This window comes from Papilio xuthus, unplaced genomic scaffold (assembly GCF_000836235.2).
Source record: "Papilio xuthus unplaced genomic scaffold, Pxut_1.1 DF827777.1, whole genome shotgun sequence".
In the NCBI taxonomy this organism is placed as follows: Eukaryota; Metazoa; Arthropoda; class Insecta; order Lepidoptera; family Papilionidae; genus Papilio; species Papilio xuthus.
In genome coordinates, this window is record NW_013530872.1 from 4,116,039 (window position 1) to 4,252,262 (window position 136,224).

At 31.0% G+C, this 136,224-nt stretch overlaps 14 protein-coding genes across 37 annotated transcripts in view; 8 read left to right on the plus strand and 6 right to left on the minus strand.

The window, feature by feature from the left end:
* mub (poly(rC)-binding protein mub) overlaps positions 1-1,288 on the plus strand; it is a 121,070-nt gene extending 119,782 nt beyond the window's left edge. The window contains exon 11 of the mRNA XM_013309393.1: positions 1-1,288. This exon is cut by the window's left edge and continues 195 nt beyond it. The gene's annotated coding sequence lies outside the window, so the exon portion shown is untranslated.
* A 6,895-nt stretch (positions 1,289-8,183) lies between these two features.
* Positions 8,184-46,615, plus strand: pHCl-1 (pH-sensitive chloride channel 1). 21 transcript variants are annotated; one of them, XM_013309634.1, is made up of 16 exons: positions 8,184-8,608; positions 34,124-34,216; positions 35,920-36,018; positions 37,332-37,420; positions 38,393-38,457; positions 38,558-38,710; positions 38,874-39,024; positions 39,437-39,577; positions 40,067-40,141; positions 40,726-40,878; positions 41,117-41,269; positions 41,786-42,000; positions 42,693-42,743; positions 44,272-44,334; positions 44,639-44,761; positions 45,021-46,615. In XM_013309634.1, exons 3-16 carry the CDS (start codon positions 35,930-35,932, stop codon positions 45,150-45,152), a joined length of 1,653 nt encoding a protein of 550 aa, XP_013165088.1. In that variant the 5' UTR covers positions 8,184-8,608; positions 34,124-34,216; positions 35,920-35,929; the 3' UTR covers positions 45,153-46,615. The 21 variants fall into 21 exon arrangements, with proteins under 21 accessions (XP_013165088.1, XP_013165085.1, XP_013165087.1 ...); XM_013309631.1 differs by having other exon boundaries at positions 45,006-46,614; XM_013309633.1 differs by having other exon boundaries at positions 44,651-44,761; positions 45,006-46,614.
* A 4,456-nt stretch (positions 46,616-51,071) lies between these two features.
* LOC106115785 (ELMO domain-containing protein 2) lies at positions 51,072-53,041 on the plus strand. The gene is made up of 2 exons (XM_013309318.1): positions 51,072-51,722; positions 51,795-53,041. The coding sequence occupies exons 1-2, from the start codon at positions 51,204-51,206 to the stop codon at positions 52,215-52,217; spliced, it is 942 nt and encodes a 313-aa protein (XP_013164772.1). The 5' UTR covers positions 51,072-51,203; the 3' UTR covers positions 52,218-53,041.
* Positions 53,042-53,135: 94 nt separating this feature from the next.
* LOC106115786 (thioredoxin domain-containing protein) lies at positions 53,136-55,151 on the minus strand. The gene is made up of 6 exons (XM_013309320.1): positions 54,895-55,151; positions 54,550-54,735; positions 54,289-54,427; positions 53,846-54,007; positions 53,479-53,604; positions 53,136-53,368 (listed from the first exon to the last, which is right to left on the minus strand). The coding sequence occupies exons 1-6, from the start codon at positions 55,019-55,021 to the stop codon at positions 53,170-53,172; spliced, it is 939 nt and encodes a 312-aa protein (XP_013164774.1). The 5' UTR covers positions 55,022-55,151; the 3' UTR covers positions 53,136-53,169.
* A 128-nt stretch (positions 55,152-55,279) lies between these two features.
* LOC106115784 (uncharacterized) lies at positions 55,280-76,784 on the plus strand. Of its 3 annotated transcripts, none has more exons than XM_013309316.1 (14): positions 55,280-55,371; positions 55,883-56,071; positions 56,377-56,571; positions 56,936-57,046; positions 57,331-57,384; positions 58,337-58,448; positions 58,705-58,822; positions 59,239-59,374; positions 66,168-66,307; positions 69,930-70,048; positions 71,807-71,961; positions 72,349-72,478; positions 72,800-72,972; positions 73,473-76,784. In XM_013309316.1, the coding sequence occupies exons 2-14, from the start codon at positions 55,906-55,908 to the stop codon at positions 73,586-73,588; spliced, it is 1,725 nt and encodes a 574-aa protein (XP_013164770.1). In that variant the 5' UTR covers positions 55,280-55,371; positions 55,883-55,905; the 3' UTR covers positions 73,589-76,784. The 3 variants fall into 3 exon arrangements, with proteins under 3 accessions (XP_013164770.1, XP_013164769.1, XP_013164771.1); XM_013309315.1 differs by lacking the exon at positions 55,280-55,371 and adding an exon at positions 55,451-55,584; XM_013309317.1 differs by lacking the exons at positions 55,280-55,371; positions 57,331-57,384 and adding an exon at positions 55,452-55,584 and having other exon boundaries at positions 73,473-76,783.
* On the minus strand, positions 60,657-62,798 carry LOC106115787 (uncharacterized). The gene is made up of 4 exons (XM_013309321.1): positions 62,625-62,798; positions 62,002-62,178; positions 61,481-61,668; positions 60,657-61,076 (listed from the first exon to the last, which is right to left on the minus strand). The coding sequence occupies exons 1-4, from the start codon at positions 62,654-62,656 to the stop codon at positions 60,886-60,888; spliced, it is 588 nt and encodes a 195-aa protein (XP_013164775.1). The 5' UTR covers positions 62,657-62,798; the 3' UTR covers positions 60,657-60,885.
* An 822-nt stretch (positions 76,785-77,606) lies between the features above and the next one.
* On the minus strand, positions 77,607-80,836 carry LOC106115629 (uncharacterized). Its single transcript, XM_013309065.1, has 3 exons — positions 79,957-80,836; positions 79,071-79,207; positions 77,607-78,600 (listed from the first exon to the last, which is right to left on the minus strand). Exons 1-3 carry the CDS (start codon positions 80,115-80,117, stop codon positions 78,407-78,409), a joined length of 492 nt encoding a protein of 163 aa, XP_013164519.1. The 5' UTR covers positions 80,118-80,836; the 3' UTR covers positions 77,607-78,406.
* A 2,378-nt stretch (positions 80,837-83,214) lies between these two features.
* On the minus strand, positions 83,215-85,583 carry Taf13 (TATA-box binding protein associated factor 13). 2 transcript variants are annotated; one of them, XM_013309749.1, is made up of 4 exons: positions 85,378-85,583; positions 85,114-85,292; positions 84,566-84,723; positions 83,215-83,239 (listed from the first exon to the last, which is right to left on the minus strand). In XM_013309749.1, the coding sequence occupies exons 1-4, from the start codon at positions 85,417-85,419 to the stop codon at positions 83,235-83,237; spliced, it is 384 nt and encodes a 127-aa protein (XP_013165203.1). In that variant the 5' UTR covers positions 85,420-85,583; the 3' UTR covers positions 83,215-83,234. The 2 variants fall into 2 exon arrangements, with proteins under 2 accessions (XP_013165203.1, XP_013165202.1); XM_013309748.1 differs by lacking the exon at positions 83,215-83,239 and adding an exon at positions 83,338-84,275 and having other exon boundaries at positions 85,378-85,582.
* Positions 85,584-85,656: 73 nt separating this feature from the next.
* Rbmx2 (RNA binding motif protein X-linked 2) lies at positions 85,657-86,803 on the plus strand. Its single transcript, XM_013309750.1, has 4 exons — positions 85,657-85,881; positions 86,058-86,210; positions 86,322-86,451; positions 86,570-86,803. Exons 1-4 carry the CDS (start codon positions 85,868-85,870, stop codon positions 86,786-86,788), a joined length of 516 nt encoding a protein of 171 aa, XP_013165204.1. The 5' UTR covers positions 85,657-85,867; the 3' UTR covers positions 86,789-86,803.
* Positions 86,804-87,356: 553 nt separating this feature from the next.
* Ipp (inositol polyphosphate 1-phosphatase) lies at positions 87,357-88,887 on the minus strand. Its single transcript, XM_013309360.1, has 4 exons — positions 88,418-88,887; positions 88,206-88,350; positions 87,889-88,091; positions 87,357-87,702 (listed from the first exon to the last, which is right to left on the minus strand). Exons 1-4 carry the CDS (start codon positions 88,854-88,856, stop codon positions 87,470-87,472), a joined length of 1,020 nt encoding a protein of 339 aa, XP_013164814.1. The 5' UTR covers positions 88,857-88,887; the 3' UTR covers positions 87,357-87,469.
* Positions 88,888-96,016: 7,129 nt separating this feature from the next.
* LOC106115801 (arylsulfatase B) lies at positions 96,017-105,200 on the plus strand. The gene is made up of 8 exons (XM_013309358.1): positions 96,017-96,189; positions 101,006-101,111; positions 101,270-101,429; positions 101,549-101,775; positions 102,724-102,832; positions 103,006-103,158; positions 103,251-103,919; positions 103,997-105,200. The coding sequence occupies exons 1-8, from the start codon at positions 96,164-96,166 to the stop codon at positions 104,371-104,373; spliced, it is 1,827 nt and encodes a 608-aa protein (XP_013164812.1). The 5' UTR covers positions 96,017-96,163; the 3' UTR covers positions 104,374-105,200.
* A 3,559-nt stretch (positions 105,201-108,759) lies between these two features.
* Positions 108,760-111,591, plus strand: LOC106115802 (arylsulfatase B-like). Its single transcript, XM_013309359.1, has 7 exons — positions 108,760-108,873; positions 109,066-109,225; positions 109,377-109,603; positions 109,699-109,804; positions 109,994-110,146; positions 110,246-110,914; positions 111,122-111,591. Exons 1-7 carry the CDS (start codon positions 108,793-108,795, stop codon positions 111,346-111,348), a joined length of 1,623 nt encoding a protein of 540 aa, XP_013164813.1. The 5' UTR covers positions 108,760-108,792; the 3' UTR covers positions 111,349-111,591.
* A 662-nt stretch (positions 111,592-112,253) lies between these two features.
* LOC106115570 (uncharacterized) lies at positions 112,254-114,418 on the plus strand. Its single transcript, XM_013308998.1, has 5 exons — positions 112,254-113,067; positions 113,140-113,239; positions 113,383-113,487; positions 113,945-114,100; positions 114,346-114,418. The coding sequence occupies exons 1-5, from the start codon at positions 112,298-112,300 to the stop codon at positions 114,397-114,399; spliced, it is 1,185 nt and encodes a 394-aa protein (XP_013164452.1). The 5' UTR covers positions 112,254-112,297; the 3' UTR covers positions 114,400-114,418.
* An 8,315-nt stretch (positions 114,419-122,733) lies between these two features.
* Positions 122,734-124,987, minus strand: LOC106115571 (odorant receptor 10a-like; the record flags this gene model as incomplete). The annotated part of the gene is made up of 5 exons (XM_013308999.1): positions 122,734-122,787; positions 123,075-123,230; positions 123,571-123,675; positions 123,924-124,023; positions 124,236-124,987. Coding segments are annotated over 5 exons (1,167 nt in total), but the record flags the coding sequence as incomplete, so codon positions are not given.
* Between the last annotated feature and the right edge of the window lie 11,237 nt (positions 124,988-136,224).

Genomic DNA, 136,224 nt, shown 5'->3' on the forward strand with positions numbered 1-136,224 from the left:
AAAAGGGGGAAAGCGATTGGCAAATAACTGAACATGTATGTTTACATTTGTTACGAGTTTATAAGTATTTTAGATATTCTTATATTTATTCTCCACTATTTAAATGAATAAAGTGAGAGGAGTCGATCGCGCACTCGATATCAAGAGTGGTGATATAATTTGTAATGAAAAGATTTTAGGAACGTTTAAAACTGAGAATAAAGAACATTTAAAGTGACTGACGTTTTAAAAAAAAATAATTTTGATCAGTCCGTGAGCAGTGAACGTCATAATGGTCGGACGGTCTCTTCTTTCGTTCTACCCTCGTTCACTGTTCATAGATTTAAGGTTACGACATCGGGAGTTAGCTGAGCTGATCGAATTTACTATGGATTTAAGCGGTCGATTGATTCAATTATCCGTTGGAAATTATTTTTTAATCATGTAACGATCGGTGCGGACGCCGAGAGACGTAATGAGAACGTTCGAGATAAGTTTTGTAGTGCGACAACGGTGTAAAGTAGGCGTAGGGGACTCGAGCGAGCTCGGAAGCGCTGACGTAGCGTTAGTATTAGATTAGAGAACAGAGTGAGAGGGTTAAAGACAATATTTGTAAATAAATATGGTAATTACCTGGAAACATTAGGTATTACAGTAAGCAGTCTTATGCACTAGTCGGCTAAAGGAAGCAGCGGGCGGACCGCGACTGAAACTTTTCCAAACACATCAAATTAAAACCTAAGCATATCAACATTGCATCATATCCATAGTATGACCGCCCGCGCGGGGCTCGGCGACGTAACAGTGCTCAGTGCATAGGGCATCTAGCAGTGCGATGAGTATTGGCGCGCAACTGCACGAAACCGATGGGATCAAATCCTTTAAGAAACTTACCGTAAAACAAAGGGAGAAATCAATGAAGTCGTCTACGATCACAAAAAAAAAAGACGTTAGTTTTTAAAAAATAATAGTGTTGCTAATTGTGATAGTCTTCTTATTTATTTAATATTCAAAGATCTCTAAAAATAATATACACCTTGTGTACATCGGCTACGAGAAATTTTAATTCGATTGTATGATATTGGTCCAGGGATCAAGCCAAAGATTGTTAAAGTTTGTTTAAACAATAATAATGTTGTGTATTTATGCTAAATTATTCTGTCGATAGTTTAACACTTAGTATTTGTAATGTAGAGCATTTTATTTCAATTATTTTAATTACCCTCTCCAGAAAGCTCATTGTATTTTAGAATTAGGTCAAACGTATAGATAGACCGGAAAGGTAAATGTCATATTTCAGAAAAAAAAAGAAAAATCAAAATAAAAATGTCTTAGTATAAAATAGATTAAGATAAGCATAGGACCAGAACATGTATATGCTTTTCAATGGACACGTTCAAAAGACAAAAATACTTAGTGCCAAGATAATGACAAACTTTTTGTGCCAAAAATGAATATACATAAAAGCGAGGGGGACTATGGTAATGGGACCCACTATTCGCTTAATATTCAAATATTGAATGATGCAATTACTAAGAGTAATTCTAATTTTAACCACATACATATTAATTTTGCACATCTCTAGATATAAGTACATAATTAGAATTTATATTCTTGAAACATATCCCGATATAAAATTTTCCTCGTGTCTTCCCTTCTGTAATATCAATATTAAATTATAAAATTAATTATTGTATGTGCCAAAGTCGTGTCTGATTGCTATCATCGGGTTTGTATGTGTATGTATGAATTTTATCAATGACATCTCTATTTGTACTAGTCAAATTCTTCTAAATTCGAAGACAACTCTATAAAACCTTTATACACTCTAGTCAAAATTTATCAATTGGTGTTTCTTTATATTTTATTCTAAAACTATATGAATATTATTATTTTCGTTATATTATTCTCGTTTTGTTATTTTCGTGGTAACTTTGCTTCGATTATAAATAAATTAGCAATAAAAAAAATGATAAAATCAATTATTTATAATAAAAAAATGTTTCATATAAGACAATGTATAGAGCTTTGTACATTTAAATATAACACAGGTAAATCTAGATTTAAATCCTTAGCCATAACACAATAACATGGGAGTTGAATGTAAAAATACTAGAGAGAAATTTCTAGCTGTGATTTTCACTGGAGCGCACTTTAGTGCTGAATGCTGACGGAGCATATAGTGGGTAGTAACAAAAAACTTGAGTATTATATCCGACTCTTGATAAATATTGACTACGTCTACTTGTCAAAGAAAAATAAAGGGTTTTTGAATTTTCAAATTATCCATTCAGTGACGGCTAATCGAATCGATTTTTGTCCTCATTGAATCTTATTTGAAGTGCTCAAGTTATTTGTCATCTACGTTGGGTCGGTTACAGGTAGCGATAGACGCTTTATTAGCTCTCAATGGTTGCGTCACCGAGGAAACATCTGGTATAGTATAATCCAAACTTTATGGCGGATCGTTTAGGTATCGTTACGCCGTAAAGAGGAACCTCTGCTCACAATTTTGTACATGGAGAGGTCGCCCGACTTTGCGAAGTGCGTTCGCAGCTAGCCACGAACCGCCATAAAGATTGATTCTTGTAATAGCAAATGAACTTTATATTCTTTGTATAACGTGTGCACAATAGTCTGCAATTCCCGACCTGCTTCTTACTCACGAAACGTTTAAATATCGTAACGCGTCAGTGACGTCATCAAGTGTCATTGTGCACGCGGAGCAAAAGAATTCAAAATGTAAGTATACAAAAGTACACTTTCGAACGAAAGTTTCTGTGTATTGATGTTGTTGATGAGTGTTATAATAATATTTAGTACAATGCAATTTTTAAATAATATTAGAGAATAGTATTAATTTCTTGTCGTGTATTATTTGTGTATTATCGATTCGATGTAACATTAATATATATTACATAATTATATTCGTGTTAGCGTAGCTATTAAAACATTGTTACTGTTATTTTGATTTGCTCAATTATTTAAAATGTTTACGTTAGCTAGTGATCATTGTAATTGAATTTTGTGTTGGATAGCGACCTAGTTGGAATCTCAGTGTAGCTGTGATGGCAATTTCGAAATGAAGACTTAGTTTTACAATGTATTGTGAGTCGATACGTGCGTTTATTAGATATATAATATAGGGGCTTTGTGTACACTTCTGGACTGTTTTTGCAATGTATTAATGTCGTGTTATTATAGGCATTTGAAAAATGTACTGACGTATCGGTGGCATTGATGATTGAGTGGTGGCTCTTTATACAACTTAAAGAGCCGTATAGTAAAAATGTATTATTGTTTGATGTTGTTTATGTCGGTACCTATGATGTGTTGACGTTCATGCAATAATTTGAATCATTTATTAATAATGTTTTATTTTGTTGAACATTATGAATTATTAGCCTTTATTAACAGGGTCAGATTGCGCTGTATAATAGAGTAATTGAAATCAATTTTAGCAAATATTTACTAAATGTAATAGTAAATTTTTTAACTTTCGTGTTAGCACCTGAATTTTAAATTCTTATTGCACCTTTTTTCAAAATCCCAATTTTGAATTTCGTGGCAATAAATGCATAATATAACGAGTACTAGAAAGTATTCGGATTATTCCTCGTATATCGAATTACTTATTCGTGTGGGGAACGCGAGTGCTAAATGAAAAATATTTTGCTATCTTCGTCACTTGTCAATCCGCATACAGGTTCGGACGATTGGGTAATAAGGGTTGTGTAATTTGTTATGCATATACAATATATTAAAAAATATATATATGCTTCAATCCCTTTAGATACGATTTATTTAGTACCTATTTCAGACGTAAACCTACGCTGTAGACTACCAGGGTAATAAATACAGATAGTGTCTTTCTAAGTTCACGTCACATATATTTCAAATTACTCCAAAAGATTAAAAGGTAAATGTTCAAAAACCAACTAGCTTTGGATGTATGGACAAAATGAAGCTAGTCGGCAAATTCCTTGTCAAACATAATGACACTAATAAATCCGAACTGCACAACTACATTTTGCCACCCTATTATGTTCTAGAGCTTGTTAACCTCCATGAAAATGTAATTCTCATTTAAATTAAACACGGTATAGTTTTCAATTTGAAGATACGCTGATAAAACACATTTTATTTGGTACTTGTGATGCTGACTGTACCGTTTTATTTGCTTCAGAGTGTAATCAGTAAAGTTACTTATCGACTGAATAGTTAAGGATAGTGTCGAAATGGTAATAATTTGTCACTGCTTATATATCGAAAAGAAAGCATTTAATTTTTTTCATCATAATCGCAATAAATGGCTGCAAATATCATTTGTAAATTAATATCATAATAATCAGGGACTCAATAACAATTTAATAAGGTAAAATGTTTTTGGATCGGGCAATGTGTGTGCAATCATTCTTGTCCCTGTAAAAAGGTCCTATCTTGAAAATCCTTCATAGGAAAGTTTATTTTATATTTTTGAAAGGGAATAAAGTACGAGGAACATTAAGGCACAATTTTTTGTTGACAATGTCTAAGTAAAATTGTAATGGATTTAAAGATGGGACCTGTTAGTTTAGATGTATGTAAATGTTGTGTTTGACTTCATTAAATCGGTGGTATTTAGATAGATTACATACGTAGAGATTTTTTCATTTATAATTCACCACAAGTTTAGATATATCTCGTAATATTTTTCAAATATCACGTCTATTCGACATATCTAATCGTTTTTGTGAATTGAATTGATTAATGTTATAATAAATATAAATGTTGTACTTACGGTTACAGTATACTGTCATTGCGGTTAGTTTCGATAATAATTAATGTTTGTTTTCATTATGTTAATTCAATAAAGTGTGTAAATAAATATGTATTTCATTTACAACTCTGGCTTTAAGGAAGGAGCGTCGGTGGCTCAGTGGTCAAGCACTTGCAATCTGCAGGTCCTAGGTTCGAATCCCGCCATGTACCAATGTGTTTTTTGATTTACATATGTACATTTATCCGACGTTCTTACGGTGAAGGAAAACATCGTGATGCAACCTGCACATATCTGAGAAGAAATTTAAAGATACGTGTGAAGTCAACCAACCCGCACTTGGCCAGCGTGGTTGACTATGGCCTAATCACCCTTAACTTAGGGTAGGCTCCGAGCCCCTTGGTGGGGACGTATAGTGAGCTGATGATGTCTGGCTTTAAAACCCACAACACGTTTTTCCCTCGCTAAATAGATATTATGTTTTAAAACAGTCTTTCCAAAAGTGGGCGATAACGCCCCCTTGTGGGCGCTGCGGGTCTCAAGTTGCGGGTTATAGTAAAAGTTTCGATTAGAATTCTCCGTTAATATACATATATAGGTCACAATATTTAATTAATTTAATTTAAATTTATAGTGGTTTTTAAATATGTGAAAATATGGGGGCGCTAAAAAAATATTTATTCTTAAAGTGGGCAGTAGACAAAATAAGTTTGGGAACCACTGTTTTAAAACAATAAAAACTCTAAAATCTACAGATTTCTATACATAGTTAGTCTAGCATTTATAACCATTAAACGACTGAGTTACATATCGTCCTTTAACCTAATAATAAAAAGTTTAGTTACTATACATAAATTTACACATGACAAAAGATGCATTCTCGTTGAATATGTGCCATAATCATGTGTGTCAAATGAGGTCATCCGCTCACTCACCCCACATTTTGATATAATGCCAAACTTGAAATATTTCAGCAATAGACAACGCTAGCTTCGCGAATTGGTTTGTCTACGTAATATTTCTATTTTAACATTAGAAAAGCTAAAAGTAAGTAAACATAAGACTTTCGAAAACAGGCAGGTAAGTCGCGTGTACATTAACAGGCCGAAATTAAAATTTACAAGTGGTTCGTCTTTACACCAAAAAGTATCAGAGTGTCATGGAAGAAAAGAACAAAAATCTGCTACATAAATAAAATATATGTAATAACGCCATCTATTTTAAAAATGAAAAACTAATTCAAGCTTTACGAAAAAATTGTAAGCTTAAATAAACTAAGTTGTGAAAGAATATTCAATGGATGTTACGTGACCATCGCAAATGATCGACGTCTGCACAGAATGTTAAAAGCTTATTATGTTCCAAAACTTTATGACATGTGAAAACGGACACAGAGATACGAAAAGGCGTTAGATGCTCGAATCGTCCTTTGCGCTGTCTCTACTTAAATATAATATTAAACAAATGCAATACACAAATATTTTGTACTTACAAACAGCTATTTAATGTAAGTTTTAAGCAATTACCAAAATTTTAAAATACAACAGGAGTGAGAAACTTAATGAGAAATAACTTCAGAAAATTCTAGCGAAAATTTAACGAAAAGTTATTGTAAGAAAGAATTATATTCCCACTAAAGAAATAGCATCGGTTTTAACAAAGACGCGGCCTTAAGAGTAAAGTGATCTGAATGAAAGGGTAGTTAGCACACCGCCCGCGGCTTGCGGCCGGCACAAACGGCGCCCTACTTGCTACACAAACCACGACGTCTTTACTGCGGTCACCATAGAATCTTACAAAATGTAGCAGATACTTCTTAATCCTTGAATTTTAATTGTGTTATAATATTATAGTTTTGTTATCTAACAGACAAACTACGTTATAATTCAAACAGTAGCTAATTCATTGGAACTATTATTATTATAGTTCAATTACTTACTAGCATAAAACAAGATCCTTAAGATTTTTTAAGGTTGAGTATAAGTCGAATTCTTAATCATTAAAGATTATCCGTTTATCCGTTGCAGTAAATTATATTTAATGTTAACCCAATATAACTTTTGCTTACGTTCAATGTCGCATGAACAATTCCCTTGAGGTATATAACATTATTTATACTCACGCTAGCTTAGCATAAATTAGTAATGCGAATGTCTAACGCTAACATTTCATACTCCAACAAAGAATAGTCAGAATATGGGAAATATCGATTCTTCCAACATCCCGAAGAATTGTTCCTATTTTAAAAACTAAATGGAAAAAAAACTGCGTAACGTTTTTTGGATATTTTTCAAGAATTTGTAGCGTAGGTAATAAAGGTGGGCCGAGTGTCTAAAAAGAAATGCTCAAAAGAAACTAAATATAGGAAACAAACAATGTGATGGTGCGGGCCGTGCATATTTACAAAGGCGGTCTCCGCTTTGCTCTGCGGAACGTAAAACAAAAGATTCCGCTCAGGCTTTTTATCACACAAATAAAAAAGAATTGCTCGAGATGAATAAAACAGACTTATTTCGCAAGCACACTTAAAAGTTTTATAAGCAAATAAATTGTAAAAGAATCAATTGCTTGCAGTCACTTTATTGAAATTAATAAAAATCAAAACACGAATTGAATATTCACAAATTTGCTTTTTGAAAAGGACAACACTACTTTTTGATATGTAATCGTGAAGACTGAAAAACCTTAACAAATACATAGAAACTCTAAAGATGAGAATAAGAAAAGATGATACGTACTTTTTACTTTGTTCATAGGAACTTGTGCAAAAATACAAAATACTTTATACTGTACATAACGATCGTAGTTGGCCCCTCAAGTAACAGATGTTGGCGCTTATGTTCATTATGAAAATTTATTTAATCTCATTACGTAGGCTTATTAAAATCATTGTCGTTGAATTTTGTTAAAATTATGGAAATTCCAGGACATTTAAAGAATTTCTTTTAAATTCTATATTCATATTGCTGGATATTTTTTCAGACTAATCCGTTGTATAACCAAATAATAGGCGTTTAGCAAAGAACTATAGCCGAACTCCACGCGACTGGCGACGGCGACATCCCAGCGCCCTGACCTCTCATGCTATTGACTTTGCCATGCTGATGCCGCTACGTGATACGAAAATAAATTCATGTCATTACACTTTCTCATAATATTATATATTATACTAATTTCGAATAATAGAAAGCATTAGAAGATTACCAAGACTCGACATACACCAAGATCTTATAGTAGCAAACTTTAAAAGAAATTTGTAAGTTTTAAAAATTTTCTGCCGTTGAAATGAAACCTTAATACACAGGTTATCTTACTATATGTTAATAAATTAATTTAATGTTGTTAACGGTGGAATAAAAAGCGTAATGAACAAAAGATGGTGTGCGCGAGACACGAGGCGCGCAGGGCGCATGCCCGCCACTGCGCCACTCGCAGCGCACTGCCCCCTAGCGGAGCACGCCGCAGTGAGTTGCGTAACAAAAGCACAGTCGCCTTCAAACGTCTCGCTGAAAACTTTCGCCTCTCTGTTCGCGCCGTACAAAATGGATAACCTTAAATCGATCTAAAAAAACTTTGTAACAGGACTTTTACTTTAAAAATAATAGAATTAATTTTAAAGACAGATTAAGACCCTTCGGACGCTCTAACGCTTTCCAATTTAATTTTTTTTAATATTTGAAAAGTTGTTCTAAGTTTTCAGTGGCGAAAAGTGTAGTGGTTTTCGCCGGTCGAATACGATACATCGTATATTAGTGTGTGTTTTTTGTTTGTTTTGTTTTATTTTGCTTGACGGCGAGTGACGGCAAGTGGTGGCAACCAGTGGGGGGCGCTGGTGGTGCCGGAATCGATACTGCGGTGGGAGCGGCGAAGGTAACTTTTAAATGTAACGAATCAGTCGTTTTGTTTCATAAACGACATTATTTAAATAATTCATAATATAACTATGTAAAAAGTCTAATTTAGGCTCTATGCAACTTTTATGTATAACTTAGTAATTTTTTCCAAAACTTGGCATTATTATAAATATGCATTGCAATAATTATGTCACATACAATTGTCTCATTATTCAAACTGAGTTAATTATTATTCATACTAGTTTAATTATGATATAATAAAATTATTTTCACGTTCGACCTATTATATATTTTCTTCTGTATAAAATTAATTTGGCATTAAATATTTTTTACGGCGAACAAAGGCGACGTTACAATAACGATTGCATTGAACAGAAAATAAAAATATTTGGTCACCAAAAAAAAATATGACTTAAAAAAATTCCTTTCAATATACATACTACGATCTCATGAATACAAATCATCACATCACGTACGTTAATCATCATAAAAATATTATGAACCTGAAAATGTTCTATAATGTACACACTATGTTTAGATTTTACGACTTGCCGTATTAAACGCTGACGAGAACCGAATAATGACCGTACTCTCTTCATCACAACATAACTTGTTTCAAACGTATAAAATTATTTTGTAGTAATAGTTCATTAAACACTTTTGTTAACCCTACTCAGTGTACTTATGACATCCGTGAGAAGAATATTAACTGAATGACACCTTACTCATCAGAATCGGTCCAGATATTTAGGCCACAAGATGTCACAATGAAACTGATATCTCCACTATCCTCCTAAAAGCAGGGTAAAGAATTTCTAATGATACTAGCTGTTTCCCGCGACTCCGTCCGCGTGTTTGTCTGAAAAAAAAATAGGGGTGGGCTACCCTTAACATTTAGGGGGATGAAAAATAGATGTTGGTCGATTCTCAGATCTACTCAATATGCTCACAAAATTTCATGAGAATCGGTCAAACCGTTTCGGAGGAGTATGGGAACGAAAATTGTGACACGAGAATTTTATTATATAAGATATACTTAGTAAGATTATATGTATAATTTCATAATACATATGTATGTACATCCAAAGACAATAATGTAATCTGTGACAATAACAAACCACAGACACAGTCCTAAACAGTATCCCGAAAGATTGACAATGTTTGCACTAAAACATCAAAAAGAAATTCTAAGTTCGGATAAATGTAATAAAATTGTTACGTGAAACGAGATAAAAATGTAATGTGTCTCAATGAATTGATGTAAATGGATTGCAGTATCTTCTTGTTTATAAATGTGAACTACCGTAGTTTTCTGGCTGCCATCCAATATTTTGATTTAAAATTAAAATTTCTATTTAGAAAATTTAAATCAAGTACTTTCACCGAGACTACGAATGAGAGACTTTAATTCTGATTTAATATAAAAACTAAATTACCGTAGAGAAAATCACGCATAAGGCTAGGGAGCTTTATGCGTAAATTAGTAGTTAAAGTAGGGACTTTACTTTATGTATTAAAACGTCAGAATAGAGAATATCGGTTAATCGCTACCATCGCGTACCTTATTAATTTCTTATGTTTTTTCCCTCTTTTTATGTCGATTTTACGACATTGCCGCACTTTCGTTGTCTTACAAATCCGTTACAAAGATAGGATCGATGAGAAAAGTCCCGCGATGTATTACATAATAATCCTCACGACCCTACCTCAAAGATAAGCTTTAGGAATTTTCTTTTTTGGAAAGGAAAAGGTTCGATTCAACCAAGATTTAAATCATTGGGTTTGAAAAAGGTTTACCAGTAGGTTTATCTTTATTACCCACGCATCAAATTATTTTTTGAAACATAAAACCTTTGGCTGTACCTTTATTTAACCTTTATTTTATATCTAGCTGTTTTTTGATTAAAGGAATTATTTTTAAAAAATATATCTTTGGCCCGAATAAGCTAACTAAAATTACAAAGTTGATTTTTTCAATTTATTTCAGGAATAGAAACCTGTTCTCTAAGTTATACATATAAATTATGAACTTGCTAATAAACTTCAAGCATAAAGTATTTCTAATTATGCATATTACGAGAGCTAATTATTATTTAATAAGAAAATTATGCATAAAAGTGTCAAGACTAATGTACTAACGAATAATTAAACAGTATCATCTGAATGCGGACTGCTCGTTGAAATTCCATTTTGAATTTCAAAGCTAAAAGATATAACACAGAATAGCGTTTGGTGAAATAATTTAAAATTACCTACTGGACTAAATAAATTAATGTCGGAATATCGTATATTATTTTGTTAACACTTATTTACATTTAAAAAATTAGTATAGAGGTGTTCAATTTTAAAATTCCAAAAAAAGAGCTGTCATAAAAATTATGCAAAATAAAATTTAAACTTTAAATTATTACAAATAGTTTAGTGCATTTACATTTTAATTTTGAAATTATTTTTTTTCTGACTCGGCCCGCTCGTTAAAGTTTTACGTTTTTGTCTCGCGGTTCTAGCGGTCAAGTTCTCTACTGCGGAGTCGAGAGTTGTGGCCTATTTGTAAAGCAAATTATTTGCACTTCTAATTTTAATTGTTAGCTCCAACAACTCTGAGCTCCAGCTATATAATATACACTTGAAAGTTGATGTTTAAAAAAAAAACATTGTTCTGCTTCCGTTGTTTCCTTTCGCCGCGGAGGTTACGAGCAGCGGCCAAACGACCTATTGGCCGGGGATTGCGTTCTAATTTCAGTTACGACACTTCCCGAACACCCATTTGTCTAGTTGGCTAGTTAGCAAACTACGTCTACCGTTTAATTATTCATGAATCTGTTTGATTGAGCATTCTCTCTCAAAATACCAATAGTAATCATCATTCTAATGTAATTGTGATGTAGGTAGCTATAAAATTACTTTGTATAATTTACCCTATTGAATGGATATTTTGTAGAACAGTCGAATTATACATCTTGGACTTGACACTCGTGTTTTATTGGATATATTACAGTAATTGTATACTTAGAATTTACTGAAATATAACCACGGCTATGACTAAATCAAATAACAATATTAATTAGCTACTACACATCGTAACATTTTAACATCACATGGCCGCCACTTATAAGCAAACACTACACTTTACTTTTATTTTCGTACCTAAACTAACCTAAAAAAAAACAGCTCTAGCGTATGCGCATATTACTCACAAACATTGAAACTTAAGTTTCAATTACATTACATAACTGAATATCTAAAAGAAAATACCATTGCGAGAACTTGGCACATATAAATGAAACGCAAACACGAAGGAAAAGTATCTCAACGTATTATAAATAAGCACATTAGTCATTGACAAAGATTATATGATACACGTTGTAAACAATATAGCGACGGTCGAGTGCATCGCAGCCGCACCTCACTCGTCACAGAATGTCAAACTGTTATAATTAGACGAGAAGTAGCCACCAACCTCGCCCTTGAATAATTGTATAGGCTACTACGTTATATCAAAAGAATCTACTGATGTTTAACTTTTCTATGGGTAAAAAGGTTTAAACTTTTATGATTACATTATTATAAATTAATTAGAAACGACTTACCTTACGTATGATCTTCCGATGATGGTACCGAATTGCTTCAGATCCGTCAGGGGTCCATGTTCAGGGCGAGTATTTTTGTATGTGTTGTATTTTCTTTCTGTGGATTGTTAATAAAATAAAAGTAACTAATTTTATGAATGAATTATTTATACATGTTTTAACATTACTACGATATTCAATATCTTAATTATTGCAAAAATGAAATTGTTTAGGAACAAAATACTTTAAAAATATCGTCTAACGTTTCGGGTAGGCTGGAACGTAATCATCCTGATACACTTCCTACAAACGATGTCATATTGATCGATGGCGACGTTGGACAACTGTATCGACATCTAGCAATAAATCATTTTTTCCGATATCCACAGACAAAATAAATATAGAGTTTATTCAGCAATGTTACAACAGTTCATCAATAAAGAACGTGAATTATGAAATACCATAAAACTGAAAAAAAATCATGTTTAGTATTTTAACCGTTATGAAACACAAAATCAGCTAATGTCATTTTTTTTATAAAATACGATTTAGTAAAAATAAAAACAAAATTAAGTGAGGTGTACGATGTATGTAGTTTATAAAAGGGTACGAATGCTTCTTGCTCCAAAGCACATTTTAGGGAGATTTTTTAACATTCTCTTTCTCGTATTACTAAAATACTAGCTTTTTTTCCGGACTCTGTCCGCGCCAAAACTAAAGAAAATAATTTATAGTCTATATACCTTTCAGTCTATGAACCTATGAAAAATTTTAGCGTGATCCGTTCGATGTTCTCGAGATGTAATATATAAAATTATATATTTCAATTATATCAACTTTAAAAACTTTAATGCCAATCGTATGCAGAACCGTAGCTTAACATGAATCTTGAATTTGCAGTAGAGCGTGTTTATTCATCGATGATTTATGAAGTTGTTTTTGTGACCTATTTTCCCTAGCTCTTCATAAACTCTTGTCGAAAATGACCCTTGTCTATACTAAGATAACTTCCAACCTCATTTGAGAACAGAAATGTAAGCTCAAGTTTATTGTTATGGTACACACAACTTGCCTTTGTAATATTCTCATCTCTTGATTTATTTTTGTTTATTTGTAAATTAATTAAATATTATTTTTAATTTGTACATCGTATATCAATTAATCAATCTATAGTATTACTATGACATATGTTTACGAGGCTTAGATATAGCTTATAGATTTAGTAATATCATGTGTCTATAGCTCCGAGAGTAAGGAATTTCTAATTTAGTACACGAGGCGAACCTATGTTACTATGACAGGTATGTGATAATAAGACGCAATTAAGAAAACTATCTTAGACAGCAACTTCCTGCCTCGCACAGCAGCGTTGTGGAATGGTCTGTCCTCGGCGGTATTTCCAAACCGCTACGACTTAGGGTCCTTCAAGAAGCGAGCCTATCACCACCTCAAAGGCCGGCAACGCATCTGCGGTTTCTCTGGTATTGCTGATGTGCATGGGCGTCGTTGAACACCTCGGTGTTCCCGCTGCTCGTTTGCCCCCTTCTGTTATAAAAAAAAAGCAACCTCCTTAATATATGTAGATAAATTTTGAATAAGCCTGTATTAAACATGTTAATGATAAGTAATAGATAATTTATGGTATGTTAACATATCCTAAAGCAATTGAAATAAGAGAGAAATGAGAACGTCAGTGGCTTAGGGGTTAAGCACTTGACTTGTAATCTGCAGGTCCTGGGTTCGAATCCCGCCATGTACCAATGTGTTTTTCGATTTTCAATATACATATATATATTTATCCGACGTTCTTGCGGTAAAGGAAAATATCGTGATGCAACCTGCACTAATCTGAGAAGAAATTCAAAGATATGTGTGAAGTCAACCAACCCGAACTTGGGTAGCGTGGTTGGTTATGGCCTAATCATCCTTAACTTAGGGTAGGCTCCGAGCCCCTCGGTGGGGACGTACAGTGAGGTGATGATGAATGATGATGATGATGAATTGAAATACAACTACTAATTATATTTTTTTCTAAAGGGAATGCACAAATATAATATCACAGTGTAATATACAGTAATAAAACTGGAACATAGTATATTTTTTATGTTTGTTAAACTAGAAACTAAACAATTCTCACAATGAAGCAAAAACATAAGTTAAACAAAAACGAGTTCACAATTTTCTGGGTTTGCACATTTGTTGATAGAAAAAGTTTTTTTTATCATATAACATACATATAAATCAAACAATAACAGAACTGAAGTTTTTATATGTACACACTGGCTGTGTAATTAAGAATTTGCCTTAAAAGATTATTGACATTTTATGAAAGTTGTTTTAAAATCGTGAAGATTTTCTACAACGGACACAATTAACATGTCTATTTCTTCGAGTAGGGAAAAGTAAAACGCTTTACAATCAACCGATCGAAAGCGTATAGCGTGTACTCAACTCATTATCTTTTATTCTTCTCAGTATATATGTGCAGAACTTTGCAAACATGTAACGATCTTTCATTTACGTATAATTGACATATTCACCAGTACAGTTAAATAAGGATATTTGACCCGGTGATATAGGTGTTGATATCATGGTTGGTACTGTCATAAAATATATAAAACCTACTTAGTCAAAAAAAGCTTTATGAAAATTTTAACTTACTATTAATAATAGACAAGGTCCACAGATTATTAATTCAATTAACAAGTTGGTTAGTAATATACAAATGGGATCCCTTTATTAATTGTATCATTCTCACGCATAATTCTGTCATCAACGAAAATAATAGTACAAATATAACATCATAAATTCTTAAGACAATCCACTTGTTATTCTTTCTGAGAAACAATATTAGAAACAAGCTTAAAATTTTAATTCACTCTAATCTCCTAAAACGATCCTCAAGGCGACAAGAGATGATTGAAGCGACAATTTAAATGTTGTTTCGGAAATGGACCTAAATATAGACAAAGAAGATTACGTAAATTTGTCTTTTACAGTGAACAATATAAAATAAATTACTTTTAATTTACATAATTCCTATCTAACATTTGTAGGTAAATTTAATACCATTTCTGGTAATTTGTTAAAACCTTAGTATCTATAAAAACGTATCTAATATTTTTTATAAAATACGATAAACAATATTTTGTAATGTCACACCCATTTCTTAGCAAACATTTCGTTCTTTCATTAAAATATACGAGATTTGGCTGAATAACACATAACGAGACAAGTCGGGCTTATGATGAAAGGGTCGACTCCAGACTCGCGTAATGAATGATAATTATTGCTACTAGTATATTAGAAATTGTACAACGCAAATGTAAGCAACTCTCTTACATATTTTGTATAATGAAATTACAAAAAAAATAATAAAGAAACTATATAAACATATAATTCTTAGTCATTTTCTTTGTTCGCAAACCTTGAGCAATAGTCAAATAGGGTTTATAAATGAGTTGTAACGAATTCAAAGCTATTTAGCACATGCGAAGCGCGGTGTGCGGTCGATACCTGCGTCTACGAAAACCGTAGCCCCGTACAGGTTTTTGCTTTGCTACGACATTTGCTACGGTGAGTTCTTTGTTACCTAATATTATATAATATAAAGATGGTATTAGTTAATAGAAACTTATATTAAAATTGATTAGAAATATTTATAATTTCATTAAATGTATTTTAAACATAACTCGTCTTATTAGCTCTATAGATACTGTTTTTATCATTCAACATAGTTATATATGTACATAATTTCATCTCATTATAAATTAACTTTATAAAAGTATCAAGTATATAACTTGTTATTTTTATTACGAGTTCACTTTATAAAGAAGCTCGTTGTACACTTGTAATCGATTATTTTCTCTATCATTAGACTCTTCATTACTGATGCAATCGATAGAGTAGACGACCTCGTTTATACTTTATTAAAAATAAAAATAGATTAATTTCAGTCTTTTAACCTTACATGATGGGTCGATTAGAAGTCAACTAGGTTTACGATATATAATATGTTGTTTTACATACATTTATCATACAAAAGAGCTTTAAATGACAAAATAGTCTAAAATATTCGATTGGCAACACGATTAGCGACCTGCGCGGGAAAATGAGGAAAATACACTCTATAAGGCGACATGATACTTAGTAAACGAAAAAAAAATGTGATTTCCATTTCGCCTAACACTTTTATTAATGTTTCGAATAAAGAATTTATCTACCTAGAAACTTAAACTTAACAAAAATAAACCATTCTTGTTTCAACATCTAAAATAAAATCTCCAGAAATACGCCAAAAGAAAGCTGAAAAAACTTACTCAAGCTAACAGTTCCCTGGAGGAAAAGTAATGTAAAATATTCAATGTCGCAGATTTATCTTATACGAAGTTGTGTTTTGTTTTAGAAATGAAAAAACTTCACAAAGGCAAAATTATAAAATAGCAATTTTTTTTGTTAATGCTGTATTTTTATCTTACTCAGTTTTCGGATGACTGAAAAGTTCCTCCACACATTAAGCCTGTATTAAATTAATTAGTCTTAACTCCTAATAAAACACAAGGAAACATTTTAATTATAATTAATTTAAAACAATCTTTAATGATATGATAATCTTACCAATCTCCAGAACGGCTGCAGTTTGGAACAAGACATAGACTGCTACGTTTTTTTTTAGTTCCTTACAGACGGTGTCGCGGATGACAGCTAGTCAAGTTATAAAAGGTATTAGCTAAAAGATGTACTATATTTATTAAGTATACAAAACGTAGTTAACCAAAAATGAACTACGAACAAACTAAGTGTAATTATGTGACCGGTTCTGACCTAATTAATCACATTTGGCTAGTTTACAAATGTGTTTGAGTTAGTGGTTCATTCCGCGGATTGCTTGTAATAACTGCTAACAAAACAACTGAACCTCTCTATAACAATGAATAAATTAATAAGCAAGTTTGAAACGCAACCAACTGTTTCCGTTTTAATTAAATCTGGTATTAGCTAAACCTAATTACGTCAATAAATATTTTAAGTGAGAATTATTGGAATCGAAACAACAATTAGTCTATTCCTTGTAATTTTACAATATTGAATTATGATTTATCTATAGACATTATAATAAACTGATATAAAAACGGCCAAATACTCACGTATATTCGTCCGTGTGAGCGACGGGCCGCGTCCGCGAAATAATACTAGTACCAATCACCCTGATGAAGGGCCCCCGATGGGCTCGAAACTAGTCGGTGCTGCCACCGGACGAATATACGTGTTTAGCCATTTTTATTTATATCAGTTTAATTAAGTAGCTATTTAATTTTCTGTGAAATTTAGCATAAATGTACAACGTAAGATTTTTATTTATTTCGAGAGGACGGAGCCGCGATCAGCAGCTAGTATCAGATAAAACATATGTGTCATAATTGAAATGAAAAATTCCCTTTCAGTATACAACCGTAAATCTATACGTGAACACTACATGTGTGTAGTAAATAGTGGAAATAAGAAAGAAATGAAGAGGAATTTTAAAAATGTAGACATTATAAGATAACATAACAGTGGATGAGGAACGTTGTGTGTACACATTCAAAAGGCTACGTGCTTTGTATAGTGTGCAATCGCTCGCTTCCCACGCCGACGTCTCACGAACAGTTCCTAACAATACACCACAATGTAAGCTCCCTTTGATGTTTACGTAAATCTTACATTGTTACTCAAATATGAACCTTATTGCTTACATGATGAAGCAGATTTTAGAACACAATAAGGTGATTGAAAAAACTTATACAGAAGACTTAGGTATACACATAGGTTAAGTCATAATGATATAGAATAAAACCATAGTAAGTATTTAAAAATATCTAACAACAAAGAAAACGAAATAGTTCACTTACTTGTTACTTGAAATAAGGATGATTTAAAAACATCATCATCAGCTCACTATACGTCCCCACCGAGCGGCTCGGAGCGTACGCTAAGTTAAGGGTGATTAGGCCGTAGTCAACCACGCTGGCCAAGTATGGGTTGGTTGACTTCATACATATCTTTGAATTTTCTTCTCAGTTATATGCACGTTGTATCACGATGTTTTCCTTCACAAAATCGGAAATCGAAACACATATTGGTACATGGCGGGATTCGAACCTAGGACCTGCAGATTGCAAGTCAAGTGCTTGACCCCTGAGCCACGGACGCTCTTTGCGGTGATGATTAGACCACTATACATATGCAGTGTCTAAATATTTTGCTTACAAAATAAGGAAATAATTACGTTTTTTCGCTTCTACTATGAATACTCTTCCATCCTATACCCCTAACATGATGGTAAAATACAGTATGATTTTACCCCGTAGTCCTGTATTTATTTTATTATATTTATTCTACTATTTATTTGTTTTTATGTTGCTTACTTTGTGTTAATCAAAAGCTTACGAAAACCTTTTCCTTATAAGTAAAAAACCTGTATTATTTTATCATAGCAAACTTGCTATTGTGTAGATAACCTAAATACACGTTTCACTGATCAAAGTGAAATTGGTCGCAAAAATTTGTCCCAAACGTGACCCCGATTCGTTCACATTATGTTCTTTTTACAACCGACGATGGCACATTCGGCTTCCATTCTTCATGAATAGTAATAAAGTAACCGATATGGATCACATATAGAAGAATTTATTCCTGAAATGCCGACAAATCTTATAAGTTTCACTTTCACGTATGTATTTGATGATACGAATAACATTTGAATAGAAAAACTGCCTTTTGAATACTATAGATGTCAGCATTTTTAAAAGTGGCAGTATCACTAAATATACCTGAAACATACAAAAAAACACTTTCATTTAAAACCAAAGCACAAAGTATTCTGTGGACTGTAGTCATATTCTAGAATATGGTACACTATCTGTCGACCGCGACTCCGTCCGCGCGGAATTAAAAAATAGTTAATTAGTAGCCTATGTGTTCTTTCAGACTATGTTCTAGATCTATGCCAAATTTCATCGAGATCAGTTCAGCCGTTTTGGAGATACCTTCAAACAAACATCCGTCCATCCAACCATCCATCTAAACATTCGCATTTATAATATTAGTAAGATAGTTCTATTAAAATATTATATTAAAAATCCATACAACATAGAAAGTAGCACATTTTCGTTCCATTTGTAAATTATATTACGACCTAACAAAGTATCGTATCACAAACAAGTCGAATAAAAACGAATAGCGGAATAAAATAGAAAAAAAAATTAGCACAAAAGTATAAAAGTAGAACAAGCTAAGTCTGAATGTGACGGCAACTATACGCCGCCTAGACGTCTAGAATTTGGGTCGATATGTGAGCTCTTAATTTCCTTTTCTATCTTAAACTTTATTCACGTTCACGTTATTCAAGTTAGAAACATGCTTAGCAACGCATTTAATTAAGTTAATTTGTTGTCTTTAAGTCCTTATATTTATTGTTATATTTTTGTATTCATTTTTCATAAATAACATTTGAACTTGGCCTTCTTCCAATGCTAATAAAACGCGACATAAAATAATTCCTGAGAATTTACTGAAGAAAGATGATTTCTAAATAGAGCAAGCCGATAAGAAATTACATAAAAAATACAAGTCAAAAATAATTATTAAAAAAAACTTACGTATATTAAGTTGTAATAACATTGTCATAAAGCCAGCCATTTGTCTGCGTCATATAATAATGTGTCGGCTTTGCCAACAATAAGTTGCACACTTCCATTACAGCTTGTGATGCGAACACGTTCCACATTGGTGAAAAGAAATACAATAACGATCTTGTAGCTGTAAAATAACGCAAATATAAAAATAAACATCTTTGTAAATAGACTTTATTGCTATATCACGTAGCTGCATTAATGTAATCACTGAAACAAGCTATTATTTAACTTTTAATCAATTTTATTACGGCATAATTATTTTATATTGTTAAAATTACACTTAACCTATTCTTTAACATACCGATTTAAGCATTTTAATTGACAACTAAAGTTGTGTTAAATTAAGTTATAAAAAAAATAATAATAACCAAAAAATAATTGATCTTTGAAGTCAAATCAAGTGCATTTAAGATTCACTCTAACATATTGAAAAAAAAATGATAAAAAGCAAATATAAAACATATACAAACAAGGAAGTTATAAATACGTACAATACTTTCGTTTGTTATAAATCCGTATTTATGTTAAGAAAACCGCATTACAATCACATAAGCTCCAATTACCTACCGCGGCGTTCGCTCGTAAAAAAGCAATGTAGAGTATTGTTCTCGGCATATCTTTGCACAATAAATCTGATTTACTCCATTTTGTTGGCTTTGTACTAATTGTAAAGACTAGGAGGTATTTCAAATCAAAGTGTTGTAAGCAATTAAGCGTTTTATGTTCAAAATATAACAAAATCTTTCTTAGAATAAGTAAATTTTAATTACGTCTGCTGTAATAAAGTATCTTAAATTTTTATAAGTGTGTTTTGACAATAGATAGACTGAAAAAGACTAGTGAAAGTTAAATAACAATTAACTACAACTTAAGGGACGTTTGTCGTCTTAAATCAGCATTTAGAATTTATCATGTACTAGCTGTCACCCACGACTCCGTCCGCTCTGAATTAAAAAAAAACTTTGTTAGTTACATATGTGTTATTTCAGGCTATGTTCTACACCATACCAACTTTCAGCGATATTCATGCAGCCGTTCTGGAGATACTATCAAACAAACATCTATCTACCTATCCATCCATCCAAACGTTCGCATTTGTAATATTAGTAAAATAGTAAAAAGTAAGATTGATCAGAAGAATTCACCAGCCAATCTTATATCACAGGGTGACGATCAAGAATGTACTGCAATGTAAGACTATATTTAAGTCTAGTAATGCGTCTTATAAGAAGACATATAACTTGTACCTAAACAAACTTATGAGATATAATATAGACTGATCTAAAAATAGTTAAGTAATATCTTGCACATATCCAATAACATGCTTAATTTTAATACGATAAAGTGTGTTTTAAACCAGTGTACGAATTGTAGCAAATATCTAATTTGTAAAATAATTACTAAATTAAATTAGAACATTATTTGCGCGTGGTACACAGACGGTGAAATTGAAATTTCTTAACGTTATATTTATAATAAATAAATTCAATTAAATATATATAAAACTATGTAAAACTTGTGTTATATAATTCGCAATATATTAGTAGTTTCAGTTAAGTAATATTGATGCAGATATTTTGTAAAAAGGAAAACTAGAAAAAGATCGAGTAATCACTTAAAAGCTTTTGAAATGATTACTTAAAAAATCAATACCAATCTTCTAATGTTTAATGCAAAATGTTTTTAAGCAATCTGTCCCGATTGTTAGTTTTCAACGATGTTTGAAAGTAAAATTATTATACGTCAATTATATTTATTTTGTAGCGATGTGCTGTTCTTATAGTATAAAAGGGAAGAAGGCGAATCGAAGGACATCTCAGAGGTTCAAATCGGTTTAGTAGATTAGGGTCAAGGCAGTAAAAAAGAATTTAAAATTATTCAAACATTAGAAAACCATCATACATCTTGACAATGCTGTAAATAGAAAAAAAAACAATATATTACAACCATCACTTCACAAAGACCTCGTACGACAAAGCGGCCATCGGAACTCTATCGACTTCAATGTCTATTTTTAAATTCGTCGGATATGTGCCAAAACATGTGTCCACTTCCGAATTTATAAATATATCTAGTCCTATCTAGATCTTTTCTTTATAATGTGTTCAGTACATCAGATAAAGTTTTTTTTTATTATATTTCCAGAAAGTTCACCACACAATAGTCAAATTATTTCATAAATGAATTGCAAATAAGACATTTAAATCTTACAGAAGGGTTTAAAAATGAATTCAAAACTTTAGAAAAGGGGAAACTTGTTTCTCGAAGTATAAAATATTAAAAAAGAAGGTTCTCAACTCGTCTGTATGTTTTTATACATATATTTTATAGTAATAATATATAACAAGAGTTAGTGCAGTCGAAACACAATTAAAACTTACCCCATGCCTATACGTATTGTTAATCTTGATCATTATTTTTATGAAACGAGTGTCCCGCTAACGATTAAATATTTAAATTACTGCGAACAATTGCTTTAATTTTTTAAAGTTACAAGCCTCGTAACCTATATAACCAGCCGGCGTTAAACTAATTAAAGCAAAAACTCAAACTTTAGTGCTTTATTCCTTTGTGAAAATTTAATTAATCAAACATTTTTGATTACCAAATTAAAACTAAACTGTTTATAACGTAAAAGATGACGGTTTTAATAAAAGAATGGGTTTGTAGATCGATAAAATTAACCAAGCCGGCTTGCCAAGTTGGCCGGGGCGGCCGTGACCGCCGGCTCGACCCTGCACTGTACTCACGCTATTACATCTGACAAGGGCTTCTGCCTTTATAACTTTTCTAATTATTACTTATAACTATAATCCACCCACGACCGTGCCAAGCTGAACTACGAAAAACTACATTCGGTGAAGTTAAACATTTTCAGGGACTTTTAAAACATAAATTAAATAAATATATAAATATGTACACCAACAACATATCTAGTAGCCAATATAGCATTGAAAACTGTAATGGGATTACCAGATATTTAGACATTAAATTTTTTGAGAACATATATGTATACCTTGTATATTCCTGTTTGAATTAACTTAATTCTTCTTTCAAAATATTTATGCTAAAGAACCTTCTTTTATGCACGTCACAGGAAGTTAGATAACACTGACCACAATAAATTAACTCTTTGAGACTATAGTTAACTTTAGTAATTATACATTTTACTTTTAACTTTTTATTACTAGTCAAAACTGACAATAGATTTTATGTACCAGTTTTTTCTTTAAAGTCCTCTAGCAGTTGGACTGTATAAAGCTCTTAAAGTTGCAAACAAGAACTATAGCAGTAAGCCAAGTGTAGATGAGATTTTGATGCCAGAATTTTGTTTAGTTTGTTATAATTGATATAGGTCAAGTTGAGAAACTCGATTCAACATTCAATTTTAATTATTAAGTCAACCAACATGTTTTAAAATTAACGTGTTTAAAAATAATTATTTATGAGATATTATATAAATGATTAAAATACCGGGATATGATCGGACGTTACATAGAGTATAAATTGTAAGGAAACTAGATTTTAGAACTGCAATGTACAATCGGGGACTCTGGCGGTGTTGAACCTTTAAAGCTACAACCATTTCAAAGTCTTGTACACATTAAAACGAGACGGAAAAATAACCAATAGTAAGCATTTTTTAAATGTATTTGTTTGAAAAAAGTTTGCTCAGTTTTTGCACAGCTCACTGTTATCTAATTGGTTGTTTGTAACAAAAGGCGGAATTTGTCCAGAAGCGAGAAACAAGGTAATATTTTCTGTAACTGGACCACAGCGAATTTCCGCAACTGTATGTCGAGTTAGACATAAATAAAAATTGTGTCCTTGAATGTCCCCAACAAACGCACGCCTACAAAATGCCTGACATTTTAACTAGTTATTGAAAGGGCGTTTAATGCGAACGTTCAAAAGGTTATGATCGATCAAAGCAAGGATTCTTTGAATAGGAAAATAACATTCAATGTAACTACATACATTAATAACATTTTCTATTTACTTGTAAATTTGGTATTTCATCATCATCATCAGCTTACTATACGTCCCCACCGAGGGGCTCGGAGCCTACCCTAAGTTAAGGGTGATTAGGCCATAGTCAACCACGCTTGCCAAGTGCGGGTTGGTGGACTTGTTTTCTTCTCAGATATGTGCAGGATGCATCACGATGTTTTCCTTAACCATAAGAACGTCGGATAATTGTACATACATATGTTAATTGTAAAATATATTGGTACATGGCAGGATTCGAACCCAGGACCTGCAGATTGCAAATCAAGTGCTTGACCCCTGAGCCACCGACACTCTACTATATTATTCCATTCCTTAATTTGGTATTTGTATGGTATTAATTTAATAAGTAATAATTAGTAAATGTTTAAATACAAAAATGAATTAAGAGGTACCTTTAATATAATGGTATCTTAGTAATTAAAATGCTTAATCAATTATATAAATTATCTATTTATTTACTTTCAAAAAAAAAAATATTAAACACTTTCATGGTAATCCACTTGACCTTACCAAGAAAGAAACAGAATTTTATTACACAACTAAAGAACAAAGTGACTGCTTATAAACATGTAGAATAAAAATATTTTATTGTGAAAAATTAAAAAAGTGGTAAATACAAAGAGTTCTTTGTGTAAAAACATAAGTTCTTGTTTTCTGGGTTAATTTAAGGCCGTACAAAACGAGCTCGGGTCGACGATTTGTATTCATTTTATCGCCATACTGACCAACGAGTAAACATTTTGTTTCGTATGTGTTAAATGCTCGCAAAAAAGGTACCCCTTTTTATTCATTAAAAATGTTTTCATGACGAAATTTTATAGTCTTTTAATGCCATTGTGAAATGAGAACCCAAACAACACCTAAATATTGTCATATTTGCTTGTGTGCATGGAAAATTAAGTATAAAATGACTTCTGTTTACAGTTATGAAGATTCATTTGAAATTTACTATCTCTAATTTGACCTTCAATGAAACTATTTTCTGAATTTGGAATATGAGCGTTCTGTATGGTTATGGTATTTCACCGGTCAAGCCGACCAATTCGTGCGACAGCTGTTATTGCTTGATTGATTGGAGTATACAATTATGTACACTTTTGGATTGTCCCATCGCTGACTAAAAAAATCCAATTAATCCAAACACGAAACTCGTTAAAGTCATTCGCGAATATTGACACGGGGAATGTTTTTCATCTACGTGTTCCCTCTCCTGGGATTGTACCGGCTGAATTGAAAATCTCCTCATCAAGGTCGAAGGGCTGAAAACAAAGTATAGCCGACTGAATTATTCAGTATTTTACGAGGATTTCTGGAGAATAGATCTCTACTCGACTCTTAAAATATTCACAACTACTCTTCTTTAAGTTATTACATACTTGCATTTTATTACAACACACCTAATTCTCAAGACGAATTAAGTTAAAAACAACAACAACAGCATTTACAACATTGCCTAAAAACTCTCATAAAACTCTCTTTCGCTAAGATTTCTGTGATAGAAATCGATAAGATGTTGTATCCATATGTTTTAAAACTTTTTTAAACAGATTTTTTCAATTGTTTTACAATAATTTCACGCTACCTCATATCATTTTCTTTAAAATACATGCCAAATTTGTGCGATATTAGGTATAAATAAGGGATTTAATTTATAGTCTCCACATGCGAGAATATTAATTGTCACCATCTAAATGGCGCATATTAAAACAATAGCGGAGCACATGATCTCATCCATAACATCGACATATCACCAGACTAATCGATTTTCAGCGAGTATTTATCTGGCTATTAAGAGGGCGGCTCGTATTTAGGCAACCTTTACAAGGGGAAATGTTATTAATCTGTCTCTATAGAGTATAAAATTTACTCTGAATAACTGAAGTATATTCTATTTTAGATTTTTAACATTTCACTGCGTCATTTTTTAGTAATTTTAATATCATGAATAACTAATATCGGTGATTATTTTGACACTATTTTACACTATAGCTACACATACACTAAGGAGATCGTTAAAAGACTCTGGGTATAGCAACTAGATAGATAATTACGTAAAATAATAAATAAATTATGAATGAAACATATTCCGATGCTAATAAAATTATGTTAATAGGACTTTAAATATTTTTATCCAGTTAATATTATATCATAGAAAGTTGTCTTCAATTTAAAGGAAGTGGAGCACGATCTTACAATGTGTGATAATACTTAAAGCCCCCGCTTACCGCTCCTGCATCGATCCGTTCCGTATCTCAAGTAAAGCTCCAGTACGTCCGGGCTTATCACAATATCGCGCTAAAAGTAACCTTTGTAACGATACGATTAACCAGAATATGCTAAAAATATGCTGAAACAAAAATGTATTTTTAATTCGTAAAATAACTAAAATATTAATTTACATTTCATGTTATCATCGTTATGCGTTTCTCCCTACAGAGTATGTACTAAAATTCTACACATGTCTAACGTCATCTAACATCATTTTTTTCTTAAACATATTGTGCAAAGCTTATTATCAAGTATATTTCTGACAAATTATTTTCATTTTATAATTTCTGACTATAGAATCAAAATTATTTTTTCTTCATATCTTTTTCTCGCGCATATTTTATTAAGGCTTACAAGAATAAATGCGACACGGTGCAACATTGCGTAGCATAGATTAATTCGCGTCCGACAAGTTCAGACAGAGAGCCGGTGCTTTTTACTAATGGCGCTGTCCTTGGCACACATTAACTTTGATTTACAATATTTTTATAATGATATCTAGATAGCAACCTTTTGAAGTTACAGTGATATCAGGAATATTTGTGACAATGATCATCGTAACCTCATAGACAAATATTGTATTCTTTGTGCAGCATCCATTTCGGGCATAAATTACACTAGCAATCTCATACTAATTCGACATAAATGACGAATTCGATAGGAAAGCGATTGTCGCAAATATTCATGCTAGGCCCACTGCACTGTTACGATGTATCTTTTTTAGTTACTCGCATGCATCTTACATTTTTGACTGCTATTTTAATAACAAAACCGTCGGAACCACGCGTCATACACACGCAGAATATTATATCTTTTGGAGTAGAGAGAATAAAGCCCAACAAGGGTATTAAAGTTGTAAATATATAATACATAAAAAGATACTCGCGAATCTCAGCGGCAAATACTGGAGCACATTACTATGATACGTTAAAAACGGAAATGTGTTCAAGCACTTAGCGTTACTTGTCGATTTTTATACTTTATACATCGCTTCTTCTATACAGCATCTAATGGTCTTACAGCAATGCACAAAAGATCTTTGAAATCAATTCCTATCAGAAATACTTACATCTTTCAGTTATTTTTATAAATTGTTACGGCATATAACTGGTAGTGATGTTCATAAATTTTATTGTTTTCAATTTATTTCAAATTTTAAATAACAGTTAAAAATGGCACCTAACTGTTTGTCAATAGAAGAGACAGAATTTGTAACACCAAAGAACTTTGACTATGGTAAAACGTTTGTGTTTGACTTTGGTAGTATCAGCAGTAGCCGTTGAATATTTCATACGTGGAACGTTTTATTATGGAGTAGATTCAACCGAACCTCCAGTACTCATGAATGGTAGATGAGGATCTATGACATTGCAACATACGTTCAAAATACAGTCTTTGTTTATTTCTACCACTGTAGGTTTGCTAAATGAGTTTTTGACCAACAAATAATTAAATGCCGAATCACACTACCACTTTGACGTCCGTAATGTCCTTCACCGGCGTTCAAAGGGTTAAGGAATATAAATATAACAAAAAATAACATTTAGAATAGTAGGATAAACAAACTTAACACATCGCCTACATAAGTACACAAGACTGCCTCACTTAAAAGCCAACGAGCCCCTCGGTCGACCGCACAAAATAAATCACAAGCTTCATTTAACCCACTTTCAGCCGTTAAGTTATTGACTTTGCCTTATTACGTAACACATAAATAAACAACATTTATCACACATCATTCAAACAAATATACAGATTTAAATCATTAATTTATTTAGTTAAAATGAGTATCTTTTTTTTCTTTTAAACATTTCAGTTTTTGTTATTTTAAGCGACAAAAGTTAAAATATTTACTAACTTACACAAAAAAAAGAAATTCAGAACACGCATATCTTCAGGAAAGCAATACAAAATACCGTTTTTCATGAATCAAACTCATTAAAGAACTTTATAACTAAGTCTTGACAGTAAAAATTATTGCCCTCATTAAAACGAAACTAAAACGATTTCAACTTTATATCGAAGACAGTTTACTTTATACTAAGAAGTTATTCAGAATTTATAAAACATTTTTTTTTGTGGAAGATAATATTTTGTATGTAGTAACACGTAGCTCGTAGCACGTAGCACATACCTACGAAGTCAAACATTCCTATCATATTTTTACCAAACCGAAGGAAAAATATACACATAAAGAATTTCAACGTAACTTAGATTTTTTGTACATTTAAAACAATAAATTGAAGAAAACGTTCTTTCCTTTAAAGTAAACAGAGAAGTGCACGAATTTTATGTTTTATACAATGACTGAAAACAAATGTTTTTTGTAATTACTTAAACAAAAGTTATATTCCACTGACAATGGTCAAACAATGTTAAATTATTTTTAATGGCTGTAGTGGCCATTGTTAAGGAATAGTTTTATTTCTAAATATACTTTTTCCTTTTTTCTTGTACTAAGCATAACTGCTTCAATGTTTAATAACAAATAATAAAAGAATCCATATCTCACTGATGAAAAATAATATCATACTAAATAAAAGTAAAATAATTGTAAAGCATATTCCTCCATTCTCAAGTAAAAAAAAATATTACCGAATTTAAAATAAAAATCTAATTTTGTTTGTCTCGTAAATGAATGAAATTATTACAAAAGCTTTCACTTATATAATACATTGTGGAGTTGATATATAATAGTTATACGGGTTAACAGCCTTCTATTAAAATTGCCTGATACTAACCACAAACTTTTTGATGCAATCTGTCGCGGAGTTTGCTGCAAGCTGGCGGCAGATAAATAGACGGCCTGATATTACTAAGTTGTAGTTTACTTTAACTTTAAATTCCTATATTGTACACTTCTATTCATATCTTACTTCTTGCTAATATTATAAATGCAAATTTTTAGATGAATGGATGGATGGATGTTTGTTTGCAGGTATCTTCGGAACGACTCAACGGATCTCGCTGAAATTTGGTATAGTTCTAGAACATAGTCTGGAAGAACACTGAGGATATTTTTTTTTTTAATTCCGCGTAGACGGAGTCGTGGGCGACAGTTAGTAAATTAATATAATGTTTACTGGCGTTTTGGGGAAACTTTGAATACGGAAATGAATCTTTTCTTAAACCATTTTATTTCCTTGATCGCGTGTTCGAACGAAGAGGTTTTAAACATCGTTCCTTGTATGTACTGCAAAGAATTGGAACAAGTTGCCAGCGTAAGATTTTTTCTTAGTAAAAACATTTACTAAGCTAGCGCACACCATCATTGGAACGCATCGTCGCTTAAAAAAGCGGTAAAGCTCTAGCTTATTCATAAATGAAATGTTGCCACGCTATAATTAACAGTGGGATAAGTAGGTATTCGGTGGCCACTTGAATCTTTTTTCTCTTGCCTACGACTGTTTACTGACCTACTTTTATTCAATCATACCAATCATTTCGTGCCTAAACTTACTTCAGATAAATTAATCTAACATTTTATAAAAATTAAAACGCACGCAAACACACGAACTTCTTTCAATGAAAACGTCTTGTTACCAATGACATTGGTATGTAGGTTAACATAGGATAATCTAATGAAGCCATTGAATGCTCAAGAAAAGTCTATCTCGATATGATTAAGACGTTATGCACAAGTTTTATTTACACTCCCGCGCGTTCTATTTTTATTGGATTCAACCTTGAAAATAAGTTAATCCGCCCTTGTAGACATAGTGACAACTTAACTAGAAAAATATAAGAAGCATAAGAAACTTTAATTTGAATTATTATACGAAGTTACACACACTTCTTAAGTTATACAAGTAAGATTAACTTATTTAAACTTTCGTGGGAAATTATAATATTACTAATTACAAACAACTTTGCCGTCACCAGACAACTATACATGAGTTAAGGCTTTCTTGATTAGATTTATGTAAGAAAATATTTAACTCTAGACTCTATTTCTAGTTCTCTATTTGTCAGTATTTAAATTCAGAGCTACAATTGAATTTACTTTCTAATAAAAAATGCAACTTAATTTAAAAACGAAATTTCACAACAAAGCACTTTTAATAATCCATTTTAATATTATAAACAACAACTCACTAATTCTGAAACTAAGATATAAGTACGGTTTATTCCCTTGAGGATGCAAACATGAATATTCTGTGCTTTTGCAATGACGTCACGGAATAGAATATAGAAAGATATTTTAAAAGTACACTTTACTATGTGTGTAAACGTCATTTTACATTGTTTTTATTATTTAATTTAACCAAGGCAAGTTTAAATCGTATATTTATAGTAAATTCGAATTAAAACGCGTAGTATATAGTCTTGACTTAATTGAGTAAAACAATTAAATGTAAATTAAATCATTTCAAATTCTTTCATTGCATTTCAATCCAAAGATTTGTTAACACCGAACTCGTGTAAAATTAAATGAGCAAATGTTATCCTAAGCTTTGCGGAGTACGCAAACGTTTATTATATTTGCTGAAGCTTAAAGCTTTCGGATGTTGGTACGGAATAATTGCGGTCAGCTTTTTTCTACAAATAAAAATGTTTAACGAACCATTAATTTCGGAGAAATTGGCGTACGAAACGAAACGTGTTTAATGATAAATAATATTTAATTACCATGTTAATCCAATAAATGATCAAATTTAAATATTAAGGCAATGTAAAACCAAATAGAAACTAATCATATACAACCGTAACATACTTTGATACGTTTCTTGTAAACAATTTTGTAAGTAAAATATTAAGATAAATTTGAAGAAATAATACCATGAAAGAAAACATTAGCGGTGTATGTTTGTTAATAGCTGACCGACGCCCCATTTTCAGGGTTACTTAGATCGCGGAAACACTAAATGACCCAAAACATCAAGAACAAATGAAACTTAACACGCAACACAATATAAATATAAGCAATATCAAGTTTCTGACCAAAAGAAACATTGCTTAGGATTTAGCAAGTCACTATCTTAGGTATAATCTGTTTACTTCGTAGGTCGTACTATTTAATACTAAGAAACTATATAAGCCTTGAATTTATCTTAAACCTTAACTTAACCTGATTAAATACTACTTGTCGCTGGTGACTCCATTCGCGCGGAAATAAAGAAAAAAAAAGACAGTCGGACGTAGGGAAACAAAGTGATCCTATAAGGATTCCGTTTTTTCCTATGAGGTACGGAACCCTAAAAATAATCAATAACCTATGTGTTCTTCCAGACTATGTTATACATCTATGTTAACTTTCAGCGAGATTCATGCAGCCGTTATGGAAATATATTTTAATAAACATCCAAAAATTCGCTTTATATTATTAATAATTAGTAAGATTAGTAAGCTAGTATAGATCAATTTCCTTCGTTCCTTGTTTCAATATCTTCTCAAAAACAAAATCGTACTAGTATTATCATCCCAACAAACCGTATGAACATTTCATATCATGCAAATCAAGAAGAACGCATAGTTAGGTATTCCGGTCATGTTTGAATATAGGGACGGAGCATTTGAGTCGTTGCTTACATCGCCAAAATGGCGCCCGGGTTTCCCAATCGATTGGTTGTTCTGATTTCGTTCTAAGAAAGGTTTAATATTCCCTTAATAATTAAAATATAATATAATATATCGTAATGAAAGTGCGAGTATGTTTTGTACACTAATATAGAAAAAATATTAAATAATATGAATTATAATGATAAATCGTAAATAGCTAAGATATATTAAAAAGTGTAGGTTTGTACTGATTGCATATTTCATAGAAGAAATATATTTTTACATTCAACAGACGCATGGCAATTGGTTCAAATGCAAATAAATTTTCCAAATTTGAAAGCTCTTTAGAAACTAAATAGTCTATCCCGGATTGAATGAGACTAGTTTTATCTTTTTTACCGCAATATTTTATAACCGATGTTTTAAATTCCTTTTCATTAAGAAGGCAATGCAAACAACGGAACTTTTGAAAAAATATTTCATTATGCGGACCGCTTCGTGTCTTGAATGAAATGCTAATTTATTAATTAAATTTCAAACAGCCGAAGTAGTTTTATGATTCCCATTTTCTTTGAAATCTCTAATTTAAAATGTATTTTGCAAAATTAATGCCAATTCAATGGCTTTATATTTTGATAATGCTGTTGAAGGATGGCGTAACAGCTCGCTAGTTCAACTATTATACATGTGACATTGCGGTCTTATAAAAGTCAAGCACACAAAAGACGTTCATTAGCTATACAATTAAGGTAATTGATCCAATTAATTCTACACATAGTTATCGTTCTATTATACTAATATTATAAATGCGAATGTTTAGATGGATGTTTGTTTGAAGATACTAGACCGGCTGAACAAATCGTGATGAAATTTAGCATACATATAGAATATATTCTGGAAAAACACATAGGCTACTTATGAAGTTATTTTTATATTCCGCGCAGACAAAGTCGCGGGTGACAGCTAGTACTTCATATAAAACAAAGTTAATACTTTTGTATAATGTATAATGTCTATGAATTTTGCTTGATATTCGTTATAAAATAATTTTGATGTTGTGAAAACTGTCACGTCATAGAAGTTATTTGCCAAGCTTCAAAACTTGTTCCTTTTGGGCTTTACGACAGACGTAAAAACAAAGTTTGATGCGCCGCTGAGAGCGTGACAAGCAATGTTAACGTGACAGAAGACTCTAATGCCTATTAACTATGGACTTTAATTTACTTTCTGCCTCACTCAGATTCACGTAGTCCCTCAGTGTAAAATTTACAAACTAACTCTAAATACAAAAAAACTCTAAATGCCGCGTCTATTTGCCATTAAACTTCGCTTCTGTTTCAACACCAAGTAGTAGTTAAAAGCAAATCGTCTCACGCCATTAAAGTTAAAAAAATCAAAAGCTAGCTAACATTATCAAGTACGTAAATAGATACACGGCGTTATTATGAAAGTTTGCATGCGTTTTTATTTCTGTATTTCATTTAATGAACTAAAACATAACATTAACATTGTATCTAGGTACTTTATATCGTTTTTCGAACGTTCCGTTGTACGTAAGATTAACTCGCACGAGAGTTTACTCAAAGCAATATATTTTAACTGTTCACGCGAAAACACGGCTACAATTCAGCCTTTCTTGTTACAACAAGTTTTATGTTGCAGGAATATATCAAGGTAAAGGAAAATGTTGAGAAAAAATGTTTCCATTTACTTGTAAACATTTCTCGTACACGATCTAGACGTAGACGTAGATTCTATTTATATTGCAAATGAGTACTAAAGATTAGAGGTTACATACGCATTATAAAATATCTTTGAAAAAATAATAACCATAAACACGTGACTTTGTCTATTCAACCGATCTTAAATACGTAATTATAAAACACAATACATTTCGAAAAGTTATAATTGTTACAAAGTTTTCATTGTTTGAGAAGCTCAAGAGTATAATGGAAACAGACTCAATCACATTTCTAACCTCCTTTGTATAAATTATTGTTGTTAAAAATGAGAACAATTTCCCAAAGGTTTCAAACAAAACCGACATTAGCATAATCGTCTTAGGATGGCAGCGGACCGCCCTTTTATTTCCTCGCATAAACATTTTTGTTTAATAACAGAAGCGCCGGATATTTTATGAACTCAATCTCTCGCGTAGCAAAAAAGAAAAAACAAAATATTTTCATATTTTACATTGTGAAGTATTCTTGCTAAGTTAGCCATTAAAAGTTTGTGATTTACGTAGCTACATTTTGGAATAACATTTAATTTTTATTATATTTTAGTATGTTTGCGTGACTCATTTTAACTTAGGTCTAACTTAGGTGGTCATTCCAAATGTCTAAGTATATAGTTTAAGCGAGTTGCCAAGAATAAAAATTTAAACAGATTTTTTTTACTAATACATGATAATCAAGAACAAAATAAACGTACAATCGTTGTAATCGATTCAATAATTATTAGTCACTAGCAGTCGCCCGCGTTATAATGTGTTAACTTACCTTACAGAAGTTCGCTGCGACATGTGGCGGCGAATGCTGAGGTCGTGGACGAGTTAATCATCTCTCCACATGCCGACAACACTCTGCAGTCAGCAGAAAGGTAACGTACAAACACAATTTTAAATTATTCCAATTTATAATATTATATAGAACTTGAGATTGAATCAATAACAAAGTCTTATCTTGTTACATATTTAATCGTGTTGTGAAAGTTAATAAATATCTCTCAACTAACTTTAAACAAACTATTTTCAACGAGAATTATTATTTAATCTCTTATATATATTAAACTTGAATATAAAAAATACAAATAAGGCGTATGTTATTTTGCTGTTTCATAAAATTCAATTACCTAGACACGAGGCAAGTTTCCATTCAATTGTTAAAGTTGATAAAGTGGTTCGAACCGGCGAGGTCCCTAGGGGCGGCCGCATGCGAATTGACCCTTACCTACCCGTCAGTCTAACACAGGTTTATATATGAGATTATATCAACTCTAACGGAAATTGTATTCTAAAACTTACAAACTTGAAATATTATTTATCTTTACATAGAAATTTAACAGCCGCTAATAATAAAACAGATAAAAATAAAAAAGATACACATCTATTTACCATCTCTTAAGTATGTTCGATATCGAGAAGATAAAATCGCACAGCCCTAGTTTATTTATTGACGTCATAACAATTACATTGGTTAGAAAAAACTAGGACATGTTTTCAGTTGAACAGCAAAATGTATCATGTTCATAGCTGTCCTTGCCTCACGCCATACATTCGTGTATTACTCTGTTATACCACTAAAACAGAAGTTTTTTAAAAATTACCTATGCATTCTAACTCGACATTGACTATAACACGCTAAACTTGTGTTGTTATAAAATTGTTTATAATTCGTAATTTTAATTACAGTTTTTCTGCTAATAAGATTGTACAATTAAATGTTTTACTTACACAAACTATTTTATCTTTACTAATATATCGTTACACAGATTGTTCAAAACCAGCATTATGCACATTAACTTTAAAAAATTATGATATTTTGTTTATTTTATATTACGTCACCAGGTGAGGGTACGTGATTTTTCACAAGATTGAATCAGTCTCAATGTTGCCACTTCAATAAATTATAAATAAAATAAAGCGTGGGGGAAAATGTGCATTGCCGTTTAAAAAAATAGTATGTATACTTTATATTCGCAGGTCAACGTTCTAAATATAAATGTTTTTGAACTTGACGCAAAACAAAAGGCAATCACAACTTTTACGAAATACATTAATAACTGTCATTTCCCTTTATAAAGCTATGTCTCTAAGCAGAACCTTTTTCCCGGGATCTGAAGGGAATATTGGATATTTTCATAGTTGACCGGTTTGGGATATACCGTGGAATTTTCGATTTTGTTAGCGCTGTTGTACTTTTCGGATAAAATCTTATATAATATAGCTAGAATAAACGTCGCGAAGATATGCAATAATGACGTCTGCTCTTTGACATCTTAATTGTTATTTATGGGTAACTATTATACTAAAAAGTTGTTGAAATGGGATCGATAAATCATATAAATTAATGTGATATTTTCCTTAAAAAAAACAAACGACGCAATATTTAACGCAAAAAATGATAGGTTAAAAGCAATTTGGGTAGGTTAGTTTAGGTTGAACTTTTTGGAAATTTAATTAAGCAACACGGTTTATTTTACAGACTTGCCATCGTAAGGATTATAGTCTACTTAATTTTGTAATGTATGTAAGTTGAGTTGAGTTGAGAGAGTTCAGAGTCTCTTACCTTATGATTTTTCAGATGTCCTAATATGGGTTGGTCATGCGTGGTGGCACGCGCCGTGGCCTTTGTACTAATGCTGAGCGGCGCGTCGCAAGTCTCCGCGCTCACCTCCGACATGTAAGCATGTAGTCACAGCTTAAAATAAATTACAAGATAAGGTAGACAAGATTTATGGATTTAAGTGTAACACAATTATATATAACATAATTAACCATAGACAACGATTGTAGATTTTAAATATTTCGAATTAGGAACACAGGTTCTCGAATATACAGACATTTTTACATGCGATTACTATGTCGTACTAGCTTGACCATGCCTAACATTGAATCATTTTCTGTCGTTCTCAGAATATATTACTTAACTTTAAATCACAATCTGTATATGACATAAACATACCATCAATATTTATTTATACAGAGTGTTCTTAACTCTTGGTTAAAATAAAATAATTAAGGTGGAAGTATTTAAGAAGTGTTATCCAACAATAGCACTAGATTACACAGCAAGCGATGAATCAGGTGTGGGGTGCGCTAGTGCGACGAGGCGCACGTAACATGACTGTTACAACAGTCATGTTACGTGCGTTGTAAGCAGCTATGGGCTACGGGCTACAGCCCGTAGCCCATAGCTGCTTACAACCGCGCCTGCTCGACTATTAACCACCGTGCTTACTCGGTCATAATGTTAAAAAATAATCACAACGGCTATGACTTACTAGTCAATCTTACTACAATAACGCGTCAACGATTTTTGACTATTTGTCAATATACAATTTTTTTATTGTCTGTCAATTTACCTCGATTGTTGATGTCAAACGGTTTCACATAGTTTTGACTTTCCTTGATTAGCTAATTGATGTGATAACTAAAATAGCTAGCTATAATATATCTATGTAGTTATTAGAATTAATTAATTCATTCGAATTTCAGTATTTTCATATATCGTCTGAAACTAATATTAATAAGTATGTAAAGACTGTTATACAAATTGTACTACATTGTACGATTTATTGTGCGTATGTTTATTGTACATTAAACAAAGTTGCAAGATTCGTAACAACATGTGTTCTCATAATCCGTCGAATGATGTCATAAAATCTTTTATCGTATTTCGATATAGTCCAAACTTCAGCCAACATTAGTCTTGGCTCTGACATATAATTTTTACGTCCCTATATAATCTACACGGTTAGTAATTATATTATACGTTAAAAGAGTCGTATAATTAACTAGTATTATAGTTTATAAGGAGTAGAATATTCACTATATTCTAGCAGTATAAACGAATGATTGTTGGTAACACAAATTATTTAAAGGTTATTTAACACAGTATTCAGATTTCAATAGTCAAAGCGAATGAATTCAAGAGTCTCCATTTATTAATATATTGTTTAATAATAAAAATCCACAATGAAATTACTTTTTCAGCTTTGCAGCGGGCAAGTCGGACAAAGAGATACTGGACAATCTACTAAAAAACTCCCGCTATGACAAAAGACTGCTTCCACCAGTTGATGGTAAATATAATACCAATATCTCACTTATATCATATCGTGTAGAAAACACAACATAAAACATTAGTAAAGTGTGCAAGTTCTCTGTGAGTGCAGGAAAATATTCCGATGTATTTATGTGTGGGTATTAGAATTTGGGATATAACATTGCAGATCCAGATTTTTGTTGTGGTCTGACATCGCCCAATGACAGTCTGACGAATGATAAAGTCGGACTGTCGTCGCTCCGGCCGCGGTCGCACAATCGCGGTGTGTTGTGTTTTATGTTTTTGAAAAGAGAAATTCTTATAGAGTACACTGCAACTTCTACTGCACACAACTCGAATGATATTTTTAACGAATATTTTATAGCAACTGTAGATTCAGATATCTCGCTTTTGATAATACCTGCATAATCCACAATCACTTGTCTTTTTGTCAGCACTATTTTGATGTTGTATGTAGACGCAGCACAATTTTATTATTTTGTTTCTAATAGCGTTTGATATCTTAAAAAACAACAACGTAACGTATCTTTTCAATTTGCGAATGATAAAGTATTTTTTTAATAAAATGAATTTGTGTTTTTAAAATGCTTTATAAACATGTGATTTTCTCTTTTCATAAACAAAAAACGCAAATAAAAAAAATGTTTTGAATTTACAAATGTCAATTTCAATTATTTTCGTACCTTATCAATTCAACAAAAAATATTACTATATCTTGAAAGTGTTCGGAATTTGAACAATCTTTAACCTTCGCGCCATTTTATTTTTATTTCTTACTTTCAGTTTATAAAATCTTCTACAAAGCATGAATAAAAAAAAACATTTTCAACGCTATGTGTGACTATTTTAAGCAAACTATACTTTCAACATTGTGTTGCATTTAATTTAAATTATACCTTTCTAAATACCCTCTGTACATTAATAAAAGGTTGGTAATATAATGTTAAACATTATAAAGTCTTTACCATATTTCTATATTCATTTTCAGGTGTCCTCACCGTTAATGTTAGCGTGCTACTTCTTAGTTTAGCATCTCCAGACGAATCTAGCCTTGTAAGTTGATTTTCTTCCCCTGCAGTAACTATTGCTTTTTTAGCTTTTGATGTGGAAGTTTTTTATTCGTTTTTATTATTAATTTTTCTGACACTTTCAGAAATACGAAGTTGAGTTCCTTCTTCAACAGCAGTGGTATGATCCCCGACTGCGGTACTCAAATCAATCTCACTACGACTTTTTAAATGCCATCCATCACCATGAAGATATCTGGTTGCCGGACACTTATTTTATAATGCACGGTGACTTTAAGGTTAGACAACTCAGAAAAAATCTGTATGATGAATAGTTTATTAGATTATTTAACGTCATGAATGTGAACTAAAGTAGTTTAATACGTGCTTCTAAATCTATGATATTGTTTCGTTATGCATCAATGTTTGAACATATCATTTTAGTGTTTTATTATATTTCAGGATCCAATAATACCAATGCACTTCGCATTGAGAATTTACCGCAATGGTACAATCAACTATTTAATGCGACGGCATCTTATTTTGTCCTGTCAGGGGCGGCTCAACATATTTCCATTTGATGACCCATTGTGTTCATTTGCTTTAGAAAGTAGTGAGTAAACTTTCGTGATTATTATTAAGTACATTATATTCACATGAAATATCGAACTTAGGAGGTAGTTAGTAATAATTAACAACTAAAAAATAATGTTAACTATATGAATAAAAGACTGCAAATGCATTTAGATACAAAGCCTGGACTTAAATAAATGTCGTATAATTTAATAAAGAATGTTGTTAGCAATATCGCCATCACATTGCATTTAATAAAGATAGATTGTATTTAATATACGCATAGCCGTAGAATTAGGATTAGCAAGTTGAGAAGGTAAATATGGCAGCACAAATATTATGAAATGAATTTAGATTGAAATATTTCTAACTGAAGATCCAAGAATTTAAATCGTAAAATGATCTAAACATTACGCTTTGAACTCATTTTTATATATTTATTTTAATTCCAGTATCGTACGAGCAATCTGCCATTACTTACGTGTGGAAGAATGATGAAGATACTCTACGAAAGTCTCCGTCGCTGACAACTCTCAACGCATATCTCATACAAAACCAAACCATTCCCTGTCCCATTAAGGCGAGCTGGAGAGGTAAAGTCCCTTTTTTAAGCTTTAATAATAAAAACAGTTGCTTACACAACATCCTAAATTTTGTTTTTATTATTTTTATCTCCTAGTGACTTAGAATATTCATCCCATGACCTTTTTCTTTTGTTTAAAGCACACACTTATACTTTGCACAAGGAAGGAGAAAAAAGGATAATTTGTTAACTTAGACATTCTAATTAACTCTTTTCAGCTTGGTCTTGATTTGTGTCACAGGTTGATTTGTTAACTTCATTATTTGTTTGAGTAGTAACGTGAGAGCTAGTTATGTGTTAGGCGTTTGATTGTTTAACGGCTTTACCATAATGTTTATTGGGGAATCAGCTAAAATAATTGTTATTTCATCCGCATGGTAGCAAGTTATCATAGTAATTTTTATCAGTAACACTAGTCTAGTGTCTTGTTGCTATTTAATTGTTTCAAAATAAAAATGTAGAATAGATTGTAAGAATCTGTTAACGTCTTTGCAAGCAGCTGACGGTATTTCACTTTACGAGGACGATGAAGAGCTGACATGTAATCTTTGCCAGAGACGCTTTGAGGAGCAAGGTACTTGAACAGCATTGGACAAAACACATTCTGTCCGATGCGGAGATTTTAAAAAGTAATCTTTTCACCGCTTATGTGTGAGTAAATGCGCTGTTGTGTGATTTAAAATTAAATAGCGTAAAACTGAAACTGGCAAAAAGATTATACTTCAGTATGTACCAGTGCTGTTCCATTAATCACTCTCATGGACATTCCAACTTATTTTTAAACAATTATCATCTGTCTTAGTGATTCCTATGCACGATGTTGTGTCATTGCACGTGGTATAGTTTGTCTGTTTGTTTAATGAAAAGTAAAATTGACACTTAGGAGTATGCGCTCAAAAATACTGAAGAAACACAACACGCGTTACTCTTACATACGGAATGTTGATTATTTGATTTTAATATCTATTAGTTTTTGTGTAGTTTTTGTATATAGCAATAACTTTCCGTTGTACAAGGCCACTGAACGGAGTTATTTGGAATTAGTTTATTTTACTAAAATACATTTTTTTAAAAATACACCACTTATATTTCTAAATTAAGCAATTTTTGACAACTGTAGCCCGTTTTCCAACTTTACGTTAAATTATAACTTCACAGGTAACTACAGCTGTCTAAAGGTGGATCTAATTTTCACCAGAGACCGAGCGTTCTACTTTACCACAGTGTTTATTCCTGGAATAATTCTGGTGACCTCCTCTTTCATCACATTCTGGCTGGAATGGAACGCTGTGCCGGCCCGTTCCATGATAGGTAAAATGGCCGGCGATATCAATGTTCTCGGTCTTGCATATTGAATCTCTACTCTCTGTCTGTCGCTCTCTTTCTGTTTAGATGTGGCTGGGGCTGTAAACATGACACGCTAATACTTTCCTTTTGCAGGTTACCCTTGCCTTACTATTGACAGTATACGTCCACTGTCAACGGTCACTCGCAGCGTAGTTTTATTATATTTTCACGTTATATTTAGATTATGCTTAATATTTTTTAGGTAATTACAGCTGTCTGAAAGTGGATCTCATCTTCACGCGAGATAGATCATTTTACTTTACCACAGTTTTCATTCCGGGAATTATTTTGGTGACATCATCCTTTATTACTTTTTGGCTGGAATGGAATGCAGTACCCGCTAGAGTAATGATAGGTTGGTCTATCTTTTTGTTGCGCGTTTTTTTGTTTTACTCATCATAATAGTATCAAATTCCATCATTATCCTTTACATTTCTTCAACACAATTACGTCCGTAATAAATATTCCAAAGTGACAACATCATGGTCTACTTATAACTTTCTTTTAAGCTTCCTTGTTGTTAGTTTTATTATTCTTTAAAAATGCAATAATTTCAAATAACCTGCTTGCATGCATTTAAAGTGTCAGCACATTTTAACAAGTTTAATAGGTTTGTGTAATCGTTAATATATATAAAACATGCAAAACTTTGCGTCTAATAAAAGAAACTACATATACTTTAAAGTAAAAGTATTTTCTCGTAGATATTTAAAAAAAGTATTCATAACTTGCGAGTATTTAAAAATAAGTTTTCTTTATATTCTTCTTCTGTTCTTTATCTAGTTGAATATAATTATTAGATGTAAAGTTTGGCATTTGTTTTTCCAATCGCTTTAAAATGGTGTTATAACAATGTTTATCCGGAAAACAGGCGTCACCACAATGTTGAACTTTTTCACAACGTCCAACGGTTTCCGATCAACATTGCCCGTCGTATCAAATCTCACAGCGATGAATGTGTGGGATGGAGTGTGTATGTGCTTCATCTACGCATCGCTGCTAGAGTTTGTCTGCGTCAACTACGTAGGAAGGAAAAGGCCTCTACACAACGTCGTGTACCGACCCGGAGAGAATCCTGTCACCCAGGTAAAACCACTCGATGTCTTCTTATGTTTTGTTAAATGTCTTATGCCAATGCACTTTCTCAGCATTTGAAATTTAAAAAAAATCCTAAAAAGCTTAAATTAATCTGCAATCAATTAAACTAAATGTGCATATAATTTAACTGCTTTAAAAATGTTTTTAAAATGTTTTAAATCTTTGTAAATGTTCCTTTTTCTTTATTGTCCTGTACATTTAAATTGTAATCTAAAATATCAATGTTATATGTTTTTTAGTTACATATTTTTCAAGGATACGGCACTTTTAATGTTGCCCAAAAAAAACATTTATTACTTCTACTCTTTGCAATGTTTTCTCTTTATCACATATAAGCATGTTCATTTAATTTTCTTTTTCACTTATTTAAAAGCATGATGTCAATTATTTTTATATGTGCATGATATTTAATATTTATCTTCCTTATCACAATATATCAAGAATTTTTCATTATAACACGTCACTAAAAATCTCTGACTATTTGGTGTGGCCATTTTTATTTTAGCATTTTTTTTTGGTTTTAAAAAGAAAACATTGCAAAGATTTCGAGAACGAAAAAATGTTTATGGTTACATTTGTCGTATCTGGCCACAACAATATAGTCTGTGTTCACTGGAGTGCACCGGTATGATAGAACATTTGTCACGAGTGAACAAATCGTCTGTATAATGTGTTCACAGCGACTGCCCGCAGTTCTGAGCAGAATTGGCATTATACTGGCCAGCCCTTTGGTAAGAAACATTCGCCATTCTCATTGGCACATTCCAGACTTGACACTGTTATATTTCTTATCTGTTACTACATTTTATACCTTGTATATTTTTATTCTGTATAATCGAGCGAATGGATTTTTAAATAAATAACCTATCGCTAACAAAATATCAATTAATTATAAGTTAGAGACAATACTACTTTTGGTAGTGTACCTTTTAAATTTTCATTATTTTTTTATAAATATGGATATTACTTTCTATCTACCAGGTTTTCTTGACATTACATTTCAGAATTACCTACCTACTTTAATTAATTAGTCTAGAAAATATTTTGTAAATTGAAATCACGAAATTATTCTCTTTTTACTACGGTTGTGGATAACATCAAGTGTAATGAGAATTAAAAAATAAATTAATTAAATAAAAAATAGTAAAATATAGCAAAACTATCCATCGCTGTTATACAATAGGGTGTCCAAAATAACAATAAAGAAATATAACAGATTTCAGTACCACATTCTTTAAATAACAAGTATTGTATCGAGCATGCTGTAGTTTCGAAAACATGGAAAGTTTTATTAACGAATGCCTTCAATTGGTTGAAAGTTACAGTATATTGTGAAATAATAATCGAAGATTATACGATTTGCTTTAACCGCAAAAGACAAGAATAAGATTTGTTTTGAAACTAAATTTCAGTCGTATTTTTGTCTATGCGATTGTTTAATTTTGACGTTTTTTTTCTTAATTATTGTCAACGTAAGTATTTAAATAAATTAGAGATAAGTTGTAGTAAAATTGTTTATCACGAATATGTACTGTCCGGCTGAAAACATAAGTGGTAAGTTAAGGGTGCTAATTGTACAAATGAATACCTTAACCAATTATTTAAGTTATATTTAATTAACTTTCATGACCTTATGTTACAGTTGGGCAATACAAATTAAACTTAATTTAGATATTTTTGCCAATCACCACCTTATTCAAGTAAACTTTAAATTTTGTACAGTATTACCACATCTGTGTCTAACCTTGCGTAATCATTGTGTTAATTTTATTCCTGTAATCCTACATATATTTCATGTTTAATTCAATACATAACGTCAAATCTACATCATTAAATACGTCATTTGTTAAGACACAAAGAGTTCCAGAAATAAATACCAATGCATAACCTAAAAATATATTTAAAGAAGTTGGGAAATCTATACGTATAAGTTATGTAGTATTAACATTTGTTCATAGTGGCGCTACTGTACAAATCTATTATTGTAATAGTAGTATGTATTTTATTATAGATTTCTAGCTTTAGCTTTAACTACAGACTGTATAGAAAGACGGTATATTCCAAACATCTCAATACTTCTTGTATCATTTGTCATCGCCAAAAGAAATTATATCTTAAGTGATAAGAAGATAACTGTTACTTACTATGGATGTTGAAGAGCTTAAGCCGTAATTCAGCGAAGCTTCTGCAGATCACGATAACAAATTCATTATCAAAGTTGAGCTTCGCGTATATTATAGTATTATTTTCATTGATTAGGAGGCGATGGCATTCCTCCATTGGGCAAAGTCTGATCCGCCCGAGCCGGAGCCCGGCGGCGCTGTAAGTGACGTCACTGACTCTGACCACTCGCCCCGAACATTAGCCAACTGCATTCCATCTTTGTTCTGTATCACAATAAACTAACGCATCATTTTCATTTCAATGCCTCTTCGGATCGTCACAGCCTGTAAGTAGCACATGTTATCACTATCATTAGACTATAAATGAATTTATAAGAACAATTGTTATACAAAAATATCTAAATTTTAACATTACCATAGAAAAGTAGTCCTCATTCCTCCCATTATAGAATTCACTATTACTTAACATTGAACAAACAATAGAAAAACTAATTTTACTGTAGCCGTTATCTCAGGGTGACAAAAAGCGTGAGTCGACGGGTGCCGCCGACCTGGTGTCGTGCGCGACATGCGCGGGCCCGCCTGGCTCCTGCACGCACACCGCCAACAACGGCGGAGTAGCTGAGGTAAGACATGCATTCAGTTATCACTGACACTAACACACACATAAAACCGCTTTAGTCACAAAAAACTTTTCATTTCCCGTTTCATCGGCTTCTTACAAAGAGATTCAGTTTAAAATTCGAATAATCGTAATTTCAGATTACACAACTCACACCAATAATACTTTTGTTATGTAGATTTGGTATTCGAATAGGATGTATTTTTTGTTTCGCGGCCATCATTCATTTGCAAATTAATCTCTTTCAGCCATGTTTCGTCCAGGTCCGCAAAAAAGAGCCACCGCATCCGATCCGCGTGGCGAAGACCATCGACGTGATAGCTCGTATCACCTTCCCAACTGCCTACGCGGTCTTTCTTATCTTCTTCTTCATTCACTACAAAGCCTTCTCTTAATGCCTCCTCTTCCGCTACCCGCTGCAACTTGCTTTTATAAAGTGGACAATTTATAGTATCTACATATTTTGTATTCCTTACTTTCGTCACGGCTACGTAAGTACGAAGAGAAGCTAAACCACACGCGATACCTAACCAGATATTTTTGATGAATTTCAATATTAAATAAGAAATTGTGATTGAACTCGTTTAAGATATAATATTTAAGTTAATAATATAGATTTAAGTGGAAATAATTTAGTGCAAAAGACTAAAGTTGCAGCTTGTGTTGATATGATGATGCCTGAGATTTTTCTACGAGTTTTGAAATAGGTTTTAAATGTTTTTATCGATGGAAGTTAAAGAAAACGATAACGCTATGGGAATATGATTTAAGATAGACTAAAGAGGGATCAAAGACAAATAGTAATGTATTCTCAATTACATTGTGATGAATTAGACAAGGATAGAACATTAAGGTCGGAACGCGATGAAACCGACATCGTAAATAACATTTAAAAATATATCTATTTCAAATCTTAAAACAGTCCAATTTTTATGAAAAATCTCTTATGCTCATAGATTATAGAATAAGGGTAGAAATATTACGTTATAAATTTTATATGCCATAGACAAATCACTTTAGATGTAGTTTTCATTCGATTTAAAATCACGTTCGTTGTGATCATTTCGTGTATTATTTAAAAGTTGTTTCATAGAAGTGAAGCTATATTACAGAATGTATTCAATTAGATGTAGTTTATAAAGCTCAAAATATATATGTATAAAATCAACATACATACAGACACACTGAGATGTTAAGAATGCCATCCACTTAATGTGTTGTTCCCGTTCTTTTATTTAAATCAGAAATATCTACAATCCATTGTTTGTAATAGTTCAAAAATAATTTTGACAATGTAATCCAAAGGTCATATCAAGCAAACTTCAATAACAATTTATAAGAGTTGAGTATTCAGAGAAAAATATCGTATATGGTACACTATTATATTAAAGTGTGGATGAGAAACCAATGTAACTGCCAACACATACCTAATGTCCTGATATATAATTTTAGGTATTGTAGATTGTAAGGGCCTTTCAAATATACATTTTTTTGGCTTAAATTATAATTCGGTAGTATTTCACTTAGTATTGCGAATAATAATTCTTTTGAAAGTAAGTAAAACCAATTTTTATTGATTAATTCATATGAAATAACGATGGGTCTGTTACGGTTTATGAAATTATAACTATAATATTATTATTTAATAAAAAAGAAACGAGAATTAATAATCAATGGAAATAATACAGATTGTTTTCTAGGGCTTATAACATATTATGACCAGCAAAGACGTGTATATTGTTATTAAAATCAGTTTTAATTTAGCTTTATATTATGACTAAACTTTAGTTATCCAGAATATCAAAAGGCTTTATCTTTTTTTGTCCCAAACTTTAAAAAAAAAAACTATCTCGGTTTTACCGTTCAAGTGTTAATTTTTTTTTGTGCATTGCAATGATTTTTATAAGATATCCCGTGACTTAAATTTATGAAAAAGGCATAATTTTATATGTATTATCAAATAAAATATAGTGTTCAAAGCATTTGGAATTGCCGCTAAGAGTATTTTACATGATACCAGTTTTAGAACATGTATCGTAATTTTTTTTGGGTTAACACCAATGAAAGTATTTAGCCTAAAAAGGCATTGTGATGAAATGTGTTAAGTGTTTGTTGTACCAAGGTAGTATCTCTATATGGTAATACAGTTCATATTGCCATTATCGTGATATAACTATATATCGAAATATGTATATCTTCATGTAATTATAATCCACAGAACACCATCGACTTATGCCTTTTGCTTATACGCGGACCAAAGTGTCAACTGTTTCGGAAAGTAAATTTTATATTTAATAATAATAAATGTATAATTAATAGTATTATAAGAATAAAACACGTCTTGGCTGTGCTTCTAACATAAAATACGTTATGTATCGTATATGTATGTACCAATGATTTTATTATGTACTTTTGTTAAGTGATTTATGTGTACGTATCTAATATACCGCTTTAAAATATAATGATAAGTAATATATATGCTTAGCTTTTTGTACGAAGAATGTCTGTAAAATTATAAAGTAAAAAAAAAAAACACATTTGCATAGAAAAAAAGAGAACTTTGACTATCAAATGTAACAGAAATTATATTCTAAAAGTGTAATAGTACAAAGAAACTGCATGTATTAATGCTAAGTACAATGGTAAAACAAATCATCACATAAAGTCATTGAATAATTTAAAACTAATATACAATTGTTTTTTTATTATTAAAATGTATTGTCTAGTCGAGCTAAGCTCCAGCGCAGCGCCAAACATTAAAAATTATTTATTACTTTATGTTTTAACGAGCTATGTTCAGAATCTATTTTAAAGTTTATCATGTTGTTACTTTTTAGAATAGAAATCATTCCCTTATGTTAAAAAAGTGATAATATACTTTAATCGATGTTGTTTTATATATTATCTATGTATTCGAGAGTAAGATTATAAACATATCATTCGCTTTATAAGAAATAAATAACAAAATTATTGCTAATATATGACTACGTTGAACTTTTCTTAAATATAATTAAGTTCTATATTAAATTGTTATTGTAGTTAAAATATACATAAATACATAATAAATACCTCCTTAACGACATAAATATAGCAAAATTTATATGTATATGTAATTGTGATAATAAGATTTTGAATGTTATCAACAGGTTATTTTGCTAATCTTTTAAAACCTTACGTCTAGTTTACAGTAAGCTAGTACAGTCAGCTGCATAAATATGTAGATAATCATTAAACTTTAGAAACTTTTATAGGTCTTTGGTAGAAAAAATACTTATGCATAAATTCGTCAATTACGTGTAATCATCGTCGAAAACATACGGACTGATGCGTGTATACATATTTTTGAAACCGAAGGCGTATACTAGATTTTGAAGTTCAATAAATGTAAACATATTTATGCAGCTGACTGTACAGTACGACAGCAGCGCTGGCCTGTCATGTTCTTTTTGAGTCACTAGCGTCAGTTAATGTTTATGTTATGCCAGTTAATTTTCAGAGTATTGTTGATTACTGTACTGGAATATTGTAAACCGGGCATTATGTTTATAATGTGTAATTCCGTTTTTGCAAATATCAAAGGCAACGATCATTGAATTGGTCACGTAAATAGACATGATATGGTCTAAATGTTATTCACTTGTGTTAAAAATATATAAATATTACTCACAATTCATAAGCTAATTTGAATAATTGTTTTAATCTTAAAAATTGCCTTAAAATTTTTATATAGTGTTCATATTATAAGAATGTAGGAATTTACGTAATTATTTTAACTCGCGTAATTAAAACGATAAGATAAAACTTTAAATTAACTTGATATTGTTACTTTTTGTTATTAGACAATTTAATTATTGTATAATTCAGAACACTTGAGAGATTATTTAGGCGAGGGACACAAAACGTAATTTTTGTATCAAATTTGTTTGGCTGTCCGTCCCTTAGTATGTAATATTTATAATTGAATTTTTCTTAAAGTTATAGTAGATTGTTTTAATTCCAGAGTAAGGCTTAAAAGTTTAATAAAAGCAGCAAACGAAAATAAAATCATAAAGCTTTAACGCCTCCAAAGACTTTAGTAAACGTCTTCGCGTATGTTTCAAATTAGTAGGTACAAGAGTAATTCTCTACCGATTCATAATTCAGATTGACTGCCTCACACAGACAAGTTAAGAGATCCCTAACAGAGTCCCGTAGGGTAGATTAAGTATCAAGGAGAAATCTACACTAAGCTACTACTTAACTGACTAAGTAATTGAGTGAGGCTGTTAAAAATACAAAAGTTATTTAAACTAGATCTCACTGAATTGTAAAAAATGGATTTGTTTAAGTCACGACAATTTTCCTTTACTTTTACCTATCTTAGAATTTAGATATAATGTTATGTCATAAGCCTTTATGTCATAAGCGGATACAATCACGCATGTTTCCTATGGTTTCAATGAATATAACGTTTTTCAATTGAGCGCTTGGTTATTTAGAAAAATACATTCAAAAAATCATACTAAACAAGATTTTATGTCGGTCATTGCAATTTTTTTGATTAATAACATTCCCTTCGGATCTGTATTTAAGTCCGATAAAACAGTATTATTTGAAATCTTAACCCTATAAATACGCATACTTCGAATTTTGACTCGGCAAAAATTTCGTTAACATAGCAAAAAAAAACTTAATTAAATTTTGTAAAAGTAAAAATGGCTTGAAACTATTTACAAGCTGTATATGACCACGCGTGGTTTATGACGCACTCGCCTATGCTCTCTTTTTTGGTACTACATCTCATGTTATTGTGCACGAGTAGTACAATTCTAGCGTGTTCTACAGAATGAAATGGTTCAGTGAGCGATACTATTATTTATAGCATAAGTAAACATAAGTACATTAAGCATTGTTTAGATAAAATTTGAAAAGACATTAGTGAGATAGTATACACGCAATAAAATCCTCAGAATCAATACATTTGTTTGCTTAAACTTTAAGATTTAATAATTGATTTTCTATCTTTTTTTGTAGCTAAATTATTTTATCGTCACATCACTAGGAATAGTCCAATGTACAATTTTTTTTCATTTATTGCAACAGATTATCGCTATTTCTATCAGCTTTTCATATAACATCAAAATCGAGTGTGGTTACCCTAGTATGTTGAAGACTAGTCTATATATTTTTTTATATAAATATTATAAAAGCAATGTATTATTATAAATGATAATTGAGCTAAGGAAATATGCGACAAGTAGAGCTTGCGATAGGTAAAGATACGTTATGTTTTGGTTATTACGTAAAACATAACATTGCATAAAATTTCAATATATTTAAGTATTGCGGAAAACAGTTTTGTTAAAATAAACCACATTAATATGCCTAAGCAATTTACTTTCGAGTGGCAAAAAGAAATTGGGTGCAATGTGAATATATTTAAAATTAGTATGTTCTGTTTTTATTTTTATTGGCACGCGTCGCGACTGTAAATAAAATTAATAGGTTATGCGATCCAACGTTTGTATTACGGCATTGTAAATATTTTTATTGTAAAATTTATTAATTACAATTTTCAAATAATACACAAATTTTAACCATATGATATGTGTCTATTATTAACCCTCAATTGGCAAATTATGTATTTGTAATGAAATGTTTAAAGGTACGGTAATTATTTTTCCAAAGCACTACGGCTGAGAAGCTTGCAATGCTTTACAGTTTATACGATTTGTAAAAAAATATTTTCGGCAGATATTTAGAGTTCTATGCAATAAATTATAAATATAAAAAATATGATTGTACAAAAATATATAATTACCCCCCTGCCCTCATTTGTCTTTTATACTATTTTTAACCGACTTCAAAAAGGAGGAAGTTCTCAATTCGTCCGTATGTTTTTTTATTACAAATTACGAATGATGCCACACAGTGTCCTCTAACAACAAAGGAAATATTGCTATTGTGGTCAAAACGCCAACACCGAATTTCTTTGGTATATCCCAGCGTTACCGAAAGAAGATAATGCTTTAAGGTAGGTATTTTATATATTCTTTAATTACTACAGTTTTGATATAATTGGATAAATCGGAGACCTTGTTTATTTTTTATCTTATCTCACGATATTGAAAAGCAGTATTTAGCCCAAGAACGTTTTAGTAAGACCGTATTTAGAAATATCCCTTGTATGTTCTGGAGTATGACCTACAGTCATGTATGTCTTATGATCATTTATGCCATTGTCATTTGGCTTAAAGGTTTTGTACCCATGCCTCCAAATTTTAAAAAATAATTTTGTCATTTTGACTAACTTGATTCCATAGCTTGACGTTGGTTTGACATTTGATTTATCCAATATATTTCAAATTGCATTTTTCAAAAGAATTAGATTCTTTTTGGTTTATTATTATTTGCAACGGATTTTTCCTTTATTATTGACAAAGGCATGTTATATAGTGGCTATAGAAATGATATTTTTAAATCTGTGGTCTATATTAGAATGGTACCTGAGACCTTTCATCAAATGGTTTTTTCGTAAAACAACGCGTTTGTGTGAATTACAAAGAATTTGTTATGGAGATAAATCTGGAGCTGCAAGAACGTGCAATATTGAAAAGTCTTTAATGCTATCAAGAACACAAAATGTGAAAGAAGTAGTTTCCTATTTGGATTCCACAGTTTTAGAGAAGACGTTCGTTCCAGCTAACTTTCGAGATATTTTAGACCCATCTATATCAATAATACTGAGAGTTAAAAAAATAAACCCAAAGCTTCATACATCCTTTGTTTACTCCTTTAGACGATGTTTAGAACAAATTTGGAGTTACAGAAGTCTACTAAATGATGTGGAGGATCTTCGAACATTGCAGTTTGATAGTAACAATGAATTGCATGAAGAAAAGCTGTTGAATTTGTGGTCTCGTTTAGTGCCTGATACACCACTAGAAAGTAGAGTAACTAAGCAATGGCAGCACATAGGATTTCAGGTAACTACATTTATTTATGTTATAACTGTGGTATACTCTACAGCAGGTAATGACCATGTTTGTCTTTTTTAGGGTGATGATCCCAAGACTGATTTTCGTGGTATGGGAATGTTAGGACTTGAAAATCTTCTATTTTTTGCTACAGAGTATCCTGAAATATCAAGTCATGTGCTAAGTCATTCACTCCACCCTACATATGGTTACACTTTTGCAATTGTTGGTATTAATATAACATCAATGGCTTACTATCTCTTAAAAGATGGATCTGCCAAGACTTACATGTTTAATGCTAAGCGATGTTTACCTAACATAGATTTATTTCACAGGTTTTATTGCTATTTATTTTATGAGTTTGATAAAATGTGGATCGAATCTAAACCAGAAAATATTATGGAGTTTTCAATGATTTTTAGAAAATTTGAAAATGCAGTTCGCAGTGAACTAGCTGATCCTGCCTCAGTTTTTAGAATAAAAGTAGAAGTTGACACTATATAATTATTTTTCTAGTCTTATTTATTATTTGCATGTTAAATTTTAGTGAAATTTACATTTGACACTAAGTACAAGGTAAAATTATCCTTACACATGTCTGGACAAGCACTTTTTTGAGTGATATGTGCTAAAACATGCTACTTTTTTCTTTGTATTAGGGAATACATACAACACTGTAAAACTAAAAGTACTTATATAAAATGTCTATGTGTGAAGCTTATATGTCTTGAACATTTCATAGCTTTATTTTTTTTTAGAAAGGATTTTTACTATTATAAAATAAATAAGTTCCCACTTCAATTTAAATTTGTTTCAGTTGTTTTATATTAACTTTATGTGATCTGAGCAATAACTGAGTATATTGTAGATATATTTTTAGCACAATATAATAAATATTTGCAATAATTTACTGCTTATGAGAATGCACAATGTTTTTTGAAATATACACTTTAAACAATATAATTTTTATTTTACATCAAGAAAAAACAACATCCCTGCAACATAACCCAAAATGTTCCTTCCTAAATTGATTCAAATTCTAACTAATACGCATCTTAACAGGTCAAGCTATGTGAGAAATACTAAGAATGATTAAAAAATTGTTAGAACATTGTCCAGTGATTTTGTGCTTTTCAATATCAGATATTGTATTAGAAGTATTAACTCATAATCTTAGACCCACACTGTAGCAGTAAACACTTATTAAAATTAATAAAAATTTCAAAAGCAGCAAAACAAGAAAATATCATACATATTTTATTTTAAAAATATATTATATATAAAATTACAAAATACATATCCTCAAATGAAAGCACCAGTGACAAAAAATAATTAAAAAGCTAGGACGGATCTCAGATACAAATTATAAGGAATGTTTGCTAATTATTGTTTCCTATTGTTTAAAAAAATAAAAGAGATCAATAGGAATCATGCAGCAAAAAATTGCATAGAGCATTTATTTACTCTTTTTGTCTTTTTTAACACCTTTTGTTTTTGGTTTTCTGGCCTTTACAAGGGCTATCAATGCCGTAATAGCAACCAAGCCAAATCCTGCTAATCCAATTTGCCAAATCCATGGATATTTTATTAATATATCCAATCCATAAGCAATGCTGAATTTCAACATATCAACTGACCAGTCCACAACTTCATCACTGAAACAAAGATTATTATTATAGATATCTCTTACTTATATCACAAAAAAATGCAGAAAACTGTGAATTTTGAAGTAAATCATGATTAAAAATTTAATTTCTATACTTACAAAGGTGATGCAAGAAGGGGCACAACTTCAGCTTTAGCATTTTTGTACCAATCTTGTGCAAATGATACAAATGATTTAACATCATTCTTTGGTAAATCATATCTGTAGACTTTTCCTAATCGGAATCTGGATTAAGAATAATCAAACATTACTTAAAAAAGAAATGTCTTCCAATTGGTTGGGTTTTAAACATTAATTAACATCAATATTTACTTTATAATACAAAAATAATTTCTCAAAGTTTCAAGTGATTGTAATGCAAATAAATGCAAAATAAGATATGCATGTGAAAAAAAAAATGAACAATAACAATTTAAACAACTATTGCAAATTATATGGAGTCATGTACATTCAAAATGAAACTTACAATAAGAATGATGGCAACTTAGAGATTTTAAACCGTTTTGCAGTATTAACACCAGGAAAGCTAGCATCTATGCGAGCTACATTTATGCGGTTGCGTAAAGTAGCACCCACACTCTCCCATACAGCATGCAACCTCTGACATTCCACACATGAAGCACCATAGCTGAAACAAAGATGTAAAGAGAATAGATTTTAGTGAACCTTACTGTTATATGGACACCATAGGAACTATAAAAACCCAAGTCGGGGTGGGAACGGTAATAGGGTTTACAAATTGAAGTAGAAATGTAGCAGCAGGTTCACTGAAAATAATAAAATTTTATTACAAAAGGAGCTTATTTTAAGGAGTTTTTTTTTTGGAATATCTGTATTAGTTATATGGTGTTGTAGATGTTTATCAATAAGGACAATAATTTCAAAAAATAAAAGTTAAATATGACTTACAACATGACAAACCAATCTCCAGTAGTTGCTCCAGTAGCTGCCTGAGTCATGTGCTCAAATATTTTATCAGTAAGCTCTTTGACAGCGGGAGACTGATTCTTATCAAAGAACCCATATATTTCATTTTCATCTGGTTCTCCTGTAATTATATATTATATAAGAAACAGCAGAACATTTAAATATTTCCTACATAAATAACTTTAATTTTCATATATATATATGTTTCAAAGTTATTTTCATTTAAAATAAGCAACTACATACCACTGTATAACAAAGGAACACCATGTCTAAAGAATACCACAGCGGGTTCTTTACTAGGACTATACAAACGAACCAAGTGACTATTTTCTGTTTTCACTGTCAAAGCATCAAGGTGTTTTTTAAAGTCTACATTTAAACTATCTAACTGTTGATCAAACTTATCACATAGAGGACAATTTGTTTTTGCTGAAACAAAAAAAGTAGGAATGTAGATTAAGACATGTATGTTCGAGTTGATTTTATTTTTAAGTTTTAAGTCGTAAAAGATTAACCTAACCTCACCTCAGTGGTTCTTTGTTAATATTTTTGTTAAAATTGATAGAAAATAAAGTTTTAGGTACTTACAAAATAAAACAATGAGCTTCTCTTTTTCTTTAATTAAAGACAATAACTCTTCATCGCTTACATTCTGTAAATCGGCGTTAACAGACCAAGTACACATAAGTAGAACGATTAAAAATGTTAATCCCATATTGTATTCCTACGTATTGTACTCAAAGCTCTTAAAACCAAATACTTTAAAACTTAGTACTAAATCTAAACATGATAAAGGTAAAGAAATAAAGTGTGAATATAAATGTATAACTGTAAACCAAATTATCTCGTAAGGTGATGATGACAGATTGACATTGACAGATAACATTTAGTTTACATCACTACTGTAGTGTCAAAGTCTTGATTTTATGATTGGTCCTAGATTTGAACTAATAAAATAGAATAGGTGCCGAAGTAACGGTCAATAACATTAACAGCAGGCGCTTTTAAGTTGGAACGAAGCAAAAAGCAAAATTTTTAAGTAGCGACCTGTCCATATCTCTAGAGGTCAGTGATTCTATTATATACTCTTTGGATTCTACTAAGATTTTTAAAAATAAAGTAATAAGTACTGTCTATGGCCAGCATATGCAATGCAATGGTTTTGATTTGATTATGGTTTTTAGTTAGTGGCAAGTTGATGTTGGATTTATTTATGAAAGTTGTTTACCTTTTCGTGTTACCTTGTTATATTTTTTTATCTTACCTACATCTATATTGGTAAGTCCATAAAAAATGAATGTTTAAAATAATAATACTTAAAGGCTTTTATGTATAATTAATAATCTCTGTCCAAGTCTCACACACATTATAGTACAAATTTTTATTAATACTTTTATCTACTCTCCAAAATACTAAATATGACTGTAGATATAAATGAAATAACGGTGTTGTACGTGTATATTTATAAAGCTTTTAATCCAAAGTTGGCAAAAAAAAGCAAGGGCAATCTGTGACTCATTCTATTCAAACAGGAATTAGTGACTGATAAATGACGTGATTGTTTTATTTAATACAGTGACTTGTAATTAAAATATAAAAATGGAAAACTTAGAAGAAAAAGTGATTATGACACCGAAATGTAAAACACCCACATCAACCACAATAGTTGTGGAAAGAAAGGTGGTTGATGCTGCACCTAGTGACAAAATACATGTCGCGGGGGGAGACCATACTGGTATCATAATAAACAAGGAAAAAGTATATGGTAAGTTTAACCCTAACACGTTATTTAATAAACCGCTAGCTAAATAATTTAGTAATCTGTTGATTTTTTAAAATGTATTCAACCGTTTTTGCTTATATATTAGAAATGTTCATATTCCTTCATAAGGACGCATATTAGCTGAATATGTAACAATTCTTATCAATTCTATTATTTAAAAAACTGACTGAACCTTTACTGGAAGATAACCAATGTGTTTAAGGAGTAACTTAGGTTATTTCTTTATTTTCAATCACTTGCTGACAAACTTGCAAGTGAACGCTAGTTTAATAAAAATATAATTTCAGAGAATGGAGTAACAGAGCCATGCCATGCACAATTAGAATTCTGTGTCTACTTGGTGTCAGCTGCCACTGGTTCACACACACGGGAGGCGAGAGCACTAAGGTTCTGGTTCAAACCTGAAGTACCAAGAGATGAATGTCCCCATGAGGCACAGGGCTTTTTTCGTGAACTTGTTAGTCCACAGGACTTTCCTAAAGGTAATTCAATTTTTATTGTTCAAACTGGGTAATTTGATTATAATTTGGATAATGTAATAATGAATTATAAGAAGGGTAATTTACTTTTAATGCATGGGTTTAATTGTTTTTGATTTTTAAATTTATACTATTGTACCACTTATTAATGCATGTGATAAAATTTATTTGAAACTTTTATAATTTCTTACAACAAAGATTGTAAGATTTGTAAGGTTTAAAGAAATATTAATAAGAAAACCCTAATTCTGGTAAGTATCCTGCTTCCTATAAACTATATGTTATTGTCACATATTTTGTCAAAGTTCAAAATTTAAAGTGTTCTTATATAATTTATATGTTGTGTTTATATGTAGATTTGTTTCAGATTATGTTGGTTTCATAAAAAAAATCATGAAACTAATGCAGAATAAATATCATCAACTTAAAATATTGGAAGTTGAACTCAGACAAGAGGTTTGCGGACCCCCACCACAAGGTACATACAATTTATTACATAACAGTTTATTGTTAATCCAAAGGTGAAATGATTCAAAACAATTTTTTTCCTCACTGATTGTCATTAGATTCTTATTTTGTTTTTACGAGATTTGTCAGGCATTTAAATATCTACTTAAAAAACCTAAGTATGTCATTGAAAGTTACAAAAAAAATTGAAGTATCTCTTTGTCACTAACATCGTATTATTTTTATATACATATTTGTATTTATTATGGTATACATGTATTATTACAATAATTTTACTCTTCAATTTGATGACAGAATCAAATGGAGTTATGTCCAGTAAAGGCCTTATATACAAGTATTCTAATGGATGTATGTATGGTAACAGCTACATAGAGCATGTAGTTTGTTTGTTGTTTTTATTTATTTTATATCCTTCACTAATATGTTGTGAGTTTGTGTTATAATTTCATTTGCACATGTTAACTGTATGTAATATCCCAATCACTTGTATATGTCTATTTCATGTTTTTACTAATAAATAAATATGTATTTTATTATATATATCCTTAAAAAGTATAGAAGTTTTTAAAAGCATGTTAAAGACATGAATTTAGGAGTATATTTTATCTTTAATTTAAAAATGTATCTTCAAATTAAAATATCAATTTGTACCAATGTTTATGTATGTTATGTGCTTGTATAAAAGCTTATTTACAAATTTAAATGACTGTATTTCACAACATAGTAAAGAAGTACATTTTTGAACATAAAAATGTTAATAAAATTAGTCCCTAAAATATAATAACCATAACTAATGTTAGGAATGGCCTGCCATGTGAGGATTATGTTGCTAATTAAATTAATAGGCACTGCATTTTGATATTATATATACAATGTTTAAGTTTATTATGTATATATAATAACAATAAACTTAAAAAACTGTATATTATGTACATTTTGCCCACCACACATTTAGTGACCATCAAAATTATGTATATATGAATATGCTCTTTGTAATTATGTATCATAAATTGTAATGTTATCATGAAAACATGTTAGATGTATTAATTAAGATTTTATGCCACAACTTTATTCTTGTATGAAAATGAATGAGCATTATTTAAATACAGATAGATAGAGATAATATTGTCATTCACTAGTTAATATTTAGCTAGATTTCATTTCATCTAGATTATAGATAGTGAATAGCATAAATTATAAATTAGTACACCGTTTATTGCCAGAAAAAAACATATGTAGGTGCATGTTTCATATTGAATTATATTATTTGACAGACAATTAAAATAAGTTTATGTTTCAGCTTTCATTGAAGATAGTGTTTTAAATCAAACACAATTTATATCGGAGCAAAGAGTGTTGGATATGATTGAGAATGCATATCCCAATCCATTGACTGTAGAAGATTTTGTCACGTAAGTTACAATATTTAAATCTATATTTTAATTACATTTAGTTGACCCGATAATCAATTCTCAACCATTTATACTTATGTTAGGAATTTTTAATTGAAATTAATATCAACTAATTCAGATTAAAATGATCTGGAGAGCAAAAAATAGTCTTTATTATTCATTTTATGTACTTGTTCCCATGCTAAGTAATTAATTTAATCACCATTTCTAGCCAATTTATCCAAAAATGTATATTCAAAAATTGTTATTGTTACAGTGTTGGAAAATGGTCAAAAGCAGAGGTCAAAGATGCATTAGAAGCTTTGGAAGAAAAAGGTCTGACAAGAGCTATGTCGGAGGGTTTATATATACGACAACATAGCATTGACACACAGGTAAACAATTGTTAAGTATGTTCAAAATGTGTGTATCATCTTCTCAATGTGTAATTATATGAAAAGAAAGAAGCCTGCTTAATTTACAAGTTCGTCTTCCTTATATGAGACCCTTGATCTTGTTTGATTAATTTCGGACTCGTTAATTTAATAATCCAAAGTCCTTCACATTGGAATAGACGTCATAAAGGAATTAGTAGTTCTAGTTGTCTGTTCACTAAATCTCTTAACACATTTATCTAACATCTTATAATCCTATTAGTATTCACATAAGAAATTCCTTTTTCATTCAAATTTGTTTGTAAATATAGTAATTTGCCTGCCCACATTTTTTCGTAAATTTTTACAATTTGTACTATTATTTTTGCATATATTAAGGTAGTGTAGAAGTGTTATATTGTGATTGTTGTATGCAGGTAGTGAAACAAATGCCCACACTTTGCTCGTCACGGCAACCAAGCATCGCCATCATCACAGCGTTGTACTGTGAGAAGCAAGCCGTTGACGCCATGATGGATAACCAAGAGACATATGTCCGTTATACCACTGTTGGTGAGTCATGTTTAACTATTAACTAGCCATAGTTTTTTCTTATATCCATTCCGTCTTATGTTATCAAATTTTGCTATCCCAGTCTGCTATGGATGATATTTTCATTAAATGAATAACTTCAAAGTGCAAAATTATTGGAAAAACTCGACTTAACCATTGCTTCCTTGTAACAGTGAGAAAATTTACATATGCATTCATGCTGAGGGATAATTCCTAGGGCTGAAACCCAAATCATTTACTTTATTTTGATGTAATACATCCATATTGTTATACCGTCCAATAGATTTATACAGCTGTATGTTCCAACTATAAAATATACAATATTAATTTAATGTACCTATATTTATATTGTAATAAGATGTGAAGGTGGAAGGCGCTATCTATATGGGCTATAATATTTCATAACAGAAATGGTATTAAAATATTGCTGGATCTCAAGATTATCAAAGTAGTCACATGTTATTAATGACTACTTATATTAGTTATCGCAAAATTGTAAATATAATAAGTTTATAGTTAATAAAATTTTGTTTAAAATTTTAATTAGCTACCAACTAAAATTGCCTATTGGTTTATTTTTAAGTTTTTATCTTCTGCTAGTCTTCAACATTATCTATCTTACTTCTTACTAATGTTATAAAAGCAAGACTTTGGATGTGTGGATGTTTGTTAGAAGATATTGCAAGAATAACTCCGTTGATCTGGCTGAAATTTGTTATAGATGTATACCTGAAAGAACATACAGGCTACTTAAAAAGTTAATTTTAATTTCGCCCTGGACTAACTCGCGAGCATATAAGCGATTTAATGATAAAATCCATTTGAAAATATCCGTTTATTAAATATAAAATAAATAATTAGTCACAATAACTTATAATGTGATGTATACATAACGCAATACCTTAAATGTTACACACAAAATACTCATCAAGAGAAAACAAAAATAGCTGCACAATAGTTCCTCTTAATAATACTGAAAATACAATAAGCTCAGTAAGATCTACTTGACATCGGAATAAAGATTCTTAAATGCGTAAATAAAAAGATATATATTTCTCGATGGTGGGATAAACGAAACTTAACACTATCTGTCTTATCGAAATACATAACATGTCAAAGATAATTATTAAAGGCAATACAACAATGTGGTATATTAAAATAAATGCATAATCCTATGCCCTATACATAGTCACGAAATAAAGGTTAAATGTTTTATGGCCAGCATTAAAACTAAATCAATTAATAAAAAAAAAATACTATCAGAATTTAAATATTGTGTAGTGATAGAAAGTATCAATATTAACATTTCATTAGACCAATTTTTAATTTCAAACATTTATAAAGACGGTAGTAACTACAAATGTTTTGCATTGACACAAATCGTCTTGAGTTAATTCCATCTTTTTGGTATTAATACTTTCTATAACTTATACATTATTGATAATCGTAAGTTTAATATGTTGTGTACTTTGAGTACTTATGAAGTAGAATATATTCACTATGTCCAATTTTCATGCAAACTTAAATTCTAATCCTTCAACTTTAGCAATGTCACCGCTCAATGACAAGAATCTTATCTCATCTATATTATGTTTTAATGTAATTTGTTCGAAATATGATTCGCCAACATAAATTTCCAATGTGTGCCCACTTTGATAATTTCCATTTACTCTTATTGAGAAACCAAATTTGAAGCTCAAATCTGAAATAAAAAAAAGTAAGTTTAATAATCATAGTACACAGAATATGATTAAATTTTTTGAATCATTTACATAGAAATTCTAAAGTTTCCGAAGAAAATAATTAGTTGAGTTCTATACCATAAAAAAAATGTTACTGCCATAAAACATTTAAAAATATGTAATACTAGCTGTCGCCCAAGACTCCATACACAGAGAATTAAAAAAAAACTTAATAATTAGCATATGTGTTTTTCCAGACTGTTCTACATCTGTACCAAATTTCATAAAGATCCCTTTAGTTGTTCTGGAGATATTTTCAAACAAACATCCATTTATCCATTTAAAAGATTAGTAAGAAGTAAGATTCAAGAATGTAAGATTGTTATCATTCAAATAGACTAACAAAAATGAAATATTGACATACCTGTGAATAATTCTGTAGCCAAAAATGATTGATAGTCTCCAGGGATTGTTTCATTATTTCCATTTTGAATAACTTTCAATAGCAAACGGTTTGGATTTGTTGGATTGGCCGGGAATGATGCTTCTAGTTGGCAGGCAATATTTTGATAGTCAGGTGACATACTGCCTGTTAGTAGACTCACTGTCAATCTATAATAAAAAATATTTCATCTTATAAACAACATATTTGTTGATTACATTAAAAGATAATTTACCAGTTTTGAAATTTAATTGCTTGATTTCTCTCCATTTTAATAACATTTTAGAACTGACATCATATGCCAATAAAACTAAAATTGAATGCTGTAACCAGTAAGCTACATAATAGCCAATTAAGCCATATTTTTAATTCACAGAAAATGACTATACATTCATTGTGGGTTATCATGTTATGACTATACATGAAATGTTAACAGGTGTAGATTATTTATGGGTTGATTGTTTAACTAAGGATAAGTTTGAAAAAAAAAAATAGGTACTCACATTTGTGGGTTATCGATCATGTTGCCAGCAACAGTGATCTGGTCACCTGCACTCAATTGCTTTGGTAAGACGAACATGATTTCGTTTTTTAACTGGGTTACTGGCCAAGGTGGAGCTCTCTGACTGCTACCATTTATGCGTCTACTAAAATCCACTTCTTCATTTTCAACGCGAGATCTATAAAAGTCAATGAGTTAAAACAGTTTAAGAAATTACGTTACGTATTTTTTATTTGCTACTATAAAGCATTATTTAAACCGTGAAAATAAATACGTGAATCCGTGTCTTCTATTTGTAATCCTAACCTAAAATAATAGTGCGTACCTGAAACATCCTTTTTAATGTTATATTAGGAAATTTAATTTTACACTTTGCCTGAATTGCTGTATATTGTTATTAATGTCTTTTAATAAAATAAAAAATTATGCGCTAGACATTATTTTCAATAAATAGTAATAGTAAACAATAATACGTCACTGTGTTATATACGGAGTACGCTTGACATTGACATTTAAATTGACGTCTAGGAATTTTGTAAGTACAGCAAAAAAAAAACCTGTTACGACATATTTTAAATTGAAAGTTATTTTGTTAATTTTTCGAAACAAATTATTATTTCATACCCCGCGATGCATTCCAAACATGCTTTCAGCATCTTCGACTATTTCTGGATATGGATACGATTCCACAAAAACTACGCGTCTTTTCAATCGAATGCCGTGATTTAAATGACCAAATCAAAGGTGCATCTTAGATTTACGGTGACGTAACATAGAAAACAAACACCGTGTCACTACACAAACCTCCGGTTTAACGGCTAGCACGTCACTGCGCGTGTGGTTAGCTGCGAGACTTCAGTTTGAATTGCGGAGCAGATTGTTCATTCATACATACACTACTGTTATGTGGCTGTCGTTGCACTGCCACTGAGAAAACTTGTTCTTACATATTATCGCTAGTTCCGTATCAAGTAATATTGATACTATGTATAAAAGAGGCGCTTGCGCCGGCGCGGCGCTCTTACAGTCTTATGATACGCGCGATTATAGCTTAAGAAAATTTTTATAATGCTGTTGTTTACTTACTTCAACAAACAATGTAGGTAATAAATAACTGTTGAATACGAGATAACACGGTTTCTTTAACAAAGATACAATTTCTTTATAAGTTACACCAGAATTTTGAAAACGATCTATCGGCAGACACAGTTGATTGAATTTTAGTTTAGAGCGCTTATAAACAGTTATTAAATCTATAGATTATTAGGGTACCGCTCAGATTATCTGGAACCATCTACTTTAAAAGTTTGTTTGTCGGAAACATAAAGGGAAAACAGCATTTCATCCTATCGCCTACCATAAATGAGGCGTCTATTATAATGTCAATGTTTATTACTGTTAACTGGTGAAACTTTACTGTGAACCATGCCTCGTGTTTTTGTTTCTTCTTTCGTTCGGAATGATTTAACAAGTACGACGAAGCGTGACTTGAAAACAAAGTAGCCTTGTGACAGAGGTTATACGCGATGTATACGCAGGAATGGCTTGTTAAATCAATCGTGAAATAATAAAATTAGCATATTTGTGATACTTTATAATAATACATAAACTATGGTTATATGAAATAAATTTACAAATACTTAAAAATCGCGTAAAACTCAAGCCACTTATTTGCGATAGATAATCAGCTCATAATCATTTTTCCGGGACTTTAAAATCTCGAATAGGGTTCAAATATCTTTATTTAGTCGTATCATGTTTTCTATGAAAACAGTGGCGCTTTTTCAATAATAAATTATTTAAGAAATAAGAAAATAAAGAACAGTCAGTATGCGGAACCCATGACACGCAGCGATATATTCACTTCTGTTAAACAACCAAATTCTTCTAACCCGTTTTACTAACCTAAAAAGATACGAAGACCTCCATGGGTGCGTGGAATAACCAGTATTTAGATTTAAGATAACAATGTCAGGGTCATAAACATACAAATGTGTCCCTATGTCATATTTTTAGGCGCCAATCTTAATTGCGCATACAAATATAATGCGTGAGTAACTTGTGAGTTCTTTTTTTATTATAAAGTATTATGTGAGTCATTTTCTGTTATTAATAATAGTCAGTTTTTACTTCTAAGCTATTTCTATAGAAGTAATGAAATTTTCGTTTAGATATATTACAAAATGCTGCTATTAATGAAAATTACTTCTAAATCCTAATAAGAAATGTGTCTATACTAAAAAGGTCAGTCAGTGGTATACTACTAATTGTATTATTTTGTAAGAAAGGACGTGAGTGGCTCGTTGCAAGAACCATGGCAACTTTTCAGTAAGTAGAACACCGCGAAAGGCTCTGACTGTACAGTACACTTGATAAGTGAAAATCGCGAAATGCAAATCATATAAAATTATATACTGTTAAATTAAAATTATAAAACATTACGCAGTGGAAATGTTTTGTTTCTATGTCCTATAATTGTAACGCATAAACTGATTTCATTATTTCTTTCACAGTTTTAGGGTCTTATTTTATACCGTTTACTATTGTAGATTTTGAAATTTACTCCAAGCACTTTACTAATCTATTTTTGCAAATTTCAATATTAAAGATTCATTTTTAGAAAACGGCTAGGCACAATATTTATAATATATTATCTATGTAATAGTTATCAATGTCATATCGAAACTAAAAAGTTGTTTGCTTACCGCTGTTACATAATTAAATCAAAAACACTCTTTAGCTTTTTAAACACCACAATATTGTTGATGTGACACGTTCTGCACCAATTGTTACACTGACACATTGTTACTCTGTGTTAAACAATGAAGAATTTCAAATTAAAGGATATACTATTGTACAATTAGTCATATTTAACTTAAAAGACCCATTGACGTCATGATCACCTACCTTAATAATTAAAATACGTACATGGAATAAATAATTTTAGATATAAAATGAAACGTGATTCAGTTAGTAACACATTGCAATTCGTTTAGTAATCGACTAGAGTCGAATAAATAATCGATTTTCATATGGTTTATAGATGACAAAAAACAAATAAAGTAACTCAGTACATTTCAGCTAACATAAAAGGTGTTATTTTATCTATAATTATAACTACGAAATTAATATCGTTCCTACCTTTGAATAACGAGATACTTATCCATTTTACGTTCTTGGTACAGTTAATATAACCTTTAATAACACATAATTATAACAATAAAACATATTAAATATTTCTTATTCTACTTTAAATAGCAGAACATAGTTATTTGAAACCACGGTATTTATACTCAAAATCTTTGTTTAAACATCCACACTAGATTAGCAAAAAGGGAAAAAGGCAAAAGATAAGATAACGCAAGCTTAAATCATTTATTTGCTAATTTTATCTATGTGAGCCCTTTAAATAAATAAACTCCCTATTTACGTCGTAGATTCTAAGCAGTAGGTCAAGGTCGGGTTATTGTAAATATTAAAAAAATATTTACTGCACTATAAATAGTTAAACCTTCGAAAGTTTTGTATTAGAGAAGTACAGTTACAGAATAAGTCTAAATACCTATAAATAAATTAACTAGAAAATTACAATGAAATTTACATAAAAAAAAACTAGCTAAAATATAAGATATGTGTGGTGAAGAATTCTTCACTAATCAGCTGCTAATTTAACAGTTCAAATACCCAGTGCAAATATGCGGAGGAACGTAAACAGAATGTACTAAGTTCATACTTACAATGTTTTTTAGTACAATCATACTTAGCTTAATATAAAAAGATTTTCTGTTATTTCGGAAATGAATTGTCGTGATTCGATGGCAACTATTTCTAATACCTGTTGCAGTTGAGGAAGTTAAATTTGTCACTTAAAAATACCGATGCCAATGATATTTTTTATCTAACTATTAATATTTTATGATGATCATAAAAAGCTCAATAAATCTGCATACATATTAAGAAAAGGGAATAGGTATAGGCCACGCCGTAGATGCAAATATTATGGATTGCATAGTGGGCTTAGCTTAAACCATTTTTGGTATGTCTGGTCAACGCATATGTTACAGTGACATAAGACTAAATTTCCATTCTATTTTAAAATACGCTTGAATCCGTAAGTAAGCTTAAATCAGGCTAATTGGTCTGTTTAATAAATATTGTTTGTTTCAGGTGAGTCCAACGTGTATACCCTGGGTACGATCGGCATGCATCGCGTGGTTACCACAAAGCTGCCGTCAGTGGGCCGAACCAGGGAGGCAATGACCGCAGCTGGCAACACCACAACAAGACTGCTCGGAATATTCCAGAAGGTGTGTATAGTCAAAGAATTTAATTCGCTTCCCATTCGGCATCGTACAACAATCGCCATTACTTTTAACACATTTCAATGAAATGGGTAGGAAATAAACGTCCTCGGCGGTATTTTGTGAATACGCTTTACTGTGTGGTGGGCTGAAGAAACGATCTTTATACCCATCTTTAACTTTTTGATTTCGTAATAAAGTTATTTATATTTTAGTGGCTATAATACACCGGTATGTTAGCGTCAAACGCACATTCGTAAGATTTAACTATAGTTATAGGATTGGATTGAATATACGACGAAGAAAATCGGGACTATAAAAATCTGTAGTTGCTATCAGATTTTTTTATTTTTTTGTTAATTACCAATACTTTAAAGTTCTTACAAAGGTTGGCAGTATGTTGTTTAATTAAGTGTAAATTTATGATATAACGGATTAAATATATGTACAACGTAAACTCCATGTCGATATATGATGTCATACATTTAAAATTCTAGTTGAGGGTTATCACGATGTTATCCGTGCTATTTATATAGATTTCCTGTACTGGCCACTGATATCATATATACTCTTATAAATTTCCCACTCGTGACCAAATTAGTCAGGATATGCAAGTCTTAATGGAAAACCGATGATTAGTTTATAAAATAAAAGAGATTTACAAGATAGGGAATAGATGATAAAAGCTAAATGTCCAAACGAATAATAGGCGGCAAGTAAAAGAAAGAAATAGTAAGCTGGGCTTATTATTTTATTAGTTTTGTAACAATCTGATGAATTGTTTTGTAACACAAAGGACAAATAAATATTTGACTATTCTATTAATCTATACAAATATTAAAAAGCGGAAGAGTTTGCTTGTTTGTTTGTTTAAACGCGCTAATCTCAGGAACTACTGGTCCGATTTGAAAAAAAAATTGGCATACATATAGAACATAGTCTGGAAGAACACATAGGCTTCTTATTATGTTTATGCTGCGCGAACGAGTCGCTGGCGACAGCTAGTATTAAAATATAGGGTTACGATGGTCATTATTAAAAATTTACGTTGATTAAAATAGTTTAATTTAAAACGAAACCTTTTTTATGATGATTTACTAAGATATTGAGGAATAGTACTTACATTTTATTACTTTATTTGCACATCTGTTGAATAATAGACAGTATAAGAAGGTCGTTGTTTAAGTGAAACTCTTGGGATTAAGGTGAGCGTGCGACCAAACTTAACAATGCAATGCGGTTATTGTAACTGAATATTCATTCATGTATTATGTATTTTCAGACTGAATGACTATTACTCCCGCGTATGCGTGTCTGGAATTTTTTGACGTCATTAAATGCTGTAATCTCTACTTCAATAATGTATTGGATGAAATTTTTTGATGGTTATAGTCTCCACGATAACTTTATCTGAATAATTAATTGTAAATGTTAGCTTTTACACTGAGTAAACCAAGGAGGTAACTTTTTGTGGTCTTTCCAAATTTGGACCTCAAAGATCCAGCAACCTACAATTGCTGTTTAAACTGAGAGCTGGTTTCAACTAATATAAGTTGCAAATGTACTTCGTCATTGGGATACAAAGGCCCTTTCTCCTATTTAATCGTTTAAGATTTTATCATACCATGGTTATTTTTGTGCTATGTATATGTGATATAAATATATTTATGTTATTTGTAAATTTCCCAATCGTTATGTTAGGAAAACTGGTATTCATTATGCATTACCTGTGTTAATTTTGCCTAACACTAGTCAGTAGTAGTAGTCTAGTAGGTAGATTAGTAATTACATTGTTGCGGTCTGGCGGATGATGTTCGCAGAATTACGTCATGTAAGCTTTTGAAAATGTTCAGCGAATGCTTAATTTGATGGTATAATTATTAATATACAGAAGACATAGTTTGGAGATACTGCATACTTTCAATTTTATTGGTCATCTTGGAATGGCTGTCGCCCGCGACTCCGTCCGCGCGGTATTAAAAAAAAACTTAATCAGTAGTATAAGTGTTCTTCTAGACTGTTCTATATCTATGCCAATTATCATTATTATCAATTTGAAGATACCTTGAAATAAATATCTATCCATCCATCCAAACATTTGCATTTATAATATAATAGGTATTATAAAATCACATTCCCTGACTGTTAATTCGGGGCACATATATAAATATTGATGTATGTACTTTTGTCTATTAAAAGAAGTTGCGCATATGCGACTAACACTTGTGTCCAATTTATCTACATAGTTTCGCTTCAACACAACTAAGATGTATTACAAGTGCCTGGAACATGGCATTAAAATATAAAGCAATGTAAATCAAACGTAATTAATACATTGGAACAAACCAAAACATTTTGTATTTTTACGACTCAGTTTCGATACATAAATCAGTCAGAAATAAGTATGGCAACATAAAGTGCCTCAGACGATTTGGTCCACAGCAATGAAGACACGCTCTTGACCTCGTTTTATTTCATCCGCACAGCGCCACTATGGTGACTTTATTTTATTACATTATTAGGCTTTAAACACAGCAGCTTCTATTTTATTGTAACTAATTACAAAATATACTATATATTTTACATAACTTTAGAGCAGTAGAAAAGAATACACATTGAGGAAGAAAGAGAGCGAAAAGGCATTAAGTTAGTAAATTACTTTTATCCTCTATAAACTCGAATGATATATGCTTAAAACAAATACAGTATAGGCCGTGATCAATCGTTTACACTTTACATATTAACCCTGCCACTCGAAATATGCTAATTCTATATGAGCCGGGTTAAAATAGCCATGCGTTGAATTCCAAAGATACGCTCGCTCTCTGCATAATTTAAATGGAATGTATTGCAAATGGAAATTTATATTTACGAAAGAATTATTGGAATACATTTATACAAGAATGATTTATGATCTCGTTTTGCCGATCGTATACTATGCCAAAAATGTTACACGATGTAACCGCAAATTAGACAATTATGAAGCAGTTAACGACTTGGAACAATTTCAGCTGATTTTACAGTTAATAACAGTGATATGGTTAATTGATAGTTATAGCTGGACAATTTTTAACAGATTTATGTCCATTGTTTTCCTTCGGATGTCCAAGACGCGATACGCGAATGATCACTTTTGTTTTTGATATAATATTACGGAATGTGGCGGTATGACACTTAAAAGCGACAGTCGTTCGAAGACTTTGTATGCAACGTGGAAACAATAACGGTAGGACGTAGTATGTAAATAATCGGTTAGTGGTACACGATTAATTGCTTCTTACTATAGTTAATAGCTATTAAGCCATCGTTTGCACAAATCACTAATTGGTTTATCTCGTTTTAAGCAAGGAGACAAATATTCTGTAAATGGAACACCGAGAAGGGCCCTGATTGTACTATTCATATAGGATTCCTTGTCTCGTAGACCTCTTTTAAATTTACAATGGTTTCGGTGAACATGCATCACATTTTCAACTTATGAAGCCGACATTTTATTTTCCGCCGTTGTCTATTCCTGCAGGGTCTTATATGGACCTCGTGGGTCCAATTACAACTTTAGGACTTGCTGCCCCAGACATGTATGTACCTTTGATTTTTATTTTGCTAATAGTATTTTCTATAATTTCAGGTGGAGTACGTGTTTTTAGTGGGCGTGGGCGGCGGCGTGCCCCACTACACAGATTACTCGCGACACGTGCGACTCGGTGACGTAGTTGTCTCGACGCCGGCGACAGATTTGAATGACAAGTTAGTATGACAATTTATAAAACCTGGGTTTTACACGGGACAACTATCCTATACTATATAGTTAACTCTGTTAATACTTAAATAAAATGACATTTAATCCTTTCAATATCACAACACAATAAGCAAAAACAGCACAAAAATAATTATAAAGAAATAACACATAAAACATAAAATTAATAAGAAACAGGAAATATTTACAAAGAGTGTTGCAATGCCGACCGGATAAGGTTTCACTCAGCTTTGTATGCTGGGTGTTCCTCTCTGGACTACTCAGCGCTGATCTTACGTGAAACCCCATAACGTTACCGCACGCCAGTTACAGCGGTGGAAATTACTTCATACTTAACCTACACTAAGAGACATCCTTAGTGTAGTTTACTAGTTTCAAACGTGTATATTTTCTCAATGTAGACTTGTCATTGAAAAAATTAAAATAAGCTAACAGCTCTTTATATGTTCTTGTTGTAAGATATTTAGCATTAAATTTGAAATGTGTTATTTGAGTTTGTAACATATGTTCTGATATTAACCAGCTGTAATAATAATTACAATCAGCACTATGTAGATATGCAATAATGTACTTAGAAATATACAAGTATTATGATAAGTTGCCATTGTTCATACTCTCAGAATAGCTATACACAAGTGTATCGGATTTGCGGCCTTGTAGTTCCCTTTTTGTATTCGCCAACGTATTAACCATTTTGTAATTTTGCTTTTATTATTTCAAGACTCATTGAGAAAGCTATCTTTTTAATTTATTTTTAATTCGACAATTTTCAAATCTTTAATAAGATCTGGGATGGCAAATTTATATTTTAAATACGTCAAGTAAGTGATGTTCTCGTATTTTTTAACAATCTGACCTTATAACCGAAGACTATTTGTTCGATGAGCTAAATTGACAATAATTAGTTTGAACCTACACGACTCTGCAGTAATCAAATTTAGTGACACCGTGCCTTTAGTATTAGAACTTAAATTTTATCAAAATTAATCTTTAAATATGTGAATAATATCACTATTTAAATATAAAGATGATGCAATCATCAATTTATGATAATATTTTTCCTTAATACAAACGTTAATGTAATCATTTTAAGACATTTGGGAACAGATATAGTTAAATGAGAGCGTCCGTTGCTCAGGGGTCAAACACTTGATTTGCAATCTGTAGGTCCTGGGTTCGAATCCCATCATGTACCAATGTGTTTTTCGATTATCGATTTACATATGTACATTTATCCGAAGTACTTACGGTGAAGCAAAACATCGTGATGCAACCTGCACATATCTGAAAAGAAATTCAAAGATATGTGTGAAATCAACCAACCAGCACTTGGCCAGCGTGATTTAGAGTAGGCTCGAAGCCCCTCGGTGGGGACGTATAGTGAAGCTGATGATGAATGAATAAATGAATGAAGTAGTAAAATTATTTTGTTAACTTTTAGCGGATCTAGCTAAAGTCCAGTTAGATCTGGGCTGATGACAATACTGGAATTCTAAAACAACCATGTGATTGGATGTCTGTATCGTTAACCATTGGACTATTTAAATATGACAATCGACAATTTGAACAATCAAATATTCTTAGTAATATTATAAATATGATTAAGATGCATGGACGGATCTTAATCAAATTGGGCACAGATATAGAACATAGTCTAAAAGAACACTGCTTATTTGTTTTATTTTTTTAATTCCGCGCGAACGGTGTCGAGGGCAACAGCTAGTTACAATATTTGAATGTTTTTACAGGTATGTTTACATTTTCTGTGAGAAAGCAGAACGTAATGACAAAGGTGGATGGGATTATGAAGTGAAACCGTATAAACCGGCCAATTTCCTGCTTCAAGACATCGCGCTACGTCTAATGAAGACTGAAGCATCTTTCAGCTTGTATGTTAACGAAGGTAAACAATCATTAAAAACTGACACTTTTATTAACAAGGAATTTTAAATTTGGGTTAATCTATCGTAATATTATAAAGAGGAAAGATGTGTTTGTTTGGCTCCGAAACTACTATACTGTTTTGAAAATCCTTCGCTGTTGAGAAGCTTCAGTAACCAGGATGACATAGGTTATGTTACGAGAAATTAGTTAGTCGGAAAAATAATACAAAAATTGTGTCTCAACATGTTACAGAATATCAAGGTATTTAAAACATCATAGAAAAGACAATTTTAATTGTTGAAATCAGTTTTTAAAATGTTTCTTTAACACATTACTAAAGCACTTGAGGTATGATTTTTTTCTTTAATTTTGTAGTAAAAAAGGTGTTTTATATTTTTGGTAACAGGTCTGCAGCGGCTGCGCGGAGTGCCGGGTCGCTGGGAGGCTCCGGAGGACGCCACTGACCGGCTCAGTGTTGACGTCGGTGATGGCGTCTTCATTGAGGTGTCGCATCCCGCGCCACAGGGACACCACAGGTAACACATCTATGCTATCTTAGTACTTCAACGTTAATTCTTATTATTACTTTAAGAAAATTTTATTTATAACGAATAAAATAGTGCTTAACCACAAACCCACCTGATAGTAATATTATTAAATGAAATATAGAGTATCATGAAATCTTGTTATATTTTAATGTAATACATATTTAAAATTTATTTTTTAGTTTTTATTATTATTTTATTTGAATTTTTATGCACTATATTATCCCGAATTTGGATAAACATTTAGAAAATGGTGACACATTTAAGCGTGAAACGTAAGATAGTATAAGTAATATGTACGTGCGTGTGCAGCCGCAGCCGCGTGCACTGCGCGCCGGTGTGCGGGGGGCGCGCGGTGGCGGGCGGGGGCGAGGCGCGCGCCGCGTTCGCCGCACACGCCCGCGCCCGCGCATACGACTGCGAGCTCGACGCCGTGCTCGACAGCGTCGTAGGCAACTGCAAGGACTGCTTCATATCCATCAGAGGTATACAACTATTCATATATCACATCTCTCAACAAACACTACTTTATCTATAATAGCTTTCATCATACCTCTCTGCTCCACATTCTAATCGGAGAATTTCACTGGTTTAACAATATTGTGAAAAACGTTCTTTTGCTTACTATAGATGTAGAAAAAAAAGATGTCTCAAATTTATTTTTGCAAATTTCAGTCAAAATACGCAAAAATCTATTTTATAATTACGTAAAACAGTTTACAAATAACAAACCACATACAGGCAGGCCATAAGCTGTGATATTTTGTGCCTATTGGATTTTAACCAAAATTATGAAAACCTTACTGGCAGATACTCAGTCATAACATTCTTTTATAGAAAATATTTCGAAGTGAATTGATGAATGTAATTTTTGTGTCTGCATCAAATTTCTACTGACGCGACCCTTGCTTTAGATGGCTGAGAGCAGTCATTCGTCCACCAAGTGGAAAAATATATTTATAGTTTTGTCACGTGATATCTCCAGGTATATCAGACTACCGCGACGGTACACGCGGCAAGGAGTGGCAGGCGCACGCCGCGCTCGCAGCCGCAGCCGTGATGAAGGCCATCATTGTCGCCATGGACCCTCCAACAGACTAAAATCCCACGCAACAAGCATATCATTAGCACCCCCTAGATTAAACACGAACGGCACTACACCTTGTTTCCTTCATTTACAACTTAGTTGTAGGTATTTATATTTAAAAACAACGATTTTTTAATATATCGGTTGCATAGAAAATTTCAAAGTAAAAACTTGCAAAGAACTCTATTGGCTATGAGTTCAGTGTTGACATTAAAAAACAACTGTTAAAGTCTTTAACTTATACAATATTTTATTATATACATATTTATATATTTCCCATATACATGTATATCCTAATTTGTTACTTTATACATTGTTGTAATATTTAAAATATATAATAACCTGAAAAAGATGTTGGAAGCGAAAGTCAGTTCTAGATTCGTAAAGCAAGATGACGTTTTAAAACAAGATTATTTGTCAAACCTATTTTTAGGAAAAAAAAATATCGCTTGAATGTGTTCTGGATACTGTTTTGTTCCATTTTTCAATGTGTAATAACATAAGTACAATCGTTATTTTTCCTTATATAAATGGAACGTCTTAAAACCCTTTATCCACTGGCGCGACCAGACGCACTGCTAGTCGCTTAATATTGTACTTTGTTGTTACAATTATCAAAATTTACAGATTTTCTCAGTTGGTTAAAAAGGGAAAATATTTGAATATTAATTTTAACATAAATAAATTGAAGGCTGCAAACTTATTTACCAGTTTTTTGTACCAACAATTTAGTTTAAACAAGGGCCCAATATCGTTGAAAAATGTTATTTATCTCCACATGTTAGTAACTTATTGAATTTAATGATATACAGTGCACTCTATATAACGTCAAGGGACCGTACATTTTGCGACGTTATAACGAGTGGGCGTTATACAGAGTTACATTGTAATTAGAATGTTATAAATACGACTTCACTTGCCTTATAGACGGCTGTTACAGCGTATTGTTATAGGAAATGTTCATTATTAATAAGATTTATTTACACCATTTAGATTGTAGTCGAATTTAAACGTAGTGAGATGACATTCGTTATGACATTTAATGCTTTTTTAATTATATTTATTTAATGTTGCTGTTATTTTACACTTTTTTTAAGTACATTTTGGTATGAATTTCTACAAACATTTGTGTATGTGAATTACATGGTCTATTTGTATGTAATATTTTGACAGGTTTTATGTTGCGGCTTGAAAGGTAAGGCATCTTTTCAAAAACATGTCATAAAGTTTTAGGTTTTTTTTTTGCGACCAAAAATATTGATGATATATTATCGGTGTAATGCATAGAAAAACTTTTTCAAGGTAAACCACAATGTTAGTCATAGTCATATGGGCTCAAATCAGTCTTCCTATAAATAATTTTCAGATAACGTTCACTTATAATTTTTTTTAAACTAGGTTGTGATATTACATCCATTTTAAGTTTGCCTTCCGACCAATAGTTGAGAATCCTACTTTTTTAATGCTAACAGGTTTTTCTAAGATTTTGATGATTTTTCATTGTTGAAACGAAATATATTGTCTCTGGTTTATACAAAGATAATAAGAGATTAAACTATGTTTTAAACGGTAACTTAGCATTTGGTAAACCGTTTGTGCCTTTGACCTTTTAATGTGTTCCAGTCTGCCTTTCGATTTATTGAGTACATTTCGATTTTTTTAATAAATCCAATAAATTAAATTTTACCTTACAAATGTTACAAATGATAAAATAACTATTATTCCAGGAATTGACTAATTTAAGCATAATTATATTTTATTATTAACCTCCACTATAAAGTTTAAATTGTTTGCGTATAACCTAAGTATGTTGTTATTTGACCGATATTTATGAAAAATTATCAACTTTTGATAAAAATCAATTATCATGTAAGTTGATTTGATATTTTAATCTGTGGTAATTAATGCCATAATTTGATGATATTAGATTTCGTAAAAAAAAGTTACCAAATATTATTGCATAAGATGTGGCAACTCCAAAAATGTTGCCATATCAATTGATCAGTGATCCTTTACAAGATTGAGTTGTTGAGGGTATTTATTATAACAATTTATTCGCTTTAGAAGCATTTTATTATAGTAATTATTTATAGTAAAATATTATTCACTGCCATTGACGGCCTATTTTATAGATCACTCTAGTATTTTAAACCAAAGTTAAAAATTCCGTAAAAAATTTAAACAGGCCTAGTCGCCTTAGATTAACAGTTTGTAATAACCATACTTAAATAAGCTGGCATAAAATGAAAAATTATAACTTTAAAAACCAAAAACCCCGCTGACTTTTTGCCACTCAGAAAACGTTTGCTAACCGAATGATTTCTCAGTCTTCAAAATAGGTCCCAACTTACAAACCGTTATACTCAAAAACCAGCCCTCTTGACTTACTCGGGTCAAAAAGACACACTCCAGAGTAGGTATTTTGTCTCGCGAGAACTTATAATAAACAGAAGCAAAAGAAATCAATGATTGGCCTGTGCCAATATACTATACCTGCCAGGTTCCTGTTAACCTGAAAAGCTCGGTCGTTTTATCAGCTTCCGCTTTATGTCTAGTAGAAGCATTTTTTAAAATAATTACCAAGGGGTATATAATACATAAAATTATAATTTTACACGCTATTTTCATTTTTTCCGGGACTTCCCCGTATGTTAATGAAAGCAGTTTCCCATCTAATGACTAATTTTGAGGTTTCATAAACCTCGAGTAAGTGAGTGTTTGAGACCTAATGAATCTAAGATTCTTGAATCTGGTGAATGAATTATAAAGTGTTTATAATGAAAGCATTTCAAGATATACAAATCTCACGCGAGAGGTTAATATGCGTAAAATAGGTCTTGTAAAAATATAAAAATGTTCATTTTGCCGACGTTCTTGATATTGCCAGTTTATTTTAGTATGTGTCTTAAAATAGTGTTTTTGATTCATTGTAGTTTCCTTGGATTACTAGAAAACGAATTAGAAACAATAAATGTCTGACATTTTAAAATTCATTTTAACTATTTCTTAGTAATTATTGCAGATTATTTAATAATATATTTAAATATAGTTGTTTTACATGTCATGTATTTGTAGTTTATATCGTATTTATACTAAAAGGGGAAACCCTATGGAACGAATCATAATTCATATGTTCTTTCCTTAATTGCTTTTATTACTTTGAGCTTTGTTTTGTAATAGCACATGTGTATTATGTATATCTATTTAATTGCGAGTTCAAATAAATTATTATACTCATTAAAACTTTTATTTATAACTACCCCATGACAATCTAAAACAAAATTGTGATTTTATTAACCGTTAATTTCCACTATCGTGAAATTTGTGTTTGATTCTATTTTAAACGACTTTCATCGTGTACGTATTTAAAGCCGGCTACACACCTTCAGTTTTAGCTGGACAGACGGATTGTATCATTAAAACTTATGAATAAGGCAAAAAATAGTTTAACTGAAAGTGTTTAGCTGGCTTAACTTGGTAACGTATGACTTTAATTCGTAGACCTACGGAGTCCCTTTCTATCCAGCACCCTAGGCCTTCGCGTAACTGCGCCCTACTGCCGGTTCTGTGTGTCAGTACAAATTTCATTGTGGAATATTACAGTTGCCATGACAATGACTGTCCAACTTCCATTTTTTATTCAGAAATTATGATTAATTGAACGGATTCCTGTGGTTGTGACAAATTTATGTTCAATCCCAGTTTTTATCGTGTGCCACCTAGTTTTCTTATCTACTTATATCAATAACACTGTCATGAAATACGTCAATGATTGACGTTGATCCGTTGAATGCGTTGTAAGTTTTCATCTTAAATTTTAATGATTCAGATTCAAGTTTTTATTGTTGTTACCTTTTCTAATTACATTGAACATAAATTACAAATTATTTTATTATGCACATATTATATTTTTACATTCAATAAAATATCGGAAAAATATAATATCCATCTTTTTTATTATGGGTTTATATTAAATTAAAAAAAAAAGAAATTGCAATAACATTTTATTATAGCATTATTTGAATCATAAATAATTTACTTAAATTACTAATATAAATAACGGACCAGCCGCAAATAGAAGCTTAAATGTTACTTGACTAGAATACAACTGTGTGTTTTCACTGCCTGTACAAAATATCATTTTCATCTCTCGCCATTTAGTGCAAACAACCCCGCTTTAGTTATTCGCCTTCAGAAAATAACATATCTTTGTTCAGGCGTTTAAGCAATGAAAACACACGGTACTTTCATGTACATGTCAACAAAACAAGTTTTTAATTTTGTCGCACATGTAGTATTAACCACTAAATTACGATAAATTTATTGTCATAATTATTAAATTATATCACTAATGACTAGTACTTAAAAGGCGTACGTGAGTATTGCGAGAGAAACTTGAAAGACGTATAAGATTCTACATTTTTTATGGTTTCAGTCGTCGAGTACTATTATGACTCAAATGGCAATAATAGATCGGAAAATTCACCCTACACGATTTTTATAGCAAAGATAAGTTTTCAACGTTTTATATAGATTGCAATGAATGTACACCAGGCACTTAATAAACAAAATTTTAAGATAAGTTTCTAATCGTCGCGCACATGAATTTAGAACTGGTATTCTTACAAGTTTTTGATAAAACTTTTAGCATTTAAATCTTAATTAAAACATAATTGTTGATAAGTAAACGATACAAACAATTATTAAATTGTTTTTTGTTATCGTCTGTTGGAAATATAAAAAAGGTATATATGCCCTTGATTTACTTGGTATTCTTGACCGATGTGCCGACGTCAATCTTTGAGTTTTCTGTCGTTATAATGAGTTCCTTTTCAATATTCGTATTGGAAGAGAAGGCTGCTTATGCTATTCGCGCCTTTCACTATAATTTTATGAACAGTTTCGAAGTTTCCCGACAAACATTGTAAAGGTAGTGGACCGGAATTATCAACGTTTAATTCGAAGTTTATCGAATACTCATCCGCGTAAAGCTTCGGTTCTATATGCAGTACAAATTTTACGGGCCCTGAAATATAAAAAAGGTTTTAGTTATTTCTTTATTAATAAAAAGTTTAACACTAGTATTATTTTTTTTATATTGGAATACTTTTTGAATAAAGTTTCGCTGCCAAACTTTTTTTACAGCAGTATGAGTAACGTGCTAGTGGGTAAACATAGTTGCCATTAAGGGAGATTGGAAAAGAGAAGAAATGAAGAGAGTAAATTAGTGTTCTCGCTTCTCCTCGGACGCACAAGTCGAGTACACCATCATTTAAGTGCATGAAATAAAATATGATAAATTAGCTGTTACCGGAGACTCCGTCCGCGCGGAATTAAAAAAAAAACAAACTTAATGAGTATGTGTTCTTTTAGACTTGTTCTACATTTGTGCTAAGTTTCATCAAGATCGTTCCGGAGATACCTTTAAACAAACATCCATCCATCTAAACATTATCATTTATAATAAGAGTAAGAAGTATGATTACTATTACTTACTTATAGATTCTGAAACTTCATAAGTCTCGGTTATTACTTTCTGGTCCTTTGAAATCATAGAAATTATTTTTGCAGATGTATTGTAGTTTAACACACATATGCGATTCCCTCCTTTGTCTGACAACGTCACAGTTAAACTAAAATACAAAATAACAGAAAATGTATTAAAATACAATATGAAATTACATATTTATTATTTTATTGCATCTGTCTTTGATAATTTTATATTGACCGCATGTTAATTTTGGTCCAAAAACACAGAAATGTACGAAAAAGTACATTGCTCCTTAAGAAGTTACTTCATTTGTTTTTATTTATCTGGCCTGTGAATTTCAAACTTTTGACAGGCTTTTATTTAACGTTAGTTTTTCACGTGAAAGAAAAATATAGCTGCGGTTAGTTGCCATGGTTACCATATGTAGTGTTTTAAGATATCGTTTGACATTTTAATTATTGTCTTAACGGAAAAGACGACATTTTGCCATTTAAACATTTTGACAAATTATCTGGTAAATAAATATATATATAAAAGTTTAATATAGTGTTAGATAATATTGTATACCAACGTGCTTGTCGTTAAAGACGTGACTATTGTTCAATTATTTTTAAAATATTTACAAACAAATATTTTTTACTATTTGTTTTAAACAGAACATTTTACAATATGTATTTACATTAATTTCTATAAGAATCGTCACTCAGTGTCTTTTTCAGAGATCCAAACCTATTCATTTCTGTGTTGATCTGGGAAATATATAGATTAACCATTCCCTATTAGTATGTTGGGCACGTGCTCATTAAGACAAATTATAAGAGTTGTTTATTAAAACAAAAATTGAACAAAATTACTGTGGTTTAATAAAGTAAAATCAGTAAATTTACTTACAAATTATTCTGTGTTGTTACAGTTCCATTAATCGTTATCGCCGTGTCACTTGAAAGAGGTTTTGGGAGCTTAAATCCTGTACTACCCTTTATAGGTAGCGTAACACTGTCACGATGGAAACTAAATAGCACTACAAAAAATATTAAATACGAAAACTTCATTTTGTCACGAAAAAATAAATTTTAAAAATACCAATCACAACACAAAAACACGCGACAAATTCAAATGATCGTTTGATTTAAACGATCGTCTTGCGCTACCTAACAGTAGCGAACTAAACACACTTATGATTGAATTCATGCTTGTAAATCCTTTTTAATCAATAAACTGAGTCATTATAATGACATAAATTGTTACAAAATCACACGTCACAACACTTTACAAGGATTCTATATGGCTTGCGCACATAAATTTCCTTGTCTTGATAGGTCTGAGGTCGTTATAGTCCTTTGAGTTTCTTTCATTTTATAAAACACAGATATCACAATATGAACTTTAAACTGACTTGCTAAGATACATCTCACAAAAATAATAGCAATATTTGAGAAACTTCAAATCATTACTTTCATTGCTATTTGGGTTCCCGGTAAATCAAAACTTTAAAAAATATAGGGTGAATAGGATAGTACTACTACTACTATACTATTTATCCCTATTTAAATACATTTTTAGCATTTGATTAACAAAATAAAAGTAAAGTACCGTATAGAAATAATGAGTTTGTTACATATTTACACATGTAAATGATTTCATTAACGTACCTGTCCGACCATATTCTCCACTACATTTATAATCCACTCGCGAAGCTTGTTATCTTCACATAATATAATTGATAAATTGCTATATTTATTTTTCTAATAACTTCGAAATAACTATTATAACCCGCACTTGGCCAGCGTGGTTGACTATGGCCTATTCACCCTTAACTTAGGGTAGGCTCCGAGCCCCTCTGTGGGGACGTATAGTGAGCTGATGATGATGAACTATTATAAGCACCAGATTACACGTTTATTTAACGAACACTAAGAGACTATTGTTATTGCTACGATAAGGGTAGTTTAAATTTGAACCTGCCAATTATAATTTCAAAGATTGTACATTTACGATGATAATGAATAAAAAAATAACCTATTGACTCTATTCGAGTTAATGAGTTATCACAATATAAAATGCATGAGCCATCCCAAGTCTGAATATAAATCGTAAAAAAACAAAAGCTCGTAAATAGAGTTGTAGAAACAATAGGAAAAATATATCTTTCAGACAACTAGGCAAACAGAGAGTTAAGAATAGAAATATTTTTAATTCAATTCTTTTATACACCCGATGAACAAGCAAGGATATAACAATTATTATCGATATATCATTTGAGCGTAATTACTGATAAGTTAAAAGACGTTTGTGGTCACATTTAATACTTAAACTATTTAATGATACGTAAAAATAAATTTTATAACAAATAGACGCAAAAACGGTGTTCCACAAAATATATCTTACTAATATTATAAATGCGATTGTTTGAATGGATAGATGCATGTTTGTTTGAAGGTATTTTCAGAAAGACTGAGTATCTCGCGAACAGAGTCACGGGCGACAGCTAGTTTATAATATTTCCAAAAAGACATTGCATGATTACGTATTACGAAATTTACACGATTTTATAATACATTTTATGCCTTTCTAAGGTAATTTAGTATTTAAAATAAATGAATCGCTTTAAATGTAGATTTTTAATTTAAAAACTTTTACAAAGATCTACAGCACCATAAATCCACGTGCGGTTAGACACGTCACTTGGCGCTTAAGGACCTTATACGGAAAATATCTAGTTTTATATATGTTTACTTCTCATAAAATACCATGTGCATATAATTTATCAAAAGGTTCATTCAATGAATTCGAGTTATAAATAAAGCATTTAACACGTAACACGTCTAAAAACAATACGTTTATCCTTGTTCATCTGAAATTTGTTAGCATTTATAAGAAATGTTTGTAGCACATTTAATTTACGCATTAACTAAAAATATTTCATTAAGGATTATAAAATATATTAATTAGGTATAATGATATGCTATATGAGGTAGTTATCAATGAAGATTTCATCAACAAGATATTTAAACTAAAGATCATTAAGTTTAAGCATTTTTCTACGTTAAAGTATATTGCCATACTATAATTTTGTTGTAATTTCAAATTCACTAACATTTTGCGTACGGAAATATTATACCCATAATAATATTACATAACGTATTCATTCGCCTTTGTATCCATTATGGTTTACACTATGCCAGTACAGTAGGAGAGTAGCGCTGCCTTGGCTTACTGGCGCCTGTAGGTGTATACATTATACCAGTTTTGTGCCAACTGTGTAAAAAAGGCCAGTAGGAACTGTACTGGCATAATTTAAACCAGGCATTAAAGTTTGAAAACCCAGAACTTTACCATAGATAGTGCTGAATGTGATATTTGATATGATTTTTTTTATTATAGTATTTTACAATTAGTGAAATAAGAAATTTGTCAAATTATTAAATAAATTCTGAGTCATGAGAAATTCCAACTTCGACTATTATACATAGCTCACCATACTATACGTGTGGTTATTACTAACACCCGGGGGCAAAGGACAAAATTGCATTTAGAAAAAGAAAAACCCCGTTAACGAACCTGTGTGGTGCTATTCACCTTTATTGGTCATAATTCTACAGGTAAAGTGTAATAAGTTTAGTCCCCTTAAGGATAGAAATAAATTAAATGTATTTATGCAACCGATACGTAATTAGTGATTAATACTTCCACCTAATACTACACAAAATAATATAACTTTTTTCATATTTTTTTATATGGTTAAATAGAAGAAAACAACCGCTCGACATTGTGTTGATCACACATACTAAAATGTTTTAAAAATTATATCATTTATCAAAAAACATTACCAAAAACAATAATAAAACAAGCAATAGTAAATTCACGATAGTATATATTTAAACAGGAATGTTTTCAAAACTTTTGTTTCCTTTACGATACATAGACGATAGTCTATGCAACTTCTGATGAAGCATTGCAGTAGTCCAACTTACTAAAATTCTCCACACTAAAGTAATAACAAAAATTTTAGTAAATAAAACTAAGAAGTAAGAATCTCAAGCAATCATTAAAAACAATTAATTATTAATCTCACAAACTTATTATATTAGCTCAGAAGCGATTAGCGCATCTAAAATATGTTTTTCATATATATTTGAAAATCTTGATACTTACATGTTTAAAAATGTTCATTCTGAAAAAACAAGATATAAAAATTAAATGGTACTTCTAACATAAAATAATAAAAACAAAATAGGTCTTAGTTTAGTTCACCCCCATAAATGTATAAAATGTGTGTTAGTAATCTACAAAATCATCGCTTTACAAGATTAAGAAATTATTTTAAATAAACTTCTATGGGTTTGAAATTCTTCTTGAAATAAAACTAATATTTATCATAAACATTTCTTTATTTCTAACTAGTGTATGAATTTTCCTAGTATTAATTAATAAATGGTCCTATAGTTGAATAATTTGTATTGTTACTACACATTAGAACTTTCAATAAATAAACATGACTAACATATGTTTTATCATATTAATCACACACATGTATTTTCGAAGATTATTCCAAATATTTGTGAAGGTTAGCAAATGTGCACATCTAGCAATAACCGTATTTAAGTGCGCTATTGATGTAGCAAATATTTTTATAAACCTATGATGTTAACCCTTTTATTGAATTTAACTTGAACATAAAAATGTTGGTATTACTGGAGAGTGAACACTTCAAATTGCTGTATATAAAACCTGCCAGGTTAGACAAAGTGCATTCCCTACGAAGCAATTTCATAACAAACTTCAAAAATTTATATAACGGACCATATCTTTCGATAAGTTTCATGATTGTCGCTTGTCAGTTCCATACAGTTTTGAAGTTTGTTAAGAAATTGATTCATAGCGAATGCACTTTGTCTAACCACACAGATCTTTTATTATGTTCAAGTTAAAAAGATTACATAATTCTGCAATTAATATTTCCTCAAAATGCCTTTAACAATTTGTGCATAAACTTATAAGACATTTTAAAATTCAATATTGTTACAATATTTGTTACATCAAAATTTTTAATTATCACAACACTCATTGGTTAGTAAGACAAATTGTTGATAGAAAAGCACAATCATAATTAGTACAAGATACAAACACAAAAGCTAATGTTTAAAATTGTTACTTGCATCAGTCTTAGGCGAGTTGGATGCTTGGCCACATATGCTATTGTTGGTCTTCTACAAGTTTATAAAAAAATATTGTCACAAATATCAGCAATTACAAATTTAACCAAGCCAATGAAAAAAGTTATGAAATCTTTTAAGACATATAATCTTTTTCATCAGATGGGTTTTTGTTTACTTTTTGTTATTAGCTAATAAAGTTTTGCATCTATTTTTTATTACATTTTTGAGATTTATGAGCAAATCAGATCACATTTTACATGCTTAGAGTTTAAAAAAAATATTTTATTTTATTAATTTAACAAATTTAATCATAATGATAAAATTAGGACATTATTACTCACCAACATATTTAACTTCATCAAAGGCCTTTCTAGCTTTCTTCAACTCTTCATTCATAGTAAGCAAGTCTTTGACCCTAGCATATTTCCTAGGGTCTTTGCGGACTAAGAATATTATATCTTCTACTTGCACTCTGCCTGGTCTACCCACCTCCATTGCTCTGAAAATTTAGTTCATTTACATGTTACTTTTTTAATCTTTCAAGACACAGAAAATGGAACCAAAAGAATTCTACAGCTTTTGTCCCATGGTGTTTCAGTGGTTAATACAAAAAAGTTAAGATGAAATAATAATGTTCCCTCTTCTAAAACTTCAAAGTAAATGGTGTAGGATAGTTATAGGTTTAAATAACTAATGAAGAAAAAATATTGAATAAAAATACTCAAGTTTTATAAATTTATTGTTGTTTTTCACATATCCATTGTATTACGATTTGCGATAACTTTCTTTGCTTAGTTGTTAACCATGCAGGTAATGTTAAATTTTTGTTTACATTATGGAATCTGGTAGGTATAATAATAATGATAAACACTTATAATGCAATGCTTACTTATGTGTGGTTTCCGTAATGAATTCAATTACAAGATCTTCTAAGAAATCTACACTCTCCGTATAAGGATTCTGGTCGTCTCCAAATCCATACATCATACAACGGAGTTCTTTACTAAACAACCTTTTCCTGCCCGACGCAGTTGCCCCGAGCTGCTGTTCATTCTCCTCGTCTTCGAACTGTAAAATAATGCATAACATGACTTTCTTTCGTACTTACGGTTAACACCATGAGTAGATTGTTTCGATCTCAATACGATATTACCTGATCAAACTGATCAGGAGTGTCCGGTGTCGGAGTGACCATTATTTTATTCTACTGTACTTTCTCTTCACAAATAAATGAGGGGCACTTATTTATTCTGGAATTTTCATAATCACAATCACAATGCTAAATAAACAAAAACAAACGTAATTTATCTACGTGACAATTGATGAATAATGTTGCAATATGAAAATTGAAAATAAAGCAAATGAACTTACACAGATAATACCTACCTACATTTGAAAGTTTTATTTGCTTTCGCTATTTACTCTTTGAAATTTGTGACATTGACAGAAAAATGTCAAGCAGGTCAACAACAACAATAATTGTTAATTGCCAAATATTGTGATATGGTTTGGTATTTAGTTATATATTTATACTAGTCACGTTCGTACACTAAAACTCCGGTTTGAAGAAGTATAATATGCAGGATTTTATGAAGTTTTGATTCCAAAGAACTTAAAAAAAAATAGGTTGAGTGTGCATCACCATGAATCCCATGACGTAGGTTTATTTAACAGCTACTATAATTTAACTTTATTTTTACCGCTCATTTAATTTTATCCTAAACTTTATTTATTTATACCAACATGAAACTTATTCTTGAAAACGTCACTTGTGCGGTTAATTATTTATTACTAGGTATAAAAATTATGTTAACATTTTGTTTATTATTTCAGAAATGTTAAGAATGTGTTGAAATTGAGTGAGAGGGAACTGACTGGTAACTCTAAGACATCATGGCATGACCAGTACAAGGACAGCGCTTGGATATTTATCGGTGGTATGCCTTATGATTTAACAGAGGGTGATGTCATTTGTGTATTTTCTCAGTAAGTGTAATCAATTTTTTTTATTCCATTTTCAAACAAATCCTATATATTTTACTGTATTATCTTTTAAAAACTTATTTTTGCTATTAATGTTATAAAACTATATTACAGGTACGGTGAAATTGTTAATATCAATTTAGTAAGGGATAAGGCTACTGGTAGATCAAGAGGATTTGCTTTTCTTTGTTATGAAGATCAGCGGTCAACCATATTAGCTGTAGATAATCTCAATGGAATTAAGGTATGGTAAATACCTAAACTGATGCTAAGAGATATTGGATGCAACAAGCATCCAAGTAGTTATTTTTTTGTTTTAATTTAGTAACTACATGATACTTTATATTAAAATTTTATTGCAGATTCTTAATAGAACAATTCGTGTTGACCATTGTGAGCAATATCGGGCTCCTAATGCTGACATGTCAAAAGTTGATGAATTGACAGCTGCAGTGAGGGCTGAAGGATGTGCTCCAGTTGCACCTAAGTTAGAAGTGGATACTAAAATTGTTAAGCAGGTAAAACTTTATATCTGTATAATATTTGTAGCATATTCATGCCCAATATTCTCTGATCTCTAATGTGTTATTGAGAAGTTTTTAAAACAACATTAAGTATAATTGTTTAGAAACATTAGATTAAAATGTTATATGTTTTAGGAAAAAGAACATAAGGAGAAGAAAAGGAAGCACAAAGAGAAAAAGAGCAAAAAGAAAAAGAAGAAGAAAAGTAAGAAATCTGAAAGTGATAGTGATTCAAGTGACTAAATCAATTATTAATAATTTCTATGAATAATAAAATATCGACATATGTTTTTTTTATTTTCATTAGAATCAATAATGACTAGCAAATCTGAAATACAAATATGACATGTAAGATATATAGTTTAATTCTAAATTATTACACAGATAAACTTTTAGAATTATATGTTGATTAATTAATAATATAATTAAATTGTAGACAAGAGATCAAGATATCAGGTACACAATGACAATAAATAACAGGATATGAAGATATTAACTTCATAATATCAAACAAATAACTATAAAAAAGTCTAAATTAATAATATGATCATTTAAAATGCAAAGCAATTATAGAACAATCAATGCAGAATATATTATAATATAAACAAAGTAACAAAGACTAATCTTATGGGTTTTTATGGTAATCATGGTAATAAATAAGGATATTTTGTGTGCAAAAAAGTAATATTTAGTGCATTTCCCATTGTTTAAATTAAACATTTACTTTAATAACTTTTTTTAACTTAGAGTATTTAGTATCTTTTGAAGAGTATCATTATCAGCATAAGCAATAATGCCTTCGGAGTTGCAATATTCTTTTGGCTCAAGACCACTACCATCATTGTATATTATTGGTTTATGGGTGGTATAACTTATTAGTCCTCCACCTCTTGCATTTAATATTGCATGTGGTCCGCATGTGTCCCAGCGGAAAGTTGTCCCTTTTGAAACTATATAACCTGCTGCTTCACCTGGAAAAAATAAAACCTAAACTTTTATTGAAGTGGTTAAAAACATTAGCTATTGCCTTTAACTGATGCTCAGTGAAATTGCTCTAAAAAACTTTAAATAGTTGTGGTTATTGTTGAAGTAACTCAACTTTAACTTTCTCCAGGGTTTTTGTTAGCTTTTTTAAATTAAAAGCAAGTTCTACATACCTAATGCTACCTTTAGTAGTTTGTGACCTGCACCTGGAACTGAAATCACTTCAAACCCAGAATTTTTAATTTTTTCCACAATATCTGGCTTCTCAGCTCCACTTATAAGTATTGTGTTATGTCCAAAGTCAACTTCTCTGTCACCAACATAACATTTCTTGACACCTTCATAGTTAACTCCCCATATTATTCTACCTTTTCCACTGAAACATAAGAAGTACGTGTGTTTACACAATATTTTTCACTCACTTAGTATAATCTAAAAAATGTAATAATATTAAAGTAAAATACATAAGAGAGAGAAAAATTACACTTACCCATTATAAAATGGCTGATTGATAACACCAACTACTGGTTCACCTGATGATCTTAAATAAGCTCCGATTAAAACTGTGACACAAGGAAGACCATGGCTAGCATTTGCCTCTCCTCGCACACCAGCTATGAACTCAGCTGTAGCATCTAGTAAAAAATCAATTATGTGAATTTCATTTGTAATTAGACTTGGCAGTATTACGTATAAGATTACCTATTGGGTCAATCCATACTCCTAAATTGTCTGTATCCAATGTAAGCATTTCAGGTAAATCAAGGCATATAGTGTTTATTTCACCATGAACAGATTTAGCCATCCGGTTTGCCGTAGACATTGGTATTAAGGAACTGAGTAACTTAGCCGTCTCTTCTTGGGATTTCTGAATAGCAATGGTCACTCCATTAATCTCATTACATTCTTCACCTCTTACATATTCTGCAAGTTCAGGTAAATATGAGGCGATTTCCACTTTAGCACATTCCTGAGCTAAAACGTCGGCAATTGTTTTAAAATCTCGTTCGAATCGAATGTTTGCATCGGTTTCGCATTTTTCAGCAACCAGCAATGTATCCCCAGAGGATTCAGTACAGGATCGGGCAATGCAAGCAGCTCTCTCCGACGCATTTATAAGTGCTTTTAAAATCTTCGACATTTCTATTCTTATTTTTTTATTTAAAAATATAAATAATTACTTTTAAAAAAATAATATGGATATGTTGTACAAATATATGGATTAGAGATATGATATTAGTAGAGCAAAACTGCCCTAGTAAAACAACGGATAATCTAATTTAACAATAATTACATGCACTGTTTACTTTGAAACTTCAGTTTCAGGTTTATCTGCATTTTTGACATTGATTTGTTTTAATTTTATGACCAGGTAACATAGACCTTTCGGTCATATCTTATTTGGTTTGACATATTGACAAGGTAATGCTTTGGCAAGTAACATGGCTATATTTTTTCCCTGTTCTACAAGGTAATTTAATTTTAATAAGATATGTTAACTCAAACATCATTCTCCCTTCATTTATACAATTTCAAACATTTGATATTTTCAGTTGTTTTTGTATGCTCTGGCAACTCTGATCTGCCAAAATTGGCGCAAAAATTCGAACGAGGTCATGATTGCCTACTTTTTATTGTCTACTTGCTGGTCACTAGCGACAATAATGTTATACATTACTTTGTATAATATAGGGTATTGATTTTTTACGAAATGTATTATAAAAACTGGACGTGCTATTTATAAAGAAGCTAAGAAGTAACTTCCTACAAAATCTTGGTATTAAAAATTCAAGCAGAAGATGAAATATCTTGTGCTGTTCATTTCATGATTTCTTGTAATATTTAGTTGCGAAAACTGTTGATTTTCATACTATTATGTATTATTTGTTTTTAAAACATTATTATTGCAGCAAACAGTTAGTCAAGACAGTCGTCCCAGCTTTTTAAAATAAAACGATGTTGGAATTATTATACCTAGTAATAAAAACATAAATAATTGTTAATAAAATAATTTATGACTATGAGGTATTCAGGTTTTATATTAACCGTCACATGAATCATGGTGTCATCGGTATTGTGGCTTTAAACAATAAAGAAGTAAAATCTCTAATAGTATAGCGCAGACGGTGTTTTTCAAAACGCTTCACGGAATCATTAATTTCGACCCTCACCCATAGGCCCAACTACCGATTTAATTTAAATATTTATTTTATGGTCTTTAGCACTGCAATAAACGCAGCAGCATGCAGGTCCCATCTAGGTCCCTAATTCCTTTTTTTAACTATACTGTTGCTTGCTCATCGACCCTGTTCATATACACGTATTTTAATTTGGATAGTAATATTACTATTTATATTTTTACGTAAGTGGTTTGGCGAGTAAGTTGTATGTAACCTTGTTGTCATACATAAAAATCAAATAAATTAAAAAATATAAACGTATCTTGTAAATTACCTAACCCAAATTAAACCTACAACCCGTTGTCAGATATTGAAGTTTGGACAAATATTTCCTCTTGAACACAATGCAGTTTTGCTAAATAGGAGCTGATTTAAAAAATACTTTTTTAATATTATTTATTAGTCAAACTTAGATCTTACTGTGTCTTTAAACCGATATAATAGATTTTCATTCCAACAATACATGTAATGCAATTTTTCGAGATTTACATGATTTGTAAGTGCCTTTACAAGAGTAATTTAGGTTGCAATTCGTAAACCTCTTGTGACAAAAAGTATCAATAGGTTACGGAAATCTCGACGAAGGAGAATGCAAGCGGCGGACGTAATCTTTTGTTGTTAAGCCTTGCACAATCCGCTGTTACGGAACTGAGCGATACGTGATGTGATTGCGAGTCCCACGTTTTTATCTCGACTTGCTTGACTCGTACCTCAATTATTTTTCTTATTAAGCTGTATTTACAAAATGCAAAAATGGTAATTAAAAACATTTATAACTAAAATATTTGTCCTGTTTGAGCTAGAGGGGAGAAATTTCACGAGAATGCATGTAGGATTGTAACCCAATTAGGTCACAAATTAAAAAGTATTTTGTCATAAACATTATTATAAGGTATATTGGTATTATATCTAAAATATTAGGCAACCGAGTCAATTGGCGAATGTGCGGAAGTGAATTGACATAAAGTTATACAGACCTTTTGTGGTTTTTTGTGCCTATTAAAGCTATTATTGTATATGCCAATGAGAATGGTTTAGCTATACATTAATTGTTTTAATAATAAAAAAAACAATTATACTGAAAAATGATAACTAGAGAATGTCGATATTACACCGTCTGTAGTGGGATCAATATATTGTTTTTACTTTTTAGCGTCTTTTTTCGTCTGTTTTTTTATTTATTGACATATAACCACCAGCATATGTTTTAAAGGTCCAGAAATGTTAACATTACAAAACATGTGTTGGCGCCGTTTCCGCTACTCCACAACAGTATCTATATTATAATTATCTTGTTTTTAACATTTACAGCTTTAATAAAGTAAACGGATAAAAAGACGTCCTTCATAATATATCGTTAATTAAATACAATCAAATATTATTTGTGTTTACTTGTTTTATTTACGAATAAAATATAAATAAGGTAAAACAGGACATACCGTAATCAGAAAAGATATTAAATTAAATGGATTTAGCGTTACGCGTTCTTTATTTTATAACTTCTATAGATTTCCTGTCCTTATCTTAACTCCTTTTATATTACTATATGCGTGGCATCAGCTCTACAATTTGCTTTTCCCACTTTCTTGGCATCCCAATATAGATCATTTACCCCACGGAACTTGGTCTATCTCGAATTCGATGGCCAGGGTTCTTATTATAGTTATTAATAGAAAACGATGGATGCAGCGTTATTAACTGAATAAAAAATAAAAAGAATAGGTCGTATTTTTCATTTTAAAAACATTCACAATCGGCGTAATCCGTCGCACGGCAATGAGTGAAATAGTTTAGAAATTGACTCAATGGTAACATAACTCTTATTCTTAACCTTAAACTCAAGGACACGGTGATATCTCTAAAGTAGTATAACCATACAGCCGATTTTTCTCGGATTGCTTTAAAATGTTAATGTATTGTTTTATCTTATCCATTTTATAACATCTGAACAGATATGGAGTATATTTGTTTAAAAACTCATTGATATAGAAATAAAATATTGCCATAATACAAATTGATAAAATTTCGAAAATACATAGTGATTTATTTATTTGAGAAACTCCATTCTACCACTGTTATAGACTCAAAACATCTCTACGTCGTAATCTCAATAGACTAGCACACTGTGCAGCACTTATGAAAGAATAAGCATCGAACACATTCCTTACTCGTCAAGATCAAGTTCGTTTGAGCAATAACGACCTGCACACAAACGTACCATCGACAATTAAGAATCCGTCCTATATTTTCATAAACTTATGTTGTCTATGAGATATTTGTCGTGCGATACGCGCGTTCGGCCTCGTTATAGCGTGCTAAATCTTATTTTATGATACGGTAAAGTGTTTTAGGTAATAGTTCCATTACAGTGATACCTTTCCCATTAGAATTTCATAATCAGTAACAGCTTCACATTTAGAAATCAAAAGTCAATTAGAGCAGCGGGAACTACGGTTATGGTTGCCGAGTAATTTTTTTAAATTGCCCCAGATATTGACGCAGTCCTTTGTAAAAGTAATAAGTATTATAAAATTGAATTATTTTTTTTAGAATCAAAAATTATTACTTCACTGTCGTTCGCAAAAAATGATTCATACGAATGAGCGAACTTGAATGTTTTGTCAAACGTTTGGTTAAAAGAGGAAGAAAAGTTCTTCTAATAAAACCACAATTTTTTACTTCGGTCATGTATTTTTTTTTATATCATAAGGTGGCAAACGAGTGAGCGAAATGAAAAAGTGCTGAAATAGCGAAGTGACCGTTGCCCATAGACATACGCAATTGCATATGCGTTGCCTACCTTTAATCGACGGAGGAGAGGATGCACAGAAAGAAAACATTTCCATGCATCCTCTCATCCGGAAAGTCCACTTCCACTTCCCATCCTTATAAGAAAAAGTGTAGGAAGGGAAAAAGGACTAAATTAGGCCTTCTGGACGCACACTCATCAGACGAAACGCGGAATTGCTTCCACTTCACGCCTGTCTTCTGTGTGGTCGTGGTATTTCACCGGGCGAGCCGGGCCAATTCGTGCGAAGATGTTAAAGCGGGCTCTACCACTGTTAATTATTGTCTAATGTTGTATAGAAAGGAAATTGCAGAAAAGTAGAGTTTGGTAATGTATTTTGTGTATAACAAAATGTAGGTCAGCATTAGCATGCCTCTAATTAAGATTTTAACACTACGGCTTTAGACAAGGTCTTCTATTGTTGTCTTTAACTATAAAGATAACTCATATATACTTAGCTGTATTCGAATAAAAAATACTAATTAAAGACAAATTAACCTGTGTCATATATTTACTATTTTAGTAGCTGACGCCCGCGACTCCGTCCGCAAAGAAATGAAAAAAGATTAATTAGTAGCCTATGTGTACTTCCATACATCCATGCCGAATTTCATCAAGATCCGTTGAGCGGTACTTGAGATACTTTATAACAAACATCCATATAGATATCTAAGTTTTGCATTTATATAATTAGCAAGAAATACAAGTATTATTAGCGTACTTTGAGTTATAAGTGCTGTAAACTAGAACTGTGTAAGTATTCTGAGCATTTTTCAATTTGTCTGGTCCGACGTTACTGCTTCCGAGAATCAAATGCATATCATCTGTCCCTCTCGTCCGCTTACGAATTCGTACCGTACAAAGCGAGTTAGTTCTATGTAAACCTACGGTAAAAATTGTTAAAAAGTGATAAAAAGGACAAAGTTGATCGTTGAGTATGAAATTGTTAATTTCTTTATCTATAATTGTGAGTCACGTGGTTGGGTGTAACTTTTTTTCATCAATTAAGGCATGTTAATCATTCCGGTTCCGTTGATACTTCGTCAGAAATATAAAACAACTCACATTTTGCCTCAGGGACACATGACCTTGACAACAATATTTCTTAAGCGGCGTTACAATTTTGCTGGCTGTTATCAACCGTTTTGTAAACCATTAAATAACGATGTCAAGAATTAAAAGTAATTAGGTAAAACTGGATCTATGGATGCAATAGATAACTGTGCATCTTTAATGCATAGATTTAATAAAATAATTTAAATATTTTTCATATTACAAATCTTTATTATCAACTTTTAAAATATAGACCTACTTATAATTTAACATTTTTTTCTAAGAAATAATCTAAATCTTTCAGAACTTTATTTATAGGCCAATAGAATGTTATCACTTAGAGCTATTCCGAAACCTATCGTTTTATCATTATTTATGCAATGATCATAAAATGCTTGATCACCACTATTAGTTGTCTATGATATAAGATTAAACTCGACTAATAATATTATTCTTAAAATGTTTATAGCAATTAAAATTTCACCTTTAATATAAATTTTGTTGTAGACAAATGAACAAATGACAATCCTATATGATAAATGTTTCATGTAACATTTAAAACAAGATCACTTTTCAGTGTATTTTATACATCGTTTTGAACATCATAAACTGTGCATTAAGTACTTGGGCCTACTATTTTTCTTTTTTTCGTACACACTTTATATTCTTTAGATGTAATTATAAAATTTCAAGACGAAAATATACATTTCATTGAAATAATATTTTCCTGCGTCAAATGTCATGATCGTTCGATAGATATCTGAATAACGATATTAGTTATGTTCTTGTAGTAGTAGTAACAGTAGGAGCTATAGCTATAGTAGTATTTTACTTCATGTTACGGTAGTATTTTTCTTGTAAATATTTATTATATTTCCCATCATAATATTTTTTTTTCACGTCATTATGCACAAAGTATTAAATTATTTAAAAACTGTACTAATATTAATTTATGAATATACGTATTTCATTGTTCGATTTACACTTATGTCAACAATAATGTAATTAATGGTTCTTAAGTTTCTAAAATTTCTGAATATTTCGTTTTTTGTATGTGAAAATTCTATTGTTCGATTGTTAAACAGAAATCAAATGATGTTTGAATTGGCGATAGTTGTATTGTATTCCTTTTATCTGGAAGTATGCATAAGTAAAGTTTTTGGCATGTTTACACTAAAAAATAAACTGTCATCTATAAATTTGAAAGTATAATAAAATACAAAAACATTTGTATTTTTGCACGTTTGTAACGAATAAATTGAAAAAGTACTGCTCCGACTTCGTTAATTCTTTCACATTTATAATGTTTCATTATCTCTGATTAACTAGGACTAAATTTATTATTGTCACAAATAAAAAAAAATCGTTTATACATACGACTCCAAGACTGGTCTTACTAGTCTTACTAATATTATAAGTGCGAATATTTGGATGGATGGATAGAGGTTTGTTATAGAGTATCTCCTGAACAGCGGCATGGATCGCGTTGGCATAGGCTAGGAGTCGGGTATTTAATAATTTTGCAGGTTAGAGAAGAATCGAAAAAGGATATAAATAAAAATAAGTTAAAAAATTAGTAAAAATCAAAGTGCACAATTAGGACATTAATCATACCTCTCACACGGAAGGAAAGAACGAAAAGCGTTAATGGACAAGGTCATTGTGACTTAGTAGATCATTACCTTAAAAAGACCTTTGAATGTGTCACAATCAATTTTCGGTTCAACTTATTTCTAAGGCGTGACTTGAGGATCAATTGTTTAAGTGGAAATAGTTTGCTTAAGATTTTTCGTACTTCAAAAATTTGGATGTCATGTCTTTTCTAGTAGTATCTACTGTGTATCTATACTAAATTAAAGAACATGAATATAATAATATATAATAATAATGAGTATAAATTTCTGCTATGTACTTGTTTGTAATGGAAATCCATTACTGGTAAAATACAATAAATGGAATTAAGAGATATTTGTGAGCGAATAAAATATTCTTTTAACAGAGATTAATGATTTTAATTAGTAATCACATGAATAAATATTACATGTGTTGAGACCGACGTATCTTCAATTAATTATATAGGATGTTATTGAATAATAAAATTAGAAAATTGGCAATTATCATAAACATTTTCTCAAGTTCATTCCATCCTTTTCCTTTGTAGATACCCCCGAAATAGTTGTCGATATTAATACGTGAAATATTAACCAATAGCTAGCACAACCTTTTTGGGCTATTGGCGTTTTGTGTTAATTCAGCGCTCGGGTAGGACGGTGCTGCTTTTAGATGTAATAAAGTTTCGCTTATTTTTTTTTTAAATAATATATTAAAATTAAAAAAATAATTAAAATAATACTATGGGTGTCATATACTGTGCGTGAGAATACAGTGTTTATTTAATATCAATAAATTTGGACTTAAGTTATTATCATGTTCGCGAATCTTATTTTTAATTGGTGAGTTTTTGCACGAATAAAAAAAAATAATCGTTGAGAAAAATGCTACCTTTAAAATTCAACAGTTTAAATGCTTTGGATTTCTTGTCAAAATATAGTAATTGTAGCATAGCCATGCATATTATTTTACATGCATATTTATCTAGTTACGGGTTCAGTTCGCAGTCGATTTTTTTTTTACAAACAAAATTATTAAAAGGCTTTTTCTTTCAATTAGAGCAGCTATTTTACGTAAGAGGATTCGAGCCCAGCCAATAAAAAAAATTTTAAGCGTTTTTCATACGCAAGTTTACGTCGCCTGTAAAATTTAGGATAAGGGGTACTTGCATCTGCTGCATGCGGATTGAAGACGACTGGAGTTATTTATAATAGTATACTAAGGAGTTTTGAATGTGAATGTGTGTGTACTTTTTGTATGCAGATATTGAACAGACAGATTGAAAACATTTTATAATATATAATATTAAAAAAGTATGGTGTCTTAATTTTATTATAATTTCTAACAAAAGTTTTTTTTTATTATCATTTGTAACCTATGTTTAGTGTATGTATTTTAAGATTACACTGATAAGCACCATTAGCCATTCGATCCATGGACTACTAGGTTCTAGGTAGTATACGTAAGTACTCAGCTATCGTGGCTTTCATTGGCCATGACATGGCATGAGCAAAAAATATTATCATAGACAATTAAACAGAAAAACCTCTCGACCGCAAATCCCCTAATCGTGAGGTCAGCGTTACGACTACGATTCACAAAAATAAATATAACATTTCATATTTAGTCAATATTTTGCAAGATATGCAGTACTTTTAGACTGCGTGTAACCCATTCTAACTTTACTCAAATAAATGAAAATATAATTAAAGAATGTAGACCCCCAAATTACTCGTTGACAGTATATATATTATTGTCATAGTAAAAAATTTTTTTAGAACTTTTGCGTTGAATCGTATATTTTTCAAATTGCTTTTTTCTCTTCGTTATAAGTGTACTATATATGTATGTATTAGGTACTTGTAGACATATAAAAAATACTATGTGGTATTTGTAAAATGTAGTTTTCTTATAAACTATTGTTTTGTTTAAATTTTAAGCATTGACACAGGGCATTTTCATTTCAGTTCAGTTTAATTCTAGTCATAATGTGAGAGTTGACATAATTCTTATTTGAATATTACGGCAGTGGACACCGACGGTTAACAAGCCACATTGGTTTATAGATCTCTGTCCTTAGCGTGTCTTCCAAATTATTAATTTTTTGCTAAATTTTTTTTCAAAGTCATGGCCAAAAAGTTACAAGCACAAAATAAATAAAAGAACTAGGGAGGACGGAGATATTGAGAGTTGTAAACAAACTTAAGATTCACGCCTAGAAGCCGACCCTGACACGATACAATTCTGCCACGCGGCATGCAAATAATATTGGCATAAAATTTACTATTCCACCAATTTACCTCTTTAATACTTTTAAAGAGTTTTTTTCAATCCTTTTGATATTTCGATCCAATTATATACGTCCTTGGCATTTGGGAACTGTTGGCATTCTAAGTACGTTACAAGCTGTTATGCGAACCTGTATTTTCCTCGATTAATTCAGTATTATTTAATTAATGAATGTACAAGAGTTTATCTAATAGATTAATTAAAAATAAACTTAAGTTACGAATAATTCATTCATGCTTTTGTTTTACGTTACTTGAGAATCTCAACATACGCTTGTAATCCAGAGGTGTAGGCAAGAATTAGGTAGTTTCATTTGATGCGGTCCTAGTACATTTCTTTCGCCTCTTCCACATTCACCTACACTTGCATGATTGGCGTTTTTTTAAGATTTTATGAACTATTAAAAATTTAGTTTTCTGTGATAGGAAATGAAATAAGGATGAACATACGTCATTGCCAAAACTCCATTTCCCATTTCGTCTGATGACTGATCGGTCTAATTTTAGTACTCTTTCCCTTGCTATGGATGTCTATGGAAAACTGTAACTGCGCTATTTCGACATGTTTTGGTCGTTGCTTAATCGTTTGCCATCTTATAAATGAACAAAAACCCTCTTTTGGAAGATCTGCAATATATGATAAAAATATGTTGATATATTCGTGATATTTAAAATGAAATAAAAATACACAAAATTGCATGGAAATGTTGTTTTCACGGTTGGTTGGGTTTGGAACGAATTAAAATTTATCATATCACGACGTCAAAAAAACATAGATATGATAGATGTATAAGTTAATGTTTTTTACTCATACTACTTTTTTTACTTTACATCTTTGCAATGAATTATTTTCTATGAATCATCTTGAGTCATTTTACACAAATTTGATTGTCTTTATTCTAGTTTTGATAACCTTCCTCTGTAATTGATTCTCTTCAGTTCTTCTGTCAAAGCTTTTTAGTAGAGACAAAAAAGTATTTTATATTTGATACCAATCTAAGATTTTTTTTGGTATTTTTTTACTCATATATGTATGCGCCTAGACAAATAAAATTATGTACGAAGTAGTTTGAACAAAACTTTCTAAAACGTAACATGCAACAAGTAACAAATGGATTACCTTTGTCAACTCGAACTGACCTAGGCCTCAATACGAAGTGTTGTCAGTTGTCATACTGACATGCTCATTTATATTTCATGTTTACATCTTAAACAATAAAAGTCGCATTACAGTCTTCTATTTGGGTATAAGATATGGCATTCTCTGTGTTGGTTTTGAGAATCACATATCGTCATCCTACTCATTATTTTTGACAAAACAGAGATAGCTATAGATATATTTGAAACGGTGATTTTGGTCTCAGAAATCAAGGATTAGTCCGTTATTTGGTAGTGGTTTATATGATCCGAATCAAAACTTGATGTTGATGTTACATTCTTAAAAATTGCACTTCTAGAAAGTTAAAAAAAAATTCTTAATACCTTTCAAATGATAAAAGAATTAAAATGATGTTAGGGTTTAAAATAAATAACCTCTTGAGAGCTACAGATATGTCATAAAACACAAGAAATCTATTGTTTTTTACGTGATATTTTGGAAGTATTTATATGTTTACCAAGTCGCACTTGGCCAGCGTGGTTGACTATGGCAAAATCATCCTTAACTTTAAGGTAGGCTCCGAGCCCCTCGGTGGGGACGTATAGTGAGCTGATGATGATGACGATATTGTTTTAAATGGCACTTAAATATACCGGATACAAAGCTGTAATTAGAATTTAAGTAACTGACGTGAAATTAAAATTATCTATCACTTAAATAATTTCAACAAATCCGGTATCACAAGCTTTTTGTCGGGTTTTTTGCTTAAAATTTGAGGAAAATAATGACAGGTTATTACACAGAACAAGGATGTAAAATTTAAAATATAGATATAAGTTTTAATTTGACTTGATTTGATGCTATTTTAACGTTCTTTTTTACTTTTTAATAACTATTTAAATAAAATAATATATGAGTACATTGACCTTAAAACTATTTTAAATGGTTTTATGAATTTCTTTTTAATTTTTATTTTACTAAATTTATGAATTTAAAATAAGTATTGACTAATTGCGACATTAGCACAGTTAATAAATAGCAAGGTTATTTAATTAGAATGACAGAATTAATAAAGGTCAATGACATTATAAAATGTAGCAAATTACCTCTTTATCAATGTACTCGTTACACAGGGTTTTGAATAGTATTATAATTGATTGATAGATGCGCAAAAATATTCAATTAAAGATAACATTTTTGCATTTTAAAATTTACTTATCTTACTATAATTATTTTTACCTTAAGCACTTAATAATACAAAGACATTTTATTTATATTAATTATTTATCAAGTTCTACAATTTTGTATTTAACGCTAAAGCTTATCCAAATTGCCTAAGTATTTAATTATTCTGTTTCAAAATTAAAATTCTTGAATCAAATATTTTTTTATGTTAATCTTCATTTGTAACATGGTATCGATTATGGTTAAGTATAATGCCCAATTATAAAGTGTGTTCCTACTTCCAATTGCTACGTGTGCTACATCATTAAATTGGTATTTTGGTGCAGAATAAAATTTACTATGATCTTACTCCATTCAGAGATAGTAGCCAAAAATATTGTTTTTTTCCAAATACATTTCAGTATTAAAATAATACCATAGATATAACCCAACTACTCTTATCATCAAAGTCGTAAGGATTTTTTGTTAACGAATAAAATAGTTTTAGATCAGGATTTTGCTTCATCCTATATTTCAAACCCGATTACGTTTATTGTTAACTAGCTTATATTTCGACTGCTTGGTTTCTTAGTATAGTTTATATTTAATTATTTTTTTGCTTAGTGAACTTTTTGTTCTACGCGCGGTCGTGGTCATCGTTACATCGGCAACACTGATGTACGCTACGGATTTTTTTTAGATATTTTTTCCTTATAAAAGAATCGAGTATCGTTTTAATCCTTAATTATCTTTTTATTGGCGTTATATGTTTGTATTTAAGGGAGTTATCGTGGATTTCTAAGACCCAAATCTCCGTTTAAAACATATTGTTATTGCTGTTTTGTCATAGATAATGACAGGGCTGACCATATGTTTTATGCAAATAATTTAGTCTCAAAAACCCACGCTTATAGTAATGGAGTTAGCGTGATAATAAGAAAGGGTGGAAGAGCAGCCGAACCAAACAAACATGCATACGTAGATGTATGAACGTTAAAGAAGTTAGAAAGATATGTTCCAAATACAAAATTTGTAATCTCTGCCTACGCCTTAGGCTTATTGGCGTTGTCGTTGTTTGTGATCTAATGTCTTATTATTTCATTTTAGGCGATGCTGGTGCTTGATAGTATGTTCAATATCGTTATCGGCAGCATATCGCAATCCGTATTTCCGTCGATCACCTAATATCCTTTTCTTTATGGTCGACGATATGGTATGTTATTATTTTTTATTTTAAGTATATATTTGTTAGTTTAAGTTAATTTTCCACTAAAAGCAGTCCTCGAAAAAAATTCTATATTGACTCTTATTATCCTGCTTATTGTCCTTAGATAGAGGAAGCCCACATTAATTGGTTGCAAATATTTTCAGGGATGGCGGGACTTATCGTTGCACGGCTCGAATCAGATACTGACTCCGAACCTCGACCGTATGGCATACCAGAGCGTAGTACTGCAGAGTTACTACAGCGAAGCCATATGCACGCCCGCACGCACCGCCCTACTCACTGGCGTCTACCCTAGTAAACTTGGTAAGTAAAGAAAGGAATATTTTAAAAACATCAACACTCTGTCTTAGAATCTAAAAAGTCTTAGAATACTACAAAATAATGTACCTATATTGAATTCTGTATACACATGTTTGTTAAAGGAATGCACGGCATGCCGTTGTATAACTCAGAAGATAGAGGCATTCCTCTGACGGAGAGGCTTTTGCCCTCCTACTTGAAGGAGCTAGGCTATGCGACGCATTTGGTTGGAAAATGGCATGTGGGTATGTCGAAAAAAGAATATCTACCCACGTCAAGAGGATACGATTCTCACTACGGAATGAGAGGTGGATTCATCGATTATTACACTTATAATAAAGTAGAAACTGTAAGTACCAGTTTTATGATTTTCTTTCTTAAATTATAATTATGTACAAAAATCGACTACAATTCATTTATTTAGTTAGCTAGTACAATGGCAGTCTTGTTTTTCAATTGGGCATTGCAAAAAAAGGCAGAATTTTAATGAGTCCAATAAGAAAACAAAACTTGTTTTTTTTTGTTTTTAAATCGAAACGGTCGGTAAATTATTTGTGGGCTTATTGAAAGTACTGACAAGTTTTTGAACACTCTTTAAGGGAAACTTGTTACTTGAGTATATTGAGTTTTATGAAAGTTTTCTGACCAAATCAGTACAAGGTCATGGCCACTTGTTATATGAGCAAATTTCCAGTTGCGTGTTTGTCGCACAATTAAAATATACGTTATACACAATAATATTACGACTTAAAATTATCTAATAATCAAAAGACAAATCAGATAATAAATTACATTTATATGAATAAAAAGCATTGCTATGTTTGTCCCCTATGAATTTTTAAATCACTCATCCGAATGCGTTGCAACTTTAATGGAACTAGCAAAAAGTTTTTACATTGTATTTATTTCAGGAGCCATTTCAGAAAAAAAACGCATGTCTGATATATCGATTGGCTAAAAATAATAGATTCTTAATTATAACAAGTTCTGAAAAAACGATTTCTTTTAAAAAAAATATTATTATTTTGTTTCACTACTAATTTTATAACATAATTTGTAAACTACTAGATATATCGCAATGCAACAGTACGTGTTTAGTTGGTTGTTAGATTTGATAACGAGATAAACAACGCACTGTTATTGCAGGGAATGGAATAACTGTTTGCTAGTACTCTCTCCATCGCATCAAATACTATGTTGCAGTAATACCTACGGTATTCCATGATACAGTCCGCATCGTGATGCATTATTATGTTAACTTTCGTTACTGTAACTTCTTTGTTATTTTTGATTTCAGTGGCCTAACGGACGTTTATTGTTCGGCTTAGATCTTTTTAACAACGACAAACCTCAGGAAGAAGAGCAACGTTATATCGTAGATGCACTCACAGACAGGGCAGTTAATGGTAATTTTAGTGACTGAACACATTTGATAACATTATTTGCTAACAAAGTAATTAATAAACATACTATATTGTGATTTAGATTATTTAAATTGTGACACAATGCCATCTATTAACTAATGGTAAAAGTTTTTTTTTTATAAATGATATTTTATATGTTTTAATAATACTTGCAGTGATCAGACAACACAACTCTTCAAGTCCATTATTCCTTCACATCACACACAACGCGCCACACGCTGGCAATGGAGGCGGCGCTCTCCAGCCCCCCTTGTATTCCTCAATCAAACATCAACACATTGCTAACTCTGATCGGCGACTATATGCAGGTACCAGTATACAAAGAATTTGTGAATTGGATAGATACTTTATTACGTCATAAATTATAAGTTTTATGTTACATGAAGTAATTCGTTTTCAGAAATAGTGTCGCACATCGATCAAAGCTTTGGAGAAGTAGTCAGGGCTCTTTCAGAAAACGGTATGCTAGAGGATACCATAATTATATTCGCATCAGATAATGGCGCCCCAACTACAGGAGAATTTTCCAATTGGGGAATTAATTTACCTTTTAGAGGAAAGAAAAATACTCCTTGGGAAGGAGCGGTGAGAGTGCCAGCTTTTGTTTGGCATTCGTCGTTCACACCTACAGTATGGAAAGGTCTAATGCATATAACAGATTGGCTCCCAACTTTACTGGCTGCAGCTGGAGGAAAGGTTGATAAAAAGATCGACGGCGTCAACCAATGGGAATCGATTATTCGGAATTCAAATTCTCAAAGAAATGAGGTTTTAATAGCTGTTGAAGACAGTAGCAGAAATATCTACGGTGCATACAGATCAGGGGATTACAAAATTGTCATTGGTAACGTAACTGGCGTAAGTAACGACTACTACGGAGAAGAATTTTTAGCTATTAAAGGAAAAGAGCCAGAATATTTACCGAGTTTAAGATCTTGCGTAGTATCAAGAATATTTGATAGGATGGGAATATATAGACAAAACGAAGACATATTGGCAATGAGAAGAGCTACTACAATAAATGCACAGGGTCCATTTACGAACGTAACTTTGTGCATACCGACGCTGAGTGAGTAAATTTATTGACAACGTTCATATACTTTTATGGGAAACACTTTAAACTAATAATTTATGTTTTTTTATTAGCTCGAGGATGCCTTTACAATGTTCGAGAAGATCCAGGTGAAAGAAATGATTTATGGCAGAGAGAAAACAGTATCGCCACGAGACTAATCAATAGGCTAAGAGAACTTTGGGCGATGCAGCTGAGACGGGGCCCGCCTGCTTTGAGTGCAGCCTCGGATCCTGCTAACTTTAATTATATTTGGATGCCGTGGATTAAAAGTAACTGTACAACTGTAGCAACAACACCAGATAATTCTAATAAAAACACTATTTCGTATATAAATTTAGATGACGGGAAAAGAACTGAAGTTAAAAATTTAACACTTTCAGCAGTAGTCAATTGCGAGGGTACAACTATACTTAAAAACTTTTTCTGTATCTTAAGAAGTGTTTTCTAGTACAATTATTTTAAGTTTTTGTTGATTAGTACAATATGTAAAGTAACATAAATAGAAATGTATTCTTACAGTTTTCTTTAAAATCCATCAGGATTTTGACTTTGTTAAGTAAGGAATTAATATTATAGGAATATTACATTTATTTGTGAGATTGACACACAATTTATACAAAACCTCCTTAATAGTTTCTTGCCGATTCGGAAACGTCTTTTCCTATTGTTTGGTACTACTGCACCGAGGGCGGGGCAGCAGTGCGGGGGACAACCTTACAGACCCCACTCGCCGCCCCTTCATCTTTGCATCTACCAGTTGCGCCACGCCATTCCGCCCGACGACATCCAAATCAAATCATATTTGCTTTCATAGTCATTTGGCATTACAATCATCCGCCAGAACCAGTATTTCATTACATCATCATACTGTCCACTCGCTCAACATATGGTCCTTCAACCGGCAAAGAAAGAAGAAAATACACCAAGAGTCTTCGTGACATACTGTCCACTCGCTCAACACCTATTCTAGAAAAATTTATGTGTAATTGTGAATAATAGTGTATTCATCTTTTCTCCTAGTGATTTAAATACTATCATTGTAAGAGAGGCTAGCCCTCCCTACAGTATCCTAATTTATAAAAAATATTCTTTTAAATTAAACAATAGAAAGCAAGGTTCGATAATAAAAATATGTAAATACAATTATTTCTACTTTCCATTTATTCCTCAACTTGTTTCTGTACTTTTATGACATATGTAAATTAAAGAATACAAGTACAAAAAAAAGGTTTGATATTTCCATGTTTGTGTGACATTTAAATATTTATTGCATAAGAGAAAACTATTATTTACAAAAGTTTGTTACAATTCTTAAAAAAAATTAAGACATAATCACCGATTTTCATTTTCATATTTTTACTTTAAAATCTGATTAATTGATTTTAGTGTTAAGTAATTGAACTGCTTAGTTTTGAGTAATTTTGCTTTGACAAATTGACGTAACGATATTATTCAACACAAGGAGAGCAACAAAAGAGGATAATAGAGTCGAAGTCTGTTCTTCCTATTGTTTCAAAAGCGCCTGTCATTAAAATGATGGCAAAGAAAACATAAGCGTTTTATTAGCAAAACTAAAACGCATTCAGTTAGTTTTATTCGAGGAAATCTATTGAATGAATAATTGCTATTAACAGAGTTAACGAATTTAAAAGTCGTATTGAGGTAAAGTTTTTATTTCTTAAATTTAAATTAATCGTGCGTAAAATTTGCAGAACAACTCCAAGTTGAGATTGATTCATCCAGTAATTTCGTTTTCTACTTAACTATTCTCTTTGAATAACTAATTCTAAGGCTTGTCATATTCTGTGTGCAAATGTAAATAAATAAATAAACTAAATCTGACTGTGATGGTTCCGTACGCAATTAATAATGCGTTTTGTTTATAAAATATAGATGAGTAGAGTTGCATTCTAATCTGGTGTGAAATGGCGATGAGATGATGCTTAATAGACTAATCATAACAATGCAGTTTTACATGATATATTAGAGGAGAACAATGTGACCTCGACACTACGCAAGGCTACAGTGGTCAAGACATCTCGTCTGCGCACAAGAACAACAAAAATCGCCCCTTCTGTGTATTGTATATTTGATAATTAATCATTTAAATTAAGTCGACTATAAGATAACGTAAGTAATTTTGTTTTACAGTTTTAACAGTAACGTCTTACTTCTCATTAATATTAGTACCTGGATGACCGAGCTTTGCTCGGTATTTTTTTTAAATTGTGTTTTTTGGAAATTATATTTAAGTACGAATTACTCATAAAATGATGAAATATGAATAATATTTTTCGATCTTACCGATAGAAAAAGTTAAGTTTATATTTAAGTTGATTATCGATAAAACACGAATAAAATGATATTTTCTAAAAATGATTCCTAGCTAGATCGATTTATCGCCCCCGAAACCCTCTACATACTAACTTTTATGAATATCGTTGGAGCCGATTCCGAGATTGCAATTATATATATAATTGGAATCTCAGAATATATATCGGATAAATAAATAAATAAATATATATATATATATATAATCAGAAATTGCTCATTTAAAGATATAAGATAAATGCAAATATTTGGATCGATAGATGGATGTTTGTTTGAAGGTATCTCGAGAACGGATGTATGGATTTTGCTGAAATTTGGCATAGATGTAGAACATAGTCTGGAAGAACACATAAGCTATTTATTTAGTAGTTTTTTTTTATTTTTTTTAATACGGAGTCGTGGCCAACAGCTAGTTTTAGAATTATTCCTCTATAACCCTAGCGTTCCTCTGCAATGTGTGTAATAGACAAAATGGAAACGATAAAAATAATATTTTTTAATTTAATTTACAAAATAAATAATTTATTGCGAGATAAAACGAGATGAAAAATTTCTATGTATACATATTTAATCTTGATTTCAATCATAACGGTCCTATCTTAGTTTATGTACGTCAAAGATAGCGTTGTGTATATGTTTTCTAAAGTCAGATTGTATCAACCGGTTAGACAGCTCGTGCGATGTGCTGTTAGTAATAAATAAGAATTTAGATTTATAATCAATATTGGAAATTTTAAAATAGAAAAAGAGGTAAGTTAAATATCTTTTGCTTATTCTCTGATTATTTATAATAATATGGTAAGGGATTATTTTAAATAATCTTAATTTATTAACGACTTTCGTTGTACTATTTTTAGGGGTTACGGAAAAATAGTTTTTAAATGAGTTTTTTGTGTTTATTTTAAATAAAATAAATTTCGTTTGAATTTAGGATCAATTAAACCTTCGATATACTTAGGTTAAAATACATTTTTAATTTTAAATGTTTTTTTTTAAATCTATCGTTTTATCTCTACACAAAACAATGAGAGTTTAAATTTAATAAACCTATTATTAACTCTGTCTTACCATTTTAATTGCTTTGTTGTTTAGATAGATCTATTTTAGTTGTGTCTCAAGTTGTATGGGTCAAACAATCAAAGTTACATGATTTAAAATGTTAGAACGCTATATCAATAGATGATTAAATTCAAGGATTTGTAAGTGTTTACGTAAATAAAGGGCATTCATTACTACGTTCTCAATTCAAATAGTAAATTATTTTTAAATTTTTTTTTACTTTTAACATGTAGAGGATAAAAATTTGCATTTAATTCTACAAACATCAAGTCATGAAGCAAATATTTCACGATATTAAGGAAAAAGGACAGATTACTTTGTTTCAACTATGTATTAATCTTATTTTTTTAAAGTAATACTTTGATATGAGATATCCATAAATATTTAAAAAAAACATTGGATTAAATAAAATAAAAAAAACTTTCTTTGAAACCGACTGGAATTTATTAACACTTAGTGATAACAACACGGAATTGAAGAGTTGCACTTATTATTAAACTTTTATGTTCGTTTTGCAACAGCTATCACAGTAACTACTACAATAATGTCTGCATAATTAATGTCTTTTGCGTATCGTTTCATAATTCTTAATAAAAATATTCCTATCATTACGGGTCAGGTCATTAACCCGTATGTGTAATAATCACTGATAATAATATAATAATTTCTAATGTTACAATTATACATCACCATTCTAATGTTTTGTCTTTTTCGGATGAAATTCACTTGAATTTTACAAACGCGTGTAAAACTGTTTTTAGTCAAAGAAGGATATCTCAGCCGGTGAAAAAGAGTCGCAAGAGTTAGTTCCATCAGAAAATAAAATATTTTTAAATCTTACCACAGAAAACATCATAAAAGAAAAAGTATGTTATGGTAACTGCAGTACGAAAAGGACCTTGTGACACTTTTAAAAAAATTGAAAAGAGGGCGCTAGTGAGCTATCCTAATTTAGTTTGACTTATGCCCGCTTGGTCAGATATTCTTGTCAGTCTATAGATTGTTTTATACCTTGCATTTCGATCCCTTACATTCTCTTCGAAACTGAGATCAGCCAAATCTCTTAATTCGCGGTTTCACAACACACGGGAAAAAATTGTAGGCAAACAACCCAAAATGTTTGGATGCTGTTTCTGTTTCTACGGCACATTACGAAACCTAAAACCTTCTGGAATGTGAAGATCGGACTGTAGTTGTATGTAGTAAAACATTCGGCAGTGGACACTTACAATTGAAATAATGTGATGTCTAATGGTCATTTCGAGGAGTTCTTCATAAGAATTGCAAAATACTAATAACCATTGTAAAAAATAATAACAAAATACAAAATAATACCTCCTTTTGCCGGTGTTTTGTAACATCTTCGTTCTTGTTTAATTGTATTAAAACCATTAACGCAACGTCTTCAACTGGTCCTTACTGTATTTTCTTTTATTTTAGAATGCGGTTAGGAGACTTGTATGTTATACTCTTAGTTATGATATTAATGTCAGATGTACAAAAAGTTGAAGGAGAATGGAAGAGACCAAATATTGTCTTCATTATTGCCGATGACATGGTAAGTACACATTACTTACTTCGAGCATTCAAATTCACCTCATTAAGGACACGAATTTATGTAACGACTCCATACATCGAAATAGACTGAGCTGTGTACACTCGTTTTTCTCTACATCTTCATTTATGGGTTAATGTTTTGTAACTCCAATTTTTGATCTCATAAATGCTACCTATTCCACTTAAACTTCAGGGTTACGATGATGTCAGCTTCCACGGCTCGGATCAGATCATGACGCCGAACATCGACCTGCTGGCATACACGGGCGTTGCTTTGGAGAGATACTACAGTCATGCAGCATGTACTCCATCGCGTTCTGCTCTACTCACTGGCAAATATGCTCACGTTACAGGTTCGTAATACTTATGATAACTCAACAAATTTAGAACACGGACTATAATATACATCTATGGGGGAAAAGAATAGGTACGAGATACAACCACAATACCAACACACCGATAAACGTATTCTAATTTTGTATTAAACATTATGTGATGTTGTAGGTATGCAAGGATATCCTCTAACAAACAGCGAAGATAGAGGTCTGCCAGTTACTGAGAAAATTATGCCGCAATATTTCAAAGAGCTCGGTTACGCGACGCACTTGGTCGGCAAATGGCATGTAGGCCAATCCCGCACTGAATTCTTGCCAACGATGCGAGGATTTGATACTCATTTTGGTCACAGAGGAGGTTTTATAGATTATTATGAATATACACTCCAGGAAGAGGTACTTTATGTAAATTCTTTGATGTGTAGACAATGCCACTGTTTGGTATAAAATAAGCAAATAGTTGTCTTATCATTTTAAAACTTTGTTAACAGAATGGAGTTGAGGAAGTGACTGGATTTGGACTATTCAGAAATTTAAGTGCGGCTTGGAATGATGAGGGTTATATCACAGATCTTTACACGAAGGAGGCGAAATCAAGTAATATTTATAACATAAGAAAATATAAATTGTTCGATCCTCTCCGATATTTCTTTTAAATATATGAAAGTTTGGTAGTCTGAATTGGTTTAAGCTCTTAACCATGAGGTTCTTGGCACATAAACTTATCCTTAACCTATCGTTGATGATGATGAAAACCTGATGTAAAAGAAATATTTTTTATTTCAGTAATTATGGGACACAATGATTCCCAGCCGTTGTTCCTAGTTGTGGCGCACAACGCACCACATTCTGCTAATGCGGCGGCCGTATTGCAGGCACCTCCTGAGGCAGTTAGGTCCATGCGACACATTGAGTCACCACAAAGAAGAATTTACGCAGGTAATGGAGAGTACGCAGCTTGATCAGAGCGTAAAGATTTAGGTCTACCAAAAAATCACTCAAATAATTAATTATAACCTCGCTATAAACCTTTTTCAGGAATGGTCAAAAGACTGGATGAAAGCGTTGGTGAAATAGTTAAAGCACTATTAGAAAAGAAAATAATTGATAACACTATCATCGTATTTGTGTCTGACAATGGCGGCATGACATCGGGCGATTCAATGAATTATGCGTCAAATTGGCCTTTGCGAGGTCTTAAAATGTCTCCCTTTGAAGGTGGTATAAGAGTGAACGGATTAATATGGTCTCAAAATTTGACTGAGGATAGTCACTCTTGGAAGGGATACTTTCATGTATCTGATTGGTTACCGACTTTGATGAGAGCTGCTGGTGAAGACCCACCATTAGGAATTGATGGCTTTGATCTATGGGATAACATTATTAAAAATAAACCCTCGAAAAGAACTGAAATATATGAGTTTGACGATATGGGAGGGCACTATACAATTTTCTTTAACGAATACAAACTAGTGACAGGACATGTACCAACCGAATTCGGAGATTATCAAGGCGGTGAAGAACTTAAATCTATTATAGGAAATGGTCCTGACTACAACGATACTCTACAAAACAGCGTCATGCATGATGTCCTTTGCAGTATAGGCAAACAATTCGATTTTGAAAAAGCTAAGCTGCGAGACAAATTGAAATTAACTTGCCACGAAGATGTCAAGAAAAATCCTCACCTTTGCTTTCCACAAAACAGTAAGTTGTGATTATAACAAATTTATGCTTCTACAAAAAATCTTAAGTTAATTTATCATTTCTAGAAGTATTTGATTTTATATTTCCTCCACTATTATAAAGCTACGCTATCCCGAATTAACGGAAGCTTGATATTTTTTATTGAAATATTAATGAAAAAAAAGATTGAATTTTAATCATATCACAACGTATATAATTATTTTTTAGCTTTATGGTGCTTGTACAATGTAATAGAAGACCCATGTGAAACGGAAAACCTGAGCAAAAACAACTACAGATTTATTCGCAGTATGCTGAATAGACTACAAAAGGAAATAGCCAGAAGCATACCAAGACAGAAAGTAAAAAGGGACCCTAGATCCTCGCCACGGCTACATAACTACACTTGGGACGTCTGGGCTGATGACAATAACCCAAGTTTACTTAGAAGTTAGGACAATAACTATGACACGATTAAATATTATTACCCAGTTTATTGTTGAATTAAGAAATGTGAAAAATTAGTGTAATAAAATATACTTATATATGTATTTCAAAAGAATTGTTAATAATACATTAAAGGCAGTACAAATGTATATAACTTTAGAAAGTTATTCGTAATGGGGCGATTAAATTTAGTAATATTAAAAGCTCCTTTGTTTTCAAAAACAAAGGTTCTTCAATAAGTATTTGTTAAGTTGTACACATTAATATTTCAAGGAGTCGTCAATATATACTTAAAAAAATTATTGGCTGTAAGATATGATTACGTTGTATTTTAAAATATTTAAAATTAAAGGTTTTTTACCTTAAAATTAAATTAAAGGCTGCAACTATTCCTAAATAATAAATTAAATAATTAGACTTGTTAAGGAACCTCACTTAAGATGCTGTTGGTTTTTTCCTGAACGTATAACTTTTAAACACTTTAATGAAAATGTTTTATATTTTTTAAGTCTTTAATAATCATGTAACTTTTTATTATTTTCAATAATTATTTTAAAGGCATTGCTAGATCTGCTCGTGTCTGTATTTTATTGTACATATTTCCTTTTTTCTAAACTATGCTTAGCCTGTTGGATATATATAGCAAGAACAGTACTTCGCCTTAAAAGTTATTTTGTAACAAAGCTTTTAAGCCCACTACAATCCCCCTTTTTACTGTACAGTCGGAGTGTTCAGTGAAATCTTACACGTGTAGACATAATTTGAGGTGTCAGTTAAACTGTAGTTATGAGTTTTGTCTACACACCTTTAGTTTGAGTCTTACAGTTAAATCTGTGTAGTTGAATCGGAAGGTTTGTAGTGAAGTAGTGAAGAAGTTGTGATCTTTAGAAATATTTTAAAATTTTTACCACACTTTTACTTTCAACTTGAAAAGGTGTTTGCATTTATGGGAACATAATGGAAATTGATTTTAATAAAATGTTTAATATAATGATATTTGCAATGCGGGTGAATAGATCGCATCCGGATATAGCGAGAGATAGGAAATGGGCTCTGCAATTTATTTGTGTTCACGGAATATTTTTTATAATGTTCTGCGCTTTGGTTTACAGCATTATCTTTTATGATATAAAAAGCAAAGACTTCACTCAGGCATGTTCGAATGGCGCTATATGCATTGTATTCATTGTAGTCACGTTTAAATATTGCGTTATGTTGTACTATCAAAATTTATTCAAAGATATGATACAAATAATGAAAAATGATTACAAATTATCAACCGAATTACCATTAGAAGAGCAACAAATCGTATTACATTTTGCTTTAAAAGGCAAAGGAGTTATGAAACTATGGCTTATAATATCCATTTGTACAGCTTGTCTTTTTCCAGTAAAAGCTATAGTTTTAATGATTTATTACAAGATGATAGGCGATTTCAAATTCGTTCTACTTTATGATTTGACGTATCCAGCAGGATTAGAAGAGCACAAAAATGAATTGGGAACATTCGCTTTTCTATACATAGCATTCTTTTTTTATGATTTCTATTCAATGCTAATGTACATAGCATTTGCACCTTTGGGACCTATATTTATGCTTCATGTATGTGGTCAGTTAGAACTTGTAAAGAACAGAGTATTAATGATCTATCATAATAATTCATTTGATAATGAGAAAGTTTTGAATAATTTGAAAGATGTTATAGTACATTTGCAGAAAATTTATAGGTAAGTTAAAGTAATTAAATGATTTTATTATTTTATTATAATTTTTATTTATATGTTTTTTGTTGTTTACAGTTTCGTAGACGGTTTAAAGTCAAGCTTAAAAGTATTGTACGAAATGACATTGAAAGCTACAATTTTAATACTTCCTATAACATTTTTTTTGGTAATACAGGTACGTATTACGTTTATTAATAAAATATTTATTCATTCCATTATATTTTTTTTAAGTTAATTTAAAACTTTTAATTTTTTAAAAGCATTAAAATATGTTACTAAAATAAATAGTGTGCAATTTAACATTAATTACTGTTACAGTCTTTTAAAAATGGTGAAGTTAGTTTGGAATTTATAACGATAATAATTGGGGCTATAACGTTAAGCGGCATTCCTTGCTACTATAGCGATTTATTAATGGAAACTGTAAGTATCTATCTAGTCCATCATGTACATTATCTCTTGTTTAGTTGTCTATTTTTCTACACAAATAATTATAAAAATTACATGTAAGGGAAGTCCTTTGCTCCTTACATACTGGTCTTTCTAGTTTTAGAATTTTTGTGTATAACAATAAAGATTTTTTCATTTCATTTCTCTAAACTAAACTAAAGATTCAGATATTATTTTCTTTTTTAACGCAATAATAAAATTAAAATCATAATTCTACCTATTTCCCTGATTGTTTTTTAAAGAACTTAATTAAAAAATTAGCGCCTCAGTCAACCTCAAAAAAAGATCACTAGATCCTCTTTGTATTATAGCTGTCACGTCATTTTTTATTTTATGTCATTTTATATGTATAAGTAGGTTTTATGTGTATTATGATTTAACATCAAAAGCTACGGATGTAGACTATCTCGTTGATTTGTGATTTTTCTAGGGCGAAAGTGTGCGTTTAGCTATCTACTCCTCTAAATGGGAAATGTACTGGGATAGACGAGTCCGTTCATTACTTCTCATAGCGCTAGTGAGGACAGAGAGACCCGTGGCCATTCGCTCTATGTTCAGACCATTGTGTCTTGATGCACTCACTGATGTGAGTTACATTTTACGTCTTACTAATATATACAAATGCGAATGTTTAGATGAATAGGTGTTTGAATGTATCTCCAAAGCGGCTGAACAGATGACATTCATAGAGAACATAGTCTGGAAGAACACATAGGCTACAAATTTTTTTTTTCATCAAGCGTGGGCGGAGTCGCGGACGACAGCTAGTTACTTTATATTACCTTGACGTACTTGTGGTAATTAAAATTAATTTTTATCTTTCATTTGCAGGTTTTTCATCAGTCATACGCGATATTTAACTTAATGAATGCTGCATGGAATTAAAAAAAATGCACTAGTAACGTAAATGTTATGTTGTACTTAATTTAATAAATAACATTATTTGCATTGCCCAGTAAAAAAAATAATACAATGAATTGTACTTTTATTAATAATGGAACGAAGGCAAATTTTTGCCTATATATTATATGTACACAATTATTATAATAAAATTGGAATGGAGTGTCTGAATGTAACATAATATTTCACGAATACGATGTATTTGTATGTTATGTCCTAGTACCTATGTTATGTCTAAAGCATCTCTTAACCTGTTTTCATGTCTGTTAATTGTTTAAAATTACATGTAAAAGAGAATACAAAGCTTCAGTACCTAATGAGGCGTTTGGTGTTCACTCGGCCGTTCTTTGATCATGGCGTAACAAAGGGGGAAATTTGGCGACAGTTGTTCATTCGGTTGACGTAGCATCACATTTAATTAACACTTAAATTTAATTTTAGCTTAAAATTATATAAACTTCGTAATAACTCTTCAAAATATTGTTGTTCCTTTTCCCTCGAGAACGAACGATGGCCTATGATATTGAATTGGTTATACATTTAAATAGTTAAGTAGATAAACTTATATAAGAAAGATATATAAGATGTAAACTAAAAGATTGCTGTCGCCCACGGCTTCGTCCGCGCGGAGTTGAAAACTTAATTAGTTGTCTATATGTTCATTCCAAACTGTGACACTAATTTCAGCGCGATCCATACAATCGTTCTGCAGATACCTTCTAACAAATTTCGTCCCTCCATACAAACATTCGATTTTTAATATTAGTAAGACAACCTGGTTAAAAACAGGATTGGAAAATCATTTTGTACTGATGTTTGGGAAGAGAAAAGCCACTCCAAGATTTGTTTAAAACTATTGGAAAGAACTTTTTCAGTCGATTCTAAATAGAGTAAACAGGGTAGGACAAATTTTGATCAGTAACAGAGAAGATGTGATAATAGTAATTGATTTTTTTTACTCATTTTCTTATGCATTAATTACTAGGTTATTTGAAGTGACCTATTAACAGTTTAATGTTCCACAATATAACACTACAGGCCATTTGGCAAGAAACGAGAATATAACACATTTAATAGCAAAGTAAAAATAAAAATTGCAAGATTGCCAGCGCCTTTGATTTATAATATACGATTCTTTATTTGTAGTTTTTTTATGAACGACTTTTTATTTCCTATTAAATAGTATTCATGATATCTGATACTAAATGTTCGATATTGTAACGATGTAGTTTTGAAATAACTGTTTTACGAAAAAATATAAGATGTTTTAAGTTAATCGATGACGTATTCTATACCAACTTAAGACTTACAGAATAATCAAATCATGGATAACATAAAACAATTACCTAGTGAACTTTGATGTGGTGACTTAAGTTTACGAGGAGGCGAAGGAAAACTATAAATAAACCTACTCAAAATATATTATAACATTTAACGTACTTGTTTATTTGCTAAATTAAAAATTATTTTGTTTCAACTGCAATTGTCGCTACAAATCCTAGCCATGGTAGAGAAACACGATTTTTTGGATTTCAATTCCAAATACCCGCAGTGTAACAGCCGTCGCTAAAAATTTTAACAGAAATGCTTTTTACATTTTCCAATTTATCCGTGTTATTTGAAAACATTTTCTATTTAAGTAGAAATTTTTGTAAAAAGTATTGTGCGATTTAGAACACGTTTGTCTGTTATAAAAATATTTAAAGTATTTTAGGATTTTCTTTTGCAATTTACTTCTCTCACTTCTGTACCCATACATCTACGAAAACATGATTCGCAGTTAAGGATAACTTACTTTGTCGTCGTATAATAGATCGTAAAAAAATTGTGGCGTTGTATCTGGCATGCGAGATTCACCGTACGCAATGTAAAGGATTATTAAGATATGGTCTAAAGAAAAAAATCTTATTTTAAACTATATTTTTGGTATCCCGGAATAAATTTTATTAATATTAAAATGCAATGACCGATAAGATACGAGAGTGAAATAAGAATTTAGGAACTCATGAAACTTTGACTATAAAAGTAATTTGCATAAGCAGAGGAACATCTGGCTCTTCTGAGTAATTTCGCTTTAAAGGAATACGTTGTAAAATTCTAAAAAGGAACTTTATCGGAAGAATAATGGTATCTAAAGTTTGTGCTTTTTTAAATGTTTTTAATACAGCAAATTGATTGAATATACAGATATACCTCAAAATATAAAAGAACGTTAAACAGAGTTAATTATAAGTAACTTTGGCGAAATAATTAAGTTTACTATGTTTACTTGTTCAATGTTCTTTGACAAAGTTTACTATTTAACTAGCAATCTTTGACATGCTTGGCAAATTAATTAAAACTTTGTCTTGTAACTGGCCGGCTGCAAAATGCTCCTAATGGGAAAAAATGTTGTAAATATCATACGGATTAAAAATTAAAATCAGATTTGTTTTATACTAGGAAAATGTACATTATGATAAAATATGTATAGTGGTCTTTAATGGCTTCGGAACTTAAAAAGATAAGCTATTATTAACTAAAGTGGCCACGGTTTTATAAAATATAAGTTGCGCCAACGTAGAAAAAATTGCATTGCTTGTTTGTCAATGTCTCAAGTTTTGTTATCGTCTTTTTGTGTAATTCTGTTATCGTACATGTTACATTTCAATTTCAAACGGTTACAAAAATATGACTTCATATTGCAGTTTGTGTTCTGTTCAATTTATTTATTCACCGCAAAAAGTTATCTGCATTGTTGTGAAATTAAGCAACGAAGCGTGATTTTATTATACTTCACTGTAATAGTAAAATTACACATTGCGTAGAAGTTCAATACATCTGTAAATTGCCTGTCAAGCCGGCTCCTTACGCTTAGCAAACAACAGCCAACAGCGAAAACCAAACAACAAACATGGACGTGTAGTAGGATAGCTTGTTTTTTTGGTGGTCACTGTTTGTGCTAGTATAATCGGCGTCGGTGTCAGTTTTTCTACACATATAAATGAATATTGAATAATGATCTTGCCAATCCGGAATAAACTAGCACATTCACCAAGCGTGGGGATACTTGTTTGTAATCCAGGTTTGGTACGTGTTTGATTACCATGGCTGTTTGTAGCAAACATCAAGCATGAGGAACCGGCTTGTTTTTAAAATTTTCTGTCGAATACGCATCGAATGACACTTCAGACTTAAAAATAAGTTGGTCGGTACAGGAAAGAACGATAGAAAAGACTTACAAATCCACACACATACTTATAATACCCGTGAAACATTGCTCAAACGTCATTGGGTAAAAAGAAATGGAAACGAGAATGTCCAAGAAAAAGAAATTAGAAGATTTTCCCGGCTCAGTTCATTTCCTTTAAGAAACTCTTGTCGGCAGAACCTTGTTATCTGTTAGAAACGAAGTTTTAGATAGATTTCCTTTCTTACGTTCCATTAATTTTACTAAAGCAAGAATATGCCTAGGTTTTATTGTCTTAAACATTAGACTTGTTTTAATGAATACTTAGCATTTTTGTTGGGTATAAAATGTGTAAATAATTTAAGTTTTTTTTAAACAAAATTTAAGTTTGTCACGCCGAAAAGTTTGCTGCCACTATATACATTAAAAATGTAGAAAGTTGCACTATTTTTTAAACTACAATTATTTAACTTCCTCGTAATCCATTTATGTACCTGACAAAGTGCGTTGTAAAACAATAAATTTAATTAATCATAATTTGATATTCCTAAAACGTTTTTGCGGCAACAATAAAATTTGCCAAAGAATACGTAGGAGATAGAGAAAAGTTCTCAATAAAAGAGATCTTAATGAGTTCTAGCAAACGAGGCGCGTGACTGAAATCGAAATATGTCTACCTTATTCCATAAACTCAAATACTGTCATAATTAATAAATTAATTATTAAGTTAAGTAGATTTACCAGAGTTGTTTAAATTGAGAAGATAAAAGACATGTAATTTAAATTTCTATTTACGAAGTCCATTTGCCCTAACCGTTAAATACCAGTTCGGTGTAAAATAAATTCTTGTATAAGCAAAAATCATAAATCAAATAGATTACATAAGATTGGGTCAGTGGAAATTTGTGATGATTCGAAAAGGATAGCGATAAAGAGTACGTGTTGGGATAAAATAAAACGTGACTGCGTTTACAAATAAAAATATTTTTATGTAAATATAGTTTACAGTACTTTGTAGTTGGCAGTAAAACTCCCTGTTGACTTTGATCACAGATATATTAAGTACTACAACTGAGTCTGAAAGCAAATATAGAAAACAGAGGTGGAATGATAAATTAACAGTTCAAAAAGGTGAACCTGTTTTATTATAATTAAGTTTGTAAAGCTTTGACTATAACTATTAAATTAAAACTGTTAACATTTACTGAAAATACTGTACGACAAAATGCAACATTAAAGAAACATAATAGGATTGAGCTAACCGAGCAAGGTTAGGGACTCGCAAACACTGTAATTGAGTTACTGCTAATGAATTTTGAGAGTCTACAGCCGGCATAATAATGTATAAGTAATTAAAACTCATTGTTGGGTTACTGGTACTGAATTTGTGAATACTATACTTTTTATACTTCTGGGAATACATGGAATAATCTAGAATCATTCCTGCCGCTTTCAGAGTCGTTATGATTATGAATTTTCACTTTGAGCCGTTTAAAGTCATAATAAAGAGTGCGCCAAAATTTAAATTATTCTCATTAGATTATTATTAGAATTTGTATGTCTACATTTTTTTAAGTAAGTAAATATATTTTTTACCATAACATTAAAAAATGGTCGGTTATGTAAAAATAAAAATATCAAAAAGTTGAAAAGAACTTGGGCTGATGTAGATTTCTTATCTGTGGTTCTTTACGAGGGCTCGCTCGCAAAGTACAAACATATTTTTGTTTTGAAGTCACATATTTGCTTCTGTTATCTGCAGACCACAAACCGAATTTGTTGTAAAAAAATATGGTATAATAATATTATAAAAGCAAACCAATGTAACATACCTGACATATGCTTGATTCGTGGATAGCCTCAAAAGACGAACACTTCTGGCGTCAAGGTATTCGAGCTCTACCAGAAAGATGGGAAAAAGTTGTGTCTAGCGATGGGCAATACTTTGAATGATTCATTTGTAACCATTTTTTAATAATAAAGTTATATTTTTAGCGAAAAAAAAGCGAGAACTTAGTTGCGCACCTAATAATTGTTACAGAATATGTTTATTACAATGCTAATGCTAATAATATTATAAATGTGAATGTTTAGATGGATGGATATAAGGATAAATGGACGGATGTATGGATGAATGGATGTTTATTAGAACGCAACGACTCAACGGATCTTTATGAAATTTGGCACAGATGTAGAACATGGTCTGAAAGACTACAGACCTACTATTTTTTTTATTCTGCGTGGGCGGAGTCGCGATATCTAGTTACATATAATCACAATCGCTACATATTGTTGATGATGTAAAGAGAAAACTTCAGAAACTTTCATTAATTCCAACCAGATTACAATTCTACAATGTAGTTTGCTATCTTCAAGTTTAATGGAAGCTGCAAACATATATATTTTTCTACTACACCCTGTTATATATGAGATATCATAACTTACTCTGACATATTTAATTACTTTTACCTAATGCATTTGCAAGAATTGTTCCTCATAAAATGACTCCTATTAAAACTTCTTTAATACTTTTATGGTTTAGTTCCTCCTCTACATTGTCTTTGGAATGTGTCACCGTGAACTTAGCAAATTGCATAGGAGGATCGGCAAGTCCTTAAGTTTTAAACTTCTATAAGAGCAGTTTAAAGCCATTTACAAACTATGTTAAATTACTCTCACAAAGTTTGTCCTTATTCGTCTCGAATTATCTTTAAACTGCTATAATAGGTGTTAAACAATTGTTTACTCACATACTATGTAGTTCCAGTCTTCAGATAAATTTCATGTTACGTCGTCTAAGTGAAGAACATAGAGAAAGCGGTTCGTGTGTGTTTGTTTTGTCCTACATATGTTAAACTTCGTATAATATATTTTCACTATTTATTTTTCCACTGTAATTTTTAATATAATTTAAATTTTATTTTTAGAGTAATTGTTAGAGTAATTGTGAACACAATTCACGTCAAACAAAACGCACACAATTTTATTTTTAATACAAACTATTTATTCTACCGTTTTACATGTTGTCAATTTAGTAACATTTATTTAATTTAGAATGAATACTGCCGTTTAATAATTATAATTTATAACTACCTTCCTAATATATTGCAACAAGTACAAAACATATTATGTGTTTTTTGCCGTCGTAGATACTTGTAAATTTATCCATTTTTAAATATTATTTTTAACTACATATTATTATATTTTTTTACAATAAAAGAAAAAAATGTGACGAAGGTAAAATTTTATTTTTTTTGAAGATGTGTTAATACTGTATTAAATGGGCATAAAATGGCGGCGGTAATCGCGGGTGATTTAATATCATCCGCAGGGATTACGTTGTCTATATCCAGAAAATCCTTCGTCAGAAAAAAAGATATTTTAAATCGTATTATCTAGACGTTTGGAACTGATAAATTTGATATCAATTGATTGATATAAGTATGTAAGTTTTACCAGAAGTATTCTTGTTAAAAAACTAATTTTACTTTTATGAAGTTTTTTTTTAAATATATTATAGTACTAGTATATCAAATAATACACTTACATCCAAAATAAAAGAAATATTCGATTACCTAAGAAACACTTTTTTCCGAATCTCTAGTACCTACGGAAAAACTACGCAATGATCGGAAATCGTTTTATGTTGGAAAGTCGACAGTTAAGTTAGGGGACTTTCCTAACAACTTTTGTTGTAACTTGAACCCAAATCAAAAGTTAGAGCTCGCAACTTCTACTAAAAATGTGCTTTCATTCTAATCCAATCATTAAAACGGTGTATTTACTTAATAATACTTAATTTCAATTAATTTTAAATGATTTGTAAATGTAATCAATACCAATGATAAAGACCTAAATGAAATAAATATAAAGTTAGAGATATAAAATTTCGTCACGACCCAATCTGCTTAGGGAGAGATATAATCAAGTAATTGTATTGTATTGTGATTTGGTCAGTCAGTCGGTAAATGTCGTTTTTTAACCTCGCCATTTCTTCCTGATTGTTTCCGAGATTCGTCAACATAATTATTAGGAAACTCTAGGGGACAGTTGTTTACTTCATCCCAGCTTGTTTACGTTTATTAATAAAAAAATGACTGTTGCCAAGGAAACAAAGAAATCGCAGTTTTTTGTATAAACTTCCGTAAATTGCAAATCTAAAAGTTGTTTTTTTTTTAAGCTATTTGAACGAGCACTTTCATAATATTGCTTACAAGTCGACTTACATAATGTTCAACTTTAGTAGCGACAAGAGAACAAGTTTCACCCAATTTGTCTTGAATTCGAAATATTTATTGAAAAGTTCAAAGTTCAATACTTTATTGGACGTCTCTGGACGGAAATCGTTTGTTACGACGACGTTAAAATGGAATCCAAAGTATTGTATTTGAAGAGACGATTTGTCACGTTAAGGATGTTTTATTGCAGTACATTTATGTGGAAATAAATGTATTTTTTTACATTTAAAATGCATTAATAAAAATCATAATAACTAATTTTTACTAATGACTTAAAAATCGTTGAGATCAACCAAAAATAATCGCTGGAATCGAACATAACAATTTTGATTTAGTCATTCATTTTTTAATAAAAAAAACAATATTTCTAAGTTCTGAATTAGGATATTCAAGTAAATTATATTATAAAAACGTAATACTTTGTAATAAAGTAAGAGACATTAATTATTCGCAAAGACTAGTTAGTTTTCCTTTGACTTTCATTCATTTGTATGCAAGTTGATTGGGCAATCTCTAAGCTGTCTAGAATTTCTAATTTCGCCTCAGCCACCTGTTTCAGAAAATACATTTGCATTTTATTTAATACGCTGAATGCAAAGCAATTAAATATATATTAATTTGTTTTAAGTTCTTCTCTTTATCTTGAGTTTACTGGATACTTAAATGAAGTAAAAACTGCAAGAAACAACTACAACTTTATTATGAAAAATCAGTTTTGATAGAGAAAATTTTAAAAGTTCAAATATCCAACTAATTTACTTTATTACTTCTATTTATAATAGTTAGTCTAGACTTAAATGTTTAGTTATCTTTATCTAGTTAATAATATTGCAAGGGTGCAATTGGTAATAATATTATGAAATACCAACTTTTAATATAATAGCTACAGAATATGAAATTTACAAAATTATATTATGACCACGCAGCATTCATAATATTGAATATGGTATAAGCTTGACGACACACCTGTAAATTAAAAAAAAATTGTTCATAAAGACCTAACAATTTACATACTAAGTTACTCAAAATGGACAAGCTTTTCTTTAGGAAAATATTGGACAATGATTTGTTATGTTTTGTCGTGAAAAATTAGTATCTTTTCAAAGTATTCTTTTAGACTAATAAATACTTTATCGAGCCAATATTCATGTCATAATGCTTAAAGAAGGAAAAGCTTAAATGAAAATCGCAATAGCGTAAGAGAATACTAACAGAAACAGATTTCTGATATAAATGAAATGAATGAACGGTACCTCAGCAAATGTTGCGAGGTTAACTGGGTGGAATATAGTTCTCATGCTAAGCGGTATGCCGCATCTTGCCAACATAAACAAGACGGTCCTCCTTATTTGAATATTCGGCTGATTCTCCCAACCGCACGAGTAAATTGCTTCTCGCCATTCGTTACTCTAAACCAAAGATAAAAACTATTATTAAATCTTTTTCTGTATTTTTTGTACATTTCAAATCTATTTCAGCAATAGAAACATATTCATGAAGTACATCGTTTGACTTTATAATCGTGGCTGTCGCCTGCGAATCCATCCGCGCGTGATTAAAAAAAAATTAACGAGTAGCCTATGTGTTCTTTCAGACTATGTTCTATATTTATGCCAAATTTCATCACGATGCGTTGACCCTTTCCGGTAATACCTTCAAACAAACATCAATCCATCCATCCATCTAAACATTCGCATTTATAATATTAGTAAGAAAGATGTATGTATTTTAAATTAGTGGTGGGCATACCTTATCCATCAGTAGGTTACTATAGTAGCACGGAATCAAAAAGAGAATTATATATGACCCAAAGAAACATGTGAATTCTATATTGAGCTCCAAATTTTTCAGTGACTGAAATAAAAAAGACTATATTTTACAAGGCTACTGGCATTTTGTGAACTTAAGTAGTTACCTGGCTGTACTAAGTAACTTAAATTAAAAAATAATAAATAATATAAATAATATGTAGTTCCAGTATATAATAATATACTACAAATGTTTTGCCTCGCAAGAAACAAGATTTAATAAACAGAAGAGGCATTTTAAGAAAAGATTAAATGTATTATGTCGTATATAGGTATATATGTATTGGTACATACTTGTAAGATTTGAAAAGCAGAGAATGGTAATAAAAATACTGTTGTTTTCATATTGAATTCAAATAATTCCCGAAAGTTTGATTGAACAGAATTATGGAAACTGTAAAGAAATAACATTATAACACGATTGTAAATGTATTTACGTTAATATAAAATACATTGTAAAAATATATTTCTCAGTGTGATCACTAAGATTTGAATATATCGAATCTTTGAATAAGTGTGATATTATTTTCCTTTACATTGTTTTACACGAGAAAAATGGTGTTATCTAATACTTGTGCAGTTAACAACAATAAATAACATACTAACATGTATATTGCTTGTAGTCTTTGGTTGATCTCTTTTAATTTTCCACAGATCACATTATGATCTGTAACTTCCACCATTACGTTCTTCATTCGCAAACTCAATATTTCAATTTGACCACAAACGTGCAATAGAAATATTGAAGCCAAGGGATCGAATCCCACATACACAGATGTTGCGTACATATCAAATATTAAACAATATAAAAATAAAAATAAATACATATAGAGATTTTCTTTGTGAGTTTCTATCGGGGATGGATAAGCCATATCATACATTGGCACTATTTTAAATTCACCACGAATAAGTGAACAGATCATAAAAAATAAAGCTTTTAAAGGAAACATAGCACCGGTAGTACATGCTGCAACTAACCAATAAAAACAAACATTCCTTCCCTTTTTTGAATATAGTTGAATTATTTGCTTCTCTTCTTCTGTGTAATTTTCAACTGCGGCATAATCTTTATCCATAATTTCAATATATTTTTTCATTGAATTTCCATTACGGAGCAGGACATAGTTTTTAAAACAAAGAGTCAAATATACAGTAGCTAGGCAGCCGTTTTTGATAGCTTCCGTATATTTCCCATCGCGAATATCATGACAAACAATTGAATTAATAAGAAAAATAAAAAACACAGTGGTAAGAATGACGACTAAAATAAATTTTGCAATCCATTTTTTATCGTGCTGTAAATTAGGATGGGCTCCATTAAAACGTAAAGCCCACGTTGATATTTTAAATTGATTTTCAAATTTTAACATCATAAAAAATAAGTGTTAAAGTGTTTCCTAAGAACAACAACGACGAACTGAGGGATCAACGACGAAGTGAACATTAAATAAGGGCATTAAATATAGTGCAATCAAGTCTCTGTGAATTACTTTATGTGTTTGACATTTAATGATAAGCTCAGTGATTTGCAATTTATAAAATGTTATGTACTATACTTAAAGACATGCATAAAATTATTATCTAAAGCTTGGGTTTCCATTACTGAAACATATGTAACAAATCACATTGTTGTCTCAACATTTTCAAAGAAAAAGAGAAAAATAACAATATAATGTTGTAAAAGTTTATTGCCAATGGAAACCTTCGTTAAAGTATCACTTTGCGCATCATCATTAGGCAGTGATGTTGATGGGTAGATACATAGATAAGTGACTTGTTACGAAACATAACTAAAGCTATGTTATTATCGAGTGATACGTTTTGACACTGATTATAGTTGACTCAAGGGTAGCTTATGACAAGTTAACAGTAATTTGTGAGAAAATAGTGCACTTGACAGTAAATGATAAGTCGATGTAATAACTAATTCCGTACAATCATACGAAAAGCTTCGAAATAGATAATTTTATCGTTACTAGTTAAAACTAATGTGTTGCTACCTCTGAAGATAGATTTTCTGCAGCATTTTTCTATTAACTTTTATGTTGAAAAAAAGCCACCAAGCAAGGACCCTCTCTTTAAGAAATTTAGTTTGTGTATAATTTAATAATAAGTAGAATAAAAAAAAGTAAAATTTTTATTTATATATAAATAAAAATGCCACTAATTCTACATCTAAATAAATCTTTAAATACTATAAAACTTGTCTAAAAGCTTGAACATTTCTTGTAACGTTTCAGCGTTAAATCAGACAAATCGCGGACCGAAAGGATTTGTGAGCACAATAACATTAAGACACTTTGTATGAGGAAAATAAAGACATTTACCAGCTTAAGTTATTTTGTAAGTAAATAGGACTTTAAAAGGAAATGATATTTGACTGCAGTAAAATCATAGTATTTTCACGATTTGAACTTTTTCTAAACCTATTAATTCATTACTTCTTTCCCTAACAACAATCTGTTTTTTTTTTATTTTATTTTTATTGATGTGATGTTTATTGCCGCATTCAATGTCGTTCAATAATCACTCAATTTTCGACGGATTTCCCGTACTAAATTTAGACTAACAATCGCACTTAAGACCATTAACAACTTCTGAGTGGAACAGAGCAAAAGTTAAATTTTAGCATATTAAATAGATTGTTCAGTCATGTTTTTAGTTTTTTTGTCTCAATATATGCCCATCAAAGGGTCTGCAAGACGCGAGTCCTTCGTGGCGATCACCTCTGAATTACTGTGTAATTACTAATCAACATTGATTATTGCTGCCAATTTCATGATATTACAAAATTAATTAAACAAACATTAGATCCGCCGACTATCGTTACCCAACAGAAGTTTGTCAGTAATTTAATAACTACACTCCCGTACGTCGTCTTCAATAACATTGTAGTTTATATTTCATTAGTTTGTTAACTTCGCAGCGTATACTATATTAAATTGAAACAATATATTATTATAATAAAGCATCAATATTGAATATATTATTAATATGATATGTGAGAATGTTTCATTAAGTATTTTAATTGTTTAGAATCTGCGCCATCACTTATTTAACATTAAAAAAATTACGCAAAAATATTTACTTATTTGTAACAAATTCTGAAATTATTGAATCTTTTCCATACATTTTTATTTTGTAAGATTTTTTATATTCTAACAAATTTCTGGTGCCAAATGCACTTTAAATAAATAACAAAAGTCATGAACTATTAAAATAGCATAATCTTCAGTTTATTTTTCGTAGTTTAAAGTTTTTATAATAATTTCGTAAAAGTGTTTTTAATTCATATCCTTAGAAAGATTTTGATTTGGTAAATATTGGATTTTGTTATCTCAAAGCAAGAGCTTTTGCCAGTTTTTTTTTTTTATAACAGAAGGGGGCAAACGAGCAGCGGGAACATCGAGGTGTCCAACGACGCCCTTGGACATCAGCAATACCAGAGGAACCGCAGATGCGTTGCCGGCCTTTGAGGTGGTGATAAGCTCGCTTCTTGAAGGACCCTAAGTCGTAGCAAAATGTTACGACAAAATTGCGCTAAAATTCTCACCTTGCCGACATAACACTTATCATATCAATATATCAATTGATATATTTTACGCAAAACTGGAGGCCAACGATAACCTGTTTTAAATAAATTTCCAATTTTCAACTGACTTTTATGTACCTGGTTATAAATAAAAATTGTTTTTTATTTTTATCTTACGTTATACTGTTGTTCCGATTTCATCAATTACAAAACAGTTCCATATTCATTTTATGGTTTATGAATATAAGTCTTTAGTAAATTACGTATATAATCCTGATCGTATCAATTGAAAAATAAAATTATATTAATAGTAAGCTGTTGGAAAATCATGTCGCAAATCAATAAAATGGGTCACAGTAACGAGACAGAAACACCATTTATGTCTAAATCGCGGAAACGGAAGGAGGAAAAAAACGTAATGCTCGGAAATCCTTTTATGTTCGAAAGCTTATGGTGAAGTTACAGAATTTGTAGAAGCCTGTAATCAAAATGTATCGCAATTTTAACAATATCTATAATAATTCCTATTTATATAACGACACAAAATGACGAATAGGTCAATATTTAGGTTATTTTTATTGCCAATTATATTCACGAAACATGAATTTATAAACAGTTGAAACCAAACGGTAATAATTATATTTGTATAGACGCTACAAACAGATTGCGGATTTTCTCACAAGAGTTTTCTTGTTACAGAGCATTTAAAGTAGATGTAAAGATTGCAGCTAATTGAAGTTACTAATCAAATTTAAATTGCGACACAGACATGTTGATTACAATCATTTACAACATACGTAATCAGAAATTCAAATGCAACACTTAAACCCGTACAGTACAGGGATGCGGTGGTGAACAAATGCCACGTGACACAATATTTTGGGTACATCTTCTTCTTCTTCTTCTAATGCCTCTCCATTACTGGAGGTTGGCCGTCAGCTCAACGAACACACACACATCACTGATCATAAATTTATTACACAATATGAAAAAAGTGTGAGTGTATACATAACATTTTATAAATTGCAAATCACTGAGCTTATCATATATATGAGACGCGAACGTAAGTGATGGTTTCCAATAATCAAAAAGTCAAAATTATTTAATAGCAAGTCATAAAACTTTTCGTTAGAAAAATGAAACATTATTAAGCAGGTAAAGGTTCGTTATTTAGCATATTTATGACTATATATAATGATGGTAATGTTTGGCAACATAACGAAAACTTACAAAGAAACAACAACAAGAAAATATATTTAACTAATTCATGATATGTGCAGAGCGGTTGCAAGTAGCGTAATTTACATATTCCTAGTTTACTAGAGGCTTACAAAGCCGTTTGAAACTCGACTAGCTCGCAGACTTCTCCAGCCCAATTTGCTTAAAGTCTAAACGACGTTTCGACGACGTTGGATATTTTAGCATTTTAGTAAATACAACCACGACTACTATGCTTCTAAACTAAATTGACAAAAAAAAATTATCTAAATGCCCCTTGACATTTAAATCAATTTTTATCAAAGTTCCATTAAAATACCAATGTACTCGATTGAATCACTTCTAAATCAAAATATTTGCCTCGACGTTAAAATTGAGATTCACTCCCGTGTATATGGCGGCTAATTTACAATTTTATATATAAAATTCTTGTGTCACAATTTTAGTTCCCATACTCCTCTATAATATATTTTTAGCTAGTTTGAATGTAATATAAAGCATAATAATATCAGCACTCTAGTGTTAGTAACCTGAATGGGTGTTTCCCGTTGGACAGATCGGACCACCGTTCAATCGGCCCGATGGGATCTTTTTCCCATTGGGCCGATAGAATTGAACATCCGCGTGAATTTACTCTATTATTGTCTATAAGTGTAGAGAATTTTTTAAAAGGTAGTATTAACACTTACTTTTTTTTACTCCCGATTATAATGAGATGTATATTTTTACAAATTGCCCTGTCTGCAACTAATAATAAGGGCGCTGTGTTTGGCACATTTCACTTTACGAGCCGCCGTTAAGTGTTACACTCGGTCGGGGTAAATTAATTTACTTTAGTGCCGTGAATAATAAAATTCTCATCTCTCTTTTCTAGCTTTGAACTTACTTAAATTAATTTAAGTCGATTTAAATATTCTGATGAATTTTTTTATACGCAAAATACGTACTAAACTTTGATTTTTTTCATTGTAAATTCCAAAATTATTGTATTATTTACAATATAACAGCAATAAAGGCTTATTTTATTTTATTTTATTTATTTTTATTTATGATCCTCATATCATCAATAAGTAGGCAACATATTAAAAACACATTGTTATAATCTGCTTCCATACAAATAGGAAGTACTTTTTGCAATAGCACATCTTAAAAGTTTTTATACATCAATTTATTTATTTTGTGTTTGTTTATTTGTGCTATGTAAAGAGTCTTATATGTAATGTATCTTTAAATAGACATAACTATGCATTACATTTGTAAGACTTCACAACATGGCCTTGTTACGCTTATTCTGATAAATTTTTATTGCAAAAAATAGTCAGACCGTTCAGAAAAAGAACTCAATACGGATCTTTTCACTTGTTGTAATTAGTCATTCTGTCAATAATGAACGATTTTGAAATAAGACGAGAAGATGTGAATATACTGTGAACATTTTCTAGTAATATTATAACTTAAGAAAACTGAAACATTAAGACATTTAACTTAAAGTATGTGTATGTGACTAATACTTTATGCTTAGCGTGTTTCCTCTCTGGTTTCAATTGCAATCCATATTATAAAAATGTACCAACTATCACGTTTTAACTACAATATATACATGTACTATGTAGCTGTTTAATGTCCGTATATTAACACGTTAAATAATATTTTTCGAAGCATAGGGGTTTCCCTAACGTGAAAATGACACAAGTTTTCAGAAAATATGGCTGCCATACAAAATATGAATGAATTAAACATTCTTTTAAATAAGTTCTCGAAATTCTGCTCCGGCTTCGCCAAGTCAAAAACATTTCCCGAGTTTATTCTTAATAAGTGAATTTGGATATGACACAAATTAGGAGGAAAAATATTATGTTAATAAATCAAATTTTTTGAAGAATACACAATTGTATTTGTTTTTCATAATATTAGAATTAGTATATCTTATAATATTGATCTCCAGAACGGCTGCATGGATTTCGCAGAAATTTAGCATATAGATGTAGAACATTTGGGCTATATGCTAATTAATTTTTTTTAATTCCGCGCGGATAGAGTCGCGTATGACAGCTAGTATACAATAAGGATAACTTCATTGTCAAACTTAACTCTATTTAAATCTCTGTTTAACACATATTTTCATCTCTATGTTGTCAAAGATAATGACAGGGATATGTTTCATACAGAGATTCTGGCCTCGGGAACCCAGGGTAAGACGAAAAAATCTATTTGTTTTTAATAAAGATAACAATGATAAATAGTGCATAAACGTCGTATAATGTACGTAATAATTTTGTATTCTCTCCGGGAAGTTTCCTCGTGTTGTGTTTCACATAAATCTTTTCAAGATCTTATTTTCTAACACTGTAGCCGATGGAATACAAATAAGTATCGCGATTTGTCTCGGACATGCACAACTTCGCAATGTTTGGTGTACTTTTTTGTTTAAACTTTATTTATAGTTTAAACAAAAAATACACATAACATTAATAATAGAAGTAATCCAATATGGCGGATGACATAATTTGGTATCACCCTAACTTTTATTTACTACACGTACACATAAGATAAGTCCATAAGTTACTCTATATTTAATTATAATAAAAATAGATTAATAAATATTTTAACTTTGAAATAGAAATATTATTGAAAGCTGTTCCTTTGAAAGCTTTTCTCTTTGTTTCTCTTTTCAACTCAGTTCAAAATCATTTTTAATTAATTAAACGTTGTAGAACGATTTTAATTTCCACTAATTTCGAGACTACAGTATTGGTAGTAAGTATGTACACCTTCAAGATATTTTTTTTTTCATTGACGATTGGTATTTAATTTGACATAAGTTAAATTACGAATTTTTTTTTGACTGTAGGTATTAAAATCACGAATGACTACTAAGTGTGAAAAATTTAGTTCAAGAAATCACATCTATTTCTTTATAGCGCTGATAGTACGATGAAATAGAACTAAAACTATTTGGATTTGTAATAATAAACATTACTGTACTTTAAAGAAAAGTGTTTCATCCGTTTTAAATTGGGGTTATTTCAAATATGTAATCAAATACGTGTTTTAAACCACGAATTTGAGTTCTATTCACGCGTTGATATTGTGTAATTCAAAATCGAATTCTAATTATTGCAACATGCTGAACAAAATCATATCCCGCGTCGGAACAACATCAATTTCGAATAAAACCGTCGACAGACAATCGGATGGAGCATCAGCGTAGGTATTTGTGGCAATATCGAATGGGATTTGAACTTCGCAGTCGTGTCACGTCCCTCAGTTCCGGACATTTATTAAGCTCCACATTATTTCAAGAACATTCCGATTACATCACATAACGATATTGTCTGACTGATTACTAGTTATAGTTGGTAACGTCTTTCACTTTAATTAACTAAGTCGTTTTGTTATACCAATTATTTATACATCTTCTATCTTAAAAGTGTGCATCTCTTTAATATAATACGTCGGGTGGTAAATCATAGATTTTTTTTTCATGTTTTTTTTTTCATTTCCAACCGACATGCATGTACACGTAGATTTATGAATAAAGAAGAAGCGAGAAAGGTGTGTTAGGACCTCCCCAAATGAACCTCCATGGACTCTACCTACCCCTCTGGGTTACGGGCCTGAGTTATGTTGTTGTTTACTTTTGCCAGAATGTAAAATACGGATTCTTTTTTAGGTTTTACAGATTTGTACACATGAACTTTTATGTATTAATTTGGTTACTTAATTTTGAATTCATATTGCTCAAAATGTCTACCTAATTTATTTAAAATTTATGATTGAAGTTCTCATTATTAAAGATAAAAAGAAATATTCTGTGCATAAACTCTATAACTGTACAATTAAAGTGGTGCTTTAAATTGTAAAATGCAAAAAGGATTTTAGAAAATATTCTGGCTGCAGCTGTTTCAGTATGGATCTGCGGAATTTAAATTCAACAAATGTGTCGGAAACATCGCTGCGGTGTGGAAATGTATTTATAACGACCGCCTTAAACATCAATTCTGTCTAACTACAAAGATAAATCTAAAAATAGGCACAAAAAGAACGGGAATGTAGAATTATTTTGTGATTTTGTTATATTTTAATTAAATTTCTTACATATTTTTTTTTAACACGCATCTTTCCTTCTTTCACTTCTAGTCCTCTAGTCTAGGAATTATCAAAAGATAATTTTAACTAAGTACCTGTATTTTTTAATCTCTTCAAGATTATTTAATTTCTTCAAGATTAATTATTTTTATATATATTTCTTTTTAATTTACTCGATGATTAAAAAAAAATCATCAGTTATTCCTTAGGGCCGAATGGTACTTTAGATGTTTCGTAGATAAATTATATCTGAGAAGACTGATTGTTATCTGTACTGAGTGATTTATATGGTAATTTCTCAAATAGACGAGAATCCCTTTTCAATGTTTTAGTTTTGGTACTCATTATTTACGTGAATAGAAAATGTATTTGATTTAATTTCATCGCTCAATAAACTTTACAAAATATTTTGTTATCTCTGGCATTCTAGAAGCGCCTGCTGACATTCTAATCCATATACGATATTAATGTTTGTTTAAAAATAATTTCATTGACTGAGCTGATGAAAAAATAGGCACAAAAAGACAGCCTTGTTTGGTCGCCTCTTTCCTTAGCGTTAACTTCTTGGTTTTAGCGCCAAGAGCTAACAACTCTTCTCTACCATTGGGCAAACGCTCACTTTTTAGTCATTCTATACTACGTTTAACGTTAATGCGGGCGGAACTAAAAAAAAGCTTAATAAGTAGCCCACGTTCTACTTATATCACCGAGATCTATGTAGTCGTTCTGGTCAAACCTTCTAACTTCCATCAATTCATTCATCCATCCATCCATCCATTTATAAGATAGTGTAGAATACAGAATTCACTTTCTTGTATTATCAAACACCTCTATGAATATAGGTATCTTAATTACCAATAAGTGTCTCGAAGTATTATTAACAGGTATGTATTCAATTGTTTAAACAAGTTTCGGATGTTTGTACGGTTATTTGGGCACTGTCGGCTCACTATAATGAAATTCTATCACGTGTAAGGCATCTGATTGAATTAATTTCAAAGACTCGCAACTAATTCGTGAAACATGTCAAAGTTGATGAAATTACTAAGGTTAAATTCATTTAGACCCGTCACGTTTATTTAAATTACACTAAGATACTGATAAAGTAGTACTTTGTTAAGGACTTGATTTAATAATAATAATAAATTTGTTCGCGCTAACGCGCGTGGACTAGATAGTTATACTAATAAAAATAATTAAGTTATAATTGAGAAACGATTTTCAGGGTTGGTACGACGTCAGTTACCTGAATTATTAAAACATACGGACACCTAACATTGACGTACTTGTTACGGATGACATTGTATTGAATCAATAGTATACTGACGCATTTGGTACGCCACCAAAAAACACCTTAGGACTTGGTAAAGTTGTTAAGTATTTTCTTTCATACTATAATAATGTATAATATAATAATATATAATATGATTTTATGATAACAGAAAACTAAACTATACTTAAAGCTTACTTACGAGATGTCAAATGACAGATACACTATAGTTCCAAAGTAAGCATAAATATTAATCTAAATTTCAAGTGTTCAAGGCATCTCTATATCGGCGTCGGAAGATCTCGGTATACCAGAATCGGAACGCCTCTTACCATCCTATTTGCGGGAATTAGACTACGAAACCTATTTGATAGGTAAATGGAACGTCGGTAAATCTAGACAGCACTATCTCCCTATTCACAGAAGCTTTAACACGTATTATAGATTCCTCGATGTGTCTATAGATTACGCATCGATTTGATAAAAGTAAGCAAACTCTAATTATAAACTTTCCGTTTAGTGCTACAAATTAATTAGAATAAACGTTAACTATCAAAACCGTGTAATTGCTATATAATTTTCCATACAGACAAATACAAAATCCAAAATATTCTCATCATCTTAATTAATCTGTATAAGTTTATCAAGATCTTAAATAATTCATGAAATATACACGAATAATCCTTTCAAACAACACAATTTCACCAGGCGCTCCTAATTATTGCTCTTGTTTTAGAAATGGAATGGATCCAATGCCTTTGGTTTAAACTTGTACAACAATACAGAGCCCGTGGAAGATCAAAGTGGTCATGTCACAGAAAAGCCGTTGAAAGTGCGTGACTTTAATTAGAATTAAGATTTGGTAGAGCTTTTAAAGTTAAAATAGGTACAAAGATTTAATATAATATAGAACTTTACTCATAAAAAATACCTATTTAATTATTTATGTGAAATATCTTTCAAAACTCGTATAAAATGATTTTTTTATCGCAGTCTTTTTGAATTAAATGCAAATTTACTTATTTAAAATTTATTTCAATATTACGTATGTTTTTTATTAAATGGCGTTACATTTTTTCAGTACTGTCAAAGTAAAACAGAACAGTACCTTTATATATCCAGTTGTCGCTCGCTGCCTCACACACGGGCGGAGGTTTGGTTAATCTTCAAACGCCTGCGGATACTATCGCGGCAAATAGTCACATCGTACATTCCACTCGGCGAACTTATGCGGGTAAGATAATAAAGACAAAAATGTGACCCTTGTTTAATGTTCATTTTACCCCACATTTGATACAGTTAACAAACATTGTAAGTGAACAGAATTTTCTGATCCGTTTCATTCAGTGTTATGCATACTTGATCAACATTTCATTTGACCAAACACGTCTTACTTTAAACCACTGTTTTGTGAAAAAAAACAATTTTTAAAACAATTTGCATTATAAAATTCATAAAGGCACTGGTTTAGACAGAATCGTTGGCAGCATTGTTGCAGCTTTATCTGAAAACAAAATGCTGCAGAATACAATTATCGTTATCGTTTCGAATAATGGCGCCTTAACTACTGGAGCTTTGCAAAATTTGGGCTTTAATTTTCCGTTGCGAAGCGTTAAAGGCACACCTTGGGAAGGCACAATAAGTTCTCTTGCACTCTTATGGAGTCCTATGTTACCTAATAAAATTATGAATGAAGTATTTCTCGTAGCCGTGGGCCAAAATTAATACACACAGCTGGTGGCCCCAATAGATGGAGGTAACTAATGATTGTCACTAAATACGTCAAAAAATCTAAATGTTAAGAAGTAGTACTGGCAGTTGACAATCTCAACAGTAGGGAAGCTTATATAATTATATGAGGAAAATTGATGAAGAAAATAGTGGTTATTACGGTAAAGAGTTACAAGCTTTGAAAAAAGATCCGCTATCGTATGAAGATATATTATTGAATTGTAGAGTAAGGAACGTGCTGCGAGATAAATTGGGTTTGTCGCTTGAACCGGAGTCTATTACTACTAAACGGAAGGAATTGAATTTATCAGAACTACACATATTTCAAAGTGCAGACATTTGTATTCCTACTAAAGGTATACCAACCTAGTGTTAATACAAAAAGTTAATACTATCTTTCAGTATCTACTAATGATTTTTTATTTGGAAAAAGCCAATTTGCCAATCCATTAGAAGCGCATGATTTGCGAAACGAATGTATATAAATAAACGGTAAACTGTTTTACTTCAAAATTATTGTTGAAAAAGTAAGGCGCCTCATAATTTTTACTTCTGCATAATAAAATCACAACTTAATGTATTAATTGCAATATTTTTATAGCTGTTATTCTTTCTTAAATAAATCAATATAACCACTGCAATTAAATGAAAAGTGAGAAAATAGGTTAAATAAGTAAACCATTAATATTCAATTTAGTCGGTTGATTTAATATCGATTTTAGAGAAAAGTTTATAGCGGAAAAGTTCCCGTTAGC

Bases quoted from the DNA above. Each gene is read 5' to 3' on its own strand.
- LOC106115629 (XM_013309065.1), bottom strand. From the start codon at position 80,117: ATGAAGTTTTCGTATTTAATATTTTTTGTAGTGCTATTTAGTTTCCAT. The intron at 79,208-79,956 runs GTAAGTAAATTT...TTTGTATTTTAG, and splicing joins GTAACAACACAGAATAATTT to TTTAACTGTGACGTTGTCAG. The intron at 78,601-79,070 runs GTAAGTAATAGT...TTTATATTTCAG, and splicing joins TGAAGTTTCAGAATCTATAA to GGCCCGTAAAATTTGTACTG.
- Ipp (XM_013309360.1), bottom strand. From the start codon at position 88,856: ATGTCGAAGATTTTAAAAGCACTTATAAATGCGTCGGAGAGAGCTGCT. The intron at 88,351-88,417 runs GTAATCTTATAC...ATTTTTTACTAG, and splicing joins AGTATGGATTGACCCAATAG to ATGCTACAGCTGAGTTCATA. The intron at 88,092-88,205 runs GTAAGTGTAATT...CTTATGTTTCAG, and splicing joins AATCAGCCATTTTATAATGG to TGGAAAAGGTAGAATAATAT.
- LOC106115786 (XM_013309320.1), bottom strand. From the start codon at position 55,021: ATGGGATTAACATTTTTAATCGTTCTACTTATGTGTACTTGGTCTGTT. The intron at 54,008-54,288 runs GTAAGTCATATT...TCTTTGTTTCAG, and splicing joins GGAGATTGGTTTGTCATGTT to CTATGGTGCTTCATGTGTGG. The intron at 53,605-53,845 runs GTAAGTTTCATT...TTCTTAATCCAG, and splicing joins AAGTTGCCATCATTCTTATT to ATTCCGATTAGGAAAAGTCT.
- LOC106115787 (XM_013309321.1), bottom strand. From the start codon at position 62,656: ATGCTGAAAGCATGTTTGGAATGCATCGCGGG. The intron at 61,669-62,001 runs GTGAGTACCTAT...TTTTTATTATAG, and splicing joins ATGATCGATAACCCACAAAT to ATTGACAGTGAGTCTACTAA. The intron at 61,077-61,480 runs GTATGTCAATAT...TTTTTATTTCAG, and splicing joins GGCTACAGAATTATTCACAG to ATTTGAGCTTCAAATTTGGT.
- LOC106115784 (XM_013309316.1), top strand. From the start codon at position 55,906: ATGGAAAACTTAGAAGAAAAAGTGATTATGACACCGAAATGTAAAACA. The intron at 58,449-58,704 runs GTAAGTTACAAT...TTATTGTTACAG, and splicing joins ACTGTAGAAGATTTTGTCAC to TGTTGGAAAATGGTCAAAAG. The intron at 66,308-69,929 runs GTGTGTATAGTC...CTATAATTTCAG, and splicing joins TGCTCGGAATATTCCAGAAG to GTGGAGTACGTGTTTTTAGT.
- LOC106115801 (XM_013309358.1), top strand. From the start codon at position 96,164: ATGTTCGCGAATCTTATTTTTAATTG. The intron at 101,430-101,548 runs GTAAGTAAAGAA...TGTTTGTTAAAG, and splicing joins CGTCTACCCTAGTAAACTTG to GAATGCACGGCATGCCGTTG. The intron at 103,920-103,996 runs GTGAGTAAATTT...TTTTTTTATTAG, and splicing joins TTTGTGCATACCGACGCTGA to CTCGAGGATGCCTTTACAAT.
- LOC106115785 (XM_013309318.1), top strand. From the start codon at position 51,204: ATGATATTTTTAAATCTGTGGTCTATATTAGAATGGTACCTGAGACCT. The intron at 51,723-51,794 runs GTAACTACATTT...TGTCTTTTTTAG, and splicing joins GGCAGCACATAGGATTTCAG to GGTGATGATCCCAAGACTGA.
- Taf13 (XM_013309748.1), bottom strand. From the start codon at position 85,419: ATGGTCACTCCGACACCGGACACTCCTGATCAGTTTGATCAG. The intron at 85,293-85,377 runs GTAATATCGTAT...ATTATTTTACAG, and splicing joins CTCCTGATCAGTTTGATCAG to TTCGAAGACGAGGAGAATGA. The intron at 84,724-85,113 runs GTAAGCATTGCA...CTAAATTTTCAG, and splicing joins ATTACGGAAACCACACATAA to AGCAATGGAGGTGGGTAGAC.
- pHCl-1 (XM_013309631.1), top strand. From the start codon at position 35,930: ATGGGTTGGTCATGCGTGGTGGCACGCGCCGTGGCCTTTGTACTAATG. The intron at 36,019-37,331 runs GTAAGCATGTAG...TTACTTTTTCAG, and splicing joins TCCGCGCTCACCTCCGACAT to CTTTGCAGCGGGCAAGTCGG. The intron at 40,879-41,116 runs GTAAAATGGCCG...AATATTTTTTAG, and splicing joins GCCGGCCCGTTCCATGATAG to GTAATTACAGCTGTCTGAAA.
- LOC106115570 (XM_013308998.1), top strand. From the start codon at position 112,298: ATGGAAATTGATTTTAATAAAATGTTTAATATAATGATATTTGCAATG. The intron at 113,068-113,139 runs GTAAGTTAAAGT...TGTTGTTTACAG, and splicing joins CATTTGCAGAAAATTTATAG to TTTCGTAGACGGTTTAAAGT. The intron at 113,240-113,382 runs GTACGTATTACG...TTACTGTTACAG, and splicing joins CATTTTTTTTGGTAATACAG to TCTTTTAAAAATGGTGAAGT.
- Rbmx2 (XM_013309750.1), top strand. The intron at 86,211-86,321 runs GTAAGTGTAATC...ACTATATTACAG, and splicing joins GTCATTTGTGTATTTTCTCA to GTACGGTGAAATTGTTAATA. The intron at 86,452-86,569 runs GTATGGTAAATA...ATTTTATTGCAG, and splicing joins ATAATCTCAATGGAATTAAG to ATTCTTAATAGAACAATTCG.
- LOC106115802 (XM_013309359.1), top strand. From the start codon at position 108,793: ATGATATTAATGTCAGATGTACAAAAAGTTGAAGGAGAATGGAAGAGA. The intron at 109,604-109,698 runs GTACTTTATGTA...CTTTGTTAACAG, and splicing joins AATATACACTCCAGGAAGAG to AATGGAGTTGAGGAAGTGAC. The intron at 109,805-109,993 runs GTAATATTTATA...TTTTTATTTCAG, and splicing joins CACGAAGGAGGCGAAATCAA to TAATTATGGGACACAATGAT.